Below are 144,179 nucleotides of genomic sequence, written 5' to 3'. Positions count from 1 at the left end.
GCGGGTATCTGCCTTATTTTAGAAGGAGTCTTTGCTGTTGAGGAACACACTCCAAGGAGTCTACTGGAGCTTATAAAAGACAGCTGTTGGCTTTAATTTGATGCTTGTTATTCATTGAAGCCACTGGCTTTGATGGTGTCAGACCATTTATGTTACAGAGTGTCTCCTCAAGAAAGGACTTATATTCCAACCCCCCTTGTCTCATAAACACTCTCTCTCCATTGAGTTTTAAAATGGAAAATGTTTTTGCTAGTTTATTTAAAGCCTGGATGGTGTGAGATGTCAGGAAGCTGACTGGGAAGGAGAGGTGCTCTCTCTTTTCAGAGGGACTTGAATGAGGAAGGATGTCATTAGGTTGAAACTGTTGAAAGACCTCTTGCCAGCTTGTGGGCAGTGGTGGTGAAGCCTGTCCAGAATGTAGTAGCAATACAGAGTAGGCATGGAGACTAGGTCCAAATGAAGGTTTTTGAAATTTCTATTTTAGTTATGCTTGAAATCAAGCCTGAAAGTTGATATTTTCAGGAATGTGGGTTAAAATATTCCACTCTCTCCACCTACACCTTTATTTTGCTCCAGCTATTTGGAGAGAGGGCTTCTGTCATATGCAATAGGAGGATTTTTACCTGTTACTGTAAAGTACTATGAAGAGGTTACAACAAAAATTTGAGAGGTAGAAAGAAATTAAAAGAAGCACCATAAATAGGACAATTAAATCACAATAAAGTCAAAAGATTAGGAGTTAAAATGATAGATGAATAGGTGATTTAAAACAAAGATATAGGGGATCCCTGGGTGGCTCAGTGATTTAGTGCCTGTCTTCAGCCCAGGGCGTGATCCTGGAGTCTGGGATCAAGTTCTGCATCAGGCTCCCTGCATGGAGCCTGCTTCTCCCTCTGCCTGTGTCTCTGCCTCTCTCTCTCTCTCTGTCTCTCATGAATAAATAAATAAAATCTTTAAAAAAATAAAGATATAAACAATCGATGATTAAAAATATATCAATAACTCTAAAAAAAATGAGGGTGCCTGAGTAGGTCAGTCAATTAAGCATCCAACTCTTGATTTTGGCTCAGGTCATGATCTCAGGGTGGTGAGATTGCAGCCCACATTGGGCTCTGGGCTCAGCGGGGAGTCTGCTTGAGATTCTTTCTCTTCTCCTCTGCCCCTCCCTACTGCTCACGCTCGCATGTGCGCTCTCTCTCATTAAAAAAAAAAAAAAACAATAAAAGGGAGAAAAGATGAACATAAAAGACTAAAACCTAATGATGTAAAAGTTTAGAATATAAAAATAGAGGAGATTAAAGATTAAGAAAAGAAATTAAAAATAATAAATACTAAAAAAAAATTAAGCCAAAAATCTTAAAGACTAGACAAAGAAAAGAAAAAACAAAAAACAAAACCCAGACCAAAGTAAATCAGCGAGAGTCCACACAAAGTTCAAGATGGTTGTTGAAAAAAATTGTTGATGGGATGTCTTCCATGAGGCAAAGAGCCAAGAAAGCAGAAAGCTCTTAGCTTGAACAGTTACCTGTAAATACGTAAGGATGTCTGCTAATTACTGACACAGAGCAAAACCGGGGGGGGGGGGGGCTAGCCTTCTCATCCTTGGGAAACCTGAAAAGTGTTACTCATCCCACTCCATCAGCACACACACAATAGGTACTTGTCCAATTCTTTATTGTCTGACAATTTGGCATATTATGCATACAGCCCATAGAGCCCAGTTATAGTCAATTAGACAACTGGCAGGAAAAGCAGGGAGTCACTGGATTCCGTTTTTTCAAAGTATTTCCTTTTAAAGAAGAAATATATGGGGAATATGACAGCAATAAAATAGCTATAATTACTAAACATCAATAAAAACTATGATTCCATTTGAGTTTACATGAGGTGACAGATTTTAGCTTTGTGTTCAACAGTCTTTTAGTTCTTGAAATACTAGAACAAGAAAGCAACTTTATATCCAGTTTAATAAAAAAATCTTTATAGTATTTTTATATAACCAATATTTTTCAACTGAGATTCAGATAAAAAAGGATTTAGTTCAAATTGAAAAAAATTTATTGGGAAAAATATTGGTATGAATGACCTTGCTAATAACTTTTTCGCAAAATTAGAAATAATTAAAAGTCAATTCTCATAGCCCTAAAAACTCAGGAGACAAAAACCCAACTTGATATTCAGACTCTAGAACAATATGCTATATGACATTTCATCAGTTTCTCCCTTTTTCTATAATCTAGAATGCTGAGAAAACACGTTCATTCACAAAAGCTATTTTTTCTTTACTTGCCTATACTACAGAATTTACTGTTACATTCAGTGTCAGTTTTTTTCCCTTGCTTAAAGTGTTTCCTGAAATATCTCAACTACAGTTTCATGTATTTTATGAAATTCATTTGGAATACCTGTGAGAGTTAATTTTTTGGGTCTATTTGGCTAGATCATGGTACTAAGGTATTTGGCCAAACATCTATGGATGTTTCTGTAAAGGTATTTTTTATACAAGATAAATGTTTAAATTAGTAGGCTCTGAGTAAAGCAGATGGCTCTCCATGATGTAGGTGGGACTCATCCAATAAGTTGCAGGTCTTAAGAAAAAAGACTGACCTCTCCGAAGAGGAAGGAATTTTGCCAGCAGCCTGCCTTTTAACTCAAACTACAACATTAATTCTTCCCTGGGTATTCACCTGCCTGCTTACCCTAGAGATTTTGGACTTGCCAGCCTCAATAAGTACATGAGCCAATTCCTTAAAATGAATCTGTCCATATATGCACACATTCTATTTGTTCTTTTCTCTGGAGAACCCTGACTAATAGAATATCCAAATTCTTTGAACAGCAGAGAATTGAAGGAGATTTATTTATTTTTTTGCAATGGAAAACGTACTTGGCTCAGAAAAAAAAATATCCCCTCTTGATCAATAGAGTGCAATATCAAAATGTTGTCTGCAACATCTCAGAGGAATGTAAGTATCTTACCTCTTTCCTCCATTAAATATATCTTAAATGTAACATACTTAATGGACAATTTTAATTATTATGAGATCTTCATAGGTTGCTAATCTTTGGGATTCACAAAAATGAAGTCACTCTAGTCTTCCCAACCCAGCAGTTCCCTATGCCCTCTACCAAGAACTTCATATAGAAAAAAAATACATAATGTTTTTCTGATAAGTGCTGGCATTTCTTTAAGAACATAAATAATTATTTAAATAATTTTCTTGACATGAATTACTTTTCAGCATCCTCTATATTATTAATTCTGAAAAGATTATATAAAAGGAGATTGTTCTATAAATATTAAGAAGATTTTTAAAAAAAGATTTTATTTATTTATTCATGAGAGACACAGAGAGAGAGGCAGAGACATAGACAGAGGGAGAAGCAGGCTCCATGCTGTGAGCCTGCTGGGGAACTCCATCCTGGGACCCTGAGATCAGGACCAGAGCTGAGGCAGACACTCAACCACTGAGCAACCCAGGTGTCCCTTAAAAAGTCTTTTTTAAAGGCAAATTTGCAGAGTAATTATTTACAGAGTAATAGGACAGGAATAGGTAAAACAATTTAGGAATATGGGCTGGAGAATGTCTTTAGCATATATCAAGATTCTTTATAAAGTTTCAGTAATTGGGGAGCCCTGGGTGGCTCAGCAGTTTAGTGCCGCCTTCAGCCCAGGGTGTGATCCTGGAAACCCGGGATGGAGTCCCACTTGGGGCTCCCTGCGTGGAGCCTGCTTCTCCCTCTGCCTGTGTCTCTGCCTCTCTCTCTCTCCTTCTCTCTCTCTCTCTGTGTGTGTCTCATGAGTAAATAAATAAAATCTTAAAAAAAAAAAGAACTGACATTATAAAGCAGTGGGATAGACCCACAAAGCTCAAGTCATAAAGGAAAAGATTTTTGCCTGATAAATTTGGAATGCAAATTTTACGTGGCAGGTATCATAAGCGAGGTGAAAAGAAAAGACATTGACCTAAATAAATTATTTTCAAAGCATATAACTGAGTAAGAATTAATACTTTGAATATGCAGAAAATTTCTATAAATCAGAAAAACAAAAGCTTAGTTGGAAAATGGACAGGAGATGTGAATAAGAGATTAATATAATTAGAACCTGAGTGTCCAATATGCATATGAAAAAATGCTCAAATTCATAATCAGGAAACTGAAAATTTAAAAATGAAGTTACTCAGAAGGGGCATTTCATACTCATTAAAAGTCTGAAAATACTGAGTATTATTGAGGATGAGGGGAATTAGAAACCCATACCCTGTTGATGGCAGCATAACTTGGTATGCCACAGTGACAGCAACTTGACTACATCTAGTATAGTTTAAGCTTCCTATACTCTTACACATATGCCCTAGAGAATGCTTACAAACATGCACAATGAGATGCACAAAAATACTCTTTGGAGCATCACTTCTAATAGCCAGAATGTATATACAACATTTTAATAGAGAGATGGGTAAAAATTGTGGTATATTGAGTATATATAGCAGTTAACATGAACAAACTGTGGTATCACTTTGAATAAATATAGAAAACGTGGTACTGGGTGCCTGGGTGGCTCAGTAACTGAGCGTCTGTCTTGGGCTCAGGTTGTGATCCGGGGGTCCTGGGATGGAGTCCCACATTGGGTTCCCCGCAGGGAGCCTGCCTCTCCCTCTCCCTTTGTATCTGCCTCTCTCTGGGTGTCTCTCATGAATAAATAAAATCTTTAAAAAAAACCCCAAAAAACAAAACCTGGTACTAAATGAAGAAACAAGTTGCAGAAGGATCCATAGGCTAAACTAGTACTGAAGTAAATCTTTTAAACGATCCCACATCATCAGATATTACTTTGGGGTAAATGCACACAGAGTAGAAGTATAAACACATGGACAGAAACAACAGACACCATATTCAGAGCAGATGAATTAGGAAGGTGAAGAATTTGGGAAGGTTGCAAAGGAGTTTTAAATACTATGGTGTTCTTCAAATCTGGTGAGGATGGGATAGAAGTGGAGGAGGAGCTAGCAGCACTGGTTGAAGGCCTCACTGCAGCAGACGAGTGGTTGCTCCATTGTTGGGCTGGCAGTGCCTTTCTAATTCTGAGCCAGGGCAGACAGTGGGGAGGGGCAAAGCATCTTTCCACCTTCTTTTCAGCCATCGGGTTTTCTGCAACCCAGTGCCAACACATTCACGGATCACCAATTGTACTTCTCAATCCAATTCCAAGGGCTTTACAAATAGTGGCCATTTCTCTAGATTTTGGCAATTAAGTGCCAGTTCTGGTTTTTATTGCTCTGAGTTCTCATCACTTACCAGGGGGCTTTTTAAGCATCATATTAGAGTAGGCTAGACTATAATAAATATATAATAAATAAAAAATATAATATATAAAAATATAATAAATAAAAATGCCAATCGCAGTGGCTTAAACTAGCCCATGTTTCCTTCTAGTTTCTGTGGTATCCAGTGCAGCTATTCCTGGTCAAGAGGCTTTTCTGGGTAGTTCTCAAGTGTACTCATTGATCTAGGCTTCTTACATAGTACAGCTCTGCCACCATAGCCATAGAGAGGAGAGAAAGATGGTGACAGATTGTGAAGGATGGTCGACAGCCAGTTCTGAATGTGGTGTACTTCACTATGGCCAATGCCACTAGCCAGAACCCCGTCACAAAGGCCCAACTAGCCGCGAGGGGGCCAGGGAATGTAGCTTTTCTCTGAGCCTGAGAGGAAAATAAATGAGTTCGGTGAATTTATAGTATAGTCCAGCCACCACATTTTATTGAGAACATAAGACTCTGAGACAGAACTTAAAACCATTATATTTTGTTTTTTTTTTATCTTTTACTTTTAATTATTTACTTAGTTATCATTAATCAGGTGATAAGCCCCTGCAAACTCACCGCCCTAAATAGAAGCAAGGACCTTGACAAAATCCTACAACTAACTAAATGATCTTTCCTACCTCCACCCTCTGCCTCTCTACACAAGATTACCATCATCCTGAAACTGTATTGATTGTTTTATTGTTTTTTCTTAAAAAAAAAATCAACCATTGTCTTCAGATAATTTGAGATTCACACACAGTTGTAAATAGTAACACAGAGAGAATCTTTGTGCCTTTTACCCAGATTCCCTCAGCGGCAACATCTCGAAAAATTACACTACAACATTATAAACAGGATGTTAACATTGATGCAGGCAAGATATAAAATATTTCCATCATGAATAGGATCAGTTATGCTGTACTTTTATAGTCACACTAACTTCCCTCTGGTCCTCAATCCCTCCTTAGCCCTGGTAACCCCTAGATTGTATCTCACTTTTATAATTTTGTCATTTCAAGAATGTTATACAAATGGAACCACTTCATTTTGGGAGTGGAATTTTTTTTCTGTCTCAGCATAATTCTCTGGAAACTCATCCAGATTGTTTCATGTTCCAATAGTTCATTCCTTTTAATTGCTCAATGGTATTCCATGGCATGGATTCACTGCAGTTGCTTAACCATTTACCCAACAAATGGTAACTAGATTGTTTTCAATTTTAAGCTATACAAAAAAAGTTTCCATGAATATTTTTGTACAGCTTTTTTTTTTTAAACATAAGCTTTATTTCTCTGGGATAAATGCCCAGGAGTGGAATTGGTGAAGTTTGTGTGTTAGCTATGATGGTTCTCTTGTCTTTTCCCTACAAACTCTAGAATAACTTTGTCTACATCTACAAAACATCTTGCTGGGATTTGGTAGATATTGTGTGAAATTTGTACATCAATATGGGGAAAACTGACAGCTTTATTATATTGAATTTACTAATCCATGAAGATGGTGTGGCTCACCTTTTATTTAAATCTTGACTCCATTAGTGTTTTATAGTTTGTAGTACAAGTTCTGTACATGTGTTATGAAACTTATACCTATTTCTGTGCAGTTTTTAATGATATATTTTTAATTTCAGTGTCCACATGTGTTTATTGTTAGTGTATAGAAATTTAATTGATATTTCTGTTTATCTTGTATTTTGCAACCTTACTGAACTCACTTATTAGACCTAGGAGGTTTCTTTTTGGAAATTCCTTGGGAACTTCTATGTAGAAAATCGTGTTCTCTGCAATAGGAATACTTTTATATCTTCCTTTCTGATCTGTATGCTTTTATTTAATTTTCTCACATTATTGCATTGGCTAGACCTTCTACGTGGAATGAAAGTGGTGAGAGTGGATACCCTTGTCTCGTTCTAATCTTAAGGAGAAAGGGAGAAAGCATTAATCTTTTATCATAAATATAATATTACCTGTTGGAAGGTTTTTAAATTTTTTTTTAATTTTTAAGATGCTCTTTATTAGGTTGTGTCTGCCTCTCTCTCTCTGTGTCTCTGCTGAATAAATAAATAAAATCTTAAAAAAAATAAGTCATGAGGTTGTAATGTACAGCATGATGTTTGTCTTATAGGTCATAGGCAGGGTTTTTTACCTACACTTACTGGGAGGAATAGGGAAAAAATACATCTATGCTCCTGGAAGTGGAAGAAGCTGCTTTCCTTTTCACGTGGATAAAGTGTATTTTTGCTTTATTCTTTGCTTTTAAAGATTTCTCTGTTTGTTGGGAGAGCCTGCTTATGTGCCCTCGCACGTGGGGGGAAGGGCAGGGGGCGACTCTCCCCGCGGACTCCCTCTGAGCCAGCAGCCAGTGGGGCTCAGCCTAAACCAAGAGTCTGGAAGCTGTACCCCACCGGGTCACCCAGCTGCCCCGGTTTTTACTTATTCTAACTTGGCCTTTATTTTAGTTATTTTTAACTTTACAAGAAGAGCATCACGTTCAATCTATTCTTTAGGGCCCCCCCCCCCCAGATTAATATCACATTGATAGGAGTTATCCTTATAAGGCAACAAGTCCCCGTGTGGTTAATTCCGTCTGCTGGGCACGCATAGCATGGTTCAGCCGTCCAGGTTACTGTGGATCGGTATTTGTGACGTTTGCAGGTTTTTGCTATTGTGAACAGTGTTTTACATGGGCGGTGTTTTACACGTCTTGTCCTACGGATGCTAGTTTCTTTCTTTCTTTTTTTAAGATTTTATTTATTTATTCATGAGAGATACAGAGAGAGGGAGAGAGAGAGGCAGAGGGAGAAGCAGGCTCCCTGCAGGGAGCCCGATGTGGGACCCGATCCTGGGACCCCAGGATGATGCCCTGGGCCAAAGGCAGGCGCTAAACCGCTGAGCCACCCACAGTCGTCCGCAGGCGCTAGTTTCTATTGGTATATACATAGGAGTTGAGTGAATTGCTAGGCTGCAGGCTGTGTAATTCTTTTTTTTTTTTTTTTTTTTGTAAATATTTTATTTATTTACTCCTGAGAGAGAGAGAGGCAGAGACACAGGCAGAGGGAGAGGCAGGCCCCATGCAGGGAGCCCGGGGTCGGACTCGATCCTGGGACTCCAGGATCACACCCTGGGCCGAAGGCTCAACCACTCCACCACTGAGCCGCCCAGGCGCCCGAAGCTGTGTAAATCGTCCACTATATAATGCTAAATTCTTTAACAAAGTGGTTGCGCTAATTTACATTCCCACTAGCGTTGTGTTACAGGTAACAGCAGATCCTTGCTGAGCTGAAGTCGGAAAACTCTCCCCGGTAGTAAGCGGCCCGGTGATTGTGGGGCTTCCCTCAAATTTCCTGCTCTCTCTGGCATCACTTGCTGTCAATTGTTGTGTTAATGACCCCAATATCTAAACACTATTGTTCCGTATATTTTGCCTTTATTTTTTTATTTATTTTTATTTTTTTTATTTTTTAATTTTTTATTTTTTTGGTTGTTTCTGGCAGATGAGTCACTCTGGTCCCTGATTCTCTAACTTGTTTGAAAGTAGAAGTCTTTTATAATCATTTAACTCCAATTTTTCCTGTAATAATTGCCTCTTTTTATTTCCGAAATCATTTGTGACCTTTCTCTACTTACCTTGATTAATTTTGCTAAGGTTTACTTATTTTGTTAGTTTTTTCAAATAGTTATATTTTGGCATTTTATCTTTTGTTGGTCTTCTCCATATTTTCATTGATCTCTTATCTTGTATTTTCTTTAGTTTTATCCGGTTCCTTTTCTGATCTCTTAAGATGGACAATTAATTCATTAATTTCAAGACTTTCAATTTTTTCCTTTAATTTTATAGGCTATAAATTTCCTGTTTAAGGTTATAAATTTCCCTGTTTAAGGCTATAAATTTCCCTCCAATCACTGCTTTTCTTGCATCACACAAATTTTGATAAATAATTTAAAAACATTTAAATCAGTTCCAGGTATTTTAAAATTTCCATTATGACCTTATTTTAATCCATGAGTCATTTATCAGGGCCTAGAAAAATGAATTTCAAATAAGTGGGAATTAAAAATTTATATTTGTATTATTAATGTTTAATAATGTCTAATTGTATATTTTTTTTGGTAAAATTGTTGAGGCTTTATGGCCTAATTCATGATAAACTAAAAAATTTTTTTTTTCATGATAAATTTTTGTAGTCATCTGTACTTGAGTCTTTTTATTCAAAGTGTCAGATGTTTATTAGGTTATATTTTTTAATATATCATTCAGATCTTGTATATCTTTGCTGTCTTTTTTCTCTATTTGACTTTTTGATAATTGAAAGAGGTGTGCTGAAATCCCTTACTATGATGGTGGATTTATTACTCTGTCCTTGTATTTCCAATAAAATTTATTTCATATATTTTCAGGCAATTTTATTAGTAACCATATATTTAAAACTACGTTATCTTCTTGGATAATTGCATTAAGTAGTGAATTGAATTTTCCGTCCTTAATAATACATTTTACTTTGATATTTATTCTATATATTGTTAGTAATACCTGTAGCAACTTTTTTTTAGTTGGTTGTATTTGCTTCATATTTATTTTTCTATCATTTTATTTTTAACTTTTGTGTGTTCTTATGCTTTAGGAATAACTTTTATAAACAGAATATTTTAGATTTTGTAAAATCCAAACTGTGACTTTATCTCTTAAAATTTATTAATATTTATTTATGCTAGTTATTAATATATTTGGACCAGTTCAAAATATCTCAACTTACTATTTCTCTGGTTTTTTTTCTTTTTCTCTATTTCTTTTCACCCACTTCTTCTTCTCTCCTTTAAATTAATAGCTGTATCTACTCAAAATGCTCATCTGAAAATTGTTACTGATCCATAAGGATAAGGTCCTCCTGATAGAATTTAAAATAAGCACCACTCCCTTCATTGAGAAAGTATGTAAAAATCATGTTATCTGAACTAAGCAGTGTTTTTAGTGATGCAACTGGTACACACTTTAGTGCAAGAAACTTGTTAAGAACTGATGAGCAGTTCACAGATCAACTAGCTTGGTGGACTACAGTTTGAGTTCTACATTCTCACAAGGATGTAACTCTCAACATACTGATATCATCTAAGTTTTTATTTTTATTTTATTTATTTTTTAAAAATATTTAATTTATTTATTCATGAGAGACACAGCGAGAGGCAGAGATACAGGCAGAGGGAGAAGCAGGCTCCATGCAGGGATCCTGATGTGTGGGACTTGATCCCGGGACCCCAGGATCACAACCCGGGCTGAAGGCAGACGCTCAACCACTGAGCAACCCAGGGATCCCTGCATCTAAGTTTTTAAGTAGGGTTTATTATAAATATGTTTCCTCTTTTTAGAATATGTTAATAAATTTATCTTATTTTAATTCAATCTGCTATGTTTCCTCTTTTATTTTGATGATAGATTTCTTTCTCACCCTCTCTCTTTTTTAAAAATTTATTTATTTATGAGAGACACAGAGAGAGACAGAGACACAGGCAGGGGGAGAAGCAGGCTCCATGCAGGGAACCCAACTTAGGACTTGATCCAGGGACTCCAGGATCACACCCTGGGCTGAAGGCAGGCACCAAACCGCTGAGCCACCCAGAGATCCCTCTCACCCTTTCTTTAATATAGCAACCAACTTTAGCATAGCAACCAAGGTAATTAATCTCTTTTAGTCACATGTCACTTGCAGCATCTCTTGTTTGTCCTTTTATTTACCTTGTTTTCGTCATGGATCTTTGCATGGCAAACCTGAGGCTTTATATTCCTGAGATGTGTTTATCAAGGCTTTAGATTTGTTTTATATTTGGGCTGTGTATAAAGTTCTAAATTCTAAGTTCTTTTTCTTTAATAGTTTGGAAATTCTACTTCCTTAGTCTTTAGGGCAGTGTTGCTTTTGAATAATTTGATTCTTACTTCTTTGATACAATATGCTTTTCCTCCTTTTGTTAGATTTTAGAATTTTTTTTCTGTTTCTTATTCTTAAATTTTAATATAATGTGGTGCGGATTTTTCTTTCTTTTTCTTACCGCTTTATAGACTATTTCCATCTTAGTCCTGTTATCTTTAAAAAAAATTGAACATTTATCTACATTGCTTCTTCAAATATTACTCCTTTTCAAATTTTTCTCTTTCTGTGATTTGGATTTTAGCACTTCTCTTTCTATTCCTTATGCCTATTGAATTTTCTTTTATATTTCTCATTTCTTTGCCCTTCTTTTCTGAGCAGTGTTCTTTTTAAAGCATATTATTTTTGTGTTATTTCAAACATAATCTTGTCTTTAAACACTTGCTTCACTCTTTTTAATACATTTTTAATCCTATTGATGCATTCTTTAATCCTAATGATATATTATTCTTTAATCCTATTGGTACATTCTTTCCTTTAAAAAATATTAAGCTGATATAAAGTTATCGGTGTGTGTATTTTTCCTTCTGATAGAATCTGAAAATCCAGATAGTTGTACTCCTCAAATATCTATCCTTTTGACTTATGGGTTTGTTTTTCCTGGGGTTATTCTGTCAAGCAGAGCATGTAGGGGAAGGTCAGACCCCTGCCTCTGTCATTTCCATTAGCTCAGAGGGTGGGAGTAGGGTATATGCATGAGGCCTAGGCAGTGAAAAACTCAGTCTCTCCTCACTCTAAAAAAAAGGACTTAATGTAGGGCTTTTGCTCTTTGCTCCTCAGGAAAGAGTAGCTTTACGTGGGGATCTTCCTTAAGCATAGCAACTTAACTGGAGTCATTATTTGGCTTTGCACACCATGTCGCAGTAACTCCAGCCGTTGATTTTCCTTTGTTTTTGAGATGCCTTGGACCAAGTCTGAGTTGCTATAGGTGTAGGGTGGATATTCTTTATCCCAATAATACCTTTTCTATTTTATTCTATTTTCTATCCTCTCTATACTTTCCTGGGCTGCCTCGTGTGCTCCCTGAAGCCAGTCTTTCCCTCTCACATCAGTTCAAAATAGCCCTTTGTCTTCATCTCAGGGGTTTTCCATACCTCTCTTGGTGTATCTTTGGTTGGTCTTGGGAGTGAAAGTCAAGAACGATTGCCTGTTCACCTTCCTAGATGGATCTGAAAATGGATCCTTCTACTCTTTGCTACTGTTTTTAGGGACCATCATTTTTTTTTCCAGCACAAAGTAACATAGTTTTTCTCATGGTTTCATTTTCATAAAAGGTGTTTAGAATATAAATAAAAATGTAGAATGTAAAATATACCCGAACTCCTTTGTGTTCCATTTCCAAACTTTTGCCACATGCAATCACATTTTTTTTATGATGCAGGCTTTTTTTTTTAACCATACATTATTTTGAATGTATTTATTTTGGTGTATTCTTTTTGTTTATTTTTATGATTCTACAGTGCTTATTTTTAACATATTGCATAACATTCTTAAAAATTATATATAATTTTTATATATAATTTATTATATATATTATATTATATATAATATAATATATATTATATTATATTAAATATAATTTATTATATAAAAATATATAAAAATTATATACCAAAACTGACTAAAACTAAAGGATTAGATTATTTTTACTTTTCACTATTAGAAGTGAGTATAACATCTTTATAAATATATCTTTTGTCTTTTGATTTATTGGTTTAGATTTGTTTTAAGGATGAGATTACAAGGTCCATGGATATAAAAACTTTATGACTCTTGATAAGTATTGCCAAATTGCACTTCAAAGAATGATGCTATTCTTTGAATGGTTTTCTATATACTTATTCTGATGTATACTTAATTGCATATGCACAAAGTTGTTGTATATCACTTAAGACAAATCCTCTTCTGTCTTTTTACACTACTCTGATTACATTTTTTAAGGATACATTAAATTAAAATGGTGATAGACCATCTCCTTTTTTTTAAACCACTATTACTTCCAAATAGCCCTGTAAAATCCTCTTAATTCTAATTCTAATTTAAGTAATTAGGAATATAAATATAAATTAAAACAATGGGTGACATTTACTCCCTCAAATTCTAGCAATATAGACAGCATGTATTACTTACATAGTTTGAGGTCTTAGGTGTCCCAGAAAGGTACAAATATTTTTTGAAGTCCATTTACTTCCACAAGTTGTCTGAAAGTCTGGCCCTCCCCCACTGTTTAGAACCATATAAGTCCTGAGGGTTTTGTATCATGCAAGAAAGGGATGAGGGATGGAACAAGGACAGCTATTAGACTTGTTGGCAATCCTAACGTCTAGTGCTCAAGCTTAGATATGATTTGATATAGAAAATGTAAAAATAACATTTTTTACATTTTGAAGCCCTGCTATTCATACCCGCTATTATTTTTAAACAAAAACTCTGAATATATTGCTTACATATATTGCTTACATCATGCTATATAATTTACAAGAGTCCTGAAATAATTACGGTTAATACGTGCCAAGCACTGTTTTAGATGTATATTTGATCCTTGTGGTAATTTTTGCTGCATAGTAAACAATGTCAAAATCTTGGGGGTTTACAATAATAAACATTTTCTCCCTTTTATGTCTGTGGGTTGTCTGTGGCTCAGCTGAGTTCTAAGATTGCCTGGCCTTGGCTCTGGGCTGTCGGTTAGGTTCCTTTCTGCTTCTCTAGTGCCAGTGGCTGTCTGGGACCATGGTCTTCTTTTTGTAGACAACTGAAATGTAAGTAGGCAGACTAAACTACACAAACATATCTAAAACTTATGCTTGCATCACATCTACTAAAATTCCATTGTCCCATGCAAATCACATGGCTAAGTGGAACTGCAGCAGGTTGGGATATATACTTTGCCCACAGTGGGAGGCACTGCAAAGTCATGTGGAAAAGAGTGTAGATGTGTAATTTTATAAAGAAGTGAGTGAAGAACTGAGAATAATAATCCTATGTATCACAATTCTCAATGCAGTTGTGCAGATTGTCTCTTGTTAACTCGCCATCATCCCCAACCTCTAAATGATATTAAAGCTGCTGATTGCACTTCATTTTAGGAGAGAAGGCTAGTGTATTAAGTTAGCTTGGGCTGCCATAACAAAATCGTATAGACTGGGTGGCTTAAACAACAGAAATTTATTTCTCACAGTGGTGGAAGCTGGGAGCCTCAGATTAGGATGCCAGCATGATTGGGTTCTGGTGAGAGCTCTCTGTCTAGCTTGCTGCCTTCTCACTGTTCCCTCAAGTGGTAGGCAGAAAGAAGGAACCAGCTCCCCAGTGCCTTCTTATAAGAGCACATTTTATCATGGGGGTCTACTCTACCTGTCAGCAGGTAGGCAGATAAGGGGCAATGACAGACATGAGGTTTATTTTGAGTTTTGGACGTTCTTTATAAGTCACTTGCTTTGGTGCTGCCAGCAGCTGAGATCATCATCAGAGGTTTTCTGTGATTCTTTAAACCTTCTGACCTCTGAAAGCCAGTGGTGGTTTTCCCTAACCTTGGCTCCCTTAGATCTTCCCATAATTTTGTAAGCACTTGCCATATTTTATTGAATTTAAGATGCCATCAGTTGTGTTGCTAAGAAAGGAAAAATAGCTAATTAATTAGATTAAAATTTTTTTACTCCTAAGATTTTTGTTCCATATTTTTAGAAGAGGCTCTTTTAGACTTAGGTTTTATGACACCTACACATACAATTGTACATACATAAAAATAAATATGAGCACAATAAATCCACTGTTAGTCCTGAAATAACTTCATACTCAGAATTTTGCTCTTCTGAATCATTATTTACACTTAGAGTCCTTGGTGTGCGGTTTTCCATTCATCAGTTGGCATTGGGAGCACTGGTAGTGGATCATTTCTTCAAAGAGTACTCCATCATTACCTACTGTCTTTTCTTCCAAGCTGCTACCAAACATTCTGCCAATTTGGCTGGGATTGTCTTAATTTTGTATCAACTCCTATTCCATTTACAAACAGTACTTAAATAGTTTGTGGATTTGGTGTGTAAGGCTTTACAATGGTTAAGTCATGCCAGTGGGTATGACCATGAGGTTCTGCACTTCTCTATGAGCTTATTCTTTCTTCTTCTTGATACACATGTCTGCAATGCATCAAGAACTGATCAGTGGATTGTGTAGGGTTCCTAGGTATCTATTCCCAAGAATTTTAGCTAGTTCAGTTGGCATCTGTCTGTTTTCTGAGCACATACTATGATCTTAGGGGAAGATCTCATTTTTGTATACCATTTTACAATTTGAGATTAAATCTAAAACCCATGGAATGTATAACAGCAAGAGTGAAACTTTATTTATTTTTTTTAAATTTAATTTTTGTTTATTTTTGATAGTCGCACAGAGAGAGAGAGAGAGAGAGAGAGAGAGAGAGAGAGAGGTAGAGACACAGGCGGAGGGAGAAGCAGGCTCCATACACCGGGAGCCCGATGTGGGATTCGATCCTGGGTCTCCAGGATCGCGCCCTGGGCCAAAGGCAGGCGCTAAACCACTGCGCCACCCAGGGATCCCAAGAGTGAAACTTTAATATATATATGGACTTTGAGTGATAGAGATGTGTCAAGTGTTGATTCATTGATTGTAATAAATATTATACTCTGTTGTGAGATATTGGTGGTGCATGTGTAGAGCAAGGGGTATATAGGAATTCTGTGTTTTCTGCTCAATTTTGCTATGAAACTAAACTCGTTCTAAAAAATCTTAAAAAGTCTATTAAAATATTAAATATAAAAATAATCTTGTTATTGGTAATTATTTGCAGTTTTATAGGGTTAGGCTGCTTTTTATAACCTGTGTCATGATGTTGTTATCTTTAGCATCTTTAGTAGTGATAGTATCAGCACTTGAGTTTCTTTAGCATTTTCTATTTCACCAAACAAATGGTTTTATTAATTTACTCAATTGAATCACAGGTTACAGGCAATTAAGTAAGCTCTATTCATAGTCAGCAAAACTTTTCTGACAAATTGATATTTAGGGCCTTAAGGATAATCTTTGGTGGTACATAAATGATTCACAGAAACCTCTTTTTCAGCTCTTCTGGATGACTTGGCAATTTCTCCTGTCTTGATCTCCCTGTTAGTTTGAGTTCACCTAAAAGCAGAGCCTGTGATAAGTTTGTGGGTATATAGAGAGCGTATTTAGAAAGTGCTCTCTGGGGGTGCCTGAGTAGCTTAGTCAGTTAAGTGTACAACTTTTGATTTTGGCTCAGGTTATGATCTCAGGGTCATGAGATCAAGTTTCGCTTCAGGCGGGACATTCAAGCTCAATGGGGAGTCTGCTGAAGATTCTCTCTCTCCCTTTGCCCCTCCCCTGTTTGCTCTCTCTAAAATAAATGTATAAATCTTTTTAAAAAAGGACTGCCCAGGTGACTCAGTCAGTTAAGCATAATGACTCTTGGTTTCAGCTTAGGTTGTGATCTCAGGGTTGTCAGATTGAGCCTTGTGTCTTGGGCTCAGCGGTCTGAATGGGAGTCTGTTTGAGCTTCTCTTTCTCCTTCTCCCTTTGCCCTTCCCCCTGCTCATGTTTGCACACTCTCTCTCAAATAAAATAAATAAATAAAATCTTTAAAAAAAGGAAAGTACTCTCTGAAAGCATGTGACCCTCTAAGGCCACTAATTTCAGCCTTGGGCCATTTACTGCCTCCAAGCCCTAATTGCCGGGTTCTCTCAGATAGAAGAGTAGAGACACCTTATTGTTTTGAATAAAGGGAAAGAACAATGATGAAAACTGAGAGTTGGCTACTGGAAAGCATATGCCAGTTCTATTTTTTCCCTGCATTACTTGCTAGTCCAAAATGCATAAAGTTGAGACAGTGTGATCTTATGACATTTATTTTCCCAGCCTTTTTGTATTTCTGCCTCTATAACAACTACTTGAGATGGATGTGTACCTCAAGTGTATCTACTCTGCTTTCTCCATTTCCTTCCAAACCCCTATCAGCCCATAGTAGATGAATAAGTTGGCAATCTTATGTGGAAGTCAGACCTTAGTGTATCTGGTTGACATGTGTTTGTTTAGCAGAACTTGTTTATCCTCATCACATTTCTGCACATCAGATTCTGAACTGTGGTCACTCCACCTAGGCGTTGCCATCCCAGGAGGCCCTGCCGAAGCAGCCTGCCAGGATTGGTTTTATCCTTACTATGTCATAAATGTGTTAGGTGCTGTGGGAATAACAAGAAGTCCATGCAGTAGTGGCTGATTTTAGGAAGTATAGATGCATGCTCAGGAATAACCCTCCATGAAGGGAAGTTTAACAAGGCAGTAACTCAAACTTGGAGTGGTTGAGACAGAGGAGAGCTTGGATGGCCTGGAACCTTTAGGAAAGCCTCCATGAGGGGGCCAGGTCTGAGTAATAAATTTGAATTGGGGGAGTAGTTTTGATAAGGGCTCCTAGAACATGTTCTTTTTGGAGATTGGACTTCCTAAGCAAATGTCATTTAAAATGTGATCTTATTCCTCTTTAATTACCAAATATTGTTGGAAGTTGTTGAAGTCTGTAGACCTTAAAAGCAGGCAACTTGATTGTGGGATTGAGGTTGAATGTGGATTCAAATGCTATGTTTGCCAAAGAGGTGGGTGACTGACATTTAGCAGTGTCCCTGAAGAGGCTTACCATTGTGTATGGAAAGCTCAGTTTCTGGAATGCCTGGCACCTCTGGATAAGAGCCATAGATGGAGTAGAACCTATAAAGAGGAGAACCTAGTTGACTTGCTCATTGGGGCAGCCAGACATACTTAGGTCCGTGTACTTGGTTCCAAGCCATTGTGTCACCTGTGTTCCGCAGCACAGGTGGGGAATTGCTGGGGGATTGCTGGCTTGTTGGATGATGCTGACCAGCTCCTAGGTGAACCTGTACTTTGTAGAGCCGTTGCATACCTACCCGAACACCTTTCATCACTAGGGAAGAGTACCATTTACTTTGGTTACATTTTACCATGGGCTATAGTAGCAGGGGTCTAAGGTGGCTAGGTGGAATATTAAACCTTCCTTTTATTTTTTCATTCCTTGTGAATCTGTGTTGCCCTTAAACTGTCACATGTTAGAGTTCACTTTCAGCACTACAGGCCTTGAATGGTGTACCACAAGGACTTATGGTCACCTTTGGAAGGCATAGTGCTTGGTTCTCAGACCTGAGTTCAAATCCTGATGCAGCAGCCCCTCTGATGAAAACTACGGGTTATTCTCTTAGATTCTTTGAGTCTTGGTTTCCTCCTTTATATGGTGGTTAATTATTCTGTTTTATAGCCTTGTTGGGAGATAGAATAAAATATGATTAAAGTCCCTGGCACAGAGTTTCAGAGATGTAGTTTCCTTCTAATAGAACCTATTTTGTCAGTTGTGATACCTGAAGCTAAAGTTTTAAGAATTCAATTTGAATTTAATGAAAAAAATAATATATTTATGCATTATTTAAAAAAACAAAATGAGAAAAATGTTTAGATTTAAACCTGAGGAATTTTGAAGGTAGAATTATGGTCTTATTTCCTAAATGCATTTGTTTCCAGTGACTATTTTATTCACTTTATATGGAAAAAAATTATGTTATATAGAAGAGATAGCCTTGGTATAAAGGCATCTGATGAAATGCAGCTAATTAAACACATAATTTGGTACAGACTGTGTACCCAACATATTTTGGCACATAAAATATTTACTCTGATAGACTGAAGCTGTTATTTTGAACTGGGTCTCAGTTGTTATTGAGACTGAGTGTTTTTAATCTAGCAAACGATAATGACTTCATCACTTCTGACTTTGTGTGTCTGGTTTCAGCCGGGAATGAGATTTTATTGCTGTGCTTTCAGCTTTCGGTAAGAGTGCTTGATAGACTATCACTGCTGAGATCCTGTTTTTGAAAAGAACATTAAATACTTGTTAATTTATATTTATATTCAAAACTCTAAATCTGTGCTAAACATAAGTAAGCCTCCTAATTATGATTTCCCTCCTATTTTCAGTTTTACGTGAAAGCCGGGAACTTGAACAGCACAAAAAGTAGATCAGCTCAGAGTTTCTTTTCAAAATGCTTTGATATTTTGTACTCTCCCCTTCCTGCTTTGTTACGCATTTATGTTAGAAAAAACGGTATAGTCTTGGTCATATTCTAAGTAGGTATATTTTGAGGAACCCCCCCCCACAAGCTTGTGCTGTAAGAAAGCACTGTTTGAGTTTCAGTTTCAAGTTGACTTAGTGTATTTAAATTTACTTCTCGAGTTGCAAATTCTACTTTAGTTCAACCTTAGACCTTAGTTTCCTTCACGAAGTCTCAGGTTATGCTGAGGCTACTGGTCTGAGGACTACAATAAGTAGAAAGAGCTCAGTGTGCACACTTGAAAATCTGACTGCTTGGGTTCGAATGCCTTGCTGTACTGGTTATACCCCTATGACCTTGCGTAGGACGTTAAGCTGCTCTGTGTCTCTGTTTTGGCATCTGTCAACATGGGAATGATGAAAATGGCATTTAGCTATAAGAGTTCACTTAAAGAATATTTTGAACTGAACTGATAGAGCCCACATAAGTATTTAACACCTAATAGCAAAGTGATTACTAATAAATATTAATATATATTTTCTTTGGTGAAAATAGTTTTCAGAAAACTGGCAGGGGAGAGGAGGAGCCCTTGAGAAACATTTCAGTGCAACTCAGTGACCAATTGTCCCAGTTTTCCCAGGACTGGGTTTTTCAGTGGTTTTTTTAGTACTGAAAATCTCTTGTCCTGGGAAACCCCTCATTTCTGAGCAAACTGGAAGAGTTGGTCACCCTTATGTTTTATACAGTTCTTTTTAAGTCTTCACAATAATTTTATGACACAGGTATCATTAACTGAATTTCTCAGATAGGCCGTGGCTAATAAGTAGTGAAGTTTCTATTCAAATCTGCCTTTGAGCGACTTCATAGTCCTTGCATGCTTCATTCCATCTGTAGGATAATCAAATGTTTTTGCTGTAATCTTATGTAGTCTTTCAAAATGTATAGCAGAAGCATATTTGGTTTAGAATAAGAGAATAAAAGATATTTAACTTCCATAAAGTTCATAAAAAATGGGTAAATAGGAATATACTGGACATGTAAGAATCATGCAACTTCCCTGGTCTAAGGTCTGAGCAAAGGTGACTCATCTGAAAGACTTGCTTTCTCATCTCAAAATCTGCTTTTTTGTAGACTAAATGAAATGGGCAGTTAGATTAACATGAAGCTTAGTGGCAGGATATTTATATAATTCTAGTGGAGGATGTGAGTTTGTGGAAGGGGCCAGGAAAAACCTGATTTTACTACTTTTTTTCTTCTTGACCCTTTTCTTTCTAGTCTTCTGCCAAAATGGCCAGACAGGTGTTTCTTACCTTTCTTCATTTCTTTGCCTTTGTAAAAAATTAATTGGAGTGGACACAAGTGAACTTTGTCAAATGGCAACATCAAGGGATGTCTGAACATAAGAAAGTCCTCATATTATCCCATTACCCTGTCTAAGCTTTTTATGTGACAGCGAGAGAACCATATCAGCTGGAATCCTTCTCTTGGTCTTCATGAAACAAATGCTCTTAACTCTAAAAATACTTCTACAAATACTTCTCACAGAATTTGCTCAGTTTTACTATTAAGAAAGCTACTGCTTATTGCCAAAGGAATTCTTACAGTGGTTTCCAAACCAGAGTTTCCTTAGTTGGATATAGCCCTAGTGAACCTGGGCCTCAGGGGAAGTCACATTTTTAATGTTCTAAAAATGGACTTGGGTATGACATTTAACATAAAAACTGAAAACATTTAAAAATTCAATACGTTGATGTAAAATGTAAATAATAAAAAATAAAACCAGTTATCCTAAAATCTGTAGAATCTACAAAATTTTAAAGAAGGGATCCTTTGTTAAACTAATTAATGTATATTAATGAAGTATTTTAGTGTGTAATGGATTTGAAATGTGTAACTATTCAAATGCTTGGTTTTGCTATTTACAGACATTTTTTATAGAAGATAAGAATTGAAATGGAAATATCCCAATTTCATCAGTTTGGTCTGCCTACAATTTTAATTGAAGACAAAACCCATGAGTAAATTACTTTTGCAAATAAACTACATAGCTCAATAAAGATCACTAAAATTATTGAAAAAAAACCCCAATCATTGGAAAATAGAAGGAAAATTTAGGATTATTCTTTATCAGTGGTTTTTAAAGTGTTGCTTCTGGACCAGCAATATCAACATGGCTTGGGAACTTGTTAAAAATGAAAATTGTTGTGTTCCACCCCAGACCTGTTGTTTCAGAAACTCTGGTGGAGGGGCCTCACAGTCCGTATTTAATCTTCCTAGGAGATTCCTGTACATGTTCAAGTGTGAGAATCTCTGGTCTAGACCAGCTAGAAAAGTGTCCAGTGGGTCATTAAGATGATATGCCTTTAGCAAGGTTTGAGAATTAGAACCTAAATTGATGACTCAGGAATTAGCTAAACTCTTTTCCTCTTTGCCTTTGAGAGAAGTGATGATCATTGGACAGTGTGGTATAATAAAAGAATTTGAATTTTGAAGTGTGAAGATCTGGTTTCATTTTGCTACTTTATATATATGCAAATCACTTAAGTACTTGGAGCTATTGTTTCTAATATATAAAATGGGGATAATGATAGCCTCCCCACAACTCAGTCTCATAGAATTGCTGTGATCAAATGCAGACATGCATGTGAGGGCAATTTTTAAATTACCTAGTGCTGTGCAAATGTTACTCTTCATATGATCATTACTGCCAGTATGATTGCAATTCTCAAAACTTACCTCCTCACCTCTTCTGTCTTTGCCCCATTAAAATTTAATTGCCTCTTGAAATTTAAGTTTTGCAAAGCAGAGATTTAAAAAAAAAAGAAACCGGAGACTTTAAACAAGAACAGAGTTCTTGTTATTTCTTTTACATATGAAATGATACATATGGATTTTTCTTTGTTTCATGAATAGTCTTTTAAGCTTTTAATCCACAATGTAAAATGACCCAGTAGCACACTTCAGTGATACCGTAGCAATAATAATGCATTTGGAACATTAACTGTCAAATTTCCCTTACATATTTCAAAAATTGTTTTACATTTTTTTTTCTGGTTTAACCTCTCTTGACACCAGTGAACTTAAGGCTTGTAATTGAAGGATAAGTGAGTAAAAAAGCAGTTCAAGTGATAATATATCCATTTCAATTCCTATTTTCTGGACGGAGACCTTTTATGCTAAGTTCATGTGAGAATAAATTTTTATGACAAAATTATAACCCTCAGATCGATGTTACTCAGGCAGCTGAGATCTGTCCTGATATAATGGATTTTGTGACAATGAAATGCAAGAGAGTCTCCCAAAAGCTTTGCCTAAGGAATTTCTGACAGTAGCCTATATGCTACCAAAATTTTCAAGATGCTATTATGACTCATTTCTACTCATTACAGAAAAATGGTTTGGTATTTTAATCATAAAGATACAGTCGTGTCAAAGAGGAGAAAGAAGTGTAAAGACATAATCTTTGAAATATTGCCATGTATTCATATTAGCTGAGCTATTTAGTAAATGTTGCTTTTACTGTGGCTTTTATTTTTATTTTTTTATTTTTTAAGAAGATTTATTTATTGGAGAGAGAGAGAAAGAGAACACAGAGGGAGGGGCAGGAGAAGAGGGAGACAGAGTCTTAAGCAGACTCTGTGCAGAGTGTAGAGCCCAACTCAGGGCTCAATTTCATGATGGTGAGATTATGATCCTGAGATGGTGACCTGAACCATAACCAAGAGTAAGATGCTTAACTGGTTGCACCCCCAGGTGCCCCTTATTGTGGTTTTTAATTTGGAAGGTTGCATATATTTGTTATTCCTAACAAATAGCAAATTTTGGAAGGTTGCACATACTTGTTATACCAATTTGACTTCCAGTCATAATCCTCTGCATGTTGAATGAAAGGAGTCTTCTGTAAGGAGAGGTGTGTTCTGTAATAAGAGGTAATCCGAACTTCACATAGTTTCCTGTAAATTCTTTCTTCCCTAAGTGATACTACTTCTTCTCCCATTTCAGTGGGTTCATATTTTTGAGGGAAAATATGTAAAGTTATTTCAAAATATTGTAACACATGCAGTTGAAAATATAGCATCTGCAAGAGCTACATATTTTTTCTTTCCCCCCTCAATTTTATTGAGTTATAGTAACATAAACATTGTGTAGGTTTAAGGTGTGTACACTCTGCTGATTTGATACATGCATATATTGTGAAATGATTACCACAATAGGGTTAATTAACACCTCTGTTACCTCACATAATTACTTTTTTTTCCCCCATTTCCGTGAGAACATTTAAGATTTACTCCTTTAGCAACTTTCCAGTATATGTTATGGTGTTGTTAACTACGGTCACCATGCTCAGTGCTAGATCTCCAGAATGTATTCATCTTTTAGCTGGATGTTTGTGACTTTTGAACAACATCTCCCCATTTCCCTTAACCCATGCCTGGCAGCCACTATTCTGCTATTTCTGTGAGTTTGGCTTTTTAGATTCAACACGTTAGTGACTCCATGCAGTATTTATTTATCTTTATCTGTCTGACTGATTTCACTTAGCGTAATGCCCTCAAGGATCATCTGGGTTGGGGACACCTGGGTGGCTCAGTGGTTGAGCATCTGCCTTTGGTTCAGGGTGTGATCCCGGAGTTCCGGTATCGAGTCCCACATCGGGCTCCCTGCGTGGAGCCTGCTTCTCCCTCTGCCTGTGTCTCTGCTTCTCTCTCTCTCTGTCTCTCATGAATAAATAAATAAAATCTTAAAAAAAAAAAGGATCATCTGGGTTGTAACAAATAGAGATTGTCTTTTCTTTGGATAAGTCAGACTTACGGGATTCCCTTATAAATGATAAGCTTCTTTCTGTTTGCTACTTTTTATATTCTGTTTGTCTTTGATTTTTGCCAGTTTTACTACAATGTGTCTTGGAGAAGATCTTTAGAGTTGAATTTAGTTGGGGACCTATGAGCTTCATGAGCTTGGATGGGCAAATCTCTCCCTAGATTTGGGATGTTTTCAGCCATTATTTCTTTAAATAAACTTTCTGCCTCTTTTTCTCCCTTTCCTCTTCTGTGACTCAGTAATTTGCAGATTGCTTCTCTTGATGATATTCCATAATTCACATAGGCTTTCTTCACTCTTTTCATTAATTATTATTTTTTTCTTTTCATTAATTAAAAAAGCTTTTTCCTCTGGCTGGATAATTTCAAAGTCTTTTATTTCTTGGATTTTTTCTTCTGCTTGATCCATTCTATTGATGGTCTCTATTGCATTTTTTTTCTATTGCATTTTTAAATTTCATTCATTGTTTTCTTCAGCTCCAGAATTTGTTAGGTTCCATTTTTATGATTTCTATCTCATTGTTAAACTTCTCATTTTGTTCATGTAGTGTTTTTTTGGGGGGGTGGAGAGGGGAGGGGAGTTATTTTTCTGTATTTTCTTATAGCTCATTGAGCTTCCTTAAAATAGCTATTTTGAATTATCTGGTAAATTGCAGGTCTCCATGTCTTTGGGGCTCAGTTACAGGAAAAATCTTGTTATCTCTTGGTAGTGTCATGCTTGTTTGATTTTTCATGTTCCTTGAGATCTTACGTTGCTGTCTTCACATTTGAAGTAGCAATCACTTCCTTTAGTCTTTATTGACTGACTTGGGGAAGAAATACCTTCTGTAAGTCCTGCTAGGGATTCTGAGGTTTTTTTCAGAACTTCTGAGGATATGCCTGTTCTACGCTTCTTGCCCCCTCTTGTGGCAGAATTCTTAAGCTTGTAGGCCTTGTCCTGAGCTTGCAGTGGACCAGGCTGGGTTCTGAGAGCCTCCCTTTTACTTTTCCAAGAGCTAAATGTTCATGTTTGTGGTTTCTTCTTGGCCTGCAGATTCAGGCCAGCTTTTGGCACATGTTCGCTATTTGTCTGCCAAAGCTTGTTCTCACTGCTGTCAGGAACACACACATGGACCCAGCCATGGAGTGTGGGTACACGTGTATGATGAGCATGTAGCACTGTGGTGCTTGTGGGTGAGATGAGAGGTATGCGTGTGAGCTGTCTCAGTGACTCGTGGGTGGACCTTATAATGGCGTTCCTGATAAAGTTAGAAGCACCCATGTCCTCTAGATATGTTCCAAACCCTGGCCTCCCAACTGTTGATTGCTTTCCAGTCAGCTCATGACTCAGTACTCTGGAGGCAAGGGATAAATGGGCCTCCTTGGCAGCATCCCACACAGCTGTGGAAGCCAGGTGCTCATACATATTCTCTCCCTTTCCTCTGTGGGAAAAATTGCAGGCCAACAGGGCCCTCTTGGGTTGAGCTGTGCCACCTTGCAGGAGAGGTGATGTAGGTAAAGTAAAACCGTTCCTCTTGCCCTCTCCAGTGTGTTCAGACTCAAATGTTTTTGCTCCAGTGGTGTGCTGGAATTTCTCCACTAGACTTCTGGACTTCCACATAAGAAATAAATTGGCAGGCTTTAATAATTTTGTTAGATTTTAGGATGTTTAATTTTCTTGGTTTTGGTAATTGGAAATGTAATAGGTATTTTATATATCTTTTCTGAATATTGCTAAGCAAACAAAAAAAAATCCATAGTAACAAACAACAACAAAAAGGAAGCAAAGTACACCACAGACTCTAAGTTCTCTGAGTTGGAGTTAAGACTTACTTTGATATATGCAAATGTTTTTTCAAATTATGTTGGATTTTTCTGTTGTTCTTAAACATTTGAGGATCAGCAATCCTTAGACTGTAAAAGTTTGTTGAAAGCTTTCCATACAGGAAAATGTATATCTGCATATGCACCTGTCACTTTGCTTCCTATCACAGCAGAGCCTTGGAGAAGAGCCACACTTGAGAGCAGCAGTTGTGCCATTGTTTTTGTGCATCCAACACCTACCTTAATTAGGAAGCCACCTGACCTATCTTTAAGATAAGTGTACTTTGTTCCAAATACAAACAAAATGGAAATTAGTGGCTTACCTTGGTGAACATTTATTATTTCAAATACTATCAAAAATCTAGAAGGTAAGCAGGGCAGGCGAAGGGTGACTGTGTCTTACTGGATATCATTTGGTAGTAGATTCAGGATTTTAACCCAAACTATCTGATTTCTAGTCCTGTGATTTTGTACAACACAACATCACTCTCCAAGGATTTCTACCCAGGAAACGTCTGGAACTGTTATGCTAATTGGCATGAGCATAGGCTTCTACTATCAGTGTTTTTGCTTCAGTTCTCGAGGGCATTTTATGGTTCAAGATGATTGCTTATCATCAGCCATTACAATTGTATTTCAGTATGAAAAAAAAGGGATGGAGAAGAAGGACCGAAGTGTATATGCCAGAGATCTTTGAAGTTAGCTGCCTAGACTTTGCCACATAATGTTTGCTCTTCAAAATCACTGGCCAAAGTAGTTCAAGAGCCACCTCTTTTTGGAAGGGAAGTTTTGAATTTGAGACTTTATTTGAGTGGCCATGTGCCCAGGGTTAGGAGACCTATTATTAGGGAAGAAGGAAGAATAGATTTTAGGCGACAACTAAAAGTTTTTCAAGTCGGGCAGTTTCTGGACCCCATTATTATTATTATTATTTTTTAAGATTTTATTTATTTATTAATGAGAGACCGAGAGGCAGAGGGAGAAGCAGGCTCCATGCAGGAGCCCGACATGGGACTGGATCCAGGGTCTCCAGGATCACACCCTGGGCTGAAGGCGGCGCCAAACCGCTGAGCCTCCCGGGCTGCCCTGGACCCCATTATTTCTTAGAGATGCTCAAATAAATGAGTGTTTAACTAAGATTGCTTACTGCAGCTGCTTTGTATTATTTGTATCTTGGGAAATCAACGTTAATTTGATCCTGTCACATTTCATTGTAGATTTTTGGAACCAGTGCATATTATTTTTTACCTTTTCTTTATTAATGGTTAAAAGATTATAGTACTGAGGGAACTACGTGGTGGAATCAAGAAGAGGTCTCTGTCTGTGATCTTTTCTCATGTCCAGGAAAGCCCACATCCATTCATTTGGAATGACCAAAACAACTTAAACTCTTTTCTGAGAACAAGATGCTAGGGGAGAATCTGACAACAGTCTTTAATGAGAAACAGAAACTCTTGTCAATAAACCTAATGTTTACTTAGCCAGCGAGCACTTATATAGTTATAGAAGATATACATTGTGTGGTATGTAGGGAGAGAACCTCTAATACAACAGTTAAAAATCAGTTTGGAGTCACATGCCCACTGGAAACTCATTTATTTGTGTTAGGAAAATAACTAGCAAGATGTTTCATTTTCTCACATAATGGAGATGTATGCCTTAGCCACTAGACCAATGCCATAACATAATAAATTTTCAAAATATTAAACACTGTCTTGAGTTAAAACTAGAAAAGCAATGAAGATTTAGAAGATATTTTTTGGTGAGACATATTGTTAAGAATATCATAAGAGCATAAACTTGTAACGGTACAAAGTCCTCTTATGGATAAATGAGAAATGATGAGAAGAATCACAGCACTCATTACTCAAACTTTCCCATAAAATAAAATGACATTTTAGTTTTAAAATTTTAATATATGTGGGCAGCCCCGATAGTTCAGCGGTTTAGCGCCGCCTTCAGCTCAGGGCGTGATCCTGGAGTCCCAGGATTGAGTCCCACGTCGGGCTCCCTGCATGGAGCCTGCTTCTCCCTCTGCCTGTGTCCCTGCCCCCCCACCCCTCTCTCTGCATCTCTCATGAATAAATAAATAAAATCTTTAAAAAATAAATAAAAAACAAATTTTAATATACGTTTCTTCATATATTCATTTCTGCAATTCATATGAAATCAAAAAAGCAAATACTCTGAAATGTCATGCAAAAGCTATTCAATTATGATAAAGAACAATCTTATTAGGATTTTTTATATTTAGCCACTCAATTTTTGTCCGATTGAGAAAAGAAATATTAAACTACATAAAACTCAAATAAAATGGTATGTGAAACTTCTGTGTCTTTTATAATCTGCATAATGGATGAACACAGGAGATAGTCAACAATTGGGATTATCTTTCTTACCTCTTCCACCTAAAGACCCACTGGAATTAGAAATATTTATGTTAAAAAAAGAAATATTTATGTAAATTTTAAGGCTAAAATTTCTTTCAGTTCTTTCTCAGTTGAGTAAGAGTGAGTGAGTGAATACTTGCCATATGGTTTATTTGATGGAATGAATTTACATTTCCATTTTCTGAGCCAGTTTTGAATGCTAAATATTTAGGCTTGATATTGATTTTTAATAAGAGGCAGTGTAATCTCATAACCACTGTTCTGCCTTTTACTTTCTTGACTCTTGTCACCTTTCCCTCTACCTATACAGCATTTTTGTTAGTTTATATTGGTTTCCTCTAGACAGTTTTTCATGGGAAGCTTTTACCTACCTTGTAACTATCAGAAATACCATCACTTTATAGATTTGATGGCATTCTTTCTTTTATGGATTAATGAGGAATGTTTCAGCTTACTCGTTTACCTGGTTTCTTAGGATCTTTGAGGATCTTCAAAAATTTTGTCCAGAGTGTTATGAGAAGTCAGTTTGTAGGAAGTCAAGGAACTCTTTACCTGTCCCTCAAATTCAGGCCAGGTGTCTGTGTTTTGAACTTCTAGAATGTAGACACTGCTGTTGTTCAAATGATGAGGCATTGAAAAATCGTATGCTGGAGGCGGTGGGGGGTGGAGAGGGGGAGGTATTTTATAACTCTTAAACAATAGGATTATAAACAGTATAAAAGTATACTCTAATTGCTTTTTTTATCAACGTGACTTTCTCTCTTATACTTGTACCACATTTCTAGGTTTTTTCCCCCATTCATTTTGAGAGCAGAGCTCACAGCTGACCAGACTGTTTTGGCTGTGTCTGTAACTACCAAGAGATGTTTTGGCAGGTGGTTTCCTTGTAATATGGCAGGCTAAATTAAACAATTTTGAATTTAATATACATTATGTTGATGAGAACTGGATTGGTTGTTTGAAGCACTGTATGAACACTTTATTTCCTGCTAGGACATCCTTTTGCTATTGTGAAGATATAAACAATGTCTACTATTAAAAAGAAATATATATGCAGGCAAAATATGTATTTGAATTGAAGATCTTATTTCTTATTAACAGACTTCATGAGACATTAATATTGATTATTAATGCTAGTAGAGAAATGTAAAGAGTATAATTTATCAAAAAATAGAAAATGCATTTGGAATAGTTTATTTTATTATATTAGTACATGAAATGATGAAGCCACGTGGAAAACCTGATTCTGGAGAAACTGAAGGTTCTCATTTCTTTTCTGTGACTCACCGTATATCATGTTTCAAAACACTCAATACTTTTTACTGGGTTCAAACTTTATTTGGAGCAAAGAAAGGTAGTTGAAAGCTTTCACTTAAAGCTATTTGTTAAGGTGCTATTAAAAGTAAATAAAAACAAAGGACTTAAGTGAGCAAGAGAGGGATCACTTCAGGTAATGTGGAAGCTATATCTAGGGATAATTGAAGATTGACTTTCTGATAAAAGGCACAAAGAAGGGTTAATTGGCTTATCCCTAACTGAGTCCACTTCTTTAGGAAGTATGCTTGAGAATATATTTGGCAATAAATTTAACAGCTAGCAAGGTTTCTTTACAGGTTGACTTTATCAGAGATTCTGGAAGGAGAAAACCATATTTGCCTTTATCTCGGAGTTCAAAGGCAAATGTGTGTTTGATGCCCACGTTGTAAGCCCAGTCTAAAGAAGAACCTGATGTCGGGTCTGTAAAACATAAGCAATAAATATTTAATTAGAAACAAATGCTAATGTTTTTCTTGAAATAGAAATTCACTGGTGTAAAATTAGCAGTAAAAAATAATTATGTGTACAGTTAATTGCAGTAATGAATGGCAATAGTGGTCTACATAGTATAGAGTGTAGAGTAAAACATAATCATGGTTTTGGGATCCACCACAGATTTTAAATATGTGCTGCATTTTCTTTTTTAAGATTTTATTTATTTATTAATGAAACACACACACACAGAGGCAGAGACACAGGCAGAGGGAGAAGCAGGCTCCATGTAGGGAGCTTGATGCAGGACTCGATCCTGGGTCTCCAGGATCAGGCCCTGGGCTGAACGTGGCACTAAACCGCTGAGCCACCCAGGCTGCCCTGTGCTGCATTTTCAAAATAACATTTTGCTTGGGTCAGTACTCTAAATTGAGTTTGTTTCCTGGGCATATAGTGTTGCAGATGGAGGTGGTCTAGGCAAGTGCAAGCAGCTGTAGAAACCAACTGAGGAGGGTCTCTGGGCGCTGAAAACTCAACCAAAAATCATTCACACAAGCTAGGCAAAAGTAGATTTTTTTTTAAATAGTTCAGGTCTCTTTCTATTCATGTTGCTTGGATAAACTATTTTTATAGTTAAAAGACCAAGAAAGCTTAAATCAATTATTTTAAGGATGTATTTAATCTCTTAATCCAACTTTTCAATGTCAGGTTTTTTTAAAGATTTTATTTCTTTATTCATAAGACACACACACACATACACACACACAGAGGCAGAGACACAGGCAGAGGGAGAAGCAGGCTCCATGTAGGGAGCCCGATGTGGGACTCGATCCTGGATCCCCAGGATTAGTCCCTGGGTTGAAGGCAGCGCTAAACCGCAGAGCCACCCGGGCTGCCCTCAATGTCAGTTTTTATGAGATTTTACTAAGAATATTATTATTTGAAAATCTAAAGAGATATCTATAAGCTGTGTACATGTGAGGTTTGTACAAGTGCATATATATATATATTACAAATGCATTTATGTATATTTTGTTTTCCATAATAAGAAAACTGCCTTCTTGTGCATAAAATTATTTATGTTTTAGGACAAGTAATGAGTTTAACTAATATTAATATTTTAGGTTTGGATGATGAAAATTCAAAGCTAAAGGCGATGAAAGAGAGAAGAAATATTTCGGTAGAAAGAGGATTAGATCTTAAACTGTTCAAATATTGATTAAAGTTTTAATATTCACAGTGCACTTTACTTGGCACTATGGAGGACATTTGTGCAGGGTGCAAAGACAAAGATGATATTGGTGTCTTTGCAAACTTACTGTTTAGGGGAGAGAAGTCAAAGATGCAAATCAGTAGAGACAGGGAATAATATGTAAGTACCATAAGGAAGGTACAATGTCCAATGCCTACTAAATACCCCCTTCTTGATGGAGAGCCTTGAAAGGTATTTTTCCAGATGGAACTGGAAGAAGGGCATTCTGGTCAGTGAGCTGCAAAGATGGAAAAGCATGGAGGCTGTTTTAGGGACCAATGAGATCCAGCTGGACTGGAACCAATGGAGTAGTGAGAGTTTGTGGGCAAAGCTCAGAAAACCTGATACATCAGGACATGGTGTTTTGTTTGGGAGGCAATAGTAGTTATTTTAGTGTTGCACTGAGGACGGTTAACCTGGGCTGGAAAGAGTAGAGACCAGTCAGGAGGTATTGTGAAATGAAAACCTGAACTTAAAAAAAAAAAAAAAAAAAAACCTGAACTTATGTAGTCACCACACTAGGGACAGCATTGAGGGCTTTACGTCAGAAACACTGGAAACGAAGAGTCACAGAATCTGATAAAAATGATCGAGATTTCAGTCTGCATGGCTGAAAACAATCTACAAACTATTAATAGAAATAGGAACTCAGATAGTGATGGGGAAAAGAAAGGATAAAGGAGAGAAGACAAAATAATGTTTAGCATCAGCCACATTTAGGAAGGAGCTTGTGAAAATGAATTTTAAAGGTATTGGCAGAAACATGATAGGTGAAATCGGCTTGCACACATTCAGGATCATTATTTTTTTTTTAGCGGATTGATCCTTTTGTCTTCATTAATGTCCCTCTTTGTTTTTAGCAAATTTCTTTGGTCTGAATTTACTTTATCTGATATTTAATATGGCCCCTTCTCCTTTGATTAACATTTGCATGATATATATATATATATATTTAAAGTGAGTTTATTGTAGATAGCGTATTGTTCAATTGTAGTTTTTAAATCCACTCTGCCAATTTTTTTTATTTAATATCTTTAGGTAAATTACTGATATGACTTAAATCTGCCATCTTATTGTTTGATTTTTATTTGTTCCCTTGTTTTTCATTCCTCTGTCTTTCTTTAATTTACTTTTTCTTAAATGAACATTTTAAGGATTCTATTTTGATATACTTATAATAACTTTTTTGGATATATCACTTTGTATAGTTTTCTTAGTCATTACTCTAGGTCTTAGAATATACACACATAATTTACCATCATCTGCTGATATCAGTGTTTTGCCATATCAAGTCACATGTAGAAATCTTACTTGCATTTAGGTTCTTTTCATCTTCCTCTTTTTAAGTATAATCATCTTGAGTACTTTTGTACATGCATAGAGCACCACATCAAATGGAGTTATATTTTGTGATTCCACTATCATGAAGAGAAAGATAGTCTTTCATTCACTGACTCATTCTTTATCTAATCTTTTGTTCTTGCTTCCTTTCTCCAGTTTTAAGGCTTCTCCTCTTATATTCTGTTCTTATTTGGACAGCCTCCTTTAGCCATTTTTAAAGGGTGGGTCTTTGGGTGATGAATTCTCTTAGTTTTCCTTTCTTTGAGAATGTCTTTATTTCCTTTTCACTTCTGAAGGATATTTTTTATTGAATATAGAATTTAGGGTTGGTAGTTCTTTACTTATAGCACTTGAAAAATATTGTCATCTCTTTTTACCTTTCCATGGTTTCAACGAGAAATCTTCTGTCATTTAAATTGCTTTCCCCTCTATATTGTTTCTGTCTAGTTGCTTTCAAGAGTTTTTTCTTTGTCTTTAGTTTTCAGAATTTTAATTATGATGTACTCAATGTGAGTTTCTTTGAGTTTATTCTGTTTGGCATTCACTCAGCTTTTTGGTATGTTGGTTTATGTTTTTAGGAAATTTAATAAATTTCAGTCTTTATTATTTCATAATTTTTCCATTCTCACTTTACTTCTGTTCTTCTGAGACTTTGATGATATGAATATTGTCTTTTGTTACTGCATCTCAGTTCCCTGAAGCTTTGCTCATCTTTTTTTCAATTTGTTATATCTATTCAGATTGGCTGAATTCTCATTCTGTCTCCAAGTTCATTGATTCTTCTCTCTGTCATATTCATTATGCTATTGAACCCTTTCAGTGAGTTTGTAAGAATTTAAGTTATTTTCCAGTGCAGTGATTTCCATTTGGTTCCTTTTCATATCTTGCATTTTGGGGGTGAGATTTTCTGTATTTTCATTTGTTTCAAGGCTATTTAATTGCTTGTTGAAGTATTTTTATGATGGTGACTTCGAAATTCTTCTTAGATGATTCCAACATGTAAGTCATCTCAGTGTTGACATCTGTTGATTGTTTTTTCTCATTCATGATGTGATTTTTCCTCATTTTTGCTGTGACAAGTGATTTTTTTCCTTGTATCCTGGACATTCTGACTATTATGTTAAATCTTAAGTCTTATCTGAAATCTATTTTAGCGATCATTTACCCTCTTTAGACTTAGCATGCAGGCCCTGGTCTTCTTTTGTAACTTGTGGTTCCAGTGACAATATGGTTTTTAGAATCTTTGCATTGCTATTTTGGTCTGGTTGGTTCCCCTGGTGCTGCTGCTGGTTTCCCATTGATGGCAGCAGATAACTACTACATGGGTGAAAGGTGATCCCCTTAGCTTGGCCACCTGGTGCTTCTAGGTGGTAAATGAGGATTCTAGTCTGTAGGATAGAGAGCACTTCCCTGATGAGGAAGAAGCAGAAAGAGGAGGAGAGAACTGAAGAGAGAACCCAGTGTAGTATGTGCATAGTGTACCTGTTTTCTTGAAAATGTCTACTTTTAGAGGCAGTCAGCGGAGACAGAGTAGAAAAGAAGGAGGAGGAGGCAATCCATTGTAAAGAAGGCAAAGGAATGGCAAGAAGAAGGGATATCAATAGGGTCCAGTGTTGTAAGGAGTTTGTGGAGTGTGTGAACTGAAATAACTATTGGCTTTAGTGATCAAGAAGTCTCTCATTTTTAGCTAGAGTTAGATTTAAGTTCATTAGAAAATGGCACGTTAAATTTGATAGCAATAGAGGTAGGTTGAGTAGGAATTGTATCTTGTATGGTGATTTAGAGTGTGCTACGTATTTTAATAAAGTAGGCCAATTTCTAGCTGTACTAGTTCCCTATTTGCAGTTAAATAGGGAACTGCAAATAGGGAATAGTGATTTAAGAGTTAAAGAGTATGGCTATTTCACTTTGACAGATTTATTTTATGTGAAATTTCTCATTAAGATTAATAGTGCTTATTGAGAATGTATATAATTTGTGATTCTTCATAATTGTGTGGTGTTATTGAGTGTAACACATTTTCTTTTATGATACTACTTTTTGTATCTTCAAAACGTTAAATTTGCAAACAAAAACCACGTAAGGCATAAAGTAAATGCAACAATGAAAGCTTTTTACTTGTAAGAATACATTTTTATAGAACTTAATCTATTGAACACGATATTTAGCCTTTTATTTATCTACCTCTATATTTACCAAAATATGTATATATATTCGTAAAATGTAATACCCACTTGCTAAATATCAGGTACCCTTTATTGCTTTATATATGTTAACTCATTTCATAAATTTCTATCACAACCTTAGGATTCAAGCGCCAACTGCTTTACAGAAGAGGAAATTTAGAAGAGATTGAACAATTTGCTCAAAGACACTAGTACATGGTTGTGTCAGGAATCAGACCCAAGCTGCGTGTCCTCAGAGTTTGTGCTATTAACCATTATATTGTCCTACCTACTATATGTTAATCTATAGTCCTCCCAATGAAAACTCTTCTTTGAGTTCTACAAGATAATGTTTTTTTGTTGTTAACAACATTTTTTTAACGTCATTAAAAAAACTCTATGCCTTTCAAGGCATATTAGATGTACAGAACTTACTGTAATACCATCAAAGCAAGTCAGAATAGGGGATCCCTGGGTGGCTCAGTGGTTTAGTGCCTGCCTTCAGCCCACGGTGTGATCCTGGAGTCCTGGGATCGAGTCCCGCATCAGGCTCCCTGCATGGAGCCTGCTTCTCCCTCTGCCTGTGTCTCTGCCTCTCTCTCTGTCTCTCATGAATGAATAAATAAAATCTTAAAAAAAAAAGTCAGAATAAAACTGAACCAAGCTAGGAATCTGGTTTCAGCCCACAGGAATCTACATAACAATGCTGGTGGCTTAACATGTGTTTTTGAAGAAAGTATTATTGACCTGCATTAAACATAATAACCTGCACTTTTGTGTCAATACTAAGTGAAAGTTCTAATTGAAGCAAGAGCTAAGCTAGAGGTATGTGGGCATAAACTTTGCATTCTTGTTGCCCCTTGATATAACCTTAGCTTGAATGTCTTAGTAGATAGAGACTGGGTGTTGTGAGCTACAAATTTGAGAACTTGATTTTCTCTTTTTCACATTGTAGAGTGGTACAGAGTGTGGAAAACAGTACTGGGTTGAGAGACTGGGTTGGAGCGGATCTAACAATTTGGTGTGTGAGGAAGGCAAAAGAAAGACACTTTGAAATTAACTTTCTAGGAGGAGGGGCAAGATGGCGGGGGAGCAGGGGCCCCAGGTCACCTGTCCCCACCACATTACCTGGATCACCTTCAAATCATCCTGAAAATCTACGAATTCGGCCTGAGATGTAAAGAGAGACCAGCTGGAAGGCTACAGTGAGAAGAGTCCGCGCTTCTATCAAGGTAGGAAGACGGGGAAAAAGAAATAAAGGAACAAAAGGCCTCCGAGGGGGAGGGGCCCGCGAGGAGCCGGGCTGAGGCCGGGGCGAGTGTCCCCAGGACAGGAGAGCCCCGTCCCGGAGGAGCAGGAGCTGCACCAACCTTCCCGGGCGGGCGGAAAGGGGCTCGCAGGGAGTTGGAGCAGGACCCAGGAGGGCGGGGATGCCCTCGGGCTCCCGGGGACACTAACAGACACCTGCGCCCCGGGAGAGTGCGCCGAGCTCCCTAAGGGCTGCAGCGCGCACGGCGGGACCCGGAGCAGCTCGGAGGGGCTCGGGCGGCGGCTCCGCGGAGGGGGCTGCGGGGCGGGAGCGCGAATCCACAGCGCAGGCTCCGGAGCACAGGGCGCCGGGACACAGCCCAGGATCCGGCCTCCCCCGGGACAGGCAGAGGCCGGGAGGGCCCAGGACAGCGAGGACGCTCCTGCCTCGAGCTGAGCAGATCAGCGGCCCCGCCCCGGAGCCTCCAGGCCCTGCGGACGGAGAACCGAGAGCCCCAGCCCGTAGTTCCTGCAGAGGCTGAATCCAGGCTTCCAGAGTTGCCATAGCAACTGCGCTGATCCTCCTGGGGCCCCACAGGGTAAACAACCCCCGCTGAGCCCTGCAGCAGGCAGGGGCAGAGCAGCTCCCCCAAGTGCTAACACCTGAAAATCAGCACAGCAGGCCCCTCCCCCAGAAGACCAGCTGGACGGACCAGTGATACTCCCCCGTGTTCCAATACAACTTGTTTTTGGCCACTCTGCACTGAGCAAAATGACTAGAAGGAAAACCTCACCTCAAAAGAAAGAATCAGAAACAGCCCTCTCTCCCACAGAGTTACAAAATCTGGATTACACTTCAATGTCAGAAAGCCAATTCAGAAGCACCATTATACAGCTACTGGTGGCTCTAGAAAAAAGCATTAAGGACTCACGAGACTTCATGACTGCAGAATTTAGATCCAATCAGGCAGAAATTAAAAATCAATTGAATGAGATGCAATCCAAACTAGAAGTCCTAACGACGAGGGTTAACGAGGTGGAAGAACGAGTGAGTGACATAGAAGACAGGTTAATGGCAAAGAGGGAAACTGAGGAAAAAAGAGAAAAACAATTAAGGGACCATGAAGACAGATTAAGGGAAATAAGTGACAGTCTAAGGAAGAAAAACCTACGTTTAATTGGGGTTCCCGAGGGCGCCGAAAGGGACAGAGGGCCAGAATATGTATTTGAACAAATCCTAGCTGAAAACTTTCCCAATCTGGGAAGGGAAACAGGCATTCAGATCCAGGAAATAGAGAGATCCCCCCCTAAAATCAATAAAAACCGTTCAACACCTCGACATTTAATAGTGAAGCTTGCAAATTCCAAAGATAAAGAGAAGATCCTTAAAGCAGCAAGAGACAAAAAGTCCCTGACTTTTATGGGGAGGAGTATTAGGGTAACAGCAGACCTCTCCACAGAGACGTGGCAGGCCAGAAAGGGCTGGCAGGATATATTCAGGGTCCTAAATGAGAAGAACATGCAACCAAGAATACTTTATCCAGCAAGGCTCTCATTCAAAATGGAAGGAGAGATAAAGAGCTTCCAAGACAGGCAGGAACTGAAAGAATATGTGACCTCCAAAACAGCTCTGCAAGAAATTTTAAGGGGGACTCTTAAAATTCCCCTTTAAGAAGAAGTTCAGTGGAACAATCCACAAAAACAAGGACTAAATAGATATCATGATGACACTAAACTCATATCTGTCAATAGTAACTCTGAACGTGAATGGGCTTAATGACCCCATCAAAAGGCGCAGGGTTTCAGACTGGATAAAAAAGCAGGACCCATCTATTTGCTGTCTACAAGAGACTCATTTTAGACGGAAGGACACCTACAACCTGAAAATAAAAGGTTGGAGAACCATTTACCATTCAAATGGTCCTCAAAAGAAAGCAGGGGTAGCCATACTTATATCAGATAAACTAAAATTTACCCGAAGACTGTAGTGAGAGATGAAGAGGGACACTATCTCATACTTAAAGGATCTATCCAACAAGAGGACTTAACAATCCTCAGTATATATGCCCCGAACGTGGGAGCTGCCAAATACTTAAACCAATTATTAACCAAAGTGAAGAAATACTTAGATAATAATACACTTATACTTGGTGACTTCAATCTAGCTCTTTCTACCCTCGATAGGTCTTCTAAGCACAACATCTCCAAAGAAACGAGAGCTTTAAATGATACACTGGAGCAGATAGATTTCACAGATATCTACAGAACTTTACATCCAAACTCAACTGAATACACATTCTTCTCAAGTGCACATGGAACTTTCTTCAGAATAGACCACATACTGGGTCACAAATCGGGTCTGAACCGATACCAAAAGATTGGGATCATCCCCTGCATATTCTCAGACCATAAGGCCTTGAAATTAGAACTAAATCACAATAAGAAGTTTGGAAGGACATCAAACACATGGAGGTTAAGGACCATCCTGCTAAAAGATGAAAGGGTCAACCAGGAAATTAAGGAAGAATTAAAAAGATTCATGGAAACTAATGAGAATGAAGATACAACCGTTCAAAATCTTTGGGATGCAGCAAAAGCAGTCCTGAGGGGGAAATACATTGCAATACAAGCATCCATTCAAAAACTGGAAAGAACTCAAGTACAAAAGCTAACCTTACACATAAAGGAGCTAGAGAAGAAGCAGCAAATCGACCCTACACCCAGCAGAAGAAGAGAGTTAATTAAAATTCGAGCAGAACTCAACGAAATTGAGACCAGAAGAACTGTGGAACAGATCAATAGAACCAGGAGTTGGTTCTTTGAAAGAATTAATAAGATAGATAAACCATTAGCCAACCTTATTAAAAAGAAGAGAGAGAAGACTCAAATTAATAAAATCATGAATGAGAAAGGAGAGATCACTACCAACACCAAGGAAATACAAACGATTTTAAAAACATATTATGAACAGCTCTACGCCAATAAATTAGGCAATCTAGAAGAAATGGACGCATTCCTGGAAAGCCACAAACTACCAAAACTGGAGCAGGAAGAAATAGAAAACCTGAACAGGCCAATAACCAGGGAGGAAATTGAAGCAGTCATCAAAAACCTCCCAAGACACAAGAGTCCAGGGCCAGATGGCTTCCCAGGGGAATTCTATCAAACGTTTAAAGAAGAAATCATACCTATTCTACTAAAGCTGTTTGGAAAGATAGAAAGAGATGGAGTACTTCCAAATTCATTCTATGAGGCCAGCATCACCTTAATTCCAAAACCCCACCAAAAAGGAGAATTACAGACCAATATCCCTGAAGAACATGGATGCAAAAATTCTCAACAAGATACTAGCCAATAGGATCCAACAACACATTAAGAAAATTATTCACCATGACCAAGTAGGATTAATCCCCGGGACACAAGGCTGGTTCAACACTCGTAAAACAATCAATGTGATTCATCATATCAGCAAGAGAAAAACCAAGAACCATATGATCCTCTCATTAGATGCAGAGAAAGCATTTGACAAAATACAGCATCCATTCCTGATCAAAACTCTTCAGAGTGTAGGGATAGAGGGAACTTTCCTCGACATCTTAAAAGCCATCTACGAAAAGCCCACAGCAAATATCATTCTCAATGGGGAAGCACTGGGGCCTTTCCCCTAAGATCAGGAACAAGACAGGGATGTCCACTCTCACCACTGCTATTCAACATAGTATTGGAAGTCCTAGCCTCAGCAATCAGACAACAAAAAGACATTAAACATTAAAGGCATTCAAATTGGCAAAGAAGAAGTCAAACTCTCCCTCTTCGCCGATGACATGATACTCTACATAGAAAACCCAAAAGCCTCCTAGAACTCATACAGCAATTTGGTAGCATGGCAGGATACAAAATCAATGCCCAGAAATCAATGGCATTTCTAGACACTAACAATGAGACTGAAGAAAGAGAAATTAAGGAGTCAATCCCATTTACAATTGCACCCAAAAGCATAAGATACCTAGGAATAAACCTAACCAAAGACGTGAAAGATCTATACCCTAAAAACTATAGAACACTTCTGAAAGAAATTGAGGAAGACACAAAGAGATGGAAAAATGTTCCATGCTCATGGATTGGCAGAATTAATATTGTGAAAATGTCAATGTTACCCAGGGCAATTTACACGTTTAATGCAATCCCTATCAAAATACCATGGACTTTCTTCAGAGAGTTAGAACAAATTATTTTAAGATTTGTGTGGAATCAGAAAAGACCCCGAACAGCCAGGGGAATTTTAAAAAAGAAAACCATATCTGGGGGCATCACAATGCCAGATTTCAGGTTGTACTACAAAGCTGTGGTCATCAAGACAGAGTGGTCCTGGCACAAAAACAGACACATAGATCAATGGAACAGAATAGAGAACCCAGAAGTGGACCCTGAACTTTATGGTCAACTAATATTCGATAAAGGAGGAAAGACTATCCACTGGAAGAAAGACAGTCTCTTCAATAAATGGTGCTGGGAAAATTGGACATCCACATGCAGAAGAATGAAACCAGACCACTCTCTTGCACCATACACAAAGATAAACTCAAAATGGATGAAAGATCCAAATGTGAGACAAGATTCCATCAAAATCCTAGAGGAGAACACAGGCAACACCCTTTTGAACTCAGCCACAGTAACTTCTTGCAAGATACATCCACGAAAGCAAAAGAAACAAAAGCAAAAATGAACTATTGGGACTTCATCAAGATAAGAAGCTTTTGCACAGCAAAGGAGACAGTCAACAAAACTCAAAGACAACCTGCAGAATGGGAGAAGATATTTGCAAATGACGTATCAGATAAAGGGCTAGTTTCCAAGATCTATAAAGAACTTCTTAAACTCAACACCAAAGAAACAAACAATCCAATCATGAAATGGGCAAAAGACATGAAGAGAAATCTCACAGAGGAAGACATAGACATGGCCAACACGCACATGAGAAAATGCTCTGCATCACTTGCCATCAGGGAAATACAAATCAAAACCACAATGAGATCCCACCTCACACCAGTGAGAATGGGGAAAATTAACAAGGCAGGAAACAACAAATGTTGGAGAGGATGCGGAGAAAGGGAACCCTCTTACACTGTTGGTGGGAACGTGAACTGGGGCAGCCACTCTGGAAAACTGTGTGGAGGTTCCTCGAAGAGTTAAAAATAGACCTGCCCTACGACCCAGCAATTGCACTGTTAGGGATTTACCCCAAAGATACAGATGCAATGAAACGCCGGGACACCTGCACCCTGATGTTTCTAGCAGCCATGTCCACAATAGCCAAACTGTGGAAGGAGCTTCGGTGTCCATCGAAAGATGATGGATAAAGAAGATGTGGTTTATGTATACAATGGAATATTCCTCAGCCATTAGAAACGACGAATACCCACCATTTGCTTCAACGTGGATGGAACTGGAGGGTATTATGCTGAGTGAAGTAAGTCAATCGGAGAAGGACAAACAGTGTATGTTCTCATTCATTTGGGGAATATGAATAATAGTGAAAGGGAATATAAGGGAAGGGAGAAGAAATGTGTGGGAAATATCAGAAAGGGAGACAGAACATAAAGACTCCTAACTCTGGGAAACGAACTAGGGGTGGTGGAAGGGGAGGAGGGTGGGGGGTGGGAGTGAATGGGTGACGGGCACTGAGGGGGACACTTGACAGGATGAGCACTGGGTGTTATTCTGTATGTTGGTAAATTGAACACCAATAAAAAATTAATTTATTAAAAAAATGAAATTGACTTTTTAATTTATGATGTGATTCATAGATAGATGATATTAATGATGCAAGCTATATGTTTCTATCAATTCAGCGAACTATTCTTACTAACTAGGTACTATGTTCAGTTATTTCTAAGATGATAAAGGATTGGACAGGTCACCAATATACAAATGTAAACATTTCAAAATCTTTTAGGTCAGTTTTTTTTTTTACATCAGTTTTTGTGCCATCTAAACGTTGTTTTGTGGCAAAGTAGGTAGTATATATACCATTTGACTCTGGTCTGGAATGCTAATCTTTGTTCCTATATTTCCCCAAACTGATAAAATTGTTCTGTATCTTATTTTTTTCTTAAAAGATTTTATTTATTTGTTCATTAGAAACACACAGAGAGAGGCAGAGACACAGGCAGAGAGAGAAGCAGGCTCCATGCAGGGAGCCCGATGTGGGCCTGGATCCCGGGACTCCAGGATCCTGCCCTGGGCCGAAGGGAGGCATTCAACCACTGAGCCACCCAGGCATCCCTCTTTCTGTATCTTATTTTTATAGTCTATAAATGAGGGTTTACGCTTAGACCAGTGGTTCTCAAACCTAGTTTCACTTTGGGTAGTTAAAAAAAATGCAAGTGACTGGCTCCCACCACAAACTAATGAAATCAGAATTTCTGGGGGGTGGGGGGGTAGGGCCTATTCAGCCACATGTTTTAAATGCTCAGATGATTCCGATGGGAAGTCAGGCTTGAAAACCTTGAATTAGATAATCTCCTAGATTTTCTCCTGATTTCAGATTTTATTATTTTAATTTATTTGCTATATTTGTTTCTTAGGTTCAAATTGCAAACTTATTTTTTCTGGAGGTCAGAGGTCTCTCCATAATTTGGTGTTTAAAAATGTTCCCTTGGTCCTTTTTCTTTGGTCTCCATCAAATCAAAGAGGGAAAACCACCAGCAAATGCTATATAGATGCTTTCCCCACGTCCTGGGACTTGTTAAGTGACAACCAGGGTACCGGAATAACTAAACTTTAATTGTGGAATGCTCTTCTTTCCTGTTCTTACCAAGTCAACAACATGTTGCTACCCCCTGCTTCTCATGAATGTTTGATTAACATTCAGTCAGATGCTTTATTAAAGCAGTCACTCCTAAAAAATTTTAAACATCTATCAAGCTGCTGCAGCCCTGTATGGAAGAGGCAATTCTTTCTAAATCTGCATTTAAAAAGAAATCTTTTAATATAATTAAAAAAACTTAAATTTAAAATACTGCTACACAGTTGTACAGAGTAGTAATTCCTCTTCCCCCTATCTTCCCATTTTGAAAGTGATACATGATGGCCTGGAGCCATGGTATTTTTGGCTATCTGTTTCTCCCAATTAGAATCTACCTCTTGAGAACGGTTATTATGTCTTAATTCTTCTAACCTATCTCTCAAAACTCCAAAATCTGGACTATGAAGGAGGCATTCCATAAATTCTTACTATTAAATGACTGTGATACAATGCCATGCATAGCTTTAGTATGCTCATAATTTGCATATATATGTAAATATACATAGCATATATATATATATATGGAAAGTGTGATAGTAGTAATCCTTTGGTGTTCTAGTTGCCATTTGCAAAGTGTGTTCCTATTTGGACCACTTTGTTTTTTGCTGCCAAGAATATCTAGTTTGTCTGGTCCTGCAATTTCTCAGTATCCATTAAGAAGGCTGCCATTTTAAACTGGTGTTCTAGTCTGTCCTCTTGTTCTTAACTTTGCTCACTTTTGGTCCACTTACATAACTGAGTATATCATCTTTGAAATCTTATTCCCATCCACTTGTATGTGTAATGAATGTCTAGCATGGTTGTGTTGCAGCGAGAGATCTATTTGGATGTTAGTGATTGTGTCACTTTTTCTTCAGCCTTTTAGCAACTACTGGTTGATAGGTGATTGCTGATTAATGTTCTTTAGGAATGGGACTTATTTGTTTTTTTGGCCATTTTTCTAATTCCACCAAAGGAGCTTCCGGTAAGCTGACTCTAGAAGTTGTATGTGATGATTCTGGCATTTTAAATTTCTATAACAATTAGCAATTACCTAGGGTATAGATGTTAGTTCCAGGTTTATACTTGTATCTTGGGTTAGGGAAGTAGTTTATAAGGTGTGGCCAGCTAGAATTATTGCAAGGAATCCATGGATTCACATATATATGTGTGTATATATATTTCTTTTTTTCAATCCACAAATTTAAAAAGCATAATGGAAATAAGTATAGGTATTTGGTGGTGGGTTGTTCATGAAATGTTTAAAGGTTAAATAGCAGTCTTCATGCTAAAAATATTGGATGTCATGGCTCTAGAGAGTGATGCGGCTAAATTGAGTCTAGTCTTGTGGTTTCAATCCACGTTCACTCTTTTTGGATCAGTCAGGGTGTTATTTTAATTGAGCAAGTTTATGGGTATTAATTTTGCTGTTGTTCCATGCCCTGCACTGTGCTAGATATTATATGGTCTGATAAGAGACCTGAAGTGTAATCCTTCCTTTTAAGGAATTAAGTTTTGCTCAGAAGTTAATGTTTCATAAGCAGTTCATTGGGAATTTTCCATTCTTCAGTTCTGAGGATTGAAGCTGAGAAATTATTTGGAGACAAGGCATTTTTCTACTGAATTTTTCCAAACTAAGATCAGTGGGATCTTGCCATAAGAGAAAAAACAATTTTACTTCCCATGATCTGAGTTAATGGTCTTTGGTGAAAATGAATGGATTTCTTTTCATTGCTTAAAAATAGAAATACCTGGTTATGTTAGCTACAGAAACCAAATGAGAAACCATCATGCACCGTGGTCAAGATCATGGGTTTTGGTTTTGTTGAAACTTGGGACTAAATCCCAGTTTAGCCAGTTACAAGTATAGCCCACCTCATAGGATGTTGTGACAATTAATTGAGATTGTTAAATCAAGGGCCAGCCACAGTGACTGACTTGTCAGAAATCTGTCATTAATTAAAAAAACACACAAAGTCTGAAAATAGCGAAGAGTAAGAGGTGCTTAGACACTAAAACAAAAGCAACAGAACTAGAACCTTTATACCTCTTTCTTAATCTGCCACATAAATCTCAGTTTAACACACTAGGAAGGGGCTGGTGAGAAGGACAAGAATCTAGTTTCACCTGATCAAAGTGACTGAAAATTTGCCCTGCTTATTTTCCTACAGGAGCTAGGGAAGACTGTGCTTGCATAGGGTCAAGGCCAAAAAAGGAGAGTCCAATTAAACAGCAACAATAACAACAAAACTGTTGAGTTTGCCCCAACTAATTCTCTTCAGTTCCTGTGAGGATAAATGTTGTTGTTGGGGAACAGGAAGGTGGATAAATTAAACCATAACTTCATATTGATTTAACAATTTCTATTGACCTTGTAACCTCGTAAAAGTTCAATGTAATTTGCTTTTCAGAAAAATCTTATCCCCCACAAAGGGCAAAATGTATCCCCTGGATTCACATGTAATTCAGAACCACCTGTTAAAATTGAAGTATAATGAGCAATTCTAGATGTTCTAATCCTAACTTACAAATTCTAAAATTTCCTTTAATATTTATAAAAAGAATTAGGGAAAATAACAGTAAGGAATAGGAAAAACTTACAGTAAGTTGATGCTATTGGGCCATAGATGTAGCGGGTTTCATATCGAGTAGCTAGAACATCTGTGCCGATCTTTGCAACTTTGTCCTGGAGAAAAAGGAAAGTTAGAATTGGATTGATAAGAAACCACGTCAGTGCTATTAATTTGTTGGGGATTTTAAAAAAGTAAATTTTACTGGTTATTTGGCAATTGAAGATCAAAATAAAATCCGTGGTTGAATGAGAAATTTATTTTTGGTAAGATATATTATCATTGTGAAGACTTCTACATGTGAAATCAGTTACAAACAGTAATGCCATATCTCATTTTGGATTTCTACTCTTTCTTCTCTCTCTCTTGTTTCACCCTCTCTCATTCTTTCTTCTTCTCCCTTTCCCTGCTTTTTCCTTTTGTTGTTTCTTGTAAAAAACACATTCTTTGTACTCCCTTTCAGATACTTTTTGGCTGTAGATATTTGTCTCTTCCAAAGTCAGTTTCTTCCATGTTCCTACTTCCTTTGTTTTTATGGGTGCCACACTGCCAAAAGGACTTTTTCCACATTGGATTTTAGCATGTTGAAGGAAGAAATGTGGTTGACTCTTCTTTAAAATGGTTGTTAAATTAGTTTCTCTTCTAGGGTGAATGCATTTCATGACCTTTAATACACATTAGTTTTTCATGCTAGGAGAATGATTATTGGAATGAATTTTAATAGAATATAGTAACTAACATATTTGTACCCTCAATGAAGATTTATTTTTAGTTTGTATGTGTAATGTGTATGACCAAAAGATAAGTTTTTTCTTAATTTAGTTGCTGTGTAAAAACTCTTTACTCAAAATGGTTTGTTGTGTATATTTGTAATTTTAATCCATAATACCGTTTTCCTAAGGGCAGACTGAAATTGCACTGCTATAGCTTTTCATGAACTAATCAAACTCATGGGTTCAGATTCTCAACTATATTGGCTAAATAAATGAGTATGGGCCACATATTGCTTGTATATTTTCTTTGTTGTATATATAAAGATGGTTTTAATGACTGGTAAATCTCTGCTGCAACTGAAATTGAATGCTGTTGTGTGGAATACAATGGACGGAAGTCAAAATGACAATTGTGACTTCTTTTTAATAAAATTATTTTTAAAGATATGAGGCAGTATTGGAACCATAGCTTTTACTGAATGCATTATATTTATCAGCCCCACATGGGATCTACGACACTGAACTTTATCTGCTTTATTTCTTTTGTTTTACAGCAATTAAAAATATCCCTTTTTATGGATATTCACATTGCTGGTCCTTGTGATGTACTGGAACCCATATGCAGAAGTTTTGTTTGTTTGTTTTAAACCATATATGATCAAATTAGTTTTCATACAAAAGAAAAGGATGCATAGTGGATCTTTGTTCTTGAAAGACAGTGTATTCTCAGTGAGGAAGCTTCATAAACATTCCTAACGTTCTTTCTTTAGATATAAAAGAATATTATTTCCAAGTTGATTAGGAGGATAAAAATACAATGAATTTTCATAAATATGGTGTTTTAGGGACAGAAGTAGATATTTTTGCTGTTCTGTTAGACTTTTGCTGCATGTGGTTTTACAGTATGGCTATGGTAAATGTTTAATTTAACGATCTGTATAGGAATGGAATTCTACTCTGGATAGCTTAGATAATTTTCCCTATTGGCTTTATCGTAGAATCACATTGAAAGATTTATCTATATTTTTTTATCACTTGAAAAAATAATCTAGGAATTAATGATTTTAACTCTAAGGTAAATTTTATTCTTTCCCTTGGTATTAAAATGTGAAACTCTTTCAACATAATGCAGTTGTTCATAAAAGTCAACGGTGGTGTCTGTCAGTGTATAACCACAGGTTTTTTTCTACATACCAGGTCCTCGTGGTTAGATGGCAGTTTTGATGTATATCCATAGGGAAACAATAGCATCTGGGAATAAGAGTGGAAGGTGATATAGGCCTTGATTGATTTCAGATGGCTTCGTATGAAGTCAGTGACAGCTTTGGTCTCTTTCTCAGACTCTGGTTTTGGGCCCCGATATATATTTGCACATGGATTCTTGGTGTTCTGAAAAGCTGCAGTGGACATGGGTGGATGAGATCACAATCTGTTCCCCATCAGAAAAACACCTGTCTCTTCTGACGTGGGCTCACAAAATGTTTTAAACATTTTCATCTCCCAGGCTTACAGGGCTGCCTCAATGGCTCTGGTGTCCTAGTCTTTGCAGACCAACTTTGTGCTCACAACTCAGTGTGTGACAGACCCAGCCCACTGGAATATTCTTAACCTTATTTGTTTGCCTCTGTTTCCCAGGGTTATAGGAATAATATACCAGAAGAATCCCAGAGCCTGGAGCCGGATAGACCCCAGTTTCATTTCAACCTCAGTCTAACTTGCTGGGGACTGGTATGAATTACCTATTTTGAGTCTGAGTTTCTTCAACCCATTTCAGCAGGCAGCTTTTGCTTAGCGATAGCTGTTATTATCATATTTACTGGTAGAATAAAATTAAAAACTGAGGGTATTTTCAACCAATTTAGGTAAAGAAAAAAATGTACGAATTGAATTAGTGGTGGTAATTTCTCCTTGAATATATGCAATGATGAAGTCACATTTGTGTAACAACTAGAGTGTCATCTGATGTAGCCGGCCTCTGCTTATCCTTGCATTTCCATTAAACCTTTTCACTTTCTTTGCCCCAGCTGTTTCTTTTCACTAAACATCTGAAGAACTATCTGTATGCTGGTTTTAACCACTGATATTTCTCAGCTTTTATCAGACCAGGAAGAGGAGGGACCTGAGACCTCTCTTCAGATTATCTGAATTTTTGTACATCTGGATTATGCCTGATTTTTAGCAAGCTAGATGTATTAAGTAAGAGATAGTTTGATAAATAATCCCACCCTCCCACTTCCTCCCATATAACAAAACATTCATAGTATTTCTAAGGTAGGGATGATTATCTTTTATTATTTAGATTAGAAAATTTAACACTCAGGAGATACATATTTTTACTGAAATAAGTAGTGGTTTAACTGAATTTGGTATCTGAATGCTCTTTTATAGCTGTTTTCTTTGAGATCAAGTCTACTACTCACAGTTCCACGAAGCATTAAAGTTCCTGTTGAGGTCAGTGCCAATGCATTTGGAGTTTTGGTTCTTGGAACGATTTTTTCTCCACATGCGGTTCTGCGGGATTTTGAATGATAGAAGTGTTAACATCAGATCAGTTTGCATTTTTCAGTTTGATCATTTCAGATCCTCTCTGCGGGTGTCTATAGCTTTATTTGAAATCTACCTAGTTAACTTGAGGTTCCTTTTCATAAAGAAAAAATATACTTTTTTCCTATAACTTGTAATATTTTCAGAAATGTTGTTTTTTACATTAATATTCTAAGACCTTGATAAAATAATTTAGGTAGCTTTAAAAACTGTTGATTAGTTCTCGGTACTAGAAAATGATCAACAATGTTCTGAAATTACCTGTAATTTAAATTATAACTTTATTGTATCTTTCACCATTTATAGATTTTATTTTATTTTAATTTTTATTTATTTATGATAGTCACACACACACAGAGAGAGAGAGGCAGAGACACAGGCAGAGGGAGAAGCAGGCTCTATGCACCGGGAGCCCGACGTGGGATTCGATCCAGGGTCTCCCAGATCGCGCCCTGGACCAAAGGCAGGCGCCAAACTGCTGCACCACCCAGGGATCCCCCATTTATAGATTTTAGATATAAAATAGGCTTGTGACTATTAGAACATAATTGTCACTATTAGAACATAATTTTCAGAAAAGAACTGAATGTGGTAGTATCTGTCTGAAAGTTCAGTATTAATCTTATTTTGCAACAGTGGGTAAATAAAGGATCCTGTTAAAGGACAGATAGACATCTTTGTCACTCTTTTATTAATTTATTTTTGATACATTTATTTCACATCAAATTCTGTTTCAGATAGATTGGAATACAGTGCCTTTTGCTTTGAGAACTGTGTTCATAATGTCTTTAACTGACTTATTTTTAGGTAGAATGTGCTTTTGCCATATCATATAACATACATTTCTTTTATAATTATTGCTTTATTTCATTTTTTTCATTACTAGCTTCAGCAGCGAAAATTTTATATTTTTTCAAAGACACCTATGCAACCAGGAAATCATGCTTGCCTTAGCCTGAAATTGAAATTCTTAAAAATATGTTTGAGGTAGAATTAACTGGTTACTCAAACCTTAAACTTAATGCATAGCAGTCAATGCACATTAAAGTCAGTAAATACTATAATCATTCAAATGCAAATGAGACCATAGACCATTACCTGTGTCCATGACCAAATATATCCATCAACATTGAATACAGGAAGAACATAAAAATTCATTCGGTCCAGGAGTTTGGTCATAATTTTATTTTTTCCATAAGTTTTGGTTGCCTGTAGGAGTAGGAAAAAATTTAGCTATTGGTGTAAAATTTATCACTATGTGGAGAGCTGTGGGTATAATAGTAATAACTACCACTCCTTTTGTCATTTGCCCAACGTCACATGATTTTAAACATATTTCCCCTAAGTAGCATAAAAATAAGTGACCCATATAAAAATCACTTTTTCAGACTGGTGAAATTAATTAAACTGAATATTCTTTAAAGGGTCACTTAATTGTCAAGGCTGTAGCATACTGCCTTATAGCATGCAAGGTATGTTTTACAGGAAGAACAGAGACCAAGTGAAAAATTAGCAGCATACCTTGTTTTAAATGGATTCTTTCCCTCACATCCTTTAGGTAAATATAGAATGAGTTTGCAAGCATAGAAATATGTGAATATTGGAGAGGATTCATAAATTAATTATAAATAGGATTAAAGAAAAAATATTCCAATAATAAAAAAACTCAAGCATTTCATTTAATAAAAAAACCTCAAGCATTTAGATTGTCCAGTCATCTCCTTTTTTTTCCCCACCAGATTTCCCATCCCAAATTTCTATAATTATCTATACTTCCTATGGCTACCTAAAATCTTTCTCATTCTTGAAAAATCTCTTCCAGGTACATCTGTTCCAGAGCCATGGGATTTCTTGTAGCCCTGTCACATGTATATTCCTTTAAAGGTCAAGTAAGGGGAGCTCTTGGCTATCTGCTGGAAGAGATGAAACAACTGCAGGGATAAATCAGTTCTGGCAGATTCATTCCTAGTGGAAGTATCCATGCCCAGAAAGCCGTTGTCATGTTGTATGCAAAAGCTGGTATAAAAGCGAAAGTTAAAAGATGGTAGGGGCCAGAATAGACTAGAATGAGAGGAATAACAACTCATAAGCTGGATTTACCTTTAAAAAAATGTGAGTTATTTTTCACTTGGAAAGGAAATTAAGTATGAAAATTCCAAGTGCATGATTGGCCAATTAAATATCTAAACAGAAACTAGAGGTCTGTGCTTTGAGCTCACTGAAGAAAGGCCAAGACCGTAGGTTGTGATATGATTATCCATATTTCACTGTAGGATAAACCATATCATAGCCCCCCCCAAATTCATTTAGTTTTATAAACTGTCAGCTGGAATTCAATCCGTTTGAAGGAAGGTGTCAATTTTATAAAAACCCCAAAGATGAGTAAAATCCAGAGCATTTATTTCTTGACAGCACCAAATGTGGGCCCTTCTAGTTAAGTGGAACTGCACTCGTTTGGAAAGGGGTGTTGCCACTCAGTGAAGTGCTGGAGATTTGACAATCAAAGGAGAATTGTATGCGCGTTCGATTCACTTACCTGATAGACAAACCACTGGCAAAATGCTGGGGAGATCCATTCTCGTGCATGAATGCCACAATCCATAAAAATAGCCTTTCTTCTTTCATCCCCTTTCCCAACCTATTTAAAAATGAACTTGAAATATTATTTTGCATGAGCTCACACATAGATCCTTTGTTGTCCAATAACTCATTCCTATGCTCAAAGCGATTCTTTCCCCTGTCTTCTGTTGAATAACTAAGTATGTATATACTGTTTTCAGGGAGGACCATGGCACATATCCTTAAATGTCCATACATAATTCATAACCTGTTACATAGTCTATTTTTCAAAAAATTTTCCTGGTGTCAGAGTTGCTTTTAGGGTTTTTAAAAAAATCAAAGTATTTTGTTTTTCTTATTTTATTGTTAACACCTTTTGGTCTGAGAAATAGATTATATGTTGTTTCTGTTTCTGCCATTTCGTTTTGTTTTTCTGGGTTCATAAATGGGAGGTTTAGCTTCAATTGGAAAAGATTTTGTAGTTGTGTTTGCAGTGGGGAGGAGGAACAGTGGCTGGATATTTGAAGGGCTGTCATTTTGAAGAGAATTTAGATTTGTTTTGGGTAGTTGGAGAGAATGACTGGATGGGAATTCAGGGTAAGGAAGGACTTCCCAGTTATTAAGGGCATGCTTCAGGGAACATTGGCTTGGGATGTAGAAAAATCCAGCAGCAGCTCAACGGTAATTGTCAGCTCCATTGTAGAAGGAAATTCCCTGTCAACATGGGGTTGAAATGCCTCATGTACTGTTCCAGGATCCTATGATTCTGTGATACTTAAATTTCTCTTTTCTTCATGACATTTAGTCATCAGCTTTACTGAATTTTAATGGATGTAAAACCGTGTTATGTACCAGAGATATCATAAACTCTTATAATGAAGATTTGGGATAAGATATTTGTCTGAGTTTGCCCTTTGTGTCCCACCTAAAACTACCTGTCACTTCTATTTTTGAATGGGTATTTAGAGGTTATATGTGTTCTTCAAAAAAATTGTTTTCATCTCAGAATTCATTAGTTTTGTGACAAATTAGCTTTTAAATTCATATTTTTCAATAATAATGAGAGTCAGTAGTTCTTGAGTTTTACCTTGAGAACATATAGTGGATTATCTTCAACAGTGGTTCCAATTTTAATACGAGAGACCATATCAGGATGCTTATGAACCATTTTTTCAGTCCAAGCAACAATCTTAAGAACAAAACCAATTTTGAGGAATTAGAATTAAAAAAAAAACTAAATGAGAACAAATGTTAAGGGTTATAGTTTTTTTGAAGTACAGGTACTTTATACTGTACCTTGTCCCAGTTATTATATTTTGCATAGCTGTGCCTGCCTGGGATATCTTCTTTAACATCAAACTGTTTCTCAATCTCTTCTTGTAGATCATGAATCAAGATTCTGTTTGACAGGGGAATGATAAAATACACATTGAATGTAGAAAAAAAAACCCACAGTTATCTTTCATTTACAGAAATTTTCTCTTCCTTATTCTCTATCTTAGATCAAGTTTGCTCTGTTTCTTCATTATTCTCTAACCATCTCTTTTAGAAATGTCATGTGTATGGCTTCAAATCTTCCCGTTTATCTAGAGCTATGCTTTTCACTATGGTAGTCTAGCCACACAGGGCTATAGAGCATTTAAAATAGGGATTCTCCAAAAAAGAGGTTGCTGTTATGTCAAATATATACTACCTTATGAAGACTTTGTATATAAAATTCTGTAAAACATTGCACTAATGAGTTTTAGATTCATTACACGTTAAAATAATAATATTTTGAAGTAATTATATTAGGTTAAATAAACTATTTTGCTAAAGTTAATTTTACCTATTGCTTTTTAACTGTTTTAATGTGGCTACTAGAATCTTTAAAATTGCACACATAGCTTGCATTATATTACCGTTAGTTAGCATTGATCTATAGTAACTCTCTTTCTTCAAACACACACACATTCACATACACACCAGACAGGCAACAGTGCATATTCTTATGCACAAATTCGTTGACCATCCCTTATCACTTCATATTTGAGAGGTGGGAGAAACTTTCTTTTTAAAGGTTTTATTTATTTGAAAGAGAGAGAGAGAGAGCGCTGTGCGGGAGAGTGCACACACAAGCAGGGGGAGTGGCAGAGGAGAGGGAAAAGCAGACTCCTTGCTGAGCAAGGAGCCTACCATGGGGCTTGATTCTAGGACCCTGGGATCATGACTTGAGATGAAGGCGATGCTTGCTTAACCAGCTGAGCTACCCAGGCACCCCAGAGGTGGGAGAAACTTGAATAACAGTAATCGTAAGCATTTAGCACTTACCATGTGCCATTCATTGCTTTAACTACCTTATGTACGTTAACTCATTTAATCTTCACATGAAATCATTATCCTCATTTTACAGATGAGAAAACTGAGACACAAAGTGTTACTTGTCCATAGTCATAGAGCTAGAAAATTGTTAGGGTGATTTTGAGAGGGTGAAATTAGAGGCAGGAGGAATTGTTAGGAGCCTAATGTTGGGGACCCAGAGAGAGGCTTTATACCTCAACCCTCTTTTCTATTTTCATCTCTATTCCTGAGTTATCTCATCTTATCATCTCATTAAATTCCATGGCTGTAATGGTTGCCCATATTTGTGCTTCCAGTTCTGGACTTTCCCCTGAAGCTACCACTACCCTGGCTCTTCTCCTACTTCTCCTGTGGCTTGTGCATCCAGCTGCCTACCTGATATTTTCACTTGAACATCCATTTGTTTAATATGGGACAGGTCCTGCTTTACATACATTATTTTGTTTTTATCATGTTAATATTATCATCATTTTAGACATGAGGACATTGTTGCTTAGAAAGCCTAAATACCCATAATTTGTGTGTGTTGGGGTTGGGAGTTTGAATACAACCTTGCTTGACTTTAAGATTTATGTTTCAAAAATACCGTTGTCATCTCATATGTACTCAAATATTTTTGTATATTTTGTCTATTTGAGGATTTTCTATTGTGCTCCACTGAAGTTATCCTCCTCTTGTGAAAGAACTAAACCGTATTTAATAATATTTGTAATATTGAATTTTATTATTTAATGGAGGGTATCCTTATTCTTGTTTCCAAGTTTTTGACTAATTTTGCCTGTTCTTAGTAAGTATTTGGTCTGAATCATTTTAGAAGTTATTAGAATTATTAGAAAAATATAAGTTTTCATTAGAATTGTACTGTTAGAAATAAATTTGAGAAGAATCTTACTCATAATGGACCATAATAAAGCTATCTTTTTGATTCTTCAGTAAAATTTTGTATATTTTGTTTATTCATATATCTTTATTAGTCTTGTGAGTGGCTTTTTTCTCATTAACATTTGAACTGGTCGTTCATACATTAAAAAATATCACTTTGGTTATACTTATCGATTAGCCACCTTATTAGTTAAAAAATGATCTTTTTACTTCTGATAATTTTTTAGTTATACCATTATGGCTTTAGGGTAGTTATTTCTTTTATAAAAAATTATACTTTCTGCTTTTTTCCCAATAACTATTTTTCCCTCTGCTTTATTTCACTGATTAAACTCTCTGAACAATGGAAAATAATAGTGGTAAAAGAGGGCATTCTATTTTTTTTCTGCTTTTAACAAAAAAACCCCTTTCACCACTACATATAATGTTGATTGCCACTTGAGATTAATATGGTGGTATCTATCTATATGATTAAATTATTATAGTCCATTGGTGTCTAGTTGCATTGAATTTTATTATTAAATTCATTAATATGTTAAATATAAGTTGCAGCCATCAGAGATTAACAAATGCCTTCACAAAAAGCTTTTCATCTTATTTTAGATATTATTATAAAAGTCTTATTTAATCTAGAAGGAATCCATTGGACATAAGTAAAATGATTAATAGAAAGCAAACATACTATCAGTAGGTGATGGTTAACAGCCAAAAAAAAAGAAAAAAAAAAGGAAAATAAACTGCATAAACAGAAGGATTTAGCAAACACAGGGGTCAGTACTTTGGTGTAAATCCAAATGACCCAGCATATTTTAATAATGTAAATAGCCTTTATGGATATAATTCTTTTATTTTTTTATTTTTTGATATAATTCTTTTATAGCACAGTGTGGAAATTTGTGTTGGTAATGGTAATTCCTTAACCAAATTAAACTATAGTATTCACTATATTTTGCAGGGTGGAGGAGATTGATGGCTTATAATAGAGATATTTCAATATCTCTATTATATTTAAAATCAAGAATTATTTGAAGTTGTACTTGAACAGTTTCCTTATTTGGATTATATTTTCAATTGACTTCTTATTAAAAAAAGGCATTATTATTATTGATGAAATGCCTTATATTTACCTTCTGTTAGCAGTAAATCCTATGTAGGAAGATGCTATTTTTTAACATGTGTTCTAATCATTTAGGACAGTATCATACGCTCTTTCACCTCCATGAACCTAATCATAAAAGGAAGTAGTGACCTGGTGGGAAGAGGCTCTGTGGTCATTCTTGAGTCCCAGTGCCATATTGGCTTAATACTTTATGTGATCTTGGATGGGTTAATTATCTCTCTGAGCCTCAGTTTACTCACTTTTACAATGGAACCAAACGTGTCAGCCAGGATTGTGGTGAGGATGAAAGGAATTGAAATGTGGGAAGTGATTAGCAAATCATAGGTGCCCCATGAAGCTCAGTATGATACTGAAGTTTAGTCTCAAAATTGACAACCACTTCCCAGACTTAATATGTCTTTAAACCAGGCTTCGGTGATGTGTAGTTGTTTGACTCTGATATCTTCAATTTCTTATGATAATGAACTATGACACTGTAGCACCCACTCTACTTGTCGGTTTTTTCTTGCTGATTGACTGACTGATCTGAGTTTGGAGACAGAAGATAAATGAGGAATACTTCTAATTAGAGTTTATTTAGCACATGACACCAAGTACTACTCATGAATATTGATTCCCATTAACATTACTGACAAACACATTATTATGCACATTATGTCTAATTCACTGTATGCTTGGCTTTTTGACTTCTGGTGAATCTGGGATTTCTCAGAAGAAAAATTATGACAACAGATTAGGAATCAGGTGTAGTATGTTGCACTAAAACTCATAAAGCCTGAGAGAGTTAGAAATTATATTTTGGGTGGTCACTATAGATATAATGAATTTCTTTTAAGTTTTTGTTTTAATTGTTTTAAGTTCTAAAGAGGGTGTGAAGCTTTTGCTTTACCTGCATTTATAGAAGTAGTGGAACCAAGCAAAAGAGAAATATTATGGTCCCAGAGGTTGATTTGTAACATAAGGTAGTATTAATTAGTCACAGGAAGCTCGTATCTAAGAATATTTTTAGACTTACACATATCAATTTAGCTCTTGTGATAACAGCAGCAAAAGAAAGTCGTGTGAGCTAAAATACGACCTTTCCATAAAGCAGCTGCATGAGGACATCAGAATGGTGCCAGATTGTTGCTGATAGGGACTAGAAATTAAGCCTAAGGCTGGAAATTAAGAACTAGGGCCAGATGTTATTTTCATGAGCCCTTCTACTAACCAGCAGCCAGGCTTAAACAGATGAAACCAAATTACTTTCTCCCAAATATTATTTTAGCACTCCAAGATTTGCTTAATTTGTTAAAGAAATTTGTAAATGTAGATGAAAGGATAAATTATTAATATTGAGGATTTAATGATGTAAATGGCTAATGTTTATTGAACCTTTCTTATGTGCCAGGCATTCAGCTCAGCATGGTATTTACATTTTATCATTTCATCTTTATATCGTCACTATTAATTGGGTACCATTATCATCCCCAAAGGTTAGATAGGGGTTTCCAAAATTGACACAACTCTTACAATGCAGAAGTGGGGATTTGAACATAGAGGTGTCTGACTTCAGTAATCCAGCTGTGCCATTATACAACAATGCTTCCAGGCACAAGGAGTGAATGAAATCCTGGGTATTGACCTTAGACCTGCAGTCTTCTTAGTCTACTGAGTATTGTGCCAAGTTCTCCCAGTTGACCAGCCCTCCTGGAAGGCTGTGTCCCAAGGTTAGGAGGAAGTAGATAATTTCAGAGAAGAGGCAAAATAAATCCTATTTTGACAATTTCAATGTTCCCTCCATCTGTTGCTTTTAGAAAGTAACTAAGAAATGGAGAATGGTAGGCCAATGTATGTGACTGCCATAGGATCTAGGGTGTGTGTGTGTGTGTGTGTGTGTGTGTGTGTGTGTGTGTGTGTGAGATGCATATTCCAGGAATGCAGAGTCATTGTTAAGCTGTTTTATGAACTGGAGGTCTGGATTGCCTCTTTTCCTCCATGTCCACATTCCAGCATAAAGGCTACTCAAAAAGCATGATTTCAGATTTCCACAAGATCCCATTTGTCCCCAGTAACTCCCTAATTGGGTTACCATGTATCCAACTTGGCATTTACTGACATGGATTTCCCACCATTTGAGGCACACCTCTGTGTTGGACAATAAACTTTAAGGCACTAATTTATTCACTAGGAGGGGAAGGGAACATCTAGTGATAGCCTCTAGTTATCCCCTGTTGTAGAGAGTGTGTATGTGTGCATTCATGTAAACACATGTGAAGTGGTCTTCTCCTTACCTGTATTAGTGAAGTAAATAAAGGAAATAGGCAAAGGGCAATTTTTATGGTCCCAGTCAATCTTCATGAAACCTCTATGAAATACCACTTTAGAGATGAAGAAAATGAGGTAAAGAGAAGTTAAATTGTCAATGTTTAATTGTCAATGTTTAAATACCTAATGTGTAGTTTAAATGGGACTGGACCCAGACAGCCTCACTGAGAATCCACATTCTAAATTACCACACTTTATGCTTTCCATCATGACCAATATCTCTTTGCCTTTTGTAGCAGGTATCAACCTAACCTGTTTTACTCTTGGACAATTACTGTATAAAAATGTAGAACAAAAGGAAAAATGAATGGGACAAGACATTAGAATGATTTATTTGATTGGAATACTTATCTGATAGTAGTATATATATGCACTTGACATTTGAATTTGTGTCTGACTGAACATTATTAGATAATTAGACATTAATATGAAGTGTCAATGGTGAGTTTGATATAGATTGGTCAGTTTGATGCAGATTTCTTTTGCATTTCTCATATAATCTTATGTATATCTTACTAAGGTTTCACTTAATTGTATCATTTGTTTTACTATATTTGTGCTATACCATATATATTAGGAGTTTATTTCTGTTTTCCTTCATTAACAGTTCTTTATTTTCTAATTTTACCTTTTGATCAAAGAAAAGATAATCTAAAATGTATCAAATACAAATATCTAAAATGCAAAAAACTAGTAAAAACACTAGATTTTTTAACTGTTGAATCTAAATATGGTTTCTTCTCCTGTAGACTCAGTCCAATAAATGTGCTGTTCTTTTTTTTTAAAGATGTTATTTTATTTATTCATGAGAGACACATAGAGAGAGAAGCAGAAACATAGGCAGAAGAAGCAGGCTCTCTGTGGAGAGCCCGATGTGGGACTTGATCCCCGGGCCCAGGATTGCTACCTGAGCCGAAGGTAGACGCTCAACCACTGAGCCTTCCAAATGCCCCTCTTAGGACATTTATTCACTAGGCTATTCAGGTTTGTTGGTATGTAGGTAATATTTGTTTTTCAGACTTAGTCTTTTATGATTTTGTAAAAGTGTAAATAAAAACGGAGCACATATGCTACTTTAAAATCAAATCTGTCTTAGTAATTTAATTTTCTAAAAATTAAAAAAAGTCACACACAGATACTTTAAACTAAATAGTGGTTTATATGCACTGTCTAATGAAGGGTGTCTAAGTAAATCATTGTGTCAAACCAGCCTCTAAATGTGGTTTTATTCAGACTGGTGCCTGGGTCCACCAGATGTTTCTGTTCTTAGAACACTGTTCTGTTATTGACTGACACCAAGTAACACATATAATTAATATGCAAATAAAATTATCTATATAATTAGTACTTGGAGACAAGATTTAAATAGTCCTTCTCTGCACAGATCACTTTACATATTTATATTTCTGAGGAAGGTAACTATCTAATTATGTGGCTTTCCCACAACTGTGGCTAATTTGGACCAATTTCTAGAAATCATGTCTTAATTAGATAAAACTAATTTTTATTGGTAGTTTTAACACTTTGGTTCTTGGGTGCCTGGGTGGCTTAGTTGGTTAAGTTTCTGCCTTCGGTTCAGGTCATGATCCCAGGGTCCTGGGATTGAGTCCTGCATCCTGCACTGGGCTCCTTGCTCAGTGGACAGTCTCTTCTCCCTGTACCCTTCCTCCCTGCTCATACTCTCTCTCTCTCTCTTTCACCCCCCCAAAATAAATAAATTTTAAAAATCTAAAAAAAAACCCTTTGATTTTTGATGTAGATAGTGAGGAAGTATTTTGGCATAAAGACAAAGTGAAAAACACACTATATTTGTGAGGATCTGGATTTACACCTCTGTTTGAGTCAGAATTATTTCAGCCTAAGAGAGACCTGGAGGTCCAAAGAGGAGGTAGAGGTGCATATAAACCACTATTTAGTTTAAAGTATCTGTGTGTGACTTTTTTAAATTTTAGAAAGTTAAATTACTAAAAAATTAAATTAACAAATTAATACTCAGCTACTAAATAAATCAGTGATTTATTCCATTGTCCACACTCATGTCAAGCAACTAGCTTTTTGTCTACATTACCAGGATATTAAGGAAAACCTAATACTTTATTCTTCTGTTGCTGTTCAAATTAAATTAAACAAAATTGACCAGTTAAAATTTATTTTAGCTTAGACTGGATACTTTGTAAGAATTAGTTAATCACAGGAAATTGGGTGAGGTCTATACTAATGGAGTAAAATAAAGAGTATGATAATCAAGGCACATATTTAAGAAGACTGTGAAGTGAATCAAGAGGCACAGGTACCAGGGAGTATGTGGAGTGGTGTTGGTGGTGGTGTTGGTGGTGATTTTTTTTAGATGAAAAATCAAGACCATCTGAACCTTAGTGTAAGTAGAGAGTCTCTAATGCATTACTAATTTCTGATTCCTTGGAGGTCCATTTATAAAGTGTCTTTCTAATTTTAATGGTGCAACTTATAAGAATACAGGAAAGCACATATTGATATATTAATTAGAAAGGATTAAATGCTGATATAAATTAATTTTGAATATGTGCTCCTCAATTATTAATTTCTACATTTGCTTTATAACCCTCTTGAAGCAACAGCAAGACAAAGACAGTCATCAGCAACAATCACAAATAAGTGATTAAGCCATGAATAAGAATTTTTTTACTTGCCTTATATTTATTTCTCTTTCCTTGATTTCAGTAGAGTTTATATTTATTAAGAATATTGTAGCAGTAAAAACATAATCAAGTCAGGATAAGCAGGAGTAAATCCTGTCCTGCGATATTGACCTGATATGTTTCAGCCAGAGTAGAAGGATTTATATAGCTCTATGTTGGGTGGCAGAGGCATGAAACAGCAAGTCAAAAAGAAAGAGCTAGCGCTTAGCAGTGTTTTAAATGGTGAGTGTCTCAGTAAAGGGAATTACTGGGATGACAAGAGCTGGTAGAGTTAAAACAGGACCCCGCAGTACATCAAACACATTTTGTTTTCTATGTTATGTGTGGATTTGTGATATTTATCACTGGGCTCCCTTATTCACTGCCTACGGTCCAGGCTGTGCATGGCTCTTGTTTGGTTTTCAGTGAGTTCTAATTTTCCCTTATTTCTCTATGGGACCACAATGACTCATTTCTGCATCTTTGGCCATTTGAGAATTCTCTCCTGTTAGATTTAAGTTTTACTCTTATTGCATTGCTTTTGTTTTCTCTGGAGAAGAATTTCTTTCATAAAGAATTATTTATTATATATCTTATTTCCCACATCTATGACTCAAAGATGAGCACAGTTTTTTGGGTCTCCTTTAATGTAGCAAGAGAATTCAAATTCTCAAGAAGGCGGTGCTGGTAGTCACTAGTAGTGCTTGAGCTCAGTGTTGATTACCTGTCAGAGGCGAGGAGTATGGCTAAACCATCCATGCCTGCGCAAGTGCACAATGTCCTTACTAATTTTTTTATTTTTGGAGCTGATTTTTGAGAGGAGAGGGCAGACATAGGTAATTGTCCTTCTTGAAGATCAGAACAAAAAAGGATGGAAGTTGAATAGCTGAGTGATCTCATCACCTCTGTAAGCAGGCCTTAATAGTCTGTTTGGAAGTAATTGTACATTTTTATCTCATAGAACTTTCTTTCTTTCTTTCTTTCTTTCTTTCTTTCTTTCTTTCTTTCTTTCTTTCTTTCTTATTAAAAAATAGTACTTCCTTCTTAATTTTAAGATACCCCAAACATTGAATTTGGATTTTGGAATATTTCATAGGACTTACTCATAGTGCATATTATTTTGATCCAAGGCAGACTGGATGGACTGGGATTCCTTTTCACTAACTTGGAAATCTATCGTCATATTAGCGGTTACGTGGTGGGTGGCATCTGGATACCAGAAGTCAAGCTGTGAAGATGAATTCAATGTTAGTCACAGTTATTTGTTCATACAACACATATTTCCTAAGAAACATATGTGTCATACACTACAAAAGGAATTTGGGGTTCAATGTGGCCAAGGCATGGATCCTTTTCTTAATAGGCTTATGAGAGTGTGCTCATAATACTGTCGAATATTAGGGAGTGGGAGAGATCATTTGTACTGATCACTTTTTTAGGACATAGGTAATATCTATAAGTGCAAAAAAAGGGTAGTTTTAATCCATCTGTTTCCTTCTACCATCTTGGGGGTTGATTTGGGTTGTTTCACAATTCATTTACATAGAATCTGTCTCTAATTGGGGATATAGATTAAAAATATGGCTCCCCCCACCCTGCCCCTGCATCAGGCCTCAAAACCAGTTGTCCCTGTGAAGTCTGGAATTCCTGGAAGGTTTGTGTCCAACAGAAGGCATAATAATCTCCAGCCTTGTCATTTTTCTGGCAGTATGTCCTTGGGCAATACTAAAACTCCTTGAGTTTCAGTCCTTTTCTCTAAAATCTAGGATTAGGAGGACTCCATTGGGAATGTTGTAAATACTGTGAAATAAATATGAGCTCTGGGACCTGCAGGCATTTAACGGCTGCTGATTCCCTTCTCTTTTTCTTTATCTAGCTGAGAATTTCAGAAATTTGGTGAATGAGCCCAAAAGGATAGCATTCAGGTTAAAATAACTTTTAGAAGATTCCAATTCTTGTTGTTCTTCGAAATCATACTCAATTGTGAAACCAAATGAAGTACAGTTCCCCAACCTGGGAAATGTGAATGAAATGCTCAATTCCCACCCAGAATTCCAGGCTTGTAGACATGTCTAAGTCCACCTGGGTATTTTGTAGTTGAATCCCACTCTACCTCTAGGGCAGTCTGTTATATGCTAATATGAGGTGCTATGAATCAACCAATATGCATTGATTTATTTTGATCAGAAAGCCACAGCATAAACTGGACATATGAGAGATGTAGTGTGTTTTAAAGGCATTTTTGGCATTCATGGAGCTTTAACAGTGAGAAAGAGGGTGAAGGAGCAGGAGACTGTAAAGATTGGCAGTTTGGCAGATCATGAAAGACTTCGAATATCACACCAATACCAACAGAAAATGCTTCTGCCATGCTTAATGATGAGCAGGCGCCCTTCTGAGCATCACCCAATTATTAGCTTAGTCTTTATAACAACCTTAGGAAGTAGTTATGATTATTATCCTCACTTTACAGAGGAGGAAACTGAGATCCAGAGAGGTCAAGTAACTTGTCTAAGGCCACAGAACAAGTGTAGAGCTAGTATACGAAACTTTGAAGATCATGCTCTTTCCATACTAGGCTGCCTCTCACTGGAAACCTTCAAATGGAAGAGTATAATCATTCAGTTTTAGAGCAGTCAGGCTGTAGTGCTGATGAGGCAGGACTATAACCTGAACCCCGGATAAGGGGCATTGAAATAGTCCTGGTAAAAGGTAGGACAGACATAAATTTGGCAGTGGCACGGGAATGAAGAGGAAAGTATGGATTTGAAAAACATTTGAGAAATTAGAACAGCTGAACTTTTTATTACTTTGATGTGGTGGTGGTGGTGGTGGTGGTACTCAATCTCAGAGTTAGTACTGGATTTAAGTCTGCTGTGTGTCATCTTGGTCACTTAATTTACTGTCTTTGAACTTCGGTTCTTTTGTGTTAAGTGGGTTCAATTATACCACTGACACTGAAAATCGGCTTGAGAGTTTGAAATGATAGGTATAAGGTAGCTGGCACAGTGTGCCTTGTGTATGGGAACAGCTGAATAAATGATAAAATGATTGTTAGTTCATTGAATTTTAAAAGAATGATCAAACTTGAAGAGTTTCCTTTTAAAATGGACCTACTCTTGGGAATGGTCGCATCATGATATTATAAAACATTACTTTGATGTTACCATTTAACGAGTACCTTGATGTTATCATAATTTTAAGAGAAACTATGGCACTGGTGGAGATCAGGGTGGGAGAGAGGAGAGTGAAGCAGGCAAGGCGCTAGCAGGGAGGGGGAGAGGCTCCCAGAAAGATACCAAGAACACCCCCTCCTTCTTTCACAGTTTCACCTAGAAAAAGCTAGCCCTTTTGCAAAGCTTTTGGGAAGGAAAACAGCAGTGGCAATTTGGGGACAAAAGTAAAAACGAGGAAAGCACGATAGTGGGAACTGGCTGAATTCTCCAAGTAGCTCCAGCTGCTTCCCGCATCTTTGTCTTTGGGAGCTCTGTGTGCATTAAAAATAGAATACAAGAGAGGCAGCTTTTAGAGAATGGAAAGAAAAGATAAAATAACCCTCTAAATGCTTTACCTGGTTGGTTTTGGCCAAGTCCTTTATGATATTTGCCTGTTTTTCATCCTGGGGCTTCACGCGAAATACCTTCTCCCTTTAAGAATGTAGAAAGATGAAACATGTGAACTGTAAAGCATTCCTTCATTCTCTTCTTATATAGAGACTGGACAGTGCGATTTACCTGTCAAAGCGGACAGGAGCAATTGCAAGGGTGGTAGCAATCAAACCCACAGGCAGGATGAACCACATGGTTCTTCTTTGCCTGCCCAAGACCCTCTGCCAGTTTTATGCCTCAGCTCTTATCTGGAAGAGCAGCTGATTTCCTCTTAGGGTTCTGGTGGATGAAATGTTTTACTCTTTGTGTTTTCTAGTTGGGGAGGGAGGGGTAAGATGGCAATACTAACACTAAAGTCCCTTTTGTGGCAGATGCAATGTCATGCTACCCTTATGCAGTTGGGAATACCCATTTTACAGAGGGCAGGCAAATTCATTTTTTAGGGAATAACTTGTCCAAAGTAGCAGAGCTAGGATGTTCACAGAATTGAGATTTAAACCCAGTTCTTTGTTCTAAAATACAGCTTTTCCATGTGCTGAATTGAATGATGGAATAAATCACTTTAAATTTGTACTCACCTACAGAATCTTGGTGGGTGGTCTTTAATGACATAAAATATGTTTTTGAAGCTACATTGGTAACTTGTTAAATCACAAAATATTTTGAATATACTAAAAATACTATAATCTCAAAAATACTGATTTGTTCACTGTTTAGCTTTTATACTTTTGCCATATTTTCTCTGTACCTCCCTGTAAAAAAGTAAATGTTACAGGAAGAGCTAAAGTAATCACATCCCCACTCCTTTCCCCTTCTCTTCCTCTGTCTCAGAAATAACCCTTATTCCTAACACCACGTGAGGACTCCTAGAAGGCACAATAATATGGTTGCTCAAGTGTTTGTTCATTGGCTGCTTTCTTCAGGGTTTGGATACAGGGTTCAATAAATGCCTTCAGAAAGTCAAGTTGATGAAAGCCATTTATAGACCATTTTAAGTAGAATTTCCTTTTTAAAAATTTTAAAGAGATTTTATTTATTTATTTGAGAGACAGTGAATAAGAGAGCACAAGCAGGGGGAGGGGCAGAGGAGAGGGAGAAGCAGACTCCCCCCTGAGGAGGAAGCCCAAGGAAGGGTTCAATCCCAGGACCCTGGGATCACGACCTGAGCCAAAGGCAGACACTTAACACACTGAGCCACCCAGGCGCCCCTAGAATTTCCTCTTAAAAACAACTACTTCACGTTGAAAAATGTATATAGATCATTCTATAGGAAACTTCTCAGAGTCATGGTTATATATTTTTATTAGCAAAATAATATGGTTTGGGAGATGCCCGTGTTACCCATAGAGCAGCTTCATTCCTCTCCCTTTGTTAGATGTGCACTAGGACATACCCTCCAGGGGGCTCCCCTTGCTCCAACCCTGTAGGTAAGGGAGAGGACGGTTTTACAAATGCCTTCATGTTCCTGACATTGGACAAGCTTATCAGCACTAGAAACTCCCAAAATAAATGTTTGCTCCATTGCTTCTAAGGATATATTTGGTGGGGGTACAGAGTAAAAGAGCTTGACATTGCAATTAGACACATGTAACCTCGGAGTGGCCCCTTCACCCTGAGCAGGCTGCTTAGTCATTCTGGGCCTTGGTTTCCTCATCTGTAAAATGGAGATGCAAATTGGACTCTGGCAAGTGCTGTGAGGGCTAAACCAGATAGCATATGCGAAAGACTTGGTGGATAGTAGGTGCTAAAAAATATGCTCGTGTCTTCTAAGCACTTGATAAAACTGCCAGGTTCTATAAACAGACTTAAAGTTGGCCATTGTCAACTGGAATATCAACATATATCATGCGGTAGATTAAAGTGGTGGCTGTGTCCCTTAGGGGTGAAATATCTTTCTGTATTTTTTTTTAATGTGGACTATTTCAGGAAACATTTTCTATGTTACAGCTTTTCTTTTTGGAGTTTTATTTTCGGATTCTTCAAGTAATATCTACTAAAAATAATTTAGCAAAATACAGAAAATTTGAAAGAAAAAATAGACATCACCCTTAATTCTAGCATTCTTCTATGTTTTCTTAAAGTCTCTTTCCGTGTGACTAGTTAAAATTGTGGAGAAGACTTGTATGTCTGTTTTTCAGGTCAAATAGGAAGGACACTTCTGTTTTATTTGGGGATCTAGGTAAATGTATGAAGGATCCTGGTATCTCTCAGGATAAGACTCTGATTATAAGTAATCTTAGACCTCTTAATATCTGTTATGTATTTCAGTTCTCTGTTTCTGGAATAGGACATTGACATGTGATACTTTTAAGACTTTTCACTCCTCCCCAATTTATTTAGCATCTGAAGAACAGATACAGTAGATGGATTTCAAGAGTATTCTGGAGCTTTTTCTCAGAACAGGTGGGATTTCTTGGCAGGCATAGTTCTGGACAATCTTATATTATTGCTTCAGAAGTTATAAAAGATCTTGGCATATGTACAGAATAGATGAATAGTTGTTGGACAACATATCTTTTTAGGATTGACTTTGTAAGGTGGTGTGATGTTTCATGGGGCAAATTAATCTCTTTAAAAAGATATTTAAAGTTGAATACCTCACACAACAATATTTTCTGTCTTTCTGTATCTTTGAATTCCTAGGAGTTTTATAGTAGTATATGTGTAGCCACAGTTTAAAATATTGCTTTATTTTTAACCTATACTTTTATGCATATTTAAAAAAATTATCACTGTAAAAGAGATCTCCTAGAAAATGAAAGTGAAGATTCTCTTGTGATTTTACTAGAATCTTTCAAATAATTCTCCATCTTCAAATCCAATCCAATAAACTGGAATACCTTTAGACATCTCATAAAGGATATGTTGAAAGAAAAATTTGTTGCCTTTAGTTGTGGATATTGGCTTAACATTGAAATGAAGCTGCCCAGCAAAATGCTGCAGGAAACTTGTCTTCATTAGTTGAAGGAAATATGGCATTTCTGGACAAAGATGTGGGTATGTGGCTCAGGCAATGTCAGACCTGGCTAGAGGGGGAGTGACTGTCTGCTCAAATGAGATGACCTAAGAGGATCATCAAGACCCCAGTTGGCCCCCAAATAACCTCATTTGCTATCATGTTTCCTTCTGTTTTTTTTTCCTGTGCCTGAAAATTTTTTTTAATTTTTATTTATTTATGATAGTCACAGAGAGAGAGAGAGAGAGAGAGAGAGAGAGAGAGAGAGAGGCGCAGAGACATAGACAGAGGGAGAAGCAGGCTCCATGCACCGGGAGCCCGATGTGGGATTCGATCCCGGGTCTCCAGGATCGCGCCCTGGGCCAAAGGCAGGCGCCAAACCACTGCGCCACCCAGGGATCCCTGTGCCTGAAAATTTTTTGAGCAATTCATATAGGTTAGCTGGCAAAAGCAAGTGAATCCATGGGATATTATTCTGGATATGGAGACCTCCCATATTCCACACTGGAAAAACCAGTCTTGCTATGTTGTAGCAATACTGTTTGAGATAGAAAAGATTCAGGGAGCCATTTCTGTGCTGTTGGTTAATGACTGCTTTGGAGCAATCAGAGCTTGGGACTGAGGAAGGGCACAGAGCATGTCCTGGAATCTCAGTGTGGGAATAATTTGAAGGAGAGGGGAAGAGAGATTCCCCTACAGTCAGAGGCCCCTGGGTGGGCAAGGCTGAGCAGGAACCCTTGGCAATCCCTGGTCTGCCTGGCAAGAGGTCATATGTTACTATTGCACTGGGAAGGACTAAGGCAGACATCTCTCTCTCTCTTTTTTTTTTTTTCCCCTCAGTTTAGCTCAGGCAAGTGACACTCCTAGCCAGCTAGCTGTTGACTTTTAGTCAGCCAAAGATATAGCAAAAATGTTTCTGATGCAAGAAATCTTGGATATATGGGATTTTAAATGAGAATATTTGCATATTTACTTTCCTAGTCACTATTTTTCTTAAAAATTCCTTGGAATTTTTGAATATTCCTGATTTCTAATTTAAAGTACTCAATTTAGAGACTTTAAAGGGTTCTTTATGATTTACACACATGACCCCTGAAATTTGGGTCACACATAGCATTTCTTAATTAGAGGTCAGTGATGGGGTGGAATATGGGAGTGTCGTGTGGAACTATCTATGGATTGAATAATATATGTCCAGCAAGATGACTTCACTTAGGTAACTCTGGTTGAGTTAGCTTTCCAATTCCCAATATGGATATAATTTAAATAAAATGGGAAAAGATAATCTAGCTAAATTACATCTGCTTTTTTTATTACCATCAGTACTGCTTGAGAATTCATGGAAATTTCTTTTTTTTCCACCTACGTGTCTATTTAAATGATGTTATTACTAAACTATTTTGAAGATGATTGCTTGACAAATTGTAGCAGCTGCACTGCTACCATCTAGTGGACAATTAGTGCAATTAATCATTCTTTGGCTTGACAACTTCCAAACCATTGTGACTTCAAAGTATTCTTCTTTTGAATAGGACACTATCATAGATATTTTAACATGTTTTGCTAGATATGGAATCTTATTTTCCTTGGATCCACGTAGAAAACAATGAACTTGAATTTGGAAGTAAATAGAGTAGTAGATTTTAAATTAAGAGATGCCCCCAAATTGTAACTAAATACCTATTATTATATTTTAAATTTCAAACTGCATAATACTCTCTGACATTAGCACGTTTGGTTTTAATTCTGGGAAACTTCAAGTCATGGAGTAATATTTGCCTTTTGTTTAAGGCCTAACACCCTTCTCTTTTATCTCCAATCTGCTTTGTAACACCCTCCTGTAACAATCTCCTTGTAACACCCTCCTGACACTCTCTTGTTTTACCTCCAGTCTGCTTTCCATACCTTTCTGGGGTGGTATGGTATGGTATGGTACGCTTTCCATACCTTTAAACAGAGTTTAAAAACTCTGATCACCTCTTTTGCAACTGAAGCCATTTCCATGGCTCCCCATTGTTCTTAGATCAATTTTCCAAATCCTTAAGCCCTAAGCTCTGCTTGGTAGTCCCTCCTTCCCTCCTCAGCCCCTGTACAAGCCCGTTTGCCCTCAACTCTCTAGGTTCTTTGCTCTCTGGCTTTCTTCCTACTGGTTCTGCATAGTTAAAGGCTTGGAAGGGGCACTCCTGAGCTAATTGTGACTTATTCTTCAGGTTCCAGCACTCTCTCCCCATCAGGGAGGTGGACCTTGTATGTGGCCTTTTTATGTCATTTGTCTAGAACTTACTTGCTTAATATAAATTAAATGATGAATGATTAAATAATTAGTGAAAAAGCTAATTACTTTTTTCATGTCTGTCTTCCCAAATGTCCATTGAAGGCAGAACTTTCTTTTTCATTGCTCTGTCCCTAATTACTTAGCAAAGTGTTTGATACGTAGTACCTAGTTCATAAAATAAATGAGCTGAGATGAAAGCTAAAGCAAGATGGGGTGTTTTTACCTATGCTATATTTTCCTGAATTTCCCCTGGCTTGTCTTCTTCCTCATGAGCCCCCATTACAACTTGTACATCTCTGCACTCTGCTAGTATTGGCAAACACCCCGAAGACTTTATCTTCAGTAGAGCTGATCCACATTGTTAACTGTGTATGGCTTGCCTAGTCATTGGTTTGCAACTTTTTTTTTTCCAAAAGAAGTAGACAATTTGTCAGGTCTCTAATTATAATGATTCATTTTTATTATGATCAGTATTAAAAGATCCAAGTAGTTTAACAGAGTAGAAGCTTATAAAAAGATTGGGATCTGGAAAATATCCAGGCAGACAAAAATAAGATTTCAGGATAGAAAAGAGAGTGAACACTTTGAAATAAGGTTGTCAGCATTCTCTACTAGTACAGATGTTGCAGGACGTATCTGGCAAGGTGCTTGATGGCCAGCAGTGTCTCCTCACAGGTTGGCCGAATCTGGGATTCGGGGAGGGCAAAGCCATATCTGCCTTTGTCCCGGAGTTCAAAGGTAAAGGAATATTTGATTCCTTGATCATAAGCCCAGTCATCAGAACCCCCAGCAGCAGGATCTAAAAGGTGCAAACAGCAAGAAAACAAACAAACCAAAAAACTTTAAATCCAGGAAGGAAATTAAAAACAAAAACAAAAACTAGCGATCTTTTATAATTACAACTGTTTTACTGGGCAAAATATTTTCAGTAGGCCAATATTGTAGAAAACTGGATTATAAAAGATATGGGGGCTGTTTTAAAAAAATCAGTCCAGGGACACCTGGGTGGCTCAGTGGTTGAGCACCTGCCTTCGGCTCAGGGCGTGATCCCCAGGTTCTGGGATCGAGTCCCGCATTGGGCTCCCCGCAGGGAGCCTGCTTCTCCCTCTGCCTGTCTCTGCCTCTCTCTTGCTGTGTCTCATGGATAAATAAATAAAGTCTTAAAAAAAAATCAGTCCAGTCTTACCTCTAAGCCTAATTAGTGGGAATGTTGTATTTAATACCCCAGGAAGTATGTAATTTATAATATAAGCTTCTCACTGTGCTTGTATGCTGTGGTACGCAATATCATATATAATTTGTTTACAAAAGATGTATAATTTCTGGGAAGAGAATGTTTGTTTTCTAGGAAAATAGAGAAAGCTACATGATGACTGGTGATAGGAGAGAACTCCAAAACCCAATGAAACAGTGCTGAGTGATGAAATTGGAACCCCTTGAGGTCAGGGCTATGTCTTTGTTTGTGTTTCCTCTGGGCCTAGCAGATGGTCTGGCATAGGTTAGGCATTTGTTTAGTTCTCCATTCAGTAACAGTTATGATGTCACTGCCTTGTGGATTTTGTATCTATTCAGTCATTAGTTCCTTCGTTCGTTCGTTCATTCATTCATTCATTCTTTCACCTCTGATTCAGTCAACAGTTGTACAGCCCTCACTGAGCAGCAGGCCATTGGCTCTACTCTGTAGATGCCAGAATAGAGGAAAGACGTGACTTCTGCCCTCCAACGGCTCACAGTGTAATAAAAAAAGAATCTTCACTGAACTAGTCTGAATAAAACATATAAGGAGTTCCCAGTATATGAATAGGTGGGCTACTTCTGCTAGAACCCCCTTAGGAAAATAGTATACTCCCATATGATTAAGAACAGGTTGAAAAAAGGACCGGGATATAGAAAAACTGTATTCCATATAAAACTTAAAAAACAAAAATAAAAAACAAAACCCAGGATTCGAGCCTCTCCAACTGCATGGGAGGCTCTGTAATGACAGGATTGGGCCTTTTCCCTTGTATTTCTAGTCCTTTGAGATCTGGAGCAAAAAGAAATCATGCAAAGGCAAAGGAGAATGTAAGTAGAAATTTAAAAGAGGGCCTTCAGGATGTGTCTTCCCAGTAAATTTAAACTCTGTAGCATCTAAGTGAAATCTGAACTTTGAGGTCTAGTCCCTACCTAACTCTCTTGCTATGTGTCTCTTGCCACTTGCTTGAACACACTGAGTCACTGGTCAAAGGGGTTGACATCTACCCCTGGAAAGTGACCTAAGCCTGAATTAGCCCTCGCACCTGCAGTCTGTTTAGTCAGGAAGACATGCCTTCTTATGCCTTTCCTCGGCAGTTGTCCTTCAGGTAGAGCTTCTGTGTCATTATCCTGGGCAGTCATCCCTGATACTGTGGGATGGGCTGGTTGGTGCTGGAGTGTGTTCTTTCCTTGTGTATCCTGTTATAACATCTAACACTTCCTATAGTTAGTTTTCCTGCTGCCCTAGTGTGTATTCTTTGAAGACTGTGCTGGTTCCCCTCCTTCCCTTTCTCCTTTTCCCCTCCTTCCCTTTCTCCTTTTCTCTTGCCTTCTTTCCATTCTTCCTCCCTTTCTTCTCTAGCACCTAGTGAGGACCTGGCACATAGTAGTGGATGCTCAATGGATGTTTACCGAGAGCACGTGTTTCTTGGGTTGAAAGGGATATTTTTTCTGAACAGAAAGCTGATACATGCCATATAAAAAATTCACTGTCAGGCAAAAGCCACATGCTTTAAATGATCTGAAAGGAAAGGCTCTGGGAACCATTTGTCGCCTTTTTAGGCATGTGGTCTCTTTGCACCATTCTGAAGCCAACACTCACAGATTGTTGTAGCTCCCGGGCCATATGTGTACTTGGTGCCATGCAGGGTGGCAAGTTCTTTTACAGTAGCTTTAGCCAGGGCATTCTGCAAAAGAACCAGTAGTTCGTGAGTTAAATAAATAAAAGCACATGCTGACAACAAACAAACATCTGTACGTTATTTTTAAGACATCGAAGAGGTATAAGACACACTTTGGGTCAGTTTTATACCTGCTCGGTGCCCATTCCAATTTTTCTAGCTAACCTAGTCATGTGATCCAAGTGAGTGTTGTGAAAACATGTCTTCCCTAATGCCCTCTCCAGGCACTCGCTCTGAGCTTCCCTCTGTAGCACACAGAATGTGTCAGATTGTGGCAACACCATGGGCTGGCCTCTGAGTTATCAGGGACTTTTTCTGTCTTTTATCTCATTCTTCAGGGTCTACACCAAGGCTTACCACTTAATGGTTGTCCAGGAACTATTTGTTGGAACTCTGAGGATAATTACCACTCTTCTTACCCTCTTATTTGAGAATTAGGTCTTTACATTCATTTTAAATAATCGCTGGAGTAAAGTATGGGTCATAGCAATAACTTCTATTTTAGTCAGAGGACAATCTTTTACTTTCTTTTCTTTTTTATTTGCATAGAACTTAGTGTGTCTTTTTTTCCCCCAAATATTCTTACTTAGGCTTGTTAAACTTTTTTTTTTTTAAACCTTAGTTCAGGCTCAAGAAATGAGGCTATAGCAATCTATAACCGTCCCAGATATCACATTCATTGATATAGTAAAATGTCACTGTGTATTAAGAATTAGGTTAGTCTAAGAATTAGTTTGGCAAATCCATATTGTCTCTGGAGCTTGTAACAGAAAAGCAGGAGACAAGGAGGTCTCTGTGGTTGTACAAAGAGGTTGTCAACCTAATACAGGTAAAGAAAAATCAAATACATGCAAAATAACCCCCCCAACAAAACAAAACAAAAACTACCTGGAAATGTGGCAGGTTATAAAGCCAGGATAAGATAGGATTATATGAAATGGGGGAGGAGTATTAAAAGCTACACATATGAATGATTGGATACTCAATACTGTGGTTGCTGCCAGCATGGAGATATTTGGGAATTGGCAGTTCCAGGGATGAGGGTGGTTTTAGCTTGGAAGATTTTACACTGAAGAATTAGACAACATCTATGCTATTGCAAAATGAAGAACACTCGATTTACAGAATTAAAAAAAAAACACGGCAAATATTATCTTATGTGTATTTTTTTCTTTAAGAAGCAGCTTCATTTTCTCAAAAGATCCATTGCTTTTCTGTCCCCCTGTCCCCCAACTCTTCAGGGACAACGGCTCTGTACCTCCATCCCCCCTGTGCTGCAGACTTCCTAACATCCACTGACATATACTGCTTATTTAAATGAATCACTTGAAAAGTAAGGCCTGACTTGACTATCTTGGGAATACAGATTTGAAAATCTGATTGTTTACTACAGGAGAATTAGCCATAATTCATTCTGGTTATGAAACTAGCTATATTTCATACTTTGGCATCATGATTATGTCTTGTACATATGCTTGGAAAGCTATGAGGTTGGTGATGAAATCAAAATACTCCTCATTTTACGAAGTAGCAGCTTCCTTTAGTCCTTGTTTTAATATCAAAATCAGTTTAGTAGTATCTTATGTCAAATTGACAAGGGCATATCTATAAAACTCCAAAGTTTCAGCTCCCAAATAGTTAATGCTTCCCCAGCCAAGTGGTAAATTAGAAAATTTAAAAAGAGTTTTAAAATATAAGTCATGATTTTCTGGTCTGGTCCACCGAAATGGTGTAATCAGTTTCTTGGAACTAATTTATTATTCTCAGAGTTTTGGAACAGTAACTTGAAAAATGTTAGGGTTTTACTTCCCCTTTTTCCCCATCTGGTAAATTAATATCTGCTTTCTCTTACTGCACTAAATCTTTACTGTTGTGATCTAAATGTATAGTTCCTATTATTTAATCTTATTCTAACCAACGCACTAGAGCTAGGTCTTCTCTCCACCTTTTAGTATAGGGTCTGTTGCAGATTGAAATGAAAATAATAAGTTAATAATTGCATAATGTCTAGAATATATTTAAAACCATCCTGTGGGGATGTGAAATATGGTGAGGTACTAATTTTTTTTAGTAAGTAAATAGTACATTTTTTTTACTATTCCATAATTTCTTTAACTTGCCATTCATCTCAGTACATCTGTAGTTATTTTTCTGTAGGGCAGAAACTCTGATTATAAAGAACTCTTATTCCTTTCCTACTTTACCATTCTGAGGCTTTTCATCTGTTCTGGTTTCTCCCCTTCCCCTTGAAGCTTTGAATTATTACTTCTAGTTAGAAATACAATTCTACTAAGTTCTGGGGGTCTAAGGTATAGCATTATGACTACGGTCAGCAGTACCGTACCGTGTACTTGAAGGTTGCTATGAGAGTAGAGCTTTAATGTTATCACCATAACAGCAACAACAACAAAATGGTAGTTATGTGAGGTAAAGGTTGTGTTAACTAATGTAGTGAACATTTCCCTGTATATATGTGTATCAGATCATTACATTATACCCTTTAAACTTACACAATGTTACATGACACCTATATCTTAATAAAGCTGTAAAAAAAAAGAAGTATGATTCTTCAGGATTAGTTCCAAACAGTTATGAAGACTAGAGAAGATTTAAGACAAGAAGATCATCATCATTATCTATTAAACTCCTGTGTGTCTGTTGACCATCACGTCTCTTAGTATGTTTAGTGGTGTAACGTAATATAGGAGTTATCTGACAAAACTGAAAGGGGCCTACTTGTGATCTGTTATCTCTTTTGACATATCAACTTATCATTTTAGTCATAACTACCATTAGGGCCACACAAAAATGTTCAGTTTGCCTTTCCTCAGACTGATAACCAAGTGCTTTCTGATACTTCATAGGCATCTTCTGGAAGCAATTGTTGTGCCTTTGGTGCTGACCATAATATTTAAGATTGACGTTAGTTTACAAAGGATGTTAATATGTTCCTGTCACTGGTGCACATTGCAGGAACGTTCAGTTTGTGTCAGCCTTTGCTCTCCTTGTCCTCAGTTGCTCTGTCGTCTTGCTGCCTACCTCATCACTCATCTTCTGAGTGTCATCTCATCACCACATCTTTCAGTGGCTTTCTCACCTTCAGTTGAAGTGCAGCTTCCTTTCCGGGCATAAAGAGCATGATCTAGCCCCTTCCTTCTCTTTCAGTCTGCATTATTGGCTGTGTATTCTGTGTTCCGTTTGAGCTAGGTTTCCCCGAACTTCTTCCTTATACACCTGTTCCTGCCTCTTACCTCCCTCACTTTGAGTGTCCTTCTCCGTTTGTTGGAATCTTCTCATCTTTGTTCATTTGGAGATTTACTGTTGTTCTTCTAGATGCAGTTTTAGTGTCACTTTCTTTTTGAAGCTGCCCCTAACTCTCTTATGGAGCATTGATTCCCCCTCCTCTGTGGAGGCTAACATCACCGTCAGAGTTCCTGTCATCCTGTTCTATAATCACTTGTTTTTGCATCTATTTGCCTCCCAGGCGAGTTCATTGTGGGAAGGGACTCTTGGCTATTTATTTTGTATTCTCAACAGATTGTATAGCATCTAGCACATGGTTGGTTGATAGAGTCTTATCCTAGGACTGAGGCATTAGAGATGGCCTGATTTGGGTGGGTGTTCTTGATACTGAGTGCTGCAAAGGCTGTGATGAATATGAGTGGAGATTGGGGATGTTTTAGGGAGGGTGGTGATACCATGTAGTGATGGTTGTTGGGTTGCCACATTTACACAATGTCTTCTGCTGTGCATTTTACTTATTTCCATTAAGTTTTTTTTTTTTAATGAAGTCTGTGGACCCTTTCTCTCTGCCTCTCTGAGGTCAAGAGACAAAAAAAAAATCAGAACAGACATTAATTGACCAAAATATCATATTTTAAATTCCAATGATCTTAACAAAAATCCCTGGAATCAGTGTGGGTCTTTTCTTTTGAAGAGTTCAAATAGTTTCACAAATGTTACTCATTTATCTTTCCAACACTATCTGTCCACATTTCATCGGCATAGAATTTTCTCGCAGAATGGAATGCCACGTGGGGCAGCACGCTCAGTGGGAATGTTCCAACCAAGCTGGGTGACTGACCCCAGGCAGGAATGGTAAAAGAGAGATAATTCCTGCATTTGCTAAAATGTTAGAGTGGTAACTCCTTCCCCTTGTACATTTCTGTAAAAAGGGACTAAGACAGCTGACGAAAGACCCGCAGAAGCAATAGCACATCAGAAAGCGTTATCCACATCTTGGAACTCCAATTAAAGACACTTTCTATACAACCTGTCATTTGAGGGACATCTTACATCCTTGCTCAATGGGTTCAAAATAAGAACTAACATTTACATAAAACCTTAGACTTTACAAAGAGCTCTTGATAAGGGCTAGATATTTTTATCCCCATTTTACGGATAAAAGAACTGAAACTCAGAGAGGATAAAAGAACTTTCCCAAGGGCATGCAGCCCCATAAGTGGCTGACTTGAGCTAGGTTCTTCTTGCTTTAAATCCTGTGCTCTTTTTCACTTCTCCTTGTGGCCTTCGAATATTTCAAAAGAAGTGTTGCTGGAGCTGGTTTTACCAATTGTAAAGAACAGAAGGAAGCTAAATATAAATCAGCCTCAGAGAAAACTTTGCTTTCAGTCAAGGCCAAACATGGCCAGCCTTTATTAATCCTTAGATATGAGTTTCCTACCATGTCTTATGCATGTTCTCTTTTGTCACCTGTTTTCTTAAAAAGAGGCCTTGGTCATAGAGCAAAAGACAGAGAGAGTCTAAAATGTCACATCTAACTCAAAGCCCAAGAGACAAAAGACCAACTAGTGTAATGTTTCCCAGGCTCTGAGCTCCAGGGGGCTGGTAAGATGAATACGGTGAGGGTGTTCTTTTCCGCTGACCTGCCTTCCCAGGTAACATGTGATCAGGAAACCCCTGCCTCATGGCTGTGCTCATGGTCCTCGTTGCAAGCCAGTGTCATGGGAGGTGGGGGGCCGCCTCTTCTAATCTTCCACTGGTCCATTATTACAGTACAAGAAAACAAAAATTCCAAACTGACTATGGGTTATAAGCCAATTCGAAGGAAATTTTCTCCAGAACTTTGTTTCTAACTTGAAGTTCTGAGTTTAATTATTCCTCTGGGTGAATACATGTGATAATGGAAGCATCAAAATGATCTTTAACTGCGGTTTCCTTCCTTCTGTTCTGTGATAATGGGTAACTTACACCAAGGGACCAATGAGGAATTTAACTTTTATAATTTTGATGCAAGAGGAGAAGCTCGCAAGGCCTACAAGCAGGCACTGAGGAGAAAGCCTTTGGGATTTGAAAAAAACAAATACGTTTCTGAGAAAAACAGGAGGATAAACAAGCACAAGCTCTGGTTGCAAAGCCTGAGATTAGAGAAAGGCAAGGAGTTAGGGGAAAGGCTTGGCTTGGGAGAGCAGAGCCTGCCCATCTTGGCAGAGCCTCTGGGGAGTGTGGGAATGCTTTCACTGATGTAAAGCAATTTTTTTCTTTGGCTGGTCGGCCTGCATATTCTTAAGCTCTTTAAAATTCAGGGAAAATGTGAAACGTGAGTCAGCTGAAGTTGCAAAGTCTAGAGAATTTTTGTGTGTGCATGTGTGTGGAGGTGATACTTCTTCCAAATAAATTATTAAAAAATAAATGCTGTATGATGGGAATGTACTAGATCTCTTGCACTTTCAGATTCATAGAACACTGTAAAGTATTTATGAGGAGGGTGAAAGCCAGGGGCCTTTAGCCAGGAATGTGACTCTGTTCTTATCTAAGCTTAAAGCAGGGTTTCTCAACCTTGGCACTCTTGACATGTGGGCTGGATAATTCTTTGTTGTGGGGGCTCTCCTGTGCATTGTAGAATGTTTATCGGCATCTTCTGGCCTCTACCCACTAGATGCCTGTGGTACTCCCACAGTTACGACAACCAAAAATGTCTCTCCAACATTGCCAAATGTTGGAGGTAGGGAAGGGGCTGGGGAGGGGGCAAAATTGGTTTAAAAGAAATCGGATAAAAGACATAATTATGGTAAACATGAGTGTGTTTTAGAAAAAGAGTTAAAAAGGAAGACAACTGGTTTTGAAGGTGCTCTGAATGCCTATCTTCTTCGCTGATGATAGTACAAGTGCCTCTTAACCACCGCTATTAGGTCAACTCTGCTAAAATACACTTTACTAGCAGGATTGCCAGACTTAGCAAAAAATACAGCATACTCAGTTAAATTTAAATTTCAGATAAACAGTGAATACTTTTTCAGTATAAGTCTTCAATATTTAAAGATATTTATACTAAAAATTACTTGTTCTTTATCTGAAATTGAAATCTAACTGGGAGTCTGCTATTTGACCTGGCAATCCTATTTACCAGGTTACTGACTCCGGGGCCTGCTACAACACAGGACTCAGTGTGACATTTTAAGTCTCTCCATAATCTCATTACTTCACTTCCACTCTTTTACAAGAACACTAGAAAACAGGCTGATTCTTCTCTTTCCATACCCATTTTTCAACCCTCTTGTTGCACATTTGTTGGCTCTTTTCTCTGCCTAAAGTGTACTCTTCTGTTCTCTATCGCCCAAATCCTGCCCATCCTTCAGGGCGCAGAAGAAATGGTTTCTCCTTTCTATAACCTTCATCAAATAGCTTCATTACATATTACCATTTATTTTCCTGCCCTAAATTCCTACTACTGTGCTTAGTTTGAAACTTCCAATTTTGTACTTCTCTTGTATGGTTTCTGGTATCTGAGTTTTACCATTTCAATAGGGTCCTGCATTCTTAATAGCAAAGACCGTGGTTTATGCTGAGCACTTAATAGGTACTCAGTGAAATTTTTGGTAATTGTCTGATGAGCCGTGTACTGACCAGGCCCCTGTAGGAGAATTTTAACAGGCGAAGAAGTCACTTAAAAAGTATAGTGATAAAGCAACAATTGTTTTCTCTAATTAAATAAATTCTGCATTTTATTTTAGAATATTATAAGTGAAATTGAAAAATTCTGAAAAAAGTACCTGAAATGGATATTTTGTGCTGCAGGTCCTGTCTCCTAAGTTGCTGGTAGCCTGCTTGACAGCGTGACTATGGTCTTGTTATTATTGTTATTAGGCAGGGACATGGGGACAGCTGTGATTGGGTGTGCACATGGCCCTGCAATTATCCACCTTCTAATCACAACATTTCTTCCCTCTGATTTTTATGTTTGTCTCTAATCATGGTCTTGCTTTATGCTCACATGCTTGGGTGGAGCAGTGGATTTCTATCTTGGTGGCTCATTAACTCAAATTTTAATTAAGAGATTGCGAGGTACCAGTTGTCTGGAAGGTGTTAGACTTTAGAAGCAGTTTCCTATCTTTTGGTAAAGTTTAAGAATTTTTCAGAAGGACTGTCATCTTTCTCCTGGTTAATGAATATTTGCTCATGAAAGTATAGGGCCAGAATCATAAAGATGGAGTCCTGAGAAATTAGGCATTTCAGCTGACCACTGGAAATCCTTAGCAATGTCCAGGGACAGAGATAATAAGGTATTTGTGTGATGAAAGACTATTTGATGAATATTCTGCAAAATGGCTACCAATATAGAACATGGTCACACAAGTGTATATGGGTATCTGGACATTGGGGCAGTCTAGGAAATTCTTCAGGATCCAGTAGCTCTGGGCCCAACAGTGCCTGTACTACTGGTGTTGGCTTAGCCAAACCTTCATTGTTTTACCTGGAAAGAGAGAAAGTGGAACCAAAGAAATTCCAGGATTTCTAGCTGTAAAATTTTGTGCTGCTTATGTAGAAATGTGGTGTGAGATGTATGCCCTGAATCAGCACTGTGGTGTAGTGTGTAGTGCATATCAGCTTCTAATTTGGTCATTCTGAGGAATGGTTCAAAATATTAGGTTGGCCAGTTATTATTCTGCATTTCCTGCTTTTGGACTTAGAAATGGCATTATGGTAATAATTATAATTATTAAAAGTGCTACATACACCTTTTTTGGGGGAATGTAGACCAAGGATTTGGAGCTTCTTCCATGCTCAATAAATAAATGCAAAGATATGGATAGGTTGAGGAGCTTTTTCAATTAAGTCTCCTAGTTTTTATTTACTCTGGCAATAATGAGGTCATACAATTCAATATTTATCCTTCAGAATTTTGAAAATGTAAGTATATTCTTTATGTGGGCCTTGCAAATTCCTTTGAAGGTAGTGATACCTCCATATTGAAGAAGTCAACACTGAGGAACTGGAAGGTGTATGAAGCCATTGGAAACTCACAGTAACTTTGTATTCTTTCTTTAAATAATATAGGATAAATAATATAAAAGCAGATAGCAAACTGAAAAGCATTATATATGTAAGGTATTTTTACGATTCTTCATACTTTTTACTGATCTGCTGCAGATATATTTTTTGGTAGCTTTCTTTGTAATCTTTATTGCTTCTTTTGCATTTTTCTCTCTGCCTTTCTTCCCTCTGAAGATTGTCTTATGATATGAATAATTTTAGATGAGGTACATGTAAGATTTTTCATAAATGAAGCCACATACATTTTTATCATGATTCAGATATCAAATATTGCTATATATGTCCTAACTTTGGGCTGACAATGTTAATATAAGTACAGAATAATTTCCTTCAATTTAGAGTCATATTCTCCTTGAAGCATTTTTTGAAGCATTTTTTTTTGCTACAAATATAAGCTGAAAATTTTTATAAGTGTAAAGATAAGTAAGAATCACATCTGTATCTATGCACGGAATTCTGGATAAGGTAAAGCCTACTTTGCATTACTTTAAGAAATTCTGAGTTATCCATAATGTGATATACTAAGAATGCATCTTATTAGTCTTTTCCTACCTTTAGTTTTCTATAGTCGGGTCACATATTTCTAGCTGAAAATTCATACAGAAGCACTAGATTTGGATGGAACCTTTATTGTGCCTAGATAAAGGCTTTTACTTTGTTTTTCTTGATATCTTCATTAAAAATAAAAACCATGAAAAAGATAATATTTTTCTTTATGAGAGACTTATTCTCTTTTGGCTATATATATATGTATATATATATATATATATATATATATATATATACACACACACACACACTCAAACACTACAGTTATGAGTTGTTCTTGCAAAATGTGCTTAGGAAGGAAGTGAATTGGAATTATGCAAAATAAGAAAAATATGGAAAGCATCTCTAGTTATTCAAAAGATTTAAGTTGCTTTGGGGTGCTGAACTAAATTCAGATTCCCAGTGAATCAACTAATCAGATTAACATTCACCTTAGATATTACTAGTGGGATTTAAATATTTCTTTTAAGATGCTAGGCAAAATCTTAATCATAGAAAAAAATTGTTTGAAATTAAAGTAACTTTTATTTTATTTTATTTTATTTATTTTTTATTTTTGGAAATTGAAGTAACTTTTAAATCAATTAGTGTGATATACGTGCAATTAAATTTTGCAGTCTAGCCACCTATCTTATTTTGCTTGGAAACGATAAAGAGTAGCATGTACTTCTTGAATTTATTAGTTTTGTGAATACAAAATTAAACATCCAAGATAGATTATTTTATGGTTTGTGCTTTTGTTGAGAATAGATTATGAATATTTTATTGTGATATAATTATTTATTCTACTTCTTTGTTAATTAGAATTAACTTATTCCTCAAATAAGAAAAGGTACTGAAATTTTGTAAAGCAGCTCATTTTCAGAGAACACTCTAAGTTTTTCTGTTAGCACTTGTTGTAGAATTTATGTTTGATACTAGTTATATTAAGCAATTTGGATATATTATTGTTACACTTAATGTGGTTTATAATTTTAGTTTTAATATTTTACTTCTTAACTCATTGGTGCTTAGTTATTATGGCTTTGTCTTTTTCTTTTCTGATGTGGTACAATTTAAACACATTCACATGAATAAAGCAAACAACATAGCTCCACCTTCCCTCCTCTGGGACTTAAATCTGGGATTGAAATGAGGAGCTGACCACACCCATCTCTGGGATAACAGGACTTTGAGCACCCACTGGGAACACTTAACAGATGGAGCATAATTGGAAAACTGAAATAGTTAAAGGTTCCAACTAATGATGTTTTCCTTTGTTTTTTTGGCTCTGGAGAGAGAAAATGTGAAGCTTTTTGAAAAATAGCATTTTTTTTAAATGAAAAGGACGTGGCCAACTATTAGCTATCAATTTTCTAAGAAGCTGAGTTATTTTTCCATTTTGCTCTTAACAAAATATTTATAGCATTACATGTTTTATTTGGTCTCTGAAAGACTGAAAGTACAAAACAACCATTTCCAGTTATTAAAGTTACTGGGTCTTCAAATTTATGCATTTAGGTAAGCCAAATATCTATGTCATTGTCTAAGTGCAACACTTTTTTTTGGCATAACTCAAATGCTTTAAATCTTACACTTGTTCTTTTAGATCACTAATCCCAACTTCTGGTAGACAGATGTTTCATAAATTAGAAAAAAAATTGTTTGAAGGGTTCAAACCTGCTGATTTAAAAAAAATTATGCAGTGATATGTGATATTTGTTAATGTGATTGCTATAAAACTCTTGTATTACTTAACTTTTCATGTGGTTATATCATGATCCTCTAACAAGATTGCTAGTTTTTTGAATCATGGATACTTAAAATTTTTTTGCATTATTTTCCATGTTTAGTAAGGACTCATTCATATCATTTGTTCATTGATTGTTTACTTCTTTGTCTCTCCTGATCAGCAGCAAACTAAGCAATTTTAGGATCTCATCGCTTAACACAGTATCAACCAAATGTGCCAAATTCCTAATGACATCTGCCATGCTCTGCCTATGTCAAATCCAGTTCAAGACAACTTGACAAAATTGACTTTCTGATTGTGTGTGATGAAGCAACTTTGTTGATTATCCCAGATGCATCTGAAATCATCATGTGAGTTAGTATTGTGGTACAAGCAGGAATAAGTGTACCTATTGACATTTTGAAGATTAGTGCCTAAACTGGCTTAACATGTTGGGAACTGTTTCCTGTATCAAAAGCCTATCTCTTTTAGCTAATTCATCTAGCCAATTCTGGGTTCCTTGTAAATCTGTAGTAAGATTTTTGCTTCTGCTATTAAATGAATCATGGAACCTTTAGAAATTGTTCTTAAATTTTTTTTCTCAGGAATAGGATTTTAAAAATCTTAACAGTGAAATACCATATTTACTACCACAACTACTTACCAACTCAGCATTGTTCTCTGTGAGTTTATAATCATAAGAGTAAGGGTAGAGCATCATTTGAGAGTATGAGTGGATTGTCAGATATGCTTTAATAGAAGAGAGGTTGCTGCGGATGAAATTAGCCAGGGCCTTGGTCTCTTTTTCAGACTCTGCAGCAGGTCCACAGTAAGTTTCATCACAGGGGCTCCGAGAAGCTCCAATTTCTAGAAAAACATGTGTTAATAGAATGGTCACCTACAAAAGTTATCACAAGGCATGTTTCAAACTTTCAAATTAGAAAGTTAAAAATAAGCTGTTTTTACAGGAGTCCTTATGATAATGTGGCATATATTATAAAGCATGCATGCATTTAGTCACAAGATTAGGTTGGTATGTTAGTTAAAAGCTAATAGGATAAAAGTTGCATGTAAAATCATCAGTGTGTTCTTGTGTAGTAATATACAATGAGATCAATAATATAGAAGAAAATTATAAGTAGGAGACAAGCTAATATCCATGAGAAATTTCCTTATTACTGTAATCATTTTCTGAGAGTTGAATCACGAAATTGGAATTATATCACAATTTCATTTAAATAATTTTTAAACGACTGTCTCCTCTAGATCATACATTTCGAAGTAGTAGGATTATGTCTGGATTGTTCAGTCTTGTGTTTCCAGCATCTAACACAGCTGTGCTTTATTTTCTGTGCTTTTAGAAAGGTAGAATGCTAAAATATGAAACTTGATATTTTTTCTTGTTTTAGACACTGTTGTGTTTTCCTGTGTTATTTTTCCTCCTATGCTTTTCAACAGACTGTTGCAGAATGGTCAATCAGATACTTACTGCACCAACCAGCATCAAAATTTCTGTTGGGGTCTGTGCCAACGCAGGTAGTTCCAGCCTGAGTGGAGCGGGTCTTTCTCCACATTCGGTTCTGAAAGTGGATGATGTGGTTAGGCCAAGTATAATAGAAAGTGGATTGGTTTTAATTTCATCAGCCCCTCTGAGTATTGGTTCATATACCTTGGTCCAGGTGTAGACGTAGCCGTCAATATTGACCACAGGCAAGACATAAAAGTCTAACTTGTCGAGAAGTTCTGTCATGTGGATCTCTTGTCCATAGGTGCGAATAGCCTGTGTGTGAATTAGGAAGAGAATTTCATGGTAAAATGGAATGTGTGAGGCTACTAAAATTTACATAGACTGGATGAATGTTCACTTTGGTAATGGAAGCTATATCCCCTATTGAAGTGGACATTATTGATATTTAAGAGGCAGTTAGCAAAATATTATCCATAATTTTGGTTAAAATAGTTTCTTTTTAAGATTTTATTTATTATTTGACAGAAAGGGAGAGAGAGAGAGTGAGAGAGCACACAAGCAGGGAGAATAGCAGGGAGAGAGGGAGAAGCAGGCTCTCCGCTGAGCAGAGAGCCTGACATGCGACTGAATCCCAGGACCCCGGGATCATGACCTGAGCTGAAGACAGATGCTTAACCAACTGAGCCACCAAGGCATCCCGAAATAGTTGTTTTTAATCCTTCTCTGTTTCCAGGATATTCTATTCTATCTATATATAACTCACATAATTATTTATTTAACTTTTTACTATAAAGATGGCCAAAGATTTAATAAAATTAAATACTTTTAAGAAACATATATTCACTTTGTAGTAGTAACTGCAATATTTTTTCTTTCAAAGTCAGTAGGATATGAGGGCAAGACTTATTTTTAGTAAGTAAAAAATGTCTATGGATGGCTGTGCATGTTTCTGATATCATCTAGAAATTTGTTTAAGTTTTGTGAAACCTCCTGTAGATAGTCTCACTAGAGAGTATCCAGAAAGGAAGAAGAATGAGAAAGCCTCCCATTATGAAGTGAGCTCACACTGATGGATTTTGGGTGGCTCTCACTAAGGCTCTAGGCTGCATAATCATGAAAGTCTCCTTCTTATTCCTCTATATTGAGTAAGGAACCCTGTTAAGACACTAGTACTCTCTGCTAAGCAATGTGGACATTTCTCTATGAATGAAGGAACTCATGCTCATTCCATTCACTCATAGTTCCTCAGCTCCAGGATCATATTAAACCTAAATTCAACTCTTTCTTAGGCTTTCCTGAATAGACTTAAAAATATTTAAGGCTTCCATATATTAATAGTTTTTATATATTTTTCATGACTCTTTAAAATGCATGATTTTTAGCCTGGAAAAGCTATAGAACCATGTTCTTTTAGTGCTCTAATCTTGGTGATAACCAAAATAATGATAAAAGTTTTTTCCTTCTGTACAGCAGATGGTGAGATATCCATTGAAGTTAAATGGTTAGAATTGGATACAAAACGTGTCTAGAAACCAAGATCATGACAAATAGATACAGAAGTGTTTCACACAAAAGACAGTATATTGTATATAATAGTATTCTTATATTTTAGAAGTACTTCAGTATTTTAAACTTTTAATTTTGAAGTGATTTTAGGCTTAGAGAAGAGTTGCAAATACAAGGAATTCCCATATACCCTTCACTCAGCTTCCCCTAATGTTATCATCTTACTTAACCATGGTACAATGATAAAAGGGAAGGAATTAACATTGGTACAATATATAAATTAAACTATGGGTTTTATTTAAAGTTCACAGCTTTTCCACTGTTACCCTTTTTCTGTTCTAAGATACAATATACAGTCCCACATTGCCCTGGTTGTCATGTCTCTGTAGTCTCCTCTTTTCTGTGAGAGTTCTTCAGTCTTTCCTTGTCTTTTATGATTTTGACCGTGTTCAGTAGTACTGGTCTGTTTGCTTTGCAGAAAGTCCCTTAATTTGAATTTGTCTCATGTTTTTATGATTAGAAGAAGGCTTTATGAATTTTGAGGAATGATACCATACAGATGATGTGTCTTTTCAGTACGTAATATCAGGGGGTTCGTGATACTGATTGTCTTTATGCTGGTGATGTTATTGGTGATGTTAATCTTGATCCCTTGGTTAAGTTTCTGCCAAGTTTCTCCACTGTAAAGTTTGCCTTTTTAATTTTGTACATATTTTTGGGGAGATACTTTGAGACTGCAAATATACCATTTGTCTTTGAACTTTCACTCATTAATTTTTGCAAACATACATAGGTTTTCATGAAATGGTTATTGCCCTCGTGTTCTAATGATAATTTTCTGGCTTGTTCATAGTTTGCACATCCTTAGTTGTAATTGTTCTTTAAGAGAAAGTTGTGCCTTCTCTCCCTTTTATTTATATATTGAATAATTTATCTGTATCAATATGGGCTCATGGACATTTAAAAAATTCAGCTAAAGGGCTTTTACATATATTTTATTATTAGAATTATAAGGAATGAAAAACAGTATCATTTGCAGTAGGGACTGCCATGTATCGTTTTTTTTTTCCTGAAGTATACAATGATTATTGTTCAGAAGATAATGATCAAGCTAGTGATTTATCCACAATCATTAACTTTTAAATGATCTATGTAGTATACTGCTGGTTTCAGATGAGTCAATCTAAATAAATACAATTTGATAACTGTCTTAAAACCTTACCTTACAACGGTCTCTTGTGAAAGTTGAAACTAATACCCAGAAATGGAAACTTGGAATTATGAGTTTTTTCTGTGTTATTATTCTCTCTTATTATAGCTAGATTATAAGAAATTGACTTAAATAAAAAATATTTTCTACTTCCCTCGCCCAAAAATTGTTCTACATAGACTGACCTCTCTCACAAACCATTGGCAAAATGCAGGGGAAATCCATTCTCTGGCATGGAAACCACAGTCCATGAAAATGGCAGGCTTATTTTGTCCAGCTTTGCCAACCTATTGCAAACAAAAGGAAAAGGGAAATGGTGATTTATCACATTCAGGGGTTAACATTCACAACCCTTCTGGGCTTTGGATTCAACAGGTGAAGCTTGACAGCACCAAGAGATATATCCCATGATTAAATTAAAACATAATACTAGCACAGTATGTTCTTGCCTCTAGACACAATGTTTGAGCTGAAGGCTTACATGGCTGTTTATTATTTTTATTAAGCTTGACAAGCTCATATTTTCAGAAGATGCTGATTACCCTGCTTAATTGTACTCACGTGGAGGTTATTTTCAGCTGCTATTATTAGGTGACATGACCAAGACAACTGGATGAGTAATTAGAAGTAATCATGATTGTTGCTAATCTTGTAAGAATTTTTCCTTCTCTCCCACTTACTCCTTGTCTTTTTATTTTCTTCATTAGAATTACATGACAAAAATGGCATTAGAGGATGACAGAAACAAATCGTTGATACGCTTTGTAATGTTGTCTGATAGACGTGAAGTTTATGAACCTCTTTAGCAAATGGATTTGCAAACAACATCTGGGAGAGAAGAATTTCATCAAGGTAGGTGATCATTTACATTGCTTACAGGAATGTGGTTAAATTTATAGGACTTCTCTTATTTTATTGCATTTTCCTTTTGAATAAATCAAAATAATGATTTAAAAATCCACATATGATAAAAGAAGCTGGGGAATATGTTTGATTCCCTGGGGCATATAGGCAGGGAAAGAGTTATAACAATGTTTGGGATGAGCATGTCTGGGAAACAGATGTTAATGTGTTAGAATTCATTGATTTAAAGCCTTGAGACATGGCAAGGTCATGGTTAAAATAATTACCTTGAGGAGGTATATAGTGCGTCCTTCAAATGTGGTTCCAATGGATCTGCGAGAGATAAGGTCTGGATTCTCACTGGTGACTTGTTGGGTCCAAGCCTCTATCTACCAATGCAACCATTTGTGGATTAATGTGCCATTCTTAGTTCAATTCCCAAAGAAATGTCTGTCTAAATAATATGCACGTCATACCGTTTCCCATCTGTTGTACTTCTCATAACTGTGTCCAGTTGCACGGACCTGGCTGTCAAACTGACCTTCCAGCACCAATCTCAGGTTGTTTATCAATACCCTGTAATAAACCAAAGGAGATGCTCCTTTGAACATAAGAGTATTTCACAGTGAACATATGCAACAAACCAGAGTCACTGCTTTAGTAAATGGTGCAAAAAACTCTCTACTGAGTCACATGTGTCCTCTTATTGTTCCTGATGCCCTTTAACCTGAGCTGCTCATCACAAAGAGTGAATATATCATTGGAGAGTGCGAGCAAAGCAGGCCCTTTCTCAGCCTAAACTGGACATATTTAGGTGTCCTTAGATCCTAAATTCACAAAATGGTTTTCTCTGGTACATTGGGTATTTTGGATGGGGACCTTAGGTTGTCACACTAAAATATGCACCTGAGCCCTATCTGTGGTCTTTCTTCCTCAGGAATTTCCTGTTTTTAGCACTAAAAGTCCCATGTCCCTGGAACCAGTCAGTCCCAGGTAAACTGGGATAGTTGGTCACTTGAGGGCCTTTCTCCAGGTTTTGAGAAAAATATCTTGATGGATGGAAATACAGAAATATTAATAAACTAAACATTTATTAGGCAAAAAATGCTGGGTTTAAAGAACTAGTTTCTGCTTGCTTGTCTTTTGGCTAGTTTAAAGTAACCAAAGGGTGATTCTGTAGCAAGGTAATATGAAAATTGGTGACAGATCTTTGAGGCCTGCTTATTTCTTAGATTGTTCAGGTGAAAGTTTCTGTTAACAAAGACAGGCTGGAAGATGTGGATATATGTGACTTCATTTGTCTTTGCTACTGTTGAGTGGAAAGTATGTTCTGAAAGAACAAAATTTTATGAACATTAATGTCCTTGATCACAGCATTGTGAATATTACGTACAGAAGCTAGTTTGCAGAAACTTCTATTATCCACAGTCAAGCCTTGAAATGTTTTTATCTGACACACAGAAAATTGTAGCCACACATCAAAAGTCTACTTCTCCTGTGGCTGCCCCAAGGGCATTCTGATGAAGTATGTCAGGGACATCCTCTGAACCTCCCTCCTACTCTCCTTCATTTGGTTAACTTGGGAATGAACTTGTCTGTTTATGGAAAAATGCAATAAATTAATGCTAAATGATATTTGCTTCCTAGCAAAAGGCAAAATACTATTTTAAAGTCTTAACTGTCTTAAGGTGGTATTAAAAAGAAAAGGGAAAAGGAGGAGATTTAAAAATTTAGCTTGTAGAAAGAAAATTTCTCCTTGAACAGCCATCAGCATTTTGTTAGTGTATTAGTATCTACGGCTGCTGTAAATTACCACAGATGTGGTGTAAAACAACATGAATTGATTATTTTACAGTTCTGCAGGCTAGAAGTCCACGTGTCTCAATGGGCTAAAATCAGAATGGCAGTAGGGATGTACTTTCTAGAAGTTCTAGGGGAGATTCTGATTCCTTGTCCTTTCCAGCTGCTAGAGGCGCCCATGTTCCTTGGCTTTTTGCCCTTTTCTTTTAACTTTGAAGTCAGCAACAGCAGCTCCAGTCCTTTGCCTGTCACATCACTCTGACCTCCTCTTCTGCCGCCCTCTGCTCCTTGTGAAGACCCTGTTATCATGTTGGACCTATCTGGACAATCTGGGATAATCTATTTTAACTTTAACTGCTTAGCAAACTTAATTCCATCTACAACCCTAACTCCTCTTTACCATGTAATGTGACATATTCAGGTATTCTGGGGATTAGGATATAGACATTTGGGGGGCCCATAATTCTGCCTGCTATAGTTAGGCATTGTCATAATACCAAAGATTGTAGTAAGTGCTATATTATATTCGGCACCCAGATTGGATAGCTAGGGGATAGGACAGAAGTAGAAGGAATCCAGAATTGGGAATCAAAAGGTCAGGGGTAGTAGTTTTGCCTAACTGTAAGTTGATTTCAGATAAATCATTTAATCTCTGGTCTTACTTTTATAATTTTTAGAATGGGGCATTTGATTAGCTGGTATTAAGTCTCCTTTACAGTTCTAAAATGCAGTGGCTTGACTCAAATCTATAGGCCTTGGTCATGGATGTCTTTTGAGGCTTATTAAAAATTTTTTTTAACTAAAATGCCGGTTACCATAAACTTCATAAAGTCCAGGAAAACACCTAGAATAGATAGTTCAGGAAAATGATTTTCAAATATGACATTTATAAAAACTAAAAATAAACTAAAACCAAAGCAAAACAAGAAGAACAGAAACCTTAAGAAGAAAACAAAAAAAGTCAACTGGCCAATTTTTTTTTTAAGATTTTGTTTATTTATTCATGAGAGACACACAGAGAGAGGCAGAGACATAGGCAGGGGGAGAAGCAGGTCCTCGGGGGGAGCCTGATGCAGGACTAGATCCCAGGACCCTGGGATCATGACCTGAGCCAAAGGCAGATGCTCAACCACTGAGCCACCCAGGTGCCCCTCAACTGGCCAAAATCTTAATGAAAACAGATACATTCCCAAATCATCAGTTTGAAAGAACAAATCCTGCATAACAAAGGTGAACTTCTCGGGCTGAATGACAGAATTTAAACTCCAAGAAGAAATGGTAAGCGTGGGATGCCTGGGTGGCTCAGCGGTTGAGCATCTGCTTTTGGCCCAGGGCGTGATCCTGGGAACTGGGATTGAGTCCCCCTTTCGGCCTGTGTCTCTGCCTTTCTCTCTGTGTCTCTCATGAAAAAATGAATAAAATCTTAAAAAAAAAAATAGAAATGGTAAGCGACATCTACTTTCACTTTAACAGGATTTTTCATTGTCAGTGAGTGAGTACGATATCATCTAGGTTACATGGCTTGTTAGTGGGTGCCCAGAGTAAAGAAATCATCACTTAAATGCTCCCAGGCATTTCACAGCCTCAAGACATTCAATAGACAACTGTATCCAAGACCATAACCATGGCCAGCTCTGATCTATCAGGAACCAGCTGAGTAGAGGGGGCAATTGACCTTCCACAGCATATTGCTATCCTTTCTCTGCACCTAATATTTAAATTCACATTCTTTAGGAGAATCAGTGACTATGTAGGGATTAATCTTTTGTTTGGTAGTTAGATGAGACATTCTGTTAGAGTTATTATTGTTTAACTATTAACCCTTTACATAAATAATCAGGACGAAGAAGCATAAAACAAACAAACAAACAACCTGTTAATTTAAGCTGACACCCAGGAGTAAAAGTACTCTCTAGAAAGTTGCAAAATAACATCAGATTGAGGCTAAAATGTGGTGCTAACTTTTGCCTGAAGCCAGGGGATTGACCTCAAATGATCCTTTCCAGCCTTGTGATTATTTGATTTTATTAGATTTAGGACAAAGCACTACTTTAGCTATATTACAAATATTATTACTAAATAATGAGCTTCTATTCTAGGAGATTAAAGCAATGCCTCTTAATGTAATAGGACTGTATTACAGCTCCAAAATACAGAGGCATGTATACTATTTTATACTTTTATGTGTTCTTTTTATAGTGCTATTCAACTTCTTTTTTATAAACATGCAGGGAAATTAGATAACAGGAACTCCCAACAAAACAAGGAACAGGATATCTGAGAAGGAGAGAAATGATTCACTTTTCTCCCCTTATAGATTCTTGAAAAAGGAGTATTTGGTTAGTTCCTCTACTACATTTCCATCGCTATTGAAGAACACTGTTATGTACCCATTGCTGTTCAAGGACATGTTTCTTAGTGTGAAATACACAGGAAAATAATGTTATAGAAAGTTACTAACAGTCTCTCCCTAGATTGGATAGGGCAAAGACAACCTTCCTGCAGTTTGTAGTAGGTATTCTGTGAAAGCCTGTCCACCAAAAGGTCTGTCAGCGTGGCTTCATTTGCACCATCCTGTTCCTAGTCTTTCTATGCTTAAGGGTGAGACATAAGCATAAGAGGCAGTTATTTTTCTTGGTGCGACACATTTTGAATTTTTTCCCATGGTAACTCAAACTGGTTAAAGCTGCCAAAGTGATACAAGTCTTGGTGAAGAGGGATAGAACCATGGAAAAATCTGCAAAGCTATTTTGGTGGAACTAGTGCAGTAGATGGTTCCTGTTGGAAATAAACACAACTACAAAATCTTGCCAGCAGGAAACTGTCTAAATACAAATTAGTTACCATATGAGGTAATAATGGAATACATAGGGACTACTTGCAGCCCCAGCAAGGATATTGCTGGTGTGTTTCTCTAGTGTTTCTAGGGACTTACTATTATTTAATATTTAGAAAATTGTGTGCTACAAGAGTGCTAAACAGTGAACAGAGAAGCAAAAATTAACAAAAGCTTAGCTCTTGGGGAATAGCCTATGTTCTAGGTGAGACAACATTCACACCCAATTCCCAAAAAGTTTATCTACTAAAAAAGGATGCGAATTTTCCACCTGATAAAGGGAGATTGATATATGATTAGAAGCCATTTTTCTACTTTGTGATAGGTAGAATTAGGACATCATTCAGGTAGCTAGGGTTAGCTTGTGGTCTCTGATATCCCTTTTGTTTTTTCCTCAAAGAATTATAAAGAAACTGTCATTTAAAAACTATTACTGAAGTCTCCTACAGGCTAGGATTTTAGACGTTCTTCCTAGTGTTGTAAGAAGAGCAAAAAGTCACAGACATGAATCTTAATCAAATTTTGAAACTTAACTGTATTATATCTTTGTTTTAAAAAGACAGTCAATTCATAAGGTCATATTTTGACACTTCCCTCAGGCAGAAGCAGATAGCTAAGCTATATGAAGCATGATAATGGGGTTAAACAAGGCAATTTCCTTTGACCTTTAAAAAATGTATTATCTTGCTCTGTACAGTAGGAAACCATAGCAGCATTCAGTAATGGTAATATCAGTTGCAATTTACTTATATATTGTTTTAGTTCATCTTCACAGTCCTTTGAGAGAAGCATTATATCTTTAAGGAAACTGAAGTTCAGAAAATTATCTAAGGTCACACATCTAGGAAGTTGCAGAGCTAGGATTTGAATCTGGTCTATTTTTCTCCAGGGCATTTACTGGTTGTGTGATGTTGCACAGACATTATAGATAATGATTCTGATGTATTCACTAGCATAAATACTATTCTATATTTTTAAGATGTGAAAAACAAGACAAAATTTCTGTTAAAAAATTTTAAGTTATGTTTACTCAAAATAAAATGAAGACTTAAGCTTGTCTTGAGGTGTTGGGTAAACATTTGAATGTTCAGAACTGGAGCTTGACATTGCCTCTTTGCTTCTTACCGATCTACTTCCTGGAGGAAGAACTCTGTTTTAGATGAGAGATCTCATCTTTCTTCCCTCTAGTGCAAATGCTTCCAGGTTAGCATGGTCTCTCCCAGTTTTAAGCTTACCATAGTCTGTTTGCTGCCTAGAGTATGATTTTTTCTTTTCTTTGGCTAACTGGCTCATCTTTAGGTTCTCAGCTGAAGCCTCATTTCCGCTGGTGGCCTTCCCTGATTCTTTAGAGTTGGTCAGTTCCCCTTATCTCTAGCTCTTTACTCTTCTTGACATGTATTACATTATTTTGCTACTTTTTGTATAAAGTTTGTTTTCTTCTGAAGGAGGTGGGGCCATATCTGTCCTTTTTGGTACTTGGTATATGTAGGCACTTCCTACCTATTTGTTGAATCAACAATGGACAACTGCTTGTACTTAGGAAGGCATTCTTATCTGAAAAGGCTTAGATGGACCAGTGTGGTATTTGGGGAGAGGAGACATGGGCTGATCAGCTTAGCCAACTCTAGTCTAGGCCTTTAGGGAATCACTTTCCTTTATTTCAGTCCTTCTCTCCATAACTTCTACCATTAGAGATAGTGGGAGATCTGTAGGGGGTTGAAGGATAGAAGAACCATTGAGTCTAACCCTATTATTGTCCTTAATCTCAAAGGAGCGTGAGGAAGAAAAACAAAGCTGGACGTATCACAATTCCAGTTTTCAAGTTATATTACAAAGCAGTAGTAATTAAAACAGTATGGTACTTGCATAAAAATAGACACATAGATTATAACAGAAAACCTAGAAATAAACCCACAATTATATATGGTCAATTAATCTTTGACAAAAGAGGTATGGATATATAGTGGGAAAAAGACAGTCTCTTCAACAAATGGTATTGAGAAAACTGGACAGCTACATGCAAAAGAATGAAATTGGACCACTTTCTTTCACCATACACAAAAATAAACTCAAAATGGATTAAAAATCTAGTATGAGACCCAAAACCATAAAAATCCTTGAAGAGGGCATAGCCATTAATCTCTCTGACATTGGGTCTAGCAACATTTCTCTAACTATGTCTCCTGAGTCAAGGGAAATAAAAACAAAAATAAACTATTAGGGATGTATCAAAATAAAAAGTTTCTGCACACTGAAGGAAATAATTAACAAAACTAAAAGGTAACCTGAATAATGGGATATTTGCAAATGACATATCCGATAAAAGGTTAGTATCCAATTTATATAAAGAACTGATACAACTGAATACTGAAAAAGCAAATAATCCAATTAAAAGTTGGGGAGAAGACATGGACAGACATTTCTCCAAAGAAGATATCTAGATAGACAACAGCCACATGAAAAGATGCTCAACCTTATTCATCATCAGAGAAATGCAATACAAACTACAGTGAGAGACCATGTCACATTTATCAAAATGGCTAAAATCAAAAACGTAAGAAACCACAATTGTTGGCGAGAATATGAAGAAGAAGGAACCTACTTGCACTGTTGATGGAAATACAAATTAGTGCAACCATTGTGGAAAAACAGTATAGAGGTTCCTCAAAAAATTAAAAATAGAACTATTCTATGATCTAAAAATCACTACTAGGTATTTACCCCCAAAATACAAAAATACTAGTTCAAAGGGATACAAGTACTCTACATTTATTGCGACATTACTTAAAATAGCCAAATTATGGAAGCATCCCAAGTCTCCATTGATAGATGATGGATGAAGAAGATGTGGCATATCTATCTATCTATATCTATATCTATATCTATATCTATATCTATATCTATATCTATCTATCTATATCTATCTATCTATAACACACACAAACACAAATATATATATATGAATATTACTCAGCTATAAAAAGAATGACATCTTGCCACTTGCAACAACATGGATAGAGCTAGTGTATAATGCTAAGTGAAATAAGTCAGTCAGAGAAAGACGAATACCATGTGTGGAATTTAAGAAACAAAACAAACTAACAAAGGAAAAACAAGAGAGAGAGAGAGAGAGAAACAAACCAAAAAACAGACTCTTAACTATAAAGAACAAACTGATGGTTACCAGAGGGAAGGTAGGTGGGGGAATGGAAGAAATAGGGGATGGGATTAAAGAGTACACTTACCATGATGAAAAAAAAAATCAAATGATAACAAAATATATGAATAATTGGTTAAGTTGAAATAAATATTTATTGAGTCCACACACACAAAATTAGGAGCATGGGGAGTCCTTAGAGCTCATAATAGGTTTGGCTGCTCACTTGGAAAGAAGACTTGATATGATTTGGGACTGAAACTGTGTCTAGCTGATAATAGAGTGTTCACTGAGTTGCCCTATGGTCTATATATCATTTGTAAACCAGTAGTAGGTCAGATATCATGCTGAATTGGGGTTCAAGAGTCAAATCCATTTTTTTTATTAGAGCAAGAACTAAATACAAGATCTATCAGGCTTAAAGTCTTAAGATTGGAATCCCGGGCCAGTTTTGCCACAATCTATTTGTGGGCTCCAGGGGAGCCATGATCTTGGTCTTCCTTTCACTTTCCCAGGATTATTCAGAGGCTCAGATGAGAGCATACATGGGAGAGATTTTTAATAGCTATAAAACATAAACTTACTCATAGTGTAGTTCATTCTGCTTCAGAAAATCCTCCACCGTCAAAATGTCTTCTGCTTTAACCCGGAAGTCAGCTGTACTGTGAGGTTTGATTTGTGTGACAGAATCTGGTTTCCAGAAGTCAATCTGAATAAGGAGTAAGATACATTGTATTTGACACCTCTAATTCAATGGGTGAATTATCATCAGCAAGCGCACTATTACTCTACTCCATTGAGTTCTTTTCAAACTCAAATTATCCATGAAATCTCTTTAAAATGTCTCCTTTGAGTGAACAAGAATTGGGACCAAGCAGATATCAATAAAAATGTTTATACATACATACGTGGCCTTAATTGATTATCATCAAGCATGAAAAACATATAATTATTTCCCATAATGCTAGTTAATTTCAGTATTCTATAAATGCTTCTTTTCTATTTATTGATTTTCTAGAGCAGTTACTTATTGTGATAGCAGTGGTGCTGAATGAATGATGATGAATTAACTGGAGCCACAAAATTTAATAGAAAGGAACTGATTTTTCCTTTTTTACTTTATTTGATTTATTTAATTAATTTGTACTTGGAACTCAGCACTGTGAATGTCATAGTAATGTGCAGAACCAGTATCTGCATGTCTGACCTGTGGAGGAGATATTTTGGAAAGGAAAATGTATTCTCCCCAGTGGTCATCTTGGCATCATGACCAGAAACAAAATGCTCTCAAAGATCCAGACATTTTTATTTGTTCAATTATTCATCAGCTGTTGTTAAGGACCTACAATATGCTAGGCTCTGTGCCTGAGACTAGGAATACACTAGTGAGCAAATCAAATATAGCTTCTGTCCTTTTGGCGGAGATTTTAGAGAAAATTATGCACAAAAATAACCGAATAACATATTTGATAATTCTAGTGTTTTTCTTTGTTGATGTGTGGTTTCAAATATCCTTTTTCCATGGAAAAAAAATAACCAAGGATGTGTTGCCTCTCTCAGGTTTCTGTTTTCTTGTTTTTTCCTTGAGCAGGAGAAAGTCCTGCAAGCTTGGGGTGAGCTTAATGGTGGGTCTTTCTCTGCCCCTGTGTCTCACCCAATCCCTGTTTAGGTGTTTATAAGCTAGTCTCGGGTTGGAGATGTGGCAGGTGATATTTAAGACCATTGCTTGGAGACTTAGAAGGGAGTTTGGGAAAGACTTGGAGGTCATTTAGTAGAAACTAATCAGATACGATATTAAGATGACTCAATTTCAGATGCACTTGCCTGTGAAGAATCCAATAACCTATATCCTGTTCTGGTAATCTTTAGACCACTGTAGATGTCTAGTGGGTGCTGAATCATGAGTCGGGGCCATAGGGAATATCAGGGCAGTAGGAGGCAGAGGCATTAGGACAATATCAGAAGGGATTCCAGAAGAAAAATGTGAGTGTGGTTGTCACTAATGTGTTGAAAGGAGACAGTATTGATGATTTGATATGGATTGGCTACACAATGTGATTTAGTGAGTCAGAGATGAGAGGATAAGGATGAAAAGTTAAAAAATAGTGGGGAAAGTATAAAGACATGCCATGATAATAACAGAGAAAGCAAGGGGCTGGTGATGAATTCTAGTTAGCCAACATTGTAAAGAGGAGGGCAATAAAGACAAGCACGTAATAGGAGAAAGCATGTTTTAAGAAATGTTTTTAGAAAGCATGTTTTAAGAAAGCATGTTTAAGAATCTTTCTTAAAATATATTAAAAACCAGCACAAAAGCAAGACAAAGTAGTATATATACTATAAATTCTTTTGGGCTTAGAAGAGAGTAAATATTGGTATTGGGGATCTTTGGTTCTTTACAAATTTATACAAATTTGTTTCTTCACATTTCTTGCATTTGACTATAAGTTGAACATCTGATAGACTCTTCATTTAACTTATGGAATTTTCTTTTCCTCTTGGAAGAAGTGAGTTCTAATTGAGGCTTAGTTCCAGACAGCAGGGAGGAACTCAGTAGTAAAGTTCAATGGGAGCGATGGGAACACTGGAAGACTATAGCCATGTTACTCTGGGCATAGATTAACATGTAATTTACCATAGAAAAATAGAATTCAAGAAAGTACAGAGAAAAGAGAATAGGTTTTATGGTTAATGTATCTAATAAAGGAACAAGTGCAATTCTGACTGCAAGGAGATGAAATAAAACTCTTACTATATAATTACAGATGAAAAGAGGAGGTTGCTAGAGTCCCAAGTGGTCACAGCTCTCCATTACATTCAGCTTGTAAAAGGATGTGTTTAAAAGCTGGGAGGAAGGACACATGGCCAAGGATGAATACAAAGACTAGATGCCCTTGTAATGATCTTATCAGGAAGGCTACAGTCCAGAATATGCTGCACTTGCAAGATTGCTAAGGAGAATAAAAATCTTCTTTTCATTCATGTTGGAAATAAAATGAATGAAGAAGAAACATGCAGTCCCATTGTTGGAGCTAAAGCATGATGTTTGCAGCTGGAAGAGAGAAAGTCACCCTATTTAACACTTGTTTGGCTTTTGTCTTTTCCAAAGGGATATACTATTTCTTGTTTCTTCTACTCAGGAGAGATGAAATTACCATAAGTAAAGAATTTGTCACATGTTATGATTTTTAGCAGGAATACCATCTTTGGAAAGAGAACATTGAGGCCTAAGATAAATGAAGAGAGAGGAGATTATACTGGCCATGGAAATTGCATTCAAAATTCCAGTTCTAAAGATGGTAATAATAAGTACTTACCTAGGTCTCACTATTTTTAAGTTCTTTCTAAGTGCTTTACTTATATTAGGTCTTTTGAATCTCACAATACTATAAGGTAAATATTATTCTTCCTCTCACTTGACAAATGATAAAGTTGAGACCCAGAGGGGTGTTCAAGGTCCAGCTAGCAAGTAGTAGAACCAGGAATTGAACCCAGGAATCTGAGTCCAGATTCTCTGCTCTAGCCTATTGTAAAATGCTGAACTTTAGGTAACTAAAAAAATAACTGCACATCTGATTGCAGAACTTTTCTCAGCACTCTTGGAGGAATCAGAGCTTGAAGAAATCACTAAGGAGTAGAGGGGGTGAATCTTGGATTTCATAAATAAGAAGACAGGTGAATTCCAGAAGCAGGAGCTCTTGGGGCCTGGCATGGATTCTGGCAAAGCTGCAGAGTAAACTGGAAGCAGATGGATTGTGAATACTGAGAAAAGGAAGCTGTGATCCCTGGGAGCCAGCATGGTTTAAAGCAAGAGTAAGTCAGGCCTAATTAACTTCATCTTATTATTGAAAGAGACCACTAGCCTGATAGAATGCTGAATCTGGATCTTAGCAAAACATTTGACCAAGTCTCTGCATTTATAATCTTCTTTATGAGCTGGAAAGCACAGTTTTAGCTACAGCTAACAGTAATGTGGGTAGTTGAGCAAACTTATTTGCGGATAGTTGGCTAATGCATGAGTTTCAATACTTAATACATTGGAGACTCATGATAAATATGTATTGAATGAATGAACCATAAAGGAGGCTTCTACTTCTGTGCTAACCCCTGATTGACTTAATATTTTTCGTTCTCAGAGACAAAGATAAAAGTTGGGAAGGCATGCTTGTCAAACTTGCTGCTGATGCAAAGTTAGGGGGAAGAATTATTTCCTTGGACGACTGAATTTGTTTTTGAAATGATCCCAACATGCTGAAAACAGGCTATAAAGATAAATTTTAACAGGATAAATATAAAAATCCTGCATTTAGGTTAAAAATAAATTAGGCAAGAAAAAATAATACCTTGTTTGAGGGTGATTCGTGTGAAAGAAGAATAACCTAATGGTTTCGATGGGACAATAGGTTTGTTATAAACTAAAATTATTCTATAATTTTCAAGATGTTGAAAAGAATCTCAAGCCCCTTTAATAAATGTGTGCTTTATAGATGAAGACAGGGAATGGTCCTGTAATATGTATTAATCAGGGCATACCTAGAGGTCTTTTGTCAATTCAGAAAGCCACATTTTAAAAAAGAGATACAGACAGAAAGATTGAACTATATCCAGAGGTGACCAGAATGATCAGGTGTCTATATACCAGTGTTAAGAGAAATTATAGAAGGCCTGGAAAAAATAAATCTTAGAGGTGAGAACATACTTGGCTTAGCTAGGTCCAATGGACCAAAGTTAGAGAAGGTAGCTTTCAGCTTCATGTAACAATTAGAATGACTAATAAGGCAGATGTTCTACCCTGAAAAGCAGTATTCCTGCCATCCCTGGAGATACTCAAACAGGTTATATTAGGGCTAGCCACCAGAGATGGTATTTCTATGGAGTAAATTCCAGATTTGAGTGGAACGCTAGAATAAATGACTTTATTTTCTTTCATTTCTAAACTTTCAGATGTTTCAGATTATGATACTGTACCTTCTTTTTTCTCCCGTATCTTTTTTTAAATAAAGATTTTATTTATTTATTCATGAGAGACACAGAGAGAGAGGCAGAGACGTAGGCAGAGAGATAAGCAGGCTCCCGTGGGGAGCCTGATGCGGGAGTTGATCCCAGGATGCTGGGATCATGACCTGAACCAAAGGTAGATGTTCAACCACTGAGCCACCCAGGTGCCCCATTTTCTCCCATATCTTAAAAGCAAAAAGAAAAAAAATTCTATAAAAAGATAGAACGGTAGATGGATAGATATAAATAGCTGGATATTTAGGGACTAGCAAATTATTTTGGTTTATATTTTATGAAGATACATGTTTGGCCCAAGTGAACTATTTGTGGTCAGCAATAGCTTCCAGCTAACTAGATATATAATTAAAAATATCAGTTCTCACGCCATATACAGTGGGTTTTTTTTTAAGTAGCATAGAGATTTTGGTTTCTTGAAAGTAAAAGAAAAATATGGAAATCACTCATGGCTTTTTACCTCTTTTGCCCCCACCCTTCATGTCATATCATTAAGAGGGCCTGAATCAAGGTCATGAAAATTCAAGCTGTTTGATTTGGAATGAAAGAAAATCAAAGGGAACAGATGATACATGGGATGTGGAAATGAATTTCGAGTTGGACAGAAGCCCAGTTTTTCAGTAATATCCAAGTTGATCATTTTTCACTTTTGCCTTAGAAGGGAAATGACTGTACATTAGATGTTGTGTGACCTTTGCGACAGTTCCAACTCATCCAGTTGTCATGTCCTGTCAGCTCCTTAAAAAGTTGCCATGGATTTATAATCCTATAGGGCTATGACAATCTAATTTAGGCAGAAAAAGAAGGTATTGTGGCATTGAATGTTTTTCAAGTTATTTATTGCTATGGTTAGTATTTTAGTCATTCTTCCTTTGATGGAGTCACAGTGCACGCTAAGATTTTAAAGTAAGTGTGACGCAAACCTATATTACAGGATTGTTATTTACCTGGGTGGTGCTGGCCAATGTATGGAGTAAGCTGATATGATTTTCATCTTCAACATTGACGCGGAACACCTTCTCACTGAATGGTGAGATAGTAGAAGAAGAGACAATTTATAGTTGGGTAATGCATTCAAATTTGGGGGACAGCAAGGAAGAGGACTTGCTCATTTAAAGAGTTTCTTACTTACCCTTCAAAGTGCTCACCAGAATGGTGAGCAGATGCTAGGGCCAAAGTCACAAGAATCAAGAACGCCAACATTGTGACTGACTGACTAGGTCCTTTGGATGTTTTTTACCTGCTTTTATAATCCAAAGTGTTCTTTGTTTTCTTCTTCTGATTGCAGATAGGCACTATCAAATCTTGATTAATGGTTTTCCTGGCATTGTTGCCTTGGTAGCTCTGTAAGGTCTGGGAGGATATCTCTCTCAACACCTGTGACTACAGAGCAAATAATCTCAACTTCAGCCTATCTAATGTGGGTGTCAGACCTTGAATAGTTTGGTGATAAATGAGTTTTAAATAAAATCCATTTTGTAGTCTTTTTTTTTAGTAGTATTTTTTTTTTCATTTTGAATTGAGAATTACATACTATAAATTATATAGATTTAAGTGTAACAATTGATGAGTTTCTACAAATGCATACACTCATGTAACAAAGATCCCAGTCAAGGTATAGAACATTTCTATCACCCTAAGAAGTTCTTTTGAGCACCTTTCCAGTCTCTTTCTGGATTCCCCTCAGGCAATCACTATTTGGATCTCTAGCTTTGTACATTAATCTTGCTTATACCAAAACTTGTGTAAATAAGGTCATATCATAAATACTCCTTTGTGTCTGGCTTCTTTCATTCAAGATAATATTTTTGAGATATATTAATATTTTTATTTGCATTATTATAATATTCTTCATTAATAATAAGTAACATTTCATTTTATGAATATACCACAATCTGTTTATCCATTTTCCTGTGGATGGCTATTTGTGTTGTATCCAATTTTGTGTTCTTATGAATAAAGCTGCAGTAAACATTTTTGTACAGAACTTTTTTTGACCTATGTTTTCACTTTGCAGGAGGTAAAGATCTGAGTGGAATTGCTAAATATTATTGTAGGTGAGGATTTAACATTACAAGATTCTGCCAAATATTTTGTACAGTAGTTGTCCCATATTAAGCTCCTACCAGTACGCAGTGGCTCTCCGTTTTCTCCAACATTTTGGTATTAATTAGTCTTTAATTTTGACAATTGTAGTGGATGTGCAGTGGTTTATAATTGTGATTTTATTTTGTATTCCCTGATATTAATATCTTTTATATATTTATAGACCATTTGTAAATCCTTTTTTGTGAAGCATCTATTGAAGTCACCTGCCTTTTTAAAGAAATTGGTTATTTGGCTTTATAGTATTGCATTGTAGCAGTTCTTTATATACTCTGGATACAAGTGCTTTATCAGAAATACATATCACAAACATTTCTTCTCAGTATGTGGCTTTCATTTTCATTTTCTCAATTCTATTGATGAGCAGAAGTTTTAAATTTTGATGAAGCTTCAGTTTGTCTATGTTCATGCCTTTTATATTCTTTCCAAGAAATCTTTCCTTATCCCAAGGTCTCAAGCATATTTACCTACATTTTCTTATAAGAGCTTTGTCATTTAGGTCTTACATATGGTGTAAGGCAGGGATCAACAAAATCTTCAACAATGGATATCTGGTAGATCCAGTACTATATCTAGAGAAGTCTTCTTTACCCATTTAATTACTTTGCTTTCTGTGCCAAATTTCATTTGGCCATATATGTGTGGTGTAACTTTGGACTTTATATTATGTTCCGTTGATGTATTTGTCTAGTTTTAGACAACTATTATGATATCTTGATTATTATCCTTTATAGTAAGTCTTAAGGTCAAATAGTATGTAAATCCCCCAACTTTGCTCTTTTCCCAGTTTGATTCCAAATACTTTACATTTACATTTATATTTTAGTATCAACCTATCAATTTCTATGAAATATCTTGCTAGAATTTTGATCAGGATTGCACTGAATCTATAGATCAATTTGTGAAGAACTGGTATAATTACAATATTTAGTCTTTCAACTCATACACATGCTGTCTCTGTACATTAATTTAGGTCTCTGTCAAAAAACGGAAGAGTCTGAAATTTTATCCTACCTACAAGATATAAAGTTATTCTGCCACAAAGTTATTCATAGATACTGGCAGAAGACATGAAACTTCTGGGCCAGAATCAAAAGGCTTTATTATGCATGACATAGGAGGTAGTGTAGAGTTTTTTTTCTTTTAAAAAGATTTTATGTATTCATTCATTAGAGACACAGAGAGAAGCAGAGACATAGGCAGAGGGAGAAGCAGGCTCCTCGTGGGGAGCCTGATGTGAGACTTGATCTTGGGACCCCAGGATCACACCCTGAGAGGAAGGCAGATGCTCAATCACTGAGCCACCCAAGTGTCCCAGTAGTGAAGACTTTGTGTCACTCCTCTAATTTCCCAGTCCCATGGGGGATGATGTGACCGTATCTCAGCTGGATACTGGGTACAGAGGTTTGTGTCACAGTGGAGGTATATTGAGTTTAGGAAACTCTCAATCTCATGAGGGGGCTTCTAGCAAATCTGCTCAACCTTTACCCCTTAGAGGAGATATTAGCTTTATTGCCCTAGAGGGCTAACAGAACTTTCCTTTGCCCCAAAGGGAGCTGTCATTTCTATCTTCCAAGCTGTTTGCTATATAAACATTTTTGAAAAGATAGTCCAGAATAAAAGCTGTCACAGGATGTGCAGAAACAGAGGGATCCATGGAGAATTCTCTCAACAATACCTACCCTTTTACACTCTTGACTTCTGGTGAATTTTCTCATGAGCATGCTACTCTGTTGGTCGGTCTGATTAATCTGACTGACAGTGGCTAGGACCAAATTCATTTTATCTAATGTGACATTTAATTAAGGTTAGTATCAACAGGACTCTAAGCAGCATGATGAAACCATTCTGTAACATTGGCCTCAGCTATTCCTCTCCAGGGTATCAGACCCAACCAGCTGAACAGGTTCCATAAACCATCAGTGTTTGTTTTAGAAAGCCAGGTAGCTTTCTTCTTCAGCTTCAGTATTGACTATTTCACTTCCCCTGAGGCAATACTACAGTTACAACAGGATCTGTTAGCTACTGCACAAATTCTACCATGGCCTGCAAAGAGAGAGTCTAAGGCATTTCTACCACGCATAACAATCCTGGTCTAAATGAAAGAAAAAACTCATTATTCATACAACTGAAGTGCTCAGCAGTACTGCTGGCTTCACAAGTTCAGCTGATAATATATATTATACTCATATCTCTCTTTTTGGTGAATTCCACCATGTGATAACAAGATGGTCACTAATAGGTTCAGTTTTATATACTACTTAATTGACAGTTCTATTGGAAAAATAGTTTCTTCTCAAAAATTCTAACCCAGATCTTCAGATTAAATCTTAGTGGACTGACTTGGCACATTCACTTCTGTATCCTTGAGGCAGTTCTGTAGTCAGGATGGTGGGATGGGCTGATTGGCCAGACCTAAGTCATTTGACTACCCTTAGAACCTTAACATACACCCCATGCAAAAAATCTCATATAGCTATTACTTCTGCTTTTGCCACACTTCCCAGGATGAATCTTGAGCAGTCCTCACTTGTATTTGTCATCAGCTCCCAAGTCAAAGTCAAGATCTTATGTTAGTGACCTAGCTTCAAGAGAGGCGGCGGGGGGGGGGGGGGGGAAGAGAGGCTGGGAAAGTAAGATTTCAAACTTTAACTTTCATAGTGGGAGCCATGTATAGCTCTTTACCTAGAGCATTCTGCACACTTAGAGAAGGGGTTGAGATCTGGATGGTTAAAAAGAATGACAGATATACACTAAAAGGGGACATAATCATTTGTGGGTGATGTGTGGTCTCGTACTTGGAACTTTAAGCATACTAGACAGTTTATTTTGGTTGATGCTTTGTGAATGCAAGTGGAGGGCAATTAGGATTTTCAGTTAATAATTAAAATTTGTTTTTGTCAATTGTAATAATTTTTTCATAGATACTGAAATTTCTGCTTCCAATCTCATGTTTATATATTTAAATTCTTTTTAATCCACAGCTTGGTGATTAATAAGCCCAGAGGCACCTTTGTGTCTCATTGTGTTTCATGTAACAGCATGAGATTTTGGAGAGTCTGTAAACTGCCCCATAGTGTTATAATTCATCCTATATGATGTCTTACAGTTTCTGGAAAAGCATTTCTCCAAAAACATTCTATGGTGTTAAATAGGAAAGGGTTCTGAGGTCAAATGTGTTTGCTTTATACTAAAACAAACAAGCTCCTTTAGTGTAGGGCTTTTTAGAGTCTTTAATATGTATGGTAAATCATCAAAAAGGGACTCTGACAGTATTTACCAAATGTATCTCACAATAGAGTGCCAGGTTTGTTAAGTCTAGGTAGAATTGGAAGACAGGACCATTGCTACATTCAAGTATGTGGCTGTGAAACATCTTTCTTCAAATGCATCAGTTAGGACCAGTGATTTTGGGAACACGTTTTGGGAAATTCTAGACTGAGTTCACAAATGGAATCACATTAACTTAAAAGTTTGGTTCTGTGGATTCTTGGTGTGTTTTGTACAAGGCCAAAGAATTTATTGTGATTTCAACATTAAGGTCACTAGGTTAAGTGCTATGGAGTATTTAGAGATGAAAAGGGCTTGATTTCTGCTCTTCAAACCCTGCTGTGCCAGACATGCAAGTGGTTAGGCACAAATATTAAAGGAATAGTTTTCTTGACATCTTCCTTCTTTGTTTTAGAGCGTGGGTTTAACAATTGGGTCAGTTGATGATTCTGAGTAAATCATTCTCTCAGCTTGCATGCTGTATAGAACCAGTGGGTGAGAACTCTTCTTCACTGTTAACAGACTGAAAGATACATGGGAGAGAGATAAATTAGGGAATGTGTAATTTCTGTTAAGTGAGAGAAAACAGTTTTAAAGACTTGGGGGAGTCCAAGTACTTTGTACATGTATTTGTGTCTGTTGATATTAAATAGAAATTTTATATAAAACTTATTTTTTTCAGAAATCTTCTATTATCATCATCAACATTATCATATTCTATCATCATTGCTAGACAATTTACAATGATAGGAGAACTTTGGTGTTTCCATTCTGATGTTACAATGGGATTTTAGGTGATAGAGGGGAAGCTCCTGAAAGCTCCAGAAAGAGTTAGCTTTTGCTTTTGTTTGCATCTAATTAAGACAACTGATTAGTTCAGTCAAGTTAGGGAAAATTCTGCTAAATCCTTATCTTAACTGAACTGCCTGGTTGGTTGTAAAGCAACTAGAATTTCCCTGTAACTTGATGGGTATAACTGATTGATGACCTGATATTTTGGTATTGCCCCAAGGAGGGCAAAAACAACCAGAAAATGCTATCCAGGTGCACCAATGGCCTGTTAGCTTTGTGTAATTATATTTAATATTCGAATAAACTGCTTTTTTATGGATATGAAGAGGGAAGCTAGTAAACATTTTCTTGGCAGGTTTTCTCTCTGGCATCTACTGATGTTGATATATGTTTATATATATATGTTTTTAAACATGATTATCATCATTAATGGGTATTGTCTACATATCTCTGGGGGAAATAGTGTTTGTTACTGAATTGCAGACCAGTATTTTTGAAAGCTGAAAGATAAACAGGACTATTTCATCCCATAAATCTTACCACCTGACTCATCAATTTGAGATTCCTTATTGAAACAAGGAAAACATCTTTAATCAAGCAAATATTTGGAAACTGCAAACATATTTCTATTTGGAATTTGGGAGATAATTAAAATGGACAGGTTATGATTGATTAACTCTTGAAGAATGGGTTAGTTCAAAGGTAGTTGGTTCTCTTTCTATCCTTATGTCAACACTCCATCAACAAGAATTAAGGAAACAGCATAACTAGGCTCCAGCTCCTTGCTGAGGGCAATTAATCAGGACAGAAGAGTGGGGAGGTAAATTGGAATGGTGCCAAATAAATCAACCTGTTTTTGTACCTACATTTATCTTTGTTAATTCTTATAGACCATCTTAATATTTTGATATTTGTGTATTAGATTATGGATTTTTAGGAAGAAATTCCAAGGTCTTTTAATTATTAAATGAATAAATTAAATATTGTATTTCTATATTAACATCTTTATTGGAAACAAACTTGTAAGAAGATGTACATTTCTACCTTTAATTCAAATACAAGAAATGTTTGTTTTATGCTAGTTTGTAAGGTAGTGGGGGAATTACCTTTTTCTTAAAATGCTGTGACACTTTAAAGTTCTTCGAAACTTTTTGAGGAAATGGCAAGATTTTAATAAATAAATGTTAATAATATAAAATGCTGTATGGGTAGAGAAATAAAAGCATAAAATCATTTCAAAAAAGAAATATCAATATTTTCTGACAAGCTGTTTAATATTTACCTGATATGAATCTTCAAAAATGTCTGTGTTCTACTTTGCATGGCTCCAGTTCAATTTCAATTTATTCTTAAAATTAGTTTGGAAGGGCAGCCTCCAGAGACACAGATAATGCAGCTGATGCTGTCATTTGGCAGCCTGGTTCTAACTACCAGATTGTTTTTTTCTGTTCCCAGATTCTAACTCATTGAGACTCTTGTGTTTCTATTATATTACTATGAAGTCATTTGATAGGCTAACCGTATGACGACCAGTCTGGTTGACATTTGAGGGTAGGTTGACAGTAGATTCTCCTGGAGTCATTTGAAAAAGTTGGCATTTAAGTGCTTAGAAAGATAATCAGTACTTGGATTAGCACTTGGATTTTCACCCTTTAAGAGGGATATATATATATATATTTTTTTAAGAGGGATATATTTTAATGTTGGAATGTTCTATAGTCCCTTTGAAGAACTAGATATCTTATCACCATACTTTAAAATAATAAAATCCTTCCAGAGAATTTTGAGAATTAAATACCTAAATTGACACCTTGATTGAAATTTTAAAAAAGATTCAGAATCTTTGATTATTCAGGTTTCTTTTACCTTCGAAGTTTTGGTCTCCAAATGCAAGGAGGGTTGAGGTTGCTTCACAATTAATGACCTAATTTTGCAGCACTGCATGCTGTTCCCCAACATTGATCTGACTTGGAGGCAAGTCGGTTAAACATGATGTCAGCAGGAATTATTTTGACAGCTGCCAGAAGCAGTAACATAAAGCTCAAGAAGTTTTCATTTTAGAATGTGGTAGCCTAGAATATTGATCTGTATACATATTAATGGGCAATCAAAGATGGTAGTACAGTGTTCGAGAGAAGAAACTACAAAGAAAAGTCATCACATTAATCAAACAAAACACCAGTTTTCTCAGGAAAATATTGGAAGGTAAGACTGAAACACATGAAATGTCCCTGCTAACTTCAAATTAGACCAGCAGAATCAAAAGCACATTCTTCCTTTTGATGGTATCTGGTATTGCTTTACTGCCGTGAGTAGTGATTCCAAACTATATGAAATGCCATTCCTGATACGTGGAGTATTGGCTGTTGACAGGTCCTCCTTAATTTGAGGAGAGTGCTTTTGTGGTTGGGCTATAGCTTTCATTTTCAGGATTGATGATCCAGCATCAGATTATATGATAAACTTGCTCAAAGTATGGTCTTCTGTTTTCGAACACTGTTAGAAACATTCAGTGTCTGCATTTCAGAATGGTAACACAAGGATAAATCAAATAGCAAATTAAATTTAGGTGTGCCATCTGCTGCCTTTGTTTTATGAATTCCAGCCCATAGGACATTGACTGGGCATGAATGTATAAGCCATTGTCTTTTACTGTTGGACTTACTACAAATATTGGACAAATGTTCATCCATGCTATCAATCTTCTTGGAAACAGTAAAATTCAGCAAAAGTGAATTTTTTTTAGTTGTTGTGAGTTTTTTGTTTTAATAAAAATGAACCACAACAGAAGAAAAAACAGCATGTATTCGTTTCTCCGAGTGCAACATCTCAGCAGGCTTTAGGAACTCATCCACAAGGGGTAAATTGTCTAATGCGTAATTGTAAGCAGAACTGTAAAAAGCCATATTAGGCTTCCATGATTTTATTCTCTTCTTCTGGTAAAAGGTCATTACTTCTCCCTGGGCCTCTAATGGTTAAGCCTTTTACAACTTTTTCATTGCCAAGAAAGTTCTTGATTTCTTCTGCTGGTGACTCTTATGTCTTTACTGCATAGTGGTTTCTGTAAGACATTAAGGTTTTCCAATGTTTCTGAGGAAATTTTTTAAATATTCCTTTAACACTTAAACTTTAAAAAGTATCCACTTTTTGAGGGAGTATACAGATTTTTTGGGGGGAAGTTTAATATAAAGTATGAATTTATAGACATGAAATTACCTTTTGGTGCTATCATTTAGAAGCATTTTAAACTTTTGATATCTATTCCTACCTAGTCTGATTTTGATATCTATTCCTACCTAGTTTGATATCTGTTCCTACCTGTTCTGTTGCAGTGGTTACCAGGACGAATAAGAGCTGCTTTTCAAGGACTTTTGTAGATTTTTAGCTAACACCATAAAATGAATTCTCTATTTCTGAGGCTAATAAAAGTCTTAATGATATGTGCATCCAACAGATGGGACAGAGGGCTATTTTGGCAGTGGGCAGTTGAAATCTGCCCTCAGTTGTTTGTATAAGGCTCTCACTAAAGTCAATAAAAGGTAATTTTCACACACAATTTAATTCAGAGTATAAAATGTGGGGAAGAGTAGCTGGTTTAAGTCCAATGGGCATAAGGGTAGCATTTGGTAAAAGTTTTGTTTGATGGCAAATTTTAACTGACAGACAAGTTGATCAAGAGAAATACAGGAGCAGGTCACAAATTGTGGAAAATGGCAGGGCTTCAGAGGCAAAGCAAGGGCACAGTTGAAATAATTATCCTCAACATCTCTGGCATAAACCTTGATGATTAAAAAAAAAAGCCAGACTCTTTCTCTCTCTCTTTTTTGTTCTCAGTTTTCTTCCTTTTTCACTCTCTCTCTTATACACATTTTTAAAACAATATATCTGCTCATGTTTCTACTTAGCATGTTATCCAACAAAGAAACTGTTCACATAAATCAATACCACCGTGTGGGAACATCACGGTGGGCATTAGGCAGATCCAGAATATGATTTCCAGCCATGTAGGGTTAGGTGTGTGGCTCAGACCTCCTGATATGATAGAAGGACTCCTTATATTCTTCCTGGTTGGGTGAGGGGATATGAAGTTTAATGCAAATAAAGCTTAAAGGAGCCGACAATCTAGAGACAGATTCATAGATGAAAATTATGCATAGAAACCATTAGTGACTGCTTTTTCATGCACTTATTAAATGATTTTTTGTGATTTATTCATATTAATAGCTTACATGTATTTTGGGAACAATATTAAAAAAGTCAACAATGTTTTTAACATGCATTATTTTATCTGTTGGCCGATGAGCTCTGAATGTGGTTTAAATGTATGCATTGCATGGCATGTTTGGGTGGCTCATTGGGTTAAGCATCTGCCTTCAGCTCAGATCATAGTCCCAGGGTCCTGGGAATGAGCCCTGCATCAGGAACCTTGCTGAGCACGGAGCCTGCTTCTCCTTCTGCCTCTGCTTACTGCACCCTCTGCTTGTGCTCTGTCTCTTTCTCTCTCTCTCTCTCAAATAAATAAATAAAATCTTAAAAAAAATAAATGTATGCATGGGAGGTATGCAGTACAGGTTTGTATTCTGGTGCATTTATTATTAAATCTTTGAAGGTAGGTACTGTATAACTCTATACACCAAGAATATATGTCAAATGAGAAATGACTTTATAGTCATGGAAGTAGTAAGATGTTGTTAGACTACTGCAGGTTTTCTCAATCTTATCACTGTTGACATTTTGGGCTGGATAATTCTCAGTTGTTCAGGCTGTCCTGTGCATTGTACGTGTTTAGTACTATCCTCTGAGAGTACTGATTAGGTGCCAATAGTAATTTCCCTTATTCCCTCTGAATTGTGGCAACCAAAAATGTCTTTAGACGTTGCCTAATGTATCCTCAGGGCTAAATTTCTCCTATTGAGAACCATTGGCCCACTGATAGGATAAGCTTGTTTCCAAATCTAGCTAAGGCTTCCTTGAGCTTTAGTAAGATTGTAGACATAGATGGAGAAACAAATCAGGAAAAATTATATATGTAGTATGTTTAGATTATAACATTGGTCATGACTTTTTGATGGCTCCACCAACATACCTAAGAACCTATTAAAGCATTAAATTACAAGACAGTATCAGCAACAATGAGGTACTTACATGCTAGCATGAAAACTATGCTTGCTCCAATAGATTATTCTTGGAGCTGTGCAGAACAGGGAGAGAGTTTGGCAGCCTTATAGGCAGCTGCAGTTTTGTGAGATGAAATGGAACAACTTTACCCAGGGTAGAAGAAATCCTGCAGCATGGCTTGAAGAGTGGAAGCTGAGATCGACAAGTTGGCTACAAAGAGGGCAGAAGTTATTGAGTGAGAGGCTTTTCTTGAATAGAGCTATTTCGATTTCTTTAACATGCCATGCATTCATTCCATCTAAACATCTACAAGTGCTTCCTTCCAGTCCCTCAGGGAAATTGAGTTCCCTGCACAGCCCAGCTGAGCCTGGAGGTTGTGACCATAATAAATAGACTGTATGCCTCTTATTATTCCTCATCTTTCCTGGGCTCGATTCTTTCTACCCTTTCCAGGTGAAGATGAGCTGGGACAGGAACAACCAGGACCTGGGTACTAATGTCTCCTTCCTTTCTGTTAGTTATGATACTATTTCCCAAAAGTGAAGTGAGGAAGAGGGACTAATTTCTTGCTAATTATTGTTACTTTATGATCCAAGTAAATGACTTTTGTTATCCTTGACATTTTCCCATAGACTATGGAACATTCTGGACTTTGGCCTATTTAATACTGTTTGTTAGTTAAAATCTATGCAAGCACTAGACATTTGTCCTTACTACGTTCTTTAATCCTTTCATCCTTAACACATATTTAAAAAAGAAAACTCCTTATTTAGAATTTTAAAGAGCTAATATAATTTGCTAATTTCTGAGTTATGGAATTCTTTTTTTTTTTTTAAAGATTTTATTTATTTATTCATTAGAAAGAGAGAGAGAGGCAGAGACAAGCAGAGAGAGAAGCAGGCTCCATGCAGGGAGCCCGGCGTGGGACTCAATCCCAGGTCTCCAGGATCAGGCTCTGGGCTGAAGGCGGTGCTAAACCGCTGAGCCACCTGGGCTGCCCTGAGTTATGGAATTCTTAAAAGTGTATAACTGCTCACGAGGTGATTTTAAAAGAGGGTACTTTCAAGACTGTAGTGAATGGTGCATTTTCATTTGAAATGAGACTCTAGTGAGAGTTGGAATGCAGATGCTGAAGTACATTTCAGAGGTAGATTATAGTTAATTGTCAAAAGCCTGCTTAACTGTTCAGATATTTTTGATAATAGATCTATTTCAAGTTGTCTTTGGTCATTCCAGACGCCATAGTTGTCCAAACAGACCAAATGTTTTCAAACATTCATCCCTTTGTTCAGTGCTTGAAATACTTTCCTTTCTGAAATCTAGCTGAGGGACTCTTTTACCTCCTTACTATAGTTCATTGAACTCAGGGCACAGTGTTTCCTGGAAACCTCCCCCCTGCCCACCCATTTTTAATATGTCTCAATTAACTGTGGTTCTTACAATGAATACCATGTCATAATTGAATTGGTGACTTTTTTCTTAATGATTTTCTAAATGGTGGTGATTTAGATTTGATGAAATACAGTATATGAGTGTAAACTGCCAATGCGTTATCCAAGTGGAAATGTGCAGTAAGCCGTTGGAAGTGAATGGGGTCTTTGGAGAGGTAAAAGTACAAAATATATTCACCCGTCTCAACGTCCCTCCAAATCTTAGTGCATTGTAGTATCAAGCATAGGGCCCAAACTACTGAGAGGTCATGTAAACTAAGAATTGATGAGGGAGTAAGTTTACAAAGTTGTGTAACTATCACTAAAACTCAAATTTAGGTAGAACCTTTCTATTTCCCCAGATAGAGCTCTCAGGCCCCTTTAAAGACAATCTCTGCTCCTGCCCTCAGTTCCAGATAATCACTGATCTGTATTCTATCTCTCAAATTTTTATTTTTTAGGTATTTCAAATGGAATAATAGAAAATAGGTCTTTTGCACCTGGTTTCTTTGATTTAGCATAATGTTTTTGAGGTTCATTTATATTGTAGCATCTATCATCGATAGACAATGATATTTCATTGTCTCAATGGGCCACATTTTATTTATACATTCACTAGTTCATGGGCAGTTGGGTTTCTTATACTTTCTGGTTAATATGAATAATGCCACTAAGAACATGCACATTTAAATCTTTGTGTGGATATATGTTTCCATTTCTCTGGGTAGAGACAGAATAATTTCTTGATCAAACTATGGATTTTTGTCTCAAGAGCAGGATGTTGTTCTATAGACATCTTTGAAATTTTCTTTTTACGTGGGGCTATATTGAGACCTTGAGTTATATACCTAAAAATTAAAATACTAATGAGTATGTGAATATGAGAAGTGCTGCTAAAAGGCTGTTAAAATTTACTTGGCATCTGGTACAATTTACTGTCATTCACTGGTAACTACCTCCAGTCTTCCTGTCTGGAATAAAAATGACATATACATTATATTTACTACTCTGCTAATACCATCAAAAAGCCTAGCAATTGTCATTTCCAGACTGTCTGCTGTGAGGTGATGTAGCAATCTAATTCTTTAAAACCGTGTCCTTGAGTGTATCATTTTATCCCCTCCCTTTTTGTCCTTTTATGGTTGAAGGGCATTTCACATTTGAAAAACTAGGATTTAAATTGATTCTTAAAGCGACCAAGAGGAAAAAAGTTAAAACATTTCTAAATCCAGAAAAACATGCAGGATATTTTATTAATTTACCAGGGAATTTAAGAGATTAGAAAAATTTCCCCTTGATCTGCTCTGTTTCGTTACCTCATACACTGCAGAGCAAGGTAGAGCCTAACTCTACATTTGCACATTTTTGATAGTATGGAGAGGGAAACAGTTTTCTGATGAATGTTAAAATAATATTAGCAGCATTTCTCAGGATATTTCTGCTAAATTAGTAGCAATTTATTAAAATTCAGAATATGGTATTCATTCAGTCATCACTAAACTAGCCTTTTATTATTTCCAAAGACATTTATGTAGAATCTTCAATGTGTAAGGCACTAAGCTAGGTACTTAGATGACAAACGTGAACAGCAGTCTAAATTGTACATGGTAAAGAAGCTATTTAGCAGATGATTTTGCCAACTAATTTAAAGAAACTTAATTTGCCTTAGGAGAATAAATTTGCAACTTTTGGTTACTTGATTTAAAGATCTTTGGGGCTTCCCTTTGCTTCTTTGGTGGAATAACTTGGTGGACATTTTTCCTGAATAACCTGTCAGTTTGGTATTTAGCAGCTTCTAAGACCAGGAAAACCATGCTCAAGAACAAGAAGAATCATTCTCTAAGGTGAAAGTTCCAAAACCTCCAAGATGAGCTCTTTTGAACCTGGATGACAAATTTTTTTTTTCTCTAAAGATTTTATTTATTCATGAGAGACACACACGGAGAGAGGTGGAGACATTGGGAAAGGGAGAAGCAGGCTCCCCATGAGGAGCCTGATGCGGAACTCGATCCCAGGATCCCTGGACCATGACCTGAGCTGAAGGCAGATGCTAAACCACTATGCCACCCAGGTGTCCCTCTTGTTGAAACCTAAGGAGAAAGATATAAATATTGCTCAAAAATAAAAATATGAGCTTAGTTACAAGCACTTCATACAGAATAAAAAATATTGTGCTGTGTCCTACACATTTAAAATTTTTAACATTGTTGATATTGTGTTAGATGTTTAGTGTTTGCTTCAGTTGAATGTGACATGATAGATCTTTAGTTAAAAATGGCTACTTGCTTGGGTACCAGATTCCCAGATGAAGCATTATTTAATTGTTAAATTCAGACTTTCCTGAATCACAACAAGCACACTTCAGGTGACAACTATGGAGTGAAATTTCTTTTTTTTTATATAAATTAATTTTTATTGGTGTTCAATTTACCAACATACAGAATAACACCCAGTGCTCATCCCGTCAAGTGTCCCCCTCAGTGCCCGTCACCCATTCACCCCCACCCCCCGCCCTCCTCCCCCTCCACCACCCCTAGTTCATTTCCCAGAGTTAGGAGTCTTTATGTTCTGTCTCCCTTTCTGATATTTCTCACACATTTCTTCTCCCTTCCCTTATATTCCCTTTCACTCTTATTCATATTCCCCAAATGAATGAGAACATACACTGTTTGTCCTTCTCCGGTTACTGTGGCCAAGTTCAAAAAGGGTGTTGCCTGAGTTCTCCTCTGGGATTTTGATGGAATCTTGTCTCACATTTAGATCTTTCATCTATTTTGAGTTTATCTTTGTGTATGGTGCAAGAGAGTGGTCCAGTTTCATTCTTCTGCATGTGGATGTCCAATTTTCCCAGCACCATTTATTGAAGAGACTGTCTTTCTTCCAGTGGATCGTCTTTCCTCCTTTATCGTATATTAGTTGACCATAAAGTTCAGGGTCCACTTCTGGGTTCTCTGTTCTGTTCCATTGATCTATATGTCTGTTTTTGTGCCAGTACCACACTGTCTTGATTTCTTACAAATTAGAGAAAATGCTAGTCTAAGTGTTGAGAAGAAAGCCTAGAAACAAATGATGCTATCATCTAAGAGAAAACCCATTTTCAAAATAGGTGTATATCAAGTTACACTTCAGACTTACCGAATTCTGATTTAAAGGGGTATGGAGTTGTCCAGGGACCTTATAAAGACAATCTTACCATAGTACAGTATCTATATTTTCCAAAGTGTGGACATTTATAATCCTGGTTGAGCCACACCAAGATCACTCCTGTTTTTTCTGACTTTTCTTATATAATATTAGCAAATATTGAGTTCCATATTGTGGTACTGTGATTTATAATAAGAAATATTATTTGGTTTTTGTCCCTGTTCCTGGCACAAAACTTCTAAACCCTTGGAATTTCCTAAGTGATAAGAGTGATAAAGATGTCTTGATAAAAAGTGTCTTGATACCAGAACAAGCTCCTTTCAACCACACCTGTGTTTAGGCTAAATAGGTGTTTGGAATGCACCTAAAGATAGGGACTGGTTGCCCAGGGGCTTGATTAGGGGATTGGAACTTCCATTCCCACCTCCTTGACCTCCTTGGAGGGGAGAGGGGCTGGAGCTTGAATCAATCTCCAATGGCCAGTGATTTAATCAATCATGCCTATGTAATGAAACCTTTATAAAAACCCCAAAGGTTAGGGTTTGGAGAGCTTCCAGGTTGGTGTACAAGTGGAGATTCAGGGAGAATGGCCTGCCCAGAGAACATGGAAGCTCTGAGGCCCTTCCCACTTACCCTGACCTATGCATCTCTTCCATCTGGGTGTTCCTGAGTTATATTCTTTTATAACAAACTAGTAATCCAATAAGTACAAAGTTTCTCTGAGTTCTGTGAGCCAGAACTAGCAAATTAATGGAACCCAAGGCAGGAGGCTATGGGAACCTTTGGTCTGTAGCCAGTTGGCCAGAAGCACAAGTGACAGCTTGGTGTAGGGGCAGTCTTGTGGGACTAAGCCCTTAACCTAGCCATTAGCACTAGAACCATATTGGGATCTGATGCTATCTCCAGGTAGATAGTCTCAGAATTGAGTTAAATTGTAGGACACCCAGATGGTGTCATAGAAAATTGCTTGATGGTGTCAACAACACACATCTACACTGCACACACATGCACATACAGACCCCCTAGAAACATCAATGAATGCCAAATTAGTAAGTGCACTTTAAAGATTCCTTGTCAGTTTAGCTTTTAAATAGAAAAACTGCATTTGGTATTGAAACATTAAAATGGAAATAGAGCTATGTTCATGGTCTGCTGGGATTAGGATCAGAGAGATCTAAATTCCATAAATATACCTCTACAACTGCAGGCCCACTGGAGGAAGTGGGGCTTTTGAATACCAAAGGAAACAGGCCCTAAGGAACACTCAGCCTCCTGTTTTCTCCTGGTGCTATGCATATGCTGATGGTGGCCAGGTGGAGGATTTGGCTAGCCCAACTAATTGCTTCTATCTGGAGGAATAAGCAAATAGTGCCGTAATAGTGCACTACCCCTAGATACAAATTAAACAGCACTAAAGTGCACTTAGAAGAAATTAACAAAGCTCCAGAATGGAAAGTGACTTTAAAAAATTCATTCTCTTTTTATTTCAATTTTACGATTAATGGGAAATGAATAAATGAAAAGAACAAGGAGAGAGAGGCAATAGTAAAGGATTATTATCACAACACAAAGCTTTTATAGATATTATGTTTGAATGGGATGAATAAAGGAGATGGAATTTTAATCATTTTCCTAGTTTTAAAGATTACTATTACTTCAAAAAATTATTATTTTGGAAATCCTCAGGCTAAGCCAATGTACTTTGTATTTCAAACTACAGAAATCACAAAATTTCATTTATTCTAACAGAAACAATGGTATAGCTGTTCTCTCTCCAGGTGGATGTGAATTTTCTTTATGTTACATCAAGGCAGATGATACAGTCCTAGGCACAATAAGAGCTGCTTGAAATTAAAATCATACTTCTGCCAACTTTGATGTGTGAAAAATGGCATAGCGTTTGCATGCCATTGGTATACATTTCACCAAATATAAGGGGAACAAAATAGATTTCTATACAAGTAAAAGGCATTCCACATTATACTAAATTTAGCTCTGCTTCCTTTTCATAGTTTGAATATATTATGTCAGTTGAATGGATCAGCTGAAGACTATCATATTATTATTATTTTTAAAAATATATTTATTTATTTGACACAGATGGAGAGGGAGTGAGCACAAGCAAGGGGAGAGGCAGGCCAGGGGAATGGGAGAAGCAGGCTCCCTGGTGAACAAAAAGCCCAATGTGGGACTATATTCCAGGACCCTGGGATCATGACCTGAGATGAGGGCAGATGCTTAACTGAGCCACCCAGGCGCACCCACCATATTATTTATTGAGAACTTACTCTGTGCCAGGCTCAGAACTAACACTTTAATGTGGATTGCTTATACTGTTACTCATAATTGCTCTTTGAATTGCTCCTATATTACATTTGAAGAAACTGGGACTTAGGAAAAAGTAACTGCTTAAGGTCACACAGTTGGTCAGGAGCCAAGATTTGAATCAGAGACATCATGTTTATTTGTACTTGAAACAACAAGCAGGGATACTTATGTAGTCTGGGAAGGAATGAGTCATATGAGAAGGAAGCATGCAAATTTAGTTGTGACTTTGACACAGATGCTTCTCCCTCCCTCCTGATTGGCTCTTCTTCATGAGGAATTATGAACAAAATAATGCAAAAAGCTTCATGTCAGAGCATTGAAGTAATTGGAATAGTTCTCATTTTCTTTGGCTAGACGACATGGTATTAAGTGCTTTTCACCAATTGGCATCCTTATGAATTATTGTTATTTTTTTCAGTGTTCTACCCAGGCGGCTGGTTTTTGTTGTTGTTGTTGTTGTTATTGTTGCAAAATTAGTTCAGATGGTCTTACACAAAATTACATGAAATGCTATTACATGTGCTTTATTGAAATGAAATATTTAACATTTAATGAATTCCCCTGTCTCATTGGTAAGTCTAATCTATTCAGTACAATTTTAAAATAAATTTCATTCATGAGCCTCTTGTTTTCCTATTGTTTCCATATTTATTCAGTATTTTATTTTTTTAACTACTTATTGGGTGACTTAATGGTTTTCTGGATTACTCAGAAGTGGTCCAGAACGCCAACCAGAAAATTCAGTGGCCTCTAAGAGAATAATCATATAAGATGCTTCTAGAATATTATTTGAGGAGGAGGGTAGTAATTGTGTGTGTGAAGTATGCTTATATTTTTGAGTGCCAGTCTATGGTTGTGCATTTGAGTGTGTGGATAATAATTTTAAGTGTTTGAGCTTCCTTACAGTCTTTTTGACTGTCCAGAAATATTTTTATTCTTGCTAGTATTAATTTCTATTATGATATTGGAGTAACTAATGAAACCTTAATATCTATAGGAAGGATTTGATATTTAAGTGATGAAAATCATGCCTGTAAATTTTCTACTTTGGAGATTAGATAACTTTATTGATTCTATATTGACTAAAGTGAACAAACAATTGCCCATTTTCATTCTAAGCTGTGGAAGTTGCTTTCTTTCTTTTACTTATGATGAAGAGGTCTGGCCTGGAGCAAGCTGCATCCATCTTATATTTTGGCTGCATGTCATGGTACATTTCCCCTTTTGCCCAAACTTTATCTATTTGCCATGACCAGACTAATTCAAGGGCCTGCTCCTGATGATCATGTACTGAGTATACTAAGAAGTGGATTATGAAAAGTGAGAGAAGAAAATGAAATGAAGGAAGAGAATGGGATGAGGGAGTAAGGACAGATAAATACAGACAAGAAGTAGAAACTGCAGAAAAAGGGCACAGAGGAGGAGAATAAGAGATTGAGGACAAGTTGGGGGAAAGGGAGAGGAATGGAAAGAAACAGAGAAGGCTCTTCTTCCTGTACCTTTCTTCTTTTTTTTTTTTTTTTTTTAGATTTTATTTATTTATTCTTGAGAGACACAGAGAGAGGCAGAGACACAGAGGAGAAGCAGGCTCCATCCAGGAAGCCCGATGTGGGACTCGATCCTGGGACTCCAGGATCATGCCCTGGGCTGTAGGCAGGCACTAAACCGCTGAGCCACCCAGAGATCCCCCTTTCTTCTAAGGCAAGATTCTCACCCTGAGATCCATGGAGAAAACTCAATGGCACCATGAGTTAGGATTTGAAAAAATTACATCCTCATTTTCTCTTACTTCTAACAATTTGACATTTCCCTCTACTGTGAATATAGGCCATAAATCACTGTAGTATTAGCAGCATCATTAATGGCATTGTCTTTCATAGAAATAAATATTTTCATATCATGATGGAATTATCAGAGATATCTTAAAGTATTATATTCTTAACTACTTTGAAATTACAGTAGTTACTAGATTTGCCACTAGATCTTCTTTTGTACTGTTTTAATAAAAAAGCGCATATACTACATCATACATTTGTTTTTATTTTTATTTCCTTATTTTTTATTTTTAAAAGATTTTATTTATTTATTCATGAGAGACCGAGAGAGAGAGACGCAGAGACACAGCAGAGGGAGAAGCAGGCTCTATGCAGGGAACCCGATGCGGGACTCGATCCCAGGTCTCCAGGATTAGGCCCTGGGCTGAAGGCGGTGCTAAACTGCTGAGCCACCCGGGCTGCCCCATACATTTGTTTTTAGATATTTTATAACTGTAGTTCGATATAATCAGTTTCCTTTTCAATCCTATGAATTTTATGTATTTAGAGAATATTATTCTGAGAAAGGTTCTTTAGGCATCACTAGATACTGAGGGGATCTGTGGTACAAAAAAAGTTAAGAACCTCTGCTGGACAGCAGAGCTTCCCACAGGAATAATTTACGTTGTGCCCAAGGTATTTCTTTATGCTCTCAGTCTCCATCCAGCGTGGCAGGACCTCAAACAGCCTTGTCTGTACAAACATTAATTTTAGTATACTGTGATATGAGAAAGGTTGGAAGGCACTGATCTAAATTACTAGTGATTTCACTCTTTCTTTTTGGTAAAGGTTTTATTTATTTATTCATGAGAGACACAGAGAGAGAGAGGCAGAGACACAGGCAGAGGGAGAAGCAGGCTCCATGCAGGGAGCCTGATGTGGGACTTGATCCCAGGTCTCCAGGATCACTCCCTGGACTGAAGGTGGCGCTAAATCGCTGAGCCACCCCGGCTGCCCTGATTTCATTCTTTTAACTGGTCCTTCAAAGCCATCTCACTTGTTCAAATTATATCATACATGGTGCTGGTGTGGGTGACTGTTGAGCACAGATGGCCAATTATCAATGTAATCTGTGTATCTCATAGAGCATGACGCTAACAGTGTCTTGAAACATAGGTGGCTATAAAAGAAGTAATTTCTTATTGTTCAATACTTTTTGTGAGAGGTTTGACTGGTGACTTTGTCTTCATGTAGTTATTTTCCCTCTTTTTATGTAATATGTAAGGTCAAGTTGTAAGAAATCCATAGTCAGGCTCCAGATGTCATTTGGCTGTCTCTAGTCTAGAATATGTTTGCAGAAGATGCCTCCTCAGTTTTTGAATAATGAAATTATTAGAAGAAAAGGCATTGTAGTTGATTGGATTGTTGGGTTTATGCACTCCTGAAGTTTTCTCTGTATCACTTGGTGTCTGAGTCCCCAACTTTGCAGTAAAAGGCTTTAAAGAAAAGGGAATCTTTTCCTTTAACCAACAATGATAGTCCAAGGACTCTACTGAAAGTGTCACACTCAGATGAGCAGTACTGAAGTATAGAACAAGATCACTAACTGGCCATCGATGACATATCTAGTTTCTCGGTATCTAGGAGACTGAAAATCATTTGGTTTTCTTTATCTAGGCCACAGCTGTCTTGGGCCTGATTCCAATCATTTTGATCTGGTGAGGATTCTTGTTGGCAACATAAATGCAGTTGAAGAGGGGCTGTAATGACATGGTAGTGACAGCTGAAATGCATTTCCTCATTTTGATCTACGTGAATGTTCTCAGTAGTATTGCTGGAGACCATATGCTTATTCCTCTCACACGTCTAGGAGAAGATTTTCTTTTAAAGGAACCAAAAAGGTATTTTTTTCTTCATTAAACTCTGGACAAAGAGCAATTGTGAGCCAGTGTTGGTTAATCCATCATATTATAAAGTATGAAAACCAATAAATAGAAAAATGCAAAGTACCCCTTTGTGCCTCCCCTCCCCCACTTCCAAAGAATTCATTCATCAGGAGAGGCAGCATCACAGCAGATTTGTTAGCCTAATTATGATGTATTTTCTTTTAACTAGTTTGTATGCAATAATTGATCAAAAGTCTTCGTAACAGGCTTCCCGGAGCAATTCATTAGTTCAGTAAAACAATGTGAATAATAGTTGGAACACACTGGCTTCATAATCATTTTGTTAGAGAAAAAAAAAACCGCAGCAGCTGTAGTTCAGTGTAGATGGCCATCAGAAACAGTTGATTTATCAAAATGAATTGATCTTGGCAGTTTCCATTCTGGGGTTTAGATAGAGCAACACAATTAGAGTTCAGTGCTGCTCACATAGCCAGAACAAAGTAATGTTGGCTCATTTTCCACTAACATTATGGGTTATACCATAGATAGAAAATTCAGAATTTACCCAGCTGTACAGATTAAGTCACAGAACTAACTGATCAATAAATGGAGTAAAAGCATTTCCTCTTCTCCCTCCATAGGAAAATAACAAGTCAATACCATCCTTTAAACCTGGACCTGCTATCTTATCCTAAAGCACAGAGCATCAGTAGTAATATAAGAAAGTCTTGTATATCAGGAAAACAATGAACCTAGAAAGTTAAAGCTGAACTTGCATAATTACTCCTCATAACATTCCTCCCACCCCATCCCCTGCCCTGGAAATCGATTATTGCTCTGACCCTCCATAGGATAGGGTTGTACTTTGGGAAACTCTCAATTAGTGCATATAATCCTGATTTTTAACCATAGATCATAGCCCTGCACAGTGCATGCATCCATAACTTCTGTCCTTTTCCAATACACATCTCTCTTCTTAAAAACTATGGCTTGATTCATTTGGTTTAGCAGCTGCCTCCTTATAGCACTTGCCTCCCAGATACACAGATTACATTGATAACCGGCCATCTGTGCTCGACAGTCACCCACACCAGCTCCAAATCTTTTTGGCTTCTATTTCCAAGCTGTCAGTGGGATACTTGACCCTCAGGTACTGGGAAGCAGTCAGAGATGCAAAGAGCTTTGGATTGCACACAAGGGATGCAGAGCTGAATGACTGCGCGCAAGTGGCCTCTTTGGGAGTGTAACACTCCTCCCCCCTTATTAAATGCAGATAGATTCAGCAAATAACATCAAACTTATTTTCATATTACCTACATTGTCTTGCCTGAGAGAAAGCAGATTTTCCAGGCCAATGCTCATTTTTTGTTGCCACTAAGCTTTTAAGATCCAAATCAGGCTCTCACTCATACTGCCAGGAAGAATGCTCAGCTGAATATATTATCTGTTTCCAACATTTCCTTATTCTGGAGACTATGTGGTCTGCCTAACTATGTTGCCATGGGTGCCAAGTCGGTTCTGTGGGGACCAGCTGGGGAACTTAGCAGAGAGGCAGTGAACTTGCTCACATGCTAGGAAAGTCGTGATCACAGGGCTAAGGGAAACCAAATTCCCACATCCCATAGTGGCTTATTGCTGATGGCAGGAGTGAAAGGGCCATGCTTGGACGAAGAGGATGGTGTGACTGAAAAGAATTTCTTAAAGGTCCAAATCTGTTCAGTAGCCTGAGGCCCTGCCTTGACATCCATTCTATTCCAGGTTAAGCAGCATTAACTCCCAAGAGCTGCCAGGTTCTTATGATCAACTGTATTCATGAACCACAGTACAGTGGAAAGAAGTTAGTATCTGGGATAACAGAGTAAAGACTAGAGATTTGATTTGTACACTTTTACTTCGTTTTCTGTGAGAACTAGCCATTATTGTACCTTTCATTGTGCAAAAGGCAGACCGATTAAACAAATGATTATAAGGGCTAAGAACCTAGGATTGGGATCATAGCTTGCCTCCAGAGCTAATCAACCTCCTTTTTGTCCATGTTCTTAGGATGAAGGACCCAGGGAATGATGATTACTGAGCAAGGATGAGTTCCTCTCCTTAAAGGTCTTTAGATCATATGATTTCATGGTATTTTCAGCATTAACTAGTAGCTCTTGTTCCTGATTGATTGCCTCTACTCAAGCCCTTCCCCCAGATTAAAATGTCCTCATGGATCTTGTTTTCCATATATTTAAGGTCATCAGTAATGTCCATCAGAGGAAGGCCAGAGGGGGACAGCGTGGCTTGGGGACAGAGCATTGAGTTGGGGGCAAGGCATAGTGGGTAACTGTGTGATGTTGGACAAGGCACTTAACTTTTCTGAACACAGTGCATTACTCTGAAAAGTGAGAGGGTTCCTTTGACAATAAGATTCTATTGTGACCCTTAGACAGAAAAATCAAACGATGTCGGAAGCTTCCAAGCACATACACAGGTCTACATTAGTATTTGTAAATAGAAACTACCCATGTCAGCACCAACAAGGTATAAATAGAAAATTAGTTTATCTTGGCACATACTTACAAAGTCAGTTTACTTCCTTCCATCCCCTCTCCTGTTCTATTTCAGTTTATAGTTTTGCTGTTCCTCAGGGATTTTGAGGATGTCATTTAATATTAGCAAGAATAGGACATAGTTGGCCATTTTGTGGCATAGTTGTCTTTAGCGGTTTATGAGAAGCACATCGTCGCCAGTTTGTGCTTATATTGTTGCATTCTCACTGGTGCCCAGGGCTTCTCACCTCTTCAGTTGCCTTCTCCCCAGAGCCTGATGTCAGAGGCAATACATGATTAAGTAGGCTCTGTCAGGAAAACTCGTGGTGACCCTAGAAACGCTATTTAACCTTTCCATGGATCAGCATCCAAATTGCAAAGCAAAAATGACAGAAGCTGCCTCTTTCACAAGGTCTAGGAGTTATGACTTAGAAAAGGATTGTAAAACACTCTGAAAATCCAAAGTGCTATGGTAACGTCTGGTGATGTTAATAATTCACCAGCTCACGCCTGGCAGCCATCACCAGACCCTTAAAGCCAGTTGCTTTGTGGAAGTCCAGGTCATTTCCTACTGGAAATGGCAAAGACATGAATGACAAAACCTTTGATTAGTGTTAGATGATTATTAACAGGAAACTGGATATTCTGAAGTTCCTGTGAGGTATATCAGCACTGTAAGAAAGTGTTTTTCCTAGGCTTACAATGAGGTCACAAAGACTGTTAGTGTGTGTGTGTGTGTGTGTGTGTGTTTTCACCTACACTAATTTCACAAAAGTCTCTTTATAATAAGGTGTGTTGTTTTTTTTAAGAGAAGAAAACAGATTTTGCGTAAGTCCTATGACAGCCACAATGAGGCTTTCTTATGTGTGAAAGACATTGACAATCAGCCCCACAGGGTTTATGTAATTTGAGAATATAGTTTTAAAAATCATATTACAGGTGACAGTACTTAAGATTAATACAGAGGCCATTTACCTTTTTATTACATGTTTTATTAGCACTTAGCTGGTTGATTTATGAAAGAAAAAATTGAATATAGTGTGTCAAAGGAGAAAGACTTGGCTGTAAAAATTAATATGAGAAGGTGACACTACACTTCTCAGTGTTAGGAGAGAAAATTGTGGAAAGTTCTCTGCAGAGTGTAGCTGATCATCTGGGAGGCGATCTTCCAGGAGAGGCTACCTAAAGAAGAATTAAGAGAGGACTCCTTTGGGAGGGTGCGGATTGGGGGAAGGCTGAAAAGAGCATTTATAATGGGATGTGGGGGAAAATGCCAGACCAGTTTAGGCAGAGGGAACAGCATATGCAAAGGCCTCAGACAAGAAAGAGGTTGTCATGTTCCAGGAGCTAGTCGAATAGCCTGGCTGGGGCATTATCGACAGGGTGGAGCATGGCAATGTGGAGTTTAAGAGATACACAGGTAAGGAATTTTTACAAAATAGTTTGTAAAGTAAAACTTTAGTTTACTTGTTCACAAATCAAGTTATTGCATCTATAATGAAATTGTCTTCATAAACTTTAGCACAGTTATTCCATTTCTACGGATTCTAACGACATGATTTTATATATATATATATATACACAGACACACACACACATACATACACACACACGTATGTAGCATTTTATATCCAAGGATGTTTACTATGGTGTTGCTAACTTATTTTTTTCAATAACGCTCAGTTTCTATGGCTTTATTCTTTATCCAGCTTTCTTTTCTTTTTTTTTTTTTTAAGATTTTTATTTATTCAGACACAGACAGAGGGAGAAGCAGGCTCCTCAAAGGGAGAGCCCTTTCGTTCTTTTTCTACTTTTTTACCTTTCAATATTTGTGTGTCTTTAAAAATTCTAAATAATTCTAAAAAATTCTAAATAATTCTAAAAAATTCTAATAGTACATCTATCCTCCTCTGAGTCAATATCAATCCTTAACTCTGAAATCTCCCCCTTATTTTCTTTGTCTATATTGAAGTCCCCTTGTTTTAAAATCATTTCTGCTTTAGGTTCCAAACATTAATTCACTATAAGCTTTGCCTATTTTACTTTTTAACATTTCAGTTTTTAAAAAGACATATATATATATATATATATTTGGAGGAGTGCATGCATGTGCACAAGCATGGGAGGGAAGAGCAGAGGGAGAAAGAGGGAGAGAGAATCCCAAGTGGACTCCACGCTGAGTGCCACATGGGGCCAGATCTCACGACCCTGAGATCATGACATGAGCTAAAACAAGAGTCAGATGTTTAACTGACTGTGCCACCCAGGCACCCCTAACATTTCAATTTTTTAAGTAAGAAACAATTTCAAACCTAGGGAAAACTTGTAAGCATAGGATAAAGAACTTTTTTTTCTGATACATTTAAGAGTAAGTGATGCCCTACACTTAACGATTATTTCAGTGTATGATTCTTACAAACAATGAGTTTCTTCTCCATAACCACAAGGAACATCAAGATCAGGAACATAGATCCATTACTACTATCTAATCAGACTCCATTCCAGTTTTGCCAGTTATCTCAGTAATGCCCTTTGTAGCAAAGGATGGACATGGAATCACGCACTGCATATAGTTTTCAGATCTCTTTAGTTTCCTTGAGTCTGAAACATTCCCCAGTCTTCTTGACTTTCATGTTGAAGCTTTTGAAGATTCTAGCCCAGTTATTTTGCGTAATGTTCTTCAGTTTTTATCTTGGCTTGACTTAATTATCTATTTTGATAGGAGTATCACAGAAGTCATACCATATTCTTATTGCATCCTATCTGGTGGCATATGCTTTTGATTTGTCTCATTATTGGTGATCATAATCATGATTAAGGTGGCATTTATCAGGATTTTCTACTGTAAAGGTACCCTTTATCTCTTTGTAATTAATAAAGATTTTGTGGAAAAATACTTTGAAACTATATAAACATACTTTTGTTTATTAAACTTTCACCAAGTAGCTTTAACCATTGATGTTTCTTGAATTAATTATTATCTGATTGTTATGAAACTATGATTTGCCGATTTGTTTATTCTATGTCCATTTATTCATTGGAAGTCTACTGTAAGGAAGAGTTTTCTTTTTTCCACATTTACATATTCTCTTATTTATATCAGCATGGACTCATGAATTCTTATTTTATTCAATGGATTATAATCTCCTACAATAATTATTTATTTTGATATTCAAATTGTCCAAAGTTTAGCTAGGAGTTCCTTTCCACTGGTGTCTGTGTCTTTGATATTTCCTCATGATTCTTTGAGCATTTTCTTACTTTCTGTCCTGAAGATGTTCTAGGCTCACCTTATACTTTCTTTGCTGCAGCTCTTGTAGCAGCTATTTTTCTAAGGAACCCTGGTTCCTTTCAGTGGGGAGTGGTTGTTTAAAAACTAAGATCTGAGTGTTAAGTGTAATCATTACCATTATTCCCAAGTTCTCTCTCATTCTCTCTCTCTTTCTTCTCATATACGTAATATATATATATATATTTCTATATTTACTTACCAAACTGTCTAAATTGACACAATGAGTGTCACTGATACCTTCATTTCCAATACATTTTGTTTTTTCTCTTTCCATATTTACCACTACATTCTCCAACAGTGAGGAAACCGACTCCCGTTATCATCAATGTTCTTATTTATTGCACCAGTCTTACCTTTATCGTAGCCCATTTCACATTGCAGCTGTGCCTCCCACTCGGTGACCTTGCACAGGCATCCATTTTGCTCAGCTGAACTTAATGACTTTTGAATTGAAATATTAAAGTTTTATTTTAAGATTACATTGAGCATATATTTTTATTCCTCGAATCTCTTTAAAAAAGATCTCTTTAAAAAATCTCTGTGTGTGTGTGCATATGTATGTGCAGATAGTTTGTTTTGAAGAAGTGGTTCTTAGGAAAGTTTGTTTTGAAGAAGTGGTTCTTAGGAAAGGGCACTGCGAGACCAACAGACAAGGCAGGCAGGTCGATCAGAATGCATGATTTTCTGTTCTTGACAGAGTTTCTGTTGTTTTCTCTATTTCTTTGATCATTTGAAACCTTTCATATTTATTTGCAAGTTGCCTTTGGACTGCTCTATTGTCTTCCATTCCTAGGGTTCAAATGATCCCATTAGTTGCATCCACCTACTCTGCTTCAGTGTGGCTCATTTCTGTGTAGGGCTTATAATTTTTCCTGTCAGTAATTCTTCAGTAGGGGTTGTTTACACCGAAGTTCCAGTGTCTTGGGTTGTGGAATTGTGCCTGTGGAGTCATTCCTTATGGAATGATCTTGTGTTTGTCGCTTCTAAGAATTTATGAGTTTAGGTTTGGACAAACTATCTTAATTATTTCTCATGTTGAGATTTCCATACCCAGAGAATATGACCCTTATACCCATAAGGGGCCCCCCTTTGGTGTTCTGCTTTCCTCTAAGTGATTCTTTTTCAACCTTATTGTACATGCATGACCAGCTTCCTTGTAGTTTTCTGAGACTGGCAAACAGAACTTGTAGAATAGAAAGCACAGCATTTTAGGGATTCTGGTTTTATGCAAAGTTTAGTTTTGACTCTTATGGGTATGACTTTTCTTTTTCCATCTCCTAACATGTTAAATCCCAGCCTCCAGCCCCTCTGGCCTGTATCTGATTCTAATACCCCTTGTGAATGATTTAGTCTCCTCTTGATAACTTACAACTTTTAGTTTTTGCTTTGGTTCTGGCACCTAGGAATTTCCCTGTCTTGTGTACTAGGTTATATATTAAAATAGTTTTTCATTTTGTTTTTTGTTTTTTTGTTATGTAATAGTGCACATTTTAATATTTTGACCAGGGAAGTCTGTATTGTTTCTAGAAATGAAAAGTTATAAATGGCTAAAATATTTAACAGTAGTGGAGTGCTGAAATAAATTATAATGTAAGATGGAATAATGTGTAACTATTACAAATAATGTAATTGAAATATAATAAAGTAGTTAGGGAATGCTTATAGTATAATACTAGGAAGCATGATATGAAATTATAAGATGTTAATTATGTAAAACAATAGAAATAACATGTGAGAAAAATATCTATAAGAACATGCTAGAATGCTAAGAGTAATGCTCTAGTTTGTGGGATTATTATTGAATTAACTCTGTTTTCTCTATGGTAACAGAAAAATAACCTTGGCAAACATTCCTAAAAATTCCATAGAATTCCTCAAATAATAACAATTTAAATGGTATTTTATGACTCTAATATTAGCTAATTATCTGGATATTGGTTGAAATAAAGTACTTTGATGTTGAGGACTAGTGAAAACTAAGCAATTAAAATTGTGATTTGAGAACTAACTGATCTTATTCTTTCAGTTTTTATATTACTTTAAAAATAAATAATGGAAGAAATACAAAAATATTCAAGGACTGTGAAGACATTATATCTTGACTGGCTATACCTTGAAGTAAAAATGGTTTATAGGAGGTTTAATTGTATAGTTTTCCCTACATTTGGGATTGAATAAAGAGTTTTGAAAATGAAGAAAGTACTTTGGTTTCAGACCAATTGTAAACATTCACAGAGGAATTTTACCATTTGTATTTGAATTGAATATTCATAATAAATGACCTCCATATGATTATCTAGATTAAGTTTAAATAAAATTCTATAAGTTAGGCAATCTTTTGTTTTCCTTAGTGCCCCAAGGAATAAAATTTGAATTTTATACTCATTAAATTAAGAAGTACTACTTATCAGTTCATGGAATAGCATATATATTTGTATTCAAGTAGATTTTTATAGTTACTAATAAAAATAATGCATTTTAAAATCTGGCTGTGTATATAATTAAAAGCTGAGTAACTGTGTCCTATGGGTGATTTCATCTTAGAGTACACTGAAGTAAATGCAGTTTTTAGTTGTACAGCTTTAAGAAAAATAACCAAAATGAACTAAACCAAAATATGCATCTGCATGTATCTCCAATACATACTTTATAATAAAGTAGTTGTTTTACACTTTACCATCATTAGAGTGTTTAATGTATTTATTTATCTGTAACTCTTTACCCTATTATTTTGCTTGGAAATGCTCACAACTGTTAAGTCATACTTCTAATTGTCGTGTTCTTTTGAATTGACTACATCTCCATAATCATTTGAGACTGGTTTTCCAATGATTTTTTTTCTTCTGTTTCAAATGATTATTCTCATCAACATTTCTTCCATCTTCATTGTTGTTGTTTCATAGTCTCTTTTGGTACTTCCCATCCTTTTTCATACATGGAAAATGGTAGTATTTTTATATACTTGGGGTAAACTAGCATGGCCACTTGATCCCCTGAGGCTGAGGGGCCACTATCTCAGATCACCTGTCCCCTGCTGGCACACTTGTATCCTTGGAAGTGGCATGCCGGTTGGGAAGTCTTGCAGGATCCTATCTTGTCTCTATTTCATTAGGATTTCATCTACAGGGACTGAAATTCTCATATGCTTCAACTATTTCTGCTCTTATTAAAACTTTTGAGTGAGTGAACCAACACTTAAAAATGTGTAAAGTTATTTAAGTACTGAAATCCTCAAATGCATATAGCTCTTAAGAATGGTCACCACCTTAGGCAGCCTGGGTGGCTCAGCGGTTTAGCGCCACCTTCAGCCCAAGGTGTAATCCTGGAAACCCGGGATTGAGTCCCACGTCAGGTTCCCTGCATGGACCCTGCTTCTCCCTCTGCCTGTGTCTCTGCCTCTCTCTCTGTGTGTGTCTTATGAATAAATAAAATCTTTTTTTGTTTGTTTGTTTTTTTAAAGAATTATCACCACCTCTATATCATTGGTCTTCATCCATGTTGATAAGTGAATGGGTATGGTTTTCTTGGGTGTTTGTGGGTGAGTTGTCTCAAGTGTTTAGGGGAAAAGTGTTGTCAACTGAATCTTGAAATCTTTAGGAAATTTACAATAAACATACAAACATATTAGATGGTAGTTTTATATGATTACATCCTACCCTCCTCTTTTCTTACTCTCCTCCCTTCCCTCCTCTTCCCTTCCTTTCCTCTTTCTCTTCTTAAATCTAGTCCTTTGAGCAATTTAAGGTTATGAAGAATTTATCACTTATCTTTTGAATTTTATCTTACAGTATGGAAGTTAATTAATTAATAGATTTTATTTTTTTTAGTTTTTAAGAGTTAATTTATTTATTTTAAAGAAAGAATTGTATCCAGGAACAATTCCCTGGAGAAAATAGTCTCAATACCATATTATTTGAGAAAGGGATGCTATTCTCTAATTTCAAATTTGTGTGAAATAAAGAGAAAAGGTTCTTTCAAGGGGAGGCAGGAAAAAGTAAATACTTACTGAGCAACCCACATTATGCTAAGCACTACCTTAGCCTTTCTTGGCTATTCACATTATTACATAATATAAATTGTTATATGCAAATTACACTTTCTATTTTTATTTTTGCTGCAAAAATGTAATTCATATCCAAGTACAATTATTATCTTTCTTTAGTTTCCTGGTGGAATGACCTCTTCCCTTCCTCTGTATGGTTCTTATTTATCTTTTTATATTTAAATGCTCTAGATCACCTATATTTTTTATATATTCTGCTAAATCTTGTTCTGAATAAACAATTATGGAAAAACAAAATGAGTATTGGGATAGAAGATTGTGAAAGTAACTTTGGACCAGGAATATTTTTACTTTTTTTTTTTAATATTTTATTTATTTTTATTTTTTTTTAAATTTTTATTTATGATAGTCACACAGAGAGAGAGAGAGAGGCAGAGACACAGGCAGAGGGAGAAGCAGGCTCCATGCACCGGGAGCCCGATGTGGGATTCGATCCCGGGTCTCCAGGATCGCGCCCTGGGCCAAAGGCAGGCGCCAAACCACTGCGCCACCCAGGGATCCCTATTTTTACTTTTTAATGAGAGTATAAAAAGTTACCAAAAAATCCAAAATTTACTCCTTTATCTTTCAAATCGAGAGTGATTTCTCCAGTTCCTTATATCTTAATCAAAATACCTACCAAATTTCCACTCCTGTGAGGTAATTTCACTTCATTTAGAGTGAACGTCTATGTTAGGTTTTGGCACTTTGAGCATTTCACAAACTCCAAGATCTGTGGGGGCATTTTCCTTTGAGGGAAAATATAGTAATTTATAAGAAATAATACTAGATACAATTTGTTAAAGGAAAAAAAATCTTAGAGAAGATCTCTGTTCCTTGGAATGTTTTTGTTCCATCTTAAGAACACCTGGGAAAACCCTGGCTGAAATAAGATCTTGGATAACAAAGTTTTTCTTTTTGAGTAAAGGCAATAAATTATAAATAGTGGACAGAACAATAGACTGACTGAGGCTCAAGAGAATAACCTGAGGTGTTTGGAAAGGTCATGAACTTTGGAGATAGAAAGAGACGGGTTAAAATCCCAAATTCCCAATTTACTGGCTACCTGGCTTCATGTAATTTCCATAACTATTGACTCCATTTTTCTTATCTATAAAAAGAAGAAATAATAGTTATTTGATTGGATCGTTCTGAGACATCAAGTACCTAATTACATGCCTGACATCTGGTAGGCTACCTATAAATAGTAGCTGTTATTATTAATATCAACAAAGCCCTGGTTCAAGTTCTGGTCTTGGTGCTATGTGATCTTGAGCAAATCATTTCGTTTCTCTAATGAAGTTCAGAATTTTTGGCCATATCTTCCTGGAGAAAATGTTATGTGATAAATTTTGATAATCCTGGTTCTATCTGGTACATCCATCTTGAGTAATAGGACCACCTTGAAAGAAGGTTGACTGTCTGAATTTGAATCTGAGCCTCATTTGACCTTGGGCAAATTGCTGGTTCACTTCTTGGGTCTCAATTTTCATATCTGTGTGACGAGAATAGCAGTAACACCTATCCCTTAAGATTGTTATAGGAATTATGTAAGTTAATGAATGAAAGTAGTTGGGACATTATAAATACTTTGTAAATATTAGGTATTAGTGATACTTGGGCCACTTTCAGAATAATATTAATGCTAGTATTGAAATACATCACAAAGCAATGTGGTATAGAGGAGAGGGTATGAACTTTGGCATGAGACTGAGTAAGGTTCAAGTTTTTACTGTTTCCCAGCCTTTTAGAGTTTCAGTCTTTTAAGTGGAAATACTATTATTCACCTCTTACTGCAGTCGTGAGAGTTAAGTAAATTCTTGATTTCTTGTCACAATGGTGAGAAACTTAGTAGGGGGTAATTCCATTTTCCTGGTACTGGAAAAGTGCAATGGGGATAGTAAATCAACTAGGAACTCATAGTGACAGAGGCTGTTTGTAACCCGGGTTTCTTTAAGCTCCTTAAGGCCACCCAGGGGTGGGCATTTTATTTTACCATTTTCTCAAGTTGAGGAACCAGGAAGATGCTCTCTTTTGAATCTCCCTTTTGACATTCTAGCTTGAAACAGAGAGCTATCCTTGATATTACTAACATTTACTGAGGGCATGGTACCTACCAAGTTCTTTACCACACATTACTTTGCTCTGCCTTTCCAATAACTCTGAGGTTGAGCCAGTATTTCTATTTGACAGATGATTAAATTGAAGCTTGGAGAGATGAAGTGACTTGCTTTAAGAGTACCCGACTCATAGGCAATTGAACAAAGACTTAAATGGCCCATTCCACTGCACCCAGAGTCCTCCCCATGAACCAAACATGAACCTCCCACTGAACCTGCAGGAAGACTATGTCCATCAGTTGAGCCTGCCAGCATAGAAAAATGGAACTCTTGCAATCCACTGTAGCCTGAAGTAGACAGATTTGCCCTGTAAACTTGGAATCAAGACAGCAGGTTTGCAGAGGCAGACCTTTGATCTGATAACATTTTTACCTTGACCTACTTAAATTTGTTCTCATGTGGTTCTGGAATAGATAGAACCAATGGCAAAATTGATCACCATGGGGGCTGCATGCCTCCATGGTAACCAGTGGCTGATGAGATAGTGGAAGTAAATGTTATAAATTCCTGATTTATATAGTCAGATGCCTCGGGTGTCTCTCCAGAACAATTCTATTAAGTTCTTGGTACTGCTTTCACATGGAAAACTTACATTTTGTGCATGTGTATTGGGTAATTGAGTGTTTAGCTGCTTAATCTGGATACTGACATTTTTATGTGTAATAGATATGACTGTCATGTTCAAGAAGAGTGATGCAATTTCAGAAAATGGATTTATGATAATAACAAATGGTAGACTCTTTTGGCTGTCCGCAGAGTATTGCAGATAGTTGAGTGGCAAAGAAAAAGTGTGACTTTCGATGGCTTATTATTGGTTGAGACATATTCTACAGAAATATTAGAGTAGAATAATTGGTGATATATCTTACGCATTACGATCTGCAGGTTCTTGAATACAGATTTGTGGTATTATTTCTTAATAAGAGTATAAGGTATAGTCATGTGTACTGAGACAGGCTTAATGAAGAACACATTTATGATATAGATTTACCTTGTGTAAATAAGTAACGGAAAGATAACAAGCAAATATATACACCTGGAGCTGTATTTTTACTTATTTCTGCTCTTTATTATTTCCTACCTTTTATTTGCTTTGGGTTTGTTACTCTTTTTTTTTTCTAAATTTTTGAATTGGGAGCATAGATTGTTGATTTGGTAGCTTCCTTTTTTACTAACATATGCATTTAGTACTACAAATTTCCCTTTTGACACTACCTGTATCTACTTGCATTGTTACTGAGTGAATTTTTTGCCTTCCTTTGAGACTTCCTCTTTGACCTATGGATTGTTGAGAAGTATCTTGTTTATTTTTCGAGTTTATGGAGATTTATTTGCCTGTTATCTTTCTGTTACTGATTTCTAGTATGATTGCACTGTGGTCAGAGAATACACCATATTGGTTTGATGACCGTGCCATCCCAGAATACCACAGTCTGGGTGGCTTAAACAACTGAAATGTATTCTCAAGCTACAGGTCCAACATCAAGGTTTTGGCAGGCTTAGAGGGATCTGCCCTTGGATTGCAGATGCTTACCTTCTCACTGTGTCCTCATATGGACTTTCCTCTGTGCACCACAACCCTGGCATCTCTTTTTCTTCTTATGAGGACACCAGTCATTTTGGATTAGGGTCCCACTCTTAATGACCTCATTTAACCTTAATTACCTCTTTAAAGTTCCTGTCTCCCGATACAGTCACAGTAGGGGTTAGGAGACACAATTCAATTCATAACATATAGTATATATGATTTCAATTCTTTTAAATTTATTGAGGTTTATTTTCTGGCCTAGGATATGGTCTATCTTGATATATATTCCATGAGCACTTGAAAATAATGTATTCTTTCTGCTCTCATTGGATGAAGTATTCTATAAATGTTTCTGAGTTCTATATCCTTACTGATTCTCTGCCTATTTTTTCTGTCAGTTGTTGAGGAAGAGGTGTTGGAGTCTCCAATTATAATTATGAACTTGCCTGTTTCTCCTTTCAGCTCTATAAGTTTTCACTTCACGTATTTTGCAGTTCTGTTGTTTGGTGTATACACATTTAGGATTGCTACATCCTCTAGGTGGATTTCTTTCTTTCTTTCTTTCTTTCTTTCTTTCTTTCTTTTTCTTTCTTTCTTTCTTTCTTTATCTTTTTTATTATATAATATTCTTCTCTTTCTCTGGTAATTTTCTTTCTTCTTTCTTTCTTTCTTTCTTTCTTTCTTTCTTTCTTTCTTTCTTTTCTTTCTTTCTTTTTTAGTGGGGAAAGAGAAAAGGGAGAGGGAGAGAGAGAATCTTATGCAAGCTTCATGTTCAGTGCATGAAGCCCAGTGAGAAGTTGGATCTCATGATCCTGAGATTGTGACCTGAGCCAAAACCAGGAGTTGAACGCTTAACTGTCACTCAGGCATCCCTGTTTCTGGTCATTTTCTCTGTTCTGAAGTCTACTTTATTTGATATTACATAGCCACCTTGCTTTCTTTTGATTAATGTTTAATGTTTATTAATGATATATCTTTTCTATCCTTTTGGTTTCCACTTGGTGATATCATTATATTTGAAGTGAGTTTTTTGTAGACAGCATATAGTTAGGTCATATTTTGAAAAACCACTCTGCTACTCTCTGTCTTTTCATTGATTTATTTAGATCATTTACATTTGTATTAGGCAGAAAATGTTCCCACAAAGATGTCCACATCCTAGTTTCCAGAACTTATTTACCTTACATGGCAAATATATTACCTTACAGAGGGCAGCCCCGGTGGTGCAGCGGTTTAGCGCTGCCTGGAGCCCAGGGCGTGATCCTGGAGACCCTGGACCGAGTTCCACGTCAGGCTCCCTGCATGGAGCCTGCTTCTCCCTCTGCTTGTATCTCTGCCTCTCTCTCTCTGTCTCTATGAATAAATAAATAAAATATTTTTTAAAAAATTTATATTACCTTACAGAGCTAAGGGGAATTAGGGTAGCAGATAGAATTAAGGCTGTTAATAAACTGACATTGACATGGAGATACCTGGATTATCTGGGTGGGCACAATGTAAGCATATAGGTCTTTAAAAGTGGGAGAGAAAGTCAGAAGAAGAGGTCAGAGTAAGGCAGTATGAGAAAGACTCTTATCTGTCTTTGCTGGTCTTGAAGATGGAGGAGGGAGCTACAAGCCAAGGAATGCAAAGACCCTCCAGAACCTGAAAAAGGCAAGGAAACAGATCCTATACAACCTTCATAAAAGAATGTGGACTTGCTGACCCCTAGATTTTAATTTAGGCCTAGTGAGACTTGGGTCAGATTTCTGACCTACAGAGCTGTAACATAATACATTTGTGTTATTAGAGAGCCCCCAAGTTTGTGGTAATTTGTTACAGCAGCAGCAGAAAACCAATAGAGGTTTTAATGTAATTATTGATAGGTTAGGGCTTGTTTTATTGATTTTTTTTTGTCTTCTATTTGTTCTGTTTTTTATTTCTCTGTTTTCCCTGACTTCTTGGGTTATTTGAACAGTTTTTAAGAGTTGTATTTTATTTACGTATAGTGTTTTTGAGTGCATCATATAGTTTAGCTTTTTTAGTGGTTGCTCTAGGTATGATGTGTGCCTAACTGCTCACAGTCTACTGCTATTGTCATTTTACCCTCCTCCATTTATAATTGTCTTAATATTTCCTCTGCATACACTCAGGGCTGTATCAGACACTGTTCTACTTCATCTTTTAACAGTCAAATATAGTTTAGAAAATGAAAGAGAAGGAGAAACTATTGTATTTACCATATTTTTTTCTTACTGTGGTTTTTCTTTTTTCATGAGGTTCTGAATTTGTTCCTTTTGTCATTAGCTTTCTGTTTAGAGAACCTTCTGTAGCTGTTCTTATAGAGATAGGTTTGCTGGTGTCTATAAGTTTATCACTCTTGACAAAATACAGAAAGCGTTAAGCCATCATGTCTTTGACTACTTTTTCAGCCCAGCCCTCTTTCTCCTTTCTGTGGGGCTCTGGTGACATGAATGTGAATTTTTTTTATAACAGTCTCCCAAGCTCCCGAAGCTCTATTTATTTATCTATTTTTTTTTTACCATCTGTTTTCTTACTTTTTCATGTTGGGTAAGTTCTATTGTTCTTTCATTTCTCTGATTCTTTCCTATGCCCCCTCCATTTTGCTGTTGAGATTATCCACTGAGATTTTTATTTTGGTTATTTTCCACTTCTAAAATTTCCATTTGGTTTTTTTGTATATCATCTGTTCGTTTGCTGGGACTTTCTCCCCTTATTGAGGCTTTTACTTTTTAAAAAATTTGTTTTAAGAGTGTTCACAATTGCTCATTGAAACATTTCTATGCCAGATAATTCTAACATCTTTGTCATCTTAATGTTGGCAGCTATTGATTTCCTTTTTCATTCAATTTCAAATTTCCTGGTTCTTGGTGTGATAAGTGATTTTTGCTGGAACCTGGGCATTATATTGTGAGGCTGTGGATCTTACTTATTAAGCCTTCTGGTTTATCTGGCTTTCTCTGAGTCCGCTGTGTCGGGGGAAGTCACAGTGCTACTTCATTGCTGCCAGAGGGAGTTAGAAGTTTAGGTTTCCCACTTAGCCTTTTCTGACACCTGCCTGGGAAGGGGGGCTCTAACCTTCCTGCAGGGAGGGTGGAAGTTCTGGCTTACCATGTGGTCTCTACTGAGAGGAGAGGGTAGAAATCCAAGCTTCCCAGTGGTCTTTACTGACATTAGGGGAGGACCTGGTTTCTGGCCAGGGGAGGTGAAAGTCCCAGCTCACTACTTGACTCGCACTGAGTGCAGGGCTGTTGAGGTTCCTCATCAGGTGGAAGTCCAGGCTCTGTACTTAACCTTTGCCTGCTGTGGGTGGGAGTGAGGCCACATTTTTTCTGTGGTATTTATCTGGAGTAGAGCAGTTATTATCTAAAAGTGTTCTTTCCAGGTTGCCGTTTTCCTAGTCCTCTGGTTAGAGCAAGTTTTGGTTGGGGCTAATTTTTGTCTGTGCCTGTTGATATTTCTGCATTGTCATATCAGTCAACTTCAGATAAAACCCCCAGGAACTCAGCATCATGTCTTTTGTAGAGTCCTGAAGCCCCTATCTAGTCTGCTGGCTTCTCTCCATCTTTCAGAGTCTTCTTGTTTTTATCTCATATATAATGACCATGGTTTTAGTTGTACTCAGTGGGAGGAATAGGGAGAAGTACCTCTACTCTATCTTCCCAGAAGTGCAAATCCCCAGGGGCTGTATTTTTATTATTCCTGTGGTATTTCCAACTCTTCCAAATGTATATGCAAAGTGCCAGGCACTTTTTAGGAAACAAATATACTAAGGAAATAATTTTAAAGAAATAATATTTGATGTCTTGTGAGCCACTTATCTATGTTCATTTATTGATTTGAAAATATTTTCCTAGGTGTAGAGGACACCTCCTCAGCTTCCTAACTGGTCTCTCTGTGTGTACCTGTGCCCTCCCTAATGTTTATTCATCACATAGTTGCCAGAGTGAGCCTTTACAAACGTAAAGCTGATCGTGAACGCTTCTTCCTAAAATGCTCCAATGATTTCCTGCCATAATTCTGAAGGAATCCAGAGCCTTTACTATGATTAATTCAAGTAAGAAAAGATTCCAGAGTGAGGAACACTGGAGTTCTGACCTTGGCTCTGCCACCCAGATAAGGGTATGACATTGAGAAACCATTTGATCCCTCAGGGCCTCTCTTTCTTTGACTTAAAAATCAGGGAGTTTGGAGACCCATCCCAAACTTGCCCCTGTCCTTTAATATTCTATGAAGATAACAGACAAGTATACTTAAGTACTTATGTATATAGGATTTTTCATATTTGTGTAGAAGTGTATCTCTCCTTGTTTCAGAAGGAATCTAGAAAAATTCTAGAAATTCTACTGTGATGTTACTCAGAATAAAAAACCTTATAATAACCTACATAATCACTGAAAAATTTGCATATCCTCCCCACTTTGCATTTGCCTTTCTTTCTGCCTAGAATGCTTTTCTCCGGGATATTACACTGGTTGACTTCTCATTATCTTTGTTCAAGGTCGCTATCACAATGAGGTCTTCCCTGATACTACCCAATTTGCAACAGAATCCCTGCCTCACTCCTAACACTGGCAATCACTAACTTTTTGCCCACTTTTTTCCATAGTACTTATCACCTGTGTGTTCTATGTATCTTACTTATTTACTTATATTCTATTTATTTTACTTGTCTGTCCCATTCATTATCTTCTTACTTCTTGTAGAATGCTATTTCTGTAAAGCAGAGGTTGTTTATTTTAATGTTTAAATGTTGTATATCCAACAATTTTAGGAGTGTTAGGTGCTCAAAAATATTTGTTTTTTTTTAATTAAAGATTTTATTTATTTATTCATGGGGGGAGAGGGAGAGACAGAGACATAGGCAGAGAGAGAAGCAGGCTCCATGCTCCATGCAGGGAGCCTGATGTGGGATTCGATCCTGGGATTCCAGGATCATGCCCTGGGCTGAAGGTGGCGCTAAACCACTGAGCCTCCCAGGTATCCCTCAAAAATATTTGTTGAATGAATGTTACATTCATGTCTGGTTGTGAGTTTAACTTTACTTTGTCATTAAGAATGATAAAGAGAGAGAAGGAGTTGACACTCTCAGATCCTTCTTATCATCAACCTTCAGCTTTGCTCATATTTATCAGTTGCCCAGCACATAGAACCAGGCTCATGAAGGTACATTTTATTTAAGTGCAATATCAAATTATCAAGAGGAATCAGATTCCAGCAGCACTTAGAACATGTGAAAACAATATTTAAACCAACAAAATGCACAGCATACTAGTGTTGTCTGCTGAACCTACCAAGATTTTGTATGTTGGAGTATGATCTCACACAAATGAAAGCACTGATTCACACACTGCACAATATTGTTACCAAGACTGACTCATCTATGTGACTATTTCAGCTCTTAATTGCTTTGCTAAATGCAAATGCTGAGCCATGGCTCAAGATGTGGGTGGGCTTGCACACTCTTTCTCCACTTGGGCACATCTGCATTTTTGTGTACCCAGATACCTTAGCTGGTGTCCTATCTACTCTTTTGCATCTCCCCTTAGAAATGGATTTCTTTTTTTTTTAAGATTTTATTTATTTATTCATGAGAGACAGAGAGAGGCAGAGACATAGGCAGAGGGAGAAGCAGCCTCCCTGCGAGGGGTCTGATGTGGAACTCCATCCCCGGACCCTGGGATCATGCCCTGGGTGGAAGGCAACACTCAACCACTGAGCCACCTAAATGCCCTTAGAAATGGATTTCTGATCTGTGAGCCAAGAATGGCTCAAAGGAAAAGCTGGCACCATTAACTTCTTAATTTGCTTGGAGGTGAGAGAAATCTTACTGTTACTAATTCTAAACTGTTGAATAGAAAGGAGCATTTTGTTTAAAAGACTGAAGACATAAATGTTCCAGTCTGGCCACCAACTTTGAGTCTGGTGAACATTTAGCTTAAGAGTATAAGGAAAAAACCACATTTAGAATAAGAAATCTTGATTTTTTGTGTCTTTTTTTTTTTTAATGGGCTCAACATTCTTACTTAGCAGTGACTAGCCAAATCCTGGGTCTTACTATGGAGATTTGTAGAAAAAATAAACTGAAGCCTAAAGGAGAATCTTCAGTTTATTTGGTGCCTGCACCATTGGCTTCCTTCCAGTTATTCTGGGTCTGTGTAGGTTTCTGCTGAGTTTTCAGTAACAAGTGGGGCCTGACATTTCCTTAGCTTATCCATGAGGTCAGTTTTATTTCTTAGGCAGGCTATTTATCTTGTTCATAACAAACCATTGGGGTGAGAAACAAACTGGCCTGGGCAGAAGCAACTTTCTTAATTCATGTTAGTATATGAGACAAGGTTACAACATCTCCACTCTTTACAAAAAAAAAAATACAAAAAACAAAAAACAAAAATAAAAAAGCCCCAACCAACCAAGAAAACAAAAAGTCCTCTCCTATGGATTTTGCAGAATCTCTAAATTGTTTTATGCTCTTCTTCAGTCAGAATAATTTTGCTTGTTATGCACTGTAGATGGTGAAGCTGTTGGTAGGATTTATCGTCTTGTTCTTTTATTTTATGAGAACCAGGGCCGGCACAAAATGCTATACATCATCTGAAAGAAGATAGATTGGAAATGGAAGCCATCACTAAGTCCTGATACATGAAATCCTGAGCCTGAATGGTGGCCTAAAAATTCATCCCCTCTTAGATAAGCTGACTTGATAGAGCTAGATTGGTGAGAATCTCATGTACGATATGGTATGTTTATAAAGTTACAGGTCATTTCCTTTAGTTTCCTAAACATGTTTTTCAAATTGGTTTCAAGTTGATCCAGCTGCCTCTAGCAGAGTATCTCAAAAGCATAACTGCCCTAAATATGACAGATAGCTAGCAGCTGTTGTTGCAAAACTGACACTGCATTGGAACTGCCTCAACAATGAAGCTGTGCTTTGTAGAAGCCACACACTCTGAAATATTTGTCTTTGTGATAAGCTTTTGCAAGAAGTCTGTCCTGATGGTAACACTGAGAGGGTGCATCCTGCTATCTTTGGATTTTGTTATAAATCTTTCCAGGAGACCAAACTAAACGGAGAGATGTTATGTACATTTATCAATGCAGAGTCAGCATTTTCTACACTGATTTCACAGATATTTTGGTTTCTTATACCATATATCACAACTTGGACTTTCTCTCCATTAGCCTTCAAGTACGTACATTTGGATTTACTTTATGATTTGGGGCCTGTTGAATGCATTATTTCCGTGTAGGTAGAGAATATGGCAATATACAATGTTAAGTGGGTCTTTAGGAAGGACATGGAATTTATAAAAATCATCTAATCCATGTGGGTATTTTTCTGGCTCATCTTGGTGCTCTTTTAATTCAAGCTTTTTCTTAAATACTGTATTTGCAATTTAAGCACTGCCACATGCTGCCACTGCCGTTACAAAGATACATTAGATTGATAGAATGATGCTGCATTCTTTATGACTGAAGAAAATAATGACTTCCTCTGTTCTCTCTAATCATGTTTTTATGGTTTGTTTTCCAAAATACTGCATACTTGACCTTAAAAGGGGAAAAAGACTGCACATTTCATTTAACGAGTAATAAAAAGTTGGGTTCTCATTTTGCGTTTAAACCTATGGGGAATACATTTTACTATAAGATATTTTCATCATGATCCCTAGGTCTCAGACAATTCTGGCTGACTCTTGCTGCTTGAGGACTGTATGTCTTAATAATTGAAAATAGATGCAGTGAACTTTGACCCATTTAACTTTCTGTGTCTCGAGTTGAAAACTACTTTTCAGTCTTCCATGAGATTTTAGGAAGCCACTATTTTAAGTAAAAGGAAAGAACAAAATAAAACAAAACTCATACTTTATCCTCTCCCCTTCATTATGTTACATTTTAATGGTGCTCCCATTACAATTTCTAAAATAAATGGTGATAATGATCCTCTCTGTCGCACCTTATTTAAAAGGTAGAGCACTTTTAATGTGCTCTTCTGAGAGAAGTACGTTATTTGAATGCTCTTCTGATTTAAAGTATACATTTAAGAAACCTGGTCCTTTTTGAAGCTTCAGATCTCCTATATCAGGCAATTTGTGTGTCCAACATCATTCATAAAAATGGGGAGAGCCCTAAAAG

At 36.8% G+C, this 144,179-nt stretch overlaps 2 protein-coding genes across 2 annotated transcripts; both read right to left on the bottom strand.

Moving 5' to 3' along the window:
* Positions 1-29,645: 29,645 nt before the first annotated feature.
* Positions 29,646-64,397, bottom strand: CPA3 (carboxypeptidase A3). Its single transcript, XM_055321342.1, has 11 exons — positions 64,298-64,397; positions 64,135-64,210; positions 61,667-61,791; positions 52,554-52,656; positions 52,345-52,446; positions 51,235-51,336; positions 49,797-49,907; positions 48,575-48,665; positions 47,349-47,551; positions 45,473-45,557; positions 29,646-30,066 (listed from the first exon to the last, which is right to left on the bottom strand). The coding sequence occupies exons 1-11, from the start codon at positions 64,363-64,365 to the stop codon at positions 29,879-29,881; spliced, it is 1,254 nt and encodes a 417-aa protein (XP_055177317.1). The 5' UTR covers positions 64,366-64,397; the 3' UTR covers positions 29,646-29,878.
* Positions 64,398-69,839: 5,442 nt separating this feature from the next.
* CPB1 (carboxypeptidase B1) lies at positions 69,840-101,908 on the bottom strand. Its single transcript, XM_055321521.1, has 11 exons — positions 101,838-101,908; positions 101,653-101,728; positions 96,277-96,401; positions 88,376-88,475; positions 88,187-88,288; positions 87,242-87,343; positions 84,542-84,652; positions 84,362-84,452; positions 83,537-83,739; positions 72,239-72,323; positions 69,840-70,201 (listed from the first exon to the last, which is right to left on the bottom strand). The coding sequence occupies exons 1-11, from the start codon at positions 101,906-101,908 to the stop codon at positions 70,014-70,016; spliced, it is 1,254 nt and encodes a 417-aa protein (XP_055177496.1). The 3' UTR covers positions 69,840-70,013.
* Between the last annotated feature and the right edge of the window lie 42,271 nt (positions 101,909-144,179).

The sequence above is a fragment of the Nyctereutes procyonoides genome, unplaced genomic scaffold, assembly GCF_905146905.1.
Source record: "Nyctereutes procyonoides isolate TBG_1078 unplaced genomic scaffold, NYPRO_anot_genome, whole genome shotgun sequence".
In the NCBI taxonomy this organism is placed as follows: domain Eukaryota; kingdom Metazoa; phylum Chordata; class Mammalia; order Carnivora; family Canidae; genus Nyctereutes; species Nyctereutes procyonoides.
The sequence above is the reverse complement of the archived record's forward strand: the minus strand, read 5'-3'. Positions and strand labels throughout refer to the sequence as shown.

What these genes read in the sequence shown, in the direction of transcription:
- CPB1 (XM_055321521.1), bottom strand. Translation starts at nt 101,908, where the DNA reads ATGTTGGCGTTCTTGATTCTTGTGACTTTGGCCCTAGCATCTGCTCAC. An exon ending in CAGAATGAACTACACTATGA is followed by an intron (nt 88,476 to 96,276) that starts GTAAGTTTATGT and finishes GGTTTATTACAG; the next exon opens with GGTATTGATAAACAACCTGA. An exon ending in TTTTGATGCTGGTTGGTGCA is followed by an intron (nt 83,740 to 84,361) that starts GTAAGTATCTGA and finishes ATGTTTTTCTAG; the next exon opens with AAATTGGAGCTTCTCGGAGC.
- CPA3 (XM_055321342.1), bottom strand. Translation starts at nt 64,365, where the DNA reads ATGTGGTTCATCCTGCCTGTGGGTTTGATTGCTACCACCCTTGCAATT. An exon ending in ATCCACTATATGTTCTCAAG is followed by an intron (nt 51,337 to 52,344) that starts GTAAAACTCAAG and finishes ATTTTTAAATAG; the next exon opens with GTTGGGAAAGGGGATGAAAG. An exon ending in GCCAGTGGTTTGTCTATCAG is followed by an intron (nt 49,908 to 51,234) that starts GTAAGTGAATCG and finishes CTACTCCTACAG; the next exon opens with GCAACCAAAACTTATGGAAA.